The following is a 144,179-nucleotide window of genomic DNA, read 5'->3' as shown; positions in this document are numbered from 1 at the left end:
AACAGACACTAAATCTATGGAACCAAATTTTACCGAAGCGTACAAACGATCTGGATGTCAAATGAAGAAAATTTAAATTGAATTCCTTAAATATTGAAAGCAGTCAATAGTGCAGACAATATAATTTACTTAATCAAACAGTTTGCATTTAACTTGACGTTCACTGATTACTTTCATTAAGAATAAAACCAAACCTTATTATAAAATTGTGAAATGCCATTGAATAACAAGGACATTATATCAAAATTGAAAAATGCTGCTAAAAAGAGAGGCTTCATAAAACTTATATAAGTCTTGTATATTTTGTTACAGACAAATAAGCTATGTTGAGTGACTTTTCATGAAAATAAATTCTCATGACTAGAAGGGAGGCTTCTTTTTATGTCTTAAGTGCGATATTATCCTCGAAGGTTGCAATGTTGGTCTTGATACAACAGCAATTATACATCATACTCTTCCAAATATTTTATTTGGCCTTTTAACCCCGCCTCCAGAAATTAACATTACACAAACAAGGCAGGGTGGTCAACGCGTAGTAGTGCTGTTTGATGGATACTTGCACACTGATTTTGGATGTACGTATCATTCATTATGAAACTAAACTCCATTTACAAAAATGATATAAATGAAATAGTGTTTAACTTAAAAATATAATTTTCTCAGAGCTAACACTGCAGTTAACTATTTTTGCCGAATCTTATTTGGGCAACAGTTTGTGTTGTTTTGTTTTTTGTTTGTTTTTATCAACAAATATGAACAATTAAAAACAACTTTCAAATTTGATAACAAAACTTGTAAAAGATTTAGTCATTAAGTGGTAGCAGTTTCTCGTGTAGGGGCTAATCTAGATAGTTTACATGGTAGTTGGGTCGTTATTAGAGAGATTGCGAACCACTACATGTAGAATTATGTACTTACCCATACAAATCTCGCTTTACATGTGTACCTGGTATGCTAACCGATTATTATATATTAGGTGTATTGTTGAATCAGTGACCTTGAATTAAATACCAAACTGGAAATAACGGGAACAAATTTAGTAGCAAATCATTCTACGAAGGTACGGTGCGCCTGACAAGGAACGTTTTAGGCCGCAATCTCCAGAAACCAAAATCAGACAAACAAGGACATTAAACATAAGCAGGATGGTCCATGCGTAGATCTACTATATTACTATAATTATAACGAATTATAATTTAAAAAAGGAAGTTAAAATAAAATACTGTTTAACCTATAATAAATAAAATAACACAATTATAAACCATTTAGCCACAAAACATTGGGGCGTCAATCTGTGTGTTGTCTTGAACCAACTTTTAAATTTTATATTAAAACTGAATCAACGTATAGTCATAGGCAACGATACCATAACTACATCGAAGCTTATGATTTAATTACCATCGATTCGTTTTATTCCTTAATTACATATCTTAAAGGATCTTCTATATACAACCATAAGCTTGGAATTACCGTTGTTTTATATAATGTAATTGATGGCAAACTGAAAAGACTTTATGATATTCGATGACATGTTTTCATCAAACTACATGTTTACACTGATATAAAAAGTAAATGAAACATAAAAGATAGATGCAAAAGCAGCCATGAATACGTAGTAAATAATCAGTCAACATGTCGGAGACAGAATTCGTTTTTCATTTTAACGAAATATAATTCCGATATAACAAAATATCATTCAATTATAACAAAATTCATTTCCGTTTATCATAATATTGCAACTAAATATTTCGTTATAATGAAATAGAAATAAGTTCTGCAACCTAAAATGTGTTTTCCACTTCATGGGCTCAGTCTATTTGTGTTATATTTCACTATACTAGTTACAGTATAGTTTGAAATTCTTCTAGCTTTTACTTGGTATATGAAATGTGTAAAGCAGGTGTAAAAAGGCATGAATTATCGTTCTCTTCGAAATGTAAATATCAAAATAGAATTATGAAGACCGAATATATAATGTTGTTAATGATGCAGTTTGACTTCCAATTTAGATTGCAAGACTGAAAAAATGCGCCTTTTTAAAATTTGAGTTGAAAACCTTGTCCATAAACATGTGGTCGTGATATTTAGGTGTGTGTTTTCTAACAACACATCGTTAATTACGTTTTATATTAAAATGTCAAACTGCAACAGATCACCATGTAACTTGTTTGCAGCCAGGTTTAATGCATTATTGATGATGATTGTCTGCAAACAGACTGACATATCGGATTACTGTTTTGATATTTAGAGTTTTGCTATTTAAATTATATTGTTATTTAATTAGTTAACGTGGTCTCTTGGGTGATCAGAAGATGAGATACAATCATAAATCAGATATGGACAATAATGAAATATCTACAGTGTATCTTTTAACCTAAGATTTAAACTACTGTTTTATTATATTGACGGTCTTCTTCGGGAGTGAAAAGGATATCATCTTTTAGATGTTCTAAACTTTTTTGAATGTTACCCAGATTCAGGCCTGATATGATCATTCTGTAACATTATTAATGTTCAATATTGCTAAGACGCTAAAGAACCTACCTTTTGCCAGAATTGCCGTACCTGAAATCCAATTCAGTACATTTTAAGTAACATTTTTGTACTCGGTACGTTTGAATCAAAGAATTTACCATATAAATTGGTTCCTTCATTTAATCAGTGAACTGTTAACAAAATCTTCCAACTCATGAATAGAAATCAGAAAAAAAGATAAAACAACGTGCGTACTTGTCCCTTTTGTTAAAAAATTGAACATATTAGATACATAACTGATTAATATGGTATAGATAGTTCTAGAATTTAGAGTGCTTTGTACCCTAGGTTCGTCCTATCAACATATTAACTATACTTATATTTAAAAGTCCCTGTTTGTGATTTTGTTCTAATGAAGTTTGAGAATATTTTCATTGAAAACGCACGTAAAGCATTTAAATATAAATATATATTCATGGTATTTTCTTCGTTGAACACATCTAATATTGAGTTATTGACAATGGTTACAGAGATAATAGCCAACCGTTCCAGACTTGATAAAGACAATGAATCGTTAAACATCAACGGAAATATCCAAGTCGTATAAGATAATAACTAAAAGAACGTTAAAAGACTCACCAAAAACACCTAGCCGTTCCAGAAAATAACTCAACGAATACAATACCATTCCATGCGATATAATTTGTCTAATCGTATCAGTTTGATACAGGTTAACGACGATTAACATTTATTTCTGTCAAGCTGTCGTAAAATTTAAAGTGACGGAAAATTCCACAATTTGTAATTTTCCGATATGATTATAGAATCCGTTATATAAAAATGAACACTTGAATGGTCTTATCACACTTCCCAAAAATGAGCTGAAATCTGATTTCATTTTAATTCTGGCGTTTTGATTAGAACAAAGATTTAAAAATAAAATAAAGAAATAACTGAACCAAAAAACGCTCATTAAATGTTACCGAGTATTGGAACCGATGCATAGGCAATGTGTCGATTGTTAAATTATTTCATTTTTACTTGTTTAAGTGATAGTTAAATGGCATCGTTCATACCAAAGAACGGGCGCCCAAATATCTCAACATAGGAAAACTACGTTTATGTTGAAGCTAGAGATAATTGTTGCGTTACAAAAAATCAAGAAAGTAAATTTTGACATTTGCATGGACATATTTTGGTTATATTGTTTGACAATATATGCAATCGCATCATGTACTTTCTGAAGACTTACATCTCTTAAATAGTTTTCATTAATACTATGTTCGCAAATGAGGCCAATTAATTAAAACGTTTTTAAGATTTTGAAAGGGTAAAACATAACGATCTTTGCTACATTTTTGATGTGGCCAATTTAACGGGGGAATATTTAATCAAGGAGTTGTTGACATTCCGTTTCAATATGGTTTGATGCATAAAGGTTAAAATATATCCAATCAAATATATCTTATCTTCAAATCAGGAAGATGTAGAAGAACTGTTGCTTCAATTCCATTCGTCGTTAAAAAAATGCATAAAACTGTCTTAAAATAGCAATCACCAAAAAGCCATAATACATCGTTCTTTAGATAGTGTCTGTCATCTGAAATTTCTTGTATTTTGTTGTATTCTGTTGTGTTTGAATGCAAATATTTTATTTAGCTCTCAGAAACACATCAACGTTTGAACGTTTTTATGAATGAAACATGTAGTTTATTTCCGTAAAACTTTTCACATTTTGAAAATGCTACGATTTAGTACGTTCGAGTTTTGCGATGCTTATTTTAAGGAATGTGATTGTGAAGAGTTCATGATGGCGGCTTAGTCATTACTCATGTTTGCATTTTGAATTAATTAAGAGTGCATAAAGAAGTCTGAGGTAGTTTGCTTATGTAATTATCATTCACGAGCTGAATTTCTATATGCTTTACAATGGACTGTATCATAGATGAGCAGCTTTAAATAGTCATCCTAAAAGAAAAAATACTGCATATATAAATATACACTGTTAAAGAGTTCTTGAATTGAGGTAGCCAAATGTCGCAGTGGCTGCAATATATTGCATTAATATGAAGAATGTCGATTCAAGGTTTATCGAGAGCATAATTGTGTTTATTGAGTCTAAACGAATTTCTATAAGTTCTGCACCGAAAATGATGACATTCTGAACTACTGGGCCACTGCAGTATGCGTTGCATAATAGGTCAGATTGTAAGGTACTTTTCGATTAAGCATTTAGTATGTCATCTTAAGGTATACAATAAACGCCCTTTATATTATGTATATATAGTAAGTTCTAGGGATATTGCTAGAAACTAATATTAGTACACGTCTTCTTATCTTACATATACCGATAATAGTGTTAACAGTATACACAAAATGGCATAAATGCTCACTCTGGACAGTGGCTTGCAGTAGGATTGAAGTTGAATATATACAGAGGAACATATGTGTCAAAACTGGTCTTAACTCGAAATACCAGGAATCCTGAGTAAGCCTCTCATTAATTAGGTGGAGATCTTTAAGGAGTTTGTGAATATGCACCGATCGAATAGCTGTTTATTGCGTAAGGTATTATTAACAGATTGACATATTATTTAAAGTGTAGGTCATCATAGCGTATCGCATCATCAGTGCTGCTATGCTTTGCCCTTTAGGGTTTAATTTTCTGCAGGGAACATAGCGACTGATTGCATTGAGTCATGCTAAAACAATACCAGCATTCTGGTATTTGTCTGGAGACGGTCGAAACCGATATGCTGTATTCCGTCTAGAGTGAGAATGCAGCTATCTGTTTAATGTGCTCAATATTATATTTAGGGTCTGTCTATTGTCTGTTTATTGGTGCAAATAACATTACTCGAAATGCCACATATGGCCAGTGAGTGAAAAACAATCAACATTTATACTTCAAGATTTTTAAAGAATGCATTTCCAAGTGTTTATTCGGCGTCCAAGAAAGATTGCTTATCGAATGTAATTTTAAATGTACGTTAATGTCTTGGTTATGTTTTGGAGCTGGGGCTCGTTACATTAAATATCTTAGTCGTAAAGGGAAAGTGTCATAGTGTCATCTATATTTTGTGTCAAATAGATATTTTGGTTACATTGCTATTTATCTTGCAAACATAGTTGACAAAACGAAACACTTCAACTATTTGACATGTGTGACCTTCATACAGAACTTAGATATCTGAAGTTTCAACTAAGTACTTTAGTTTTTGAAACCTTGGTCGTCTATCAGTCCGTAAGCAAATTTTGTTTGCGCAATTTGTCAATCTATTTCAAACATACATAGGGATATTGATAGTTCATTAATGAAAACAAATGCTGTTAATGTGTTCAGCGTTTCGTCCAAGTTAAAGCCCTTTCCAAAACACAATGAATCAAAATTTAAACAGAATGTTAATGGAGCTAGCGAACTAGCTTATTTTTGAGGCGGACTCCTTTGGAACCCATTTCTACAAGGGTGTCAAGTCAAGATTCAGAAAGTGATCTACCAAAATAAATAACACGAAAAATTTACTGTTTCCATATGTACTTTGAATATACAAAAGTATTAATAGCATTCATAGATTATCATTTTTCAATAAAGTAATTGTAATGAGTGTATATAAGTGTATAGGTATAAGTATATAGTGTAAAATGGGGGTGTTTGGCTTCCCATAAAATAACTTTGCAAACTTCAAAAACAAGTCCAGAGACATATACATTTCAACACTGACTGCCTGATATAACAACATAACATATTTTCAGTTTATTTTCAGTTTCGATGCTAATATCAGACTGTAGACCAATGCACATTGACTGGAAATATAAACATTTTATCCGTGTATGTGTTCACTGAAACGATTTGTGGTGTTAATGGACATATGTTTGAGTGTTCATACATGTTCACAATATGTTCACAGCTTATTTTAACGAATAAAATTTCTGAAGGCTTCAAAAAAAAATTAGCAAAATTTATTTGGAGCGACAGGGCGAAAATTATTTACAGTTGAACAATTTCGTTTAATAGCAGGACCGGGAATCAGCGAAACCAATTATTTTAGGATACAATTGATTGCAAACCATGAAAGTCCTATTTCAATAGAAGTCCAGAGCAAATTTACAAACTATAGTAACTTTCTGTAGTAACACTTGTAAAAGCAACACGAGTAATCAGCAATTAAATTTCTTTCTAATAATACCTTATTTGAATGGGATTCTTCAGCATAAAAATCAAGGTTATTGAAAATGTCAGAGACTTTAATTAATTGTAAGTCATATTTTACAAGTTAGCACTACTGCACAAACTGTATTGTTAAGTATTTTATTTAGTACAATTCAACTTAATAATGTATAGTATCGGTGAGAAACCTCTGGTTTTCTGCAACAAAATGTCTGGCAATCGCGGCACAATGTTTATTGATCATCTGTCTATTTCAGGAATATATTGTTATTGTGAGGGTGTTGTAAACAGACATGATTATTGATTTAGTAATAAAATCAACAATTGCTGACTCCATAACATTTTATATGACCATATGATATGTCAAAATAGCGCCATAAACAAATAAAAATATATCGAACACCTCGAATAATGATGAATCGTGCTAAAAGAGTAGAAAATCACAATAGATTGGGTAAAGTAATTGATTAGGCAGCAAAACAAGAAAGCAGTACATAGATAATCTCATTAAACATTAACGAAAATAATAAAAATGTGCGTTGTAATCCTTGAAGCCCTAGTCTTCCTCTAAAAGCAGAATTGCTGATTACAGTGTGTGGCAAAGATGAACAAGTTGTGTGCATAGCGTTAAGAAATTAAAGGATTTCTATATATGTATTTAAACACATGTACACAATGGTGATGTTATGTACAAGGGACAATAAATGTCATTTTATCACCGGAAAAATTCTGACGGAATAAGTAAACCATACTGACGTTACGTTAACCGTAATATTGTACCGGAAAATGGTGTAAATATTTATCATACCAGGTGGCGAAAAATCCAAAACTAGAACACACACTGAATTCTGCAATATAAAGTCTTGGGACTCAAGTGGCTGAAATTAAAACAAAACTCAACACTGTTTACAAAGGTAGAGGACTGAATAAAAGAATGTTGAAGGTACCAGGTGGACGTCAGAGCAGGGCCGGTTCCCTTGGTTCAGAAACTAGTATTGTGCCGCCATTTAGATCGATGTCCCCCGTTCCAACTAGCCGAAGGGGCACAGGAGTAGTCGGCCCTTCAGAGGATATTTACAATAACTTGAGAAGAGGGCTTAGCAAGAAAGTGAAGGACACAGAAACAACAGATGAACTGGTAAGTGCTGTCTGGTAGGTTTTTTTTAACATTATTACTACAGGATTATTACAGGGTTGCTCTGAGTCACAATATGTAGCAGTGTTTTATGCAGAGCAATAAATTGAAATAAGTCATAAAATACTCATTGAACTGTTTTTGCCATAAGCATTTAAACATCAAAAACATTGGAAGTAGTGTAAGATATTAATTTTGAAGATATAGAGTTTATGCAAATGCAATGTTATGGGTTGGTTGGATTAATGGTAACATGAATGTTATAAACGAGAGGTATCGGTCTTGACAGGGGTATATAGTGGATGGCTTCAACTATACCAATTTGAATTTTCGTATATTGAAGGTGTTTATTCATGGTTAACGTTTTGTCAGAATACGACACCAGTATCAAACAATAACTCGATTGTTTTAATAATAAAAAGACGGGCTTTGGAGCCAGAAGTGTATTTTTTCATTAAAGGAATAAATAATTCATACAAGACCAAAATCCTTCATGCCTCTGATCCAATCCATTACTTGTATACAGAGTAATCAGACAGGATTCATCAGTGAAAAACAAGCTGCTACGAATGAAACGATTACGAATTTCCTGGAATAAGACCCCTGACACTATGTCGTCTGAGAGCATCTATTTCCAGTAAAGAGATATCATCCTGTTTTCACCTACATTCTCTTACAAGCTCAATGCTCAACCATTGGCATTACCCCTTCCAAGAACAAGCAACCATACATTTCCTCTCTCAACCAACAATTAAAACAAGCTTCATCGACCATGAAAATGCTCGTCGTACATCGTACTGTAGATACTGTTTGGGATATATTAACCTTAAATATCGATAGTGCTTTTTCAAAAAGTATGTTTGAAGAACCTTGTTGATGAGGCTGAATGAATATTAGACACAGTAAATGCCACCTGTTCAATACCACCACAACCAACAAAAACAACAACAACAAGAAGAACAACAACCATCTTTTCAGACTACACCGAGTAAAGCTACCTTCATGGCACTTCCCCTACATCAACACCTGTTACACATCGATCACGGTCTCGTCTTCTCGGACAACACCAACCTTCCTAAACAACATCGAATCGTTTAGGTCCATCCATTGTGAACACTCGGCCTGACTGCGACAGCACGAGCATCGCTCGTTCTAAGTTCTCATTCAGCAACATTTTAACCGCTTAACACAAACAAGAGCTATGACATCGCATTGTCCTTAATTAGTTCAACAGCTCTCCAAAAACTACCATTGTGACAACAAGCCAATTAATTTAGAGCTCCGTCTGCATATCTCCGTCAACCCATTTCATTAAAGATTTCGTCCACATATTATTGTTTCCCTATGAATGGATCAGAAAATTGCTACAGTGGTACACAACCACGCTTGTACAATGATAGTAAAATGGAAGATGGGAATTTAACCGTGCACAAATTAAGGAAACCTACAGAGAGAAGTCAAGTTCAAAACATTAATTGATATTACGCATAAGCGTCTATAGTTGCGTACAAAAATATATTGTTAATGCAATGACATCATTTATGTCATAGAATAATTATATAAAAGTTGATTTTGCGTATTTCCCTGTTTGAGTGTCTAGTATTGCTGCCTAAGACCCATCATTCCTTATCGGAAATTATGATTCATAGTTAATGTTGGAATTGAATGTTAACGATGATGTGAAATCTGTTTACCGAGAAATTGAGTTTCATGAAAAAACATCTTTGTATAGTTTTAGTGTAAGATTGATGGCTAGGTGGCATTAATACTCGAAAATTAAAATAAAATCAATGTAACATGCAATCGTATTCTTATTTACAAATGGAATGAGGATGCCTGTGTTTCATGCATGTAATATGGTATGATATGCAACTGATTCGACAATATTTTTGATGTATTAGAAATGAAGACCTGCACATTTTGAAATAGCGAAATTAAAAAAATTAAGCAATACATCAAAAAAACAACGGTGACAGACATGTATATACCCCTGGGGTAAGGCTACTTGAACACATGTATTAAGTACTAGATTTTTTGCATTATATTCTAGTATTTAAATTCTTAAAATGTGTGCTTTTTCTTCTTCATATTGTCTTGATGTATTCCGTAAATTACACCTTAGACATCATACCAAACTCAGTTTTTGCATTTTACGTCAGCATTTAATTAGTATTCAGGTATATATCCCTATTTATCTATCCGTAAATCATACAATGCTTGGACGTAAATTTAGATTACAGTTTAGAAGGACAACGAATCGATGACAAAATAGTGATTTGTGTTCATTTTGTCACGTCTTTATATAAGACGAAAGCATTGCTTGTTTCGGAACACAGTTGATCTAAATTGTGATTTGTGTTCAGTACTTGGCGTCTTTATATGAGACGAAACCATTGTTCGTTTCAGAACACTGTTGATCTTTTTCCAACTCCTATTTGATTGTTTAAACTACTGAAAGGATATCTGTTTTCTCCGTAAAAAGCCTCATAAGTGTCGCAGTGTCCTTTTTGTGAATAGAAAAGGGACCAATTCAAGTAACAAAATTGATTATTAAACAAAATTACTCAGAAAACTTTAAATATGGATATTTTAAACATACAGAAATGTGAAGTTATCTTATTAAAACTACAAACTGAATGACTATCATATTATACCCCAATACTGCCTGAATAAAAATAATCTTGTTCGCATTATTCCCTGGAATCATTAGGCCAAATATCGAACAATGACCTTGTTTGGAGGCACACATCAAATAATCGTTATTCATGTCACCAATTGAATAATGACTTGCATCCGACCAAAGTTACTTTGATTAACACATAGTTTCACATTGTGCAACTATGTCGAATACTTTCGAAACGGACAACTCTTTTGTTATTCAATATTGGTTTTAATTCAATCGTAGAACAATGTAGCTAATCGGATAAAGTTATATTAATAACTGATCTATATTATGAATAAGTTGATGATGTATGGCAACAAGATAAACTATAGTTGGATATTCAATACCACCCTATACTTGTTTCTTCGCAGGAAACTGATTAAAACGTGATACTCTATTGGATTTCGTCACTATCAAACTTAAGCGTCTCATATGGAACTTTGAAAATTGTATACATTCCAGTTGTTGAGTTAATGCCTTTTTATTTTACTTCGACTAAAACAAAAGCTGGTAGCTTATAAAATCACTCTCGAGTCCGTTTCATGGGACGAATTTGTAGCCATTTGTATAAAACTAATTAGATCTTTGGTTTGGTCAGGAGAACTTTGAACGGACGCCATTCACGAACCCGCAATGCGATCAGTTCGATCCTGGTACCGTTGGAAAGTTAACCAAAACGTTTATTGATTCGTCAAAAAAATTATCCATCTATATATTAAGCAATAAAATCATTCTTATGTGCAAAATAACTGAAAGATAGCCTGTGGACAACTTAACCAAACTTATACAATAGGATGTAAATGTCCATTTTGAGAGGCCTTGAGAAAGTACAGTTAAGTAGTAGTTTATATGCATACACAAAATCTACGCGACTTTTCCCTCGTATTGAATTATTATGTGATTATGTAAGTAGCAATATCGGACGACGAGAACGACTAGTTTGGTGTCTTCGCATACACTTGCCGCAATTCCATATCCATTTTCTTTCTTTTTACATTGTTATGGCAGCTCATTCATTCTGCCGACAGCTTTCTCGGACATGAAATGTAGCACGGCACCTGAACGACATCCTTATTTAGATATCTGTCTTGCTATTAGCTAAACGGAATTTCAATTGATGAAAAAATAGTTTTTGTTTCGCTATGTTTCATTCATAAACGATTATTCTTTTAATAAAGGGGTTATATTCATTTACAATAATGTGATAAGATAGGTGTTTACATTAAACAATCACGATTTGTGCCAACGAAATTTGTAATTATCTCGAGAAAAGTAACTGTATCTGAGCGGTTATGCCAACATTTACAATAAGCGATGTGTAATGCTATCCTGTGACGGTACTTGTCTCTTGTTAAACAGTAATTTGGACTTAAAGATTCAAATGCATTGTAATTGTAAATGATATATATTATTTAACAATGGTTGAATTCATTTTTTGTAAATACCAACACAATGCAGTTATTGCTTTGCTGAATCAAAATGTTCATTTTTCACATATAGCTTATAGAATAACATTTGAAGCCCGTGATCTTAATTTGAGTCCTTTGTTTTAAGCTGCACTGTCACAAATTGATTTTCTTTTTCAATAGTTTACTTATTTTTTTTTCTTTTGGAAAAAGCCAATTTTTGCGTAAACGCCTGGAAACCAGAGACACAAGACTGCAGAATATAATATCACAGTGTTTCATATTTACGTTCGAAAATTGATGTTTTCTGTTTAAAACCAGTTTCTCAAACAATTTTGATTTGTTCTATTGTGAGTTATTTTATATGACAGAATTGAAAGACATCGATACCAAAGTCTGATGATTCTGAAACAAAAACCACAACAAAATTCAAAGCTGTCAATCTATGCGATTGCAGCTTTAAGTCATTATGATGGTATTTGTATGTATTCATCAGTTGCAATGTGTTATTATTTCATATTATATGGTGGCATTGTTCTTTGTGCTAGAGGTGTTGAATCATTGTATTGCATCACTTCACGATGAAAATGATATGAGTGCGAAATTTGTTCATCATAATAAATGAGCCTTTATTGCAGTGATGTTCTAGGACTTCAAACATACACATGTGTAGAAGACATAAACCATCAATAACGTTGTATTTCACAATCTCGAGTCACCCTGTCGTGTTTGTCGATTGACCCTTGTGCTTTTAATCAAGGGTTTAGTCAACTTTAAGACTACTAGTTTCCATTTATTGAAATAAATTAATGTTGTTTATATAACAAATGCATAGTCTAGATTTCCATATAGCGAATTACTGAGATACATGGCGGCAAGTGTCTGGAGAAACAGCGAGTTTGCGTTATCCTGATCAAACGTTTCAAGAGAACGTGTCTCAATCGGAAAACATGTGTTACGCTTAAACCGTATCTTCATCAGTGTTGTCAACTTCAAACACAATCTGGCAGAAGAAAAAAAAGGAACGATTGTCAATTGTTACGTTCTTCGTGAATACTGAACGTGTTTAATCTTGAAAACAGAGAACCGTGTTAGAATTTATTTAAATTGGACCAAATGTCGGGGGCGTTGGCAGCGTTCCGATTATGATTGATACCAATATAAAGTTTCACTCAAACCGATACTGCTATTATCATGTTTAAGAGGCAGTTTGCAAATTTGGAGCATATCTCTTTCAGAACACATTTTACCAAAATGCCAGTGGAAGTTTCATTGACACTACATCCCAAAAGACCACACACCCGCCTCGATTATTTGCAAGTCTGAAAACATACAATGAATAATTTTAATAGTTAGCAACTTAACGTATACAAATTTAATGAACGAAAAAACAATCATGGAAATGCCTTTATCATTAATTATCATGTTTTAGGTATTTTCTTTGATGAAATTTAATATTTCAGTGTACGTTTTGATATGCCTTAGTGGCGTGCTTATAACCGGGGTGTTCTGTTAAAAATGGGTACTGGGTTTGTCCCTGTTATTTTCATTGTACCATTGAGACCTGCAATATATTTGGGGAAGGGTGTGTAGTTATTGACAGGAACAGGTCAATGAAACTTACACCTGTGAGTAAACATATATTCATTACTGATAACCGTTAGGCAACTGTTTGCGTTGTCATCTTTTCCTATCTGTTTGGCATATGGTCCTTGCCTCGGCCATTAAACAATTGCACATATTGATTTCTGTGGGATTTCCATTAGTTTCTATTGTATAACTGCATTTGTTTAGGAGATAAAGCGATGTCTTTAATTCAGTTGAGGAATTGTTCAAACACAAAGTTTTAACCAGCTTTATGTGTACACTTTCGAAGTCCTCATTACAGCCCTGAAAATGGAGTCAAACATCCAATGGAGAGATAGAGGGCACGAAACACATAAAGTGGATGACATTGAGGATGTATAGATTCAAGCAAGGTATTTGAGTCTGCCACAAAACACTTAATGGATATGTCAACCTTATATGTTTTCCCCTAACAGTTAATGATTACAACCTTTCGGCTTTACTTTCTTTCGTAAAGCATTGTTATAAAGATCATGTGTGTGTATAAACATAGAGGTTTATTAAATGAAACCGATCGACGAATTCGATTTTTTTTGTGGAAAGCGAGAAATCGCAGCTTTTAATTCTTAAGTGTAACTTTTGTTTTCAAAATACATTTGCAGCAAGTCCATATCAGTTGTTGGTTGTATCTCGAAGACTATTTAATGCCCTTTACGGATATTTAGGTTGTGTCTGGACACTTAACATGATGCGCCGCAGATATTGCAGTAGGCGTTGGCAAACTTATTTTCTGGCAATTACTGTGAAGAAAAACGAAGCCAACACGGGAAATTAAAATGGAAGAAACAAACCCGTCATAGTTTAGCACTCCCACTCAAATATGGAATAAATTGTATGACATATTTTTTATGTATTTATAACCTTATAATGTATTTAAGAGATTGAAATTAAAATATTGTTTTATTTATTACTATATACAAATATGCATTACTTTAATTTCGTAGTTCTAATGAATATTCGATGCAGTGCTCACTTAATGTGGATCGGGACATATTCTTACTTTTTCTTTATTTCATTGCGAACTTTTTTTTAATATTCTTAAAAGTTTAAATGTTTATCAGTTATAACGTAAATTGGTTACAGGCAGTGGCCAAGGGTATTTAAGGTAGAATGCGACCATGAGCTTTTTTCAGTTGATATTAAAAATTGGTACACTCATAATGTAGCATAAGCCTAGTTAGGGACTCCTCAGTGTAACTAACACATCTGATGCTTCTATTATTTTAAGTATACCACTTATGTCTCTATCTGGATGTCCAAATCATCGCGTTCTATTAAACAATATGTTTTCTGTCAATTCTGCGTTGATTGTCATGATTTGTTTAATCAGCATAACATTCTTAAAGAAAACACATGCACATATGGTTTTCTTGTCGATAACGTAACGTAGATGTATTCGTGAATAACGAAAGACTTCGCGGAAAAATCGATTTTTGAAAAAAAGTCATGATCGCGTTCTACCTTCGGAATCAAAGCATTATAATATTTAATCTACAATGACTGCTTTACTGTTAAAATATTCATACATGTTAGTTTGTCAAGATATGTAAGTTTAAATGCAAATTTCATCCCCATCGCTGGGCTTTGACGACAGATTGTAAACGTATGCATCATGGAAACATACGTGTGTTAAAAGCTGACAAAATGTAAGGAATAACCAGCCATTCGTTACGTTTTAAATAAAAATACAAAATGCTAGTTTTCCTCTTTATGGAAAAAAGGTTTTTAATCTTCATTGCTAGTCTTTATGGACATGCGAAATGTACTGAGTAAATGATGAGATGTCATATTTAATAACTGATCCGTTAATTGTCATTAATTTATCAGAGACGGTGGTAGAACATCCTTTTAAATATAAGGCATCGTAACTAAAAACAGTTTTGGTCTAGTTCTTGCAATTGCAAATCCCATTTGGAATATCTCAAATAGATCGCAGTGCAGATACACAGGAAGATAAAGCATTATTAAAAAGATCACAGTGTGAACTTGATTGAGCGACCCTCCTATATGACCGCTCTATTACCCGAAGTATCCTAATAATATCTTGATAAACCTTTGAGTAGGATAGATCGGTGCAGGATTTCTGACGGCTTCTTTCGTGCTCATTCAAGAAAACCAATCTTAAATTTCATTTACATCGCAACTTCTCTGGACACACGCGACCATCTTTTATCGTGTATGATAGTTCCATATATTTTGGAAGGAAATTATGTCACTATTTCGTTAGTCCTTAATCCGCTTTGTTGCGTGTGTACAGAGCAAATACTGAAATATGAGGCATTATAAAATGTAACGATGATGGAGTAGAACAAAACATTATAGCTGACAACTCGAGGACGTAATCATTGACTATTTTAAAGACAAACAATAATCGTTAGCATCACGATTCATAGCATTATAACGCTCACCAACTGTGACTTATTGGCGTTGTTGGTCTCTCACTTAGTGTTTGTAATGCTTTAACCGTGTGCCTCTAATCAAGATATTCCTTAAAACAATAAACTAAGCTTGTCCCTGTAGATCCAATTGTAATATTTGTAACTAGACCAAAGATGACAGGCAGACTGTGTCCAACTGAAAAATGGGACAATACCACCAGGAATAGGCATGTTAAAGAGGACAACTACTAAATTTATTAGCAAGGGTCTTTAACTTACTACTAGTATATGGGTTCCCAACTTCAGCCTTCTCATAGGCAACCCTTATACAAGTTTAATAAACAAATATCACTGATTGAATTTGAAGTTCGATATTTGGTGAATTTTGAATCAGTGACATTGAATACAATACTACAATAGACAAGCCCAGTAGCCAGTATCAATTTAACGAAGACCATGTTTAAATGTATGAGACAGAGGCCTGACAGACAGCAATGGCATTGATTCAAGTATTATCAAAGCATACATACAATTTGGAAGAAAATTTGAAATTAAATTAAAAAGTGTAGACAAGATGATTTGCTTAATCAAGCAGTTTGCATTAAACTTGTAACTCACTGATTATTTTCATTAAGAATAAAACCTTGTTAGTTTTGTCGAGAAATGACACTGAACAACCAGGAAATTATATCAAAATCGACAAATGCTGTTGATTAGAGAGCCTTGGTAAAAAGTTTGTGTACAAAACAAGGCATATTCTTGCAAAAGATTTTCCAGACAGATAAGCTGGGCTACGTGCCTTTTGATAAAAAGCATTAAAAGGAAAAGAAAGATGGCTACATTTTATGTCTTTGCAAATATTCCTAAGTGCAATATATTCCTCGAAAGTTGTAGTGTTGGTCTTGATACACTTCCTTATATCTTATTTGACTCTTTATATCCCCGCCTCCAGAAACCAACATTACACAAAAAAGGCAGCATCATCAATGTATGGATTAGTAAACATGTTGAATACTTACCCACTTACTTTGGATGTACGTGTCATCCATTATGAAAACAAATTACTTTTTTTTAAATGATATAAAAAAATAGTTAAAAACCATTGGCATGACTCCTTCCAACAACAAGAAACCATACATTTCCTCTCTCAACCAACAATTAAAACAAGCTTAATCGACCAGGAAAATGGTCGTCGTGCATCGTACAGTAGATAATATTTTGGAAATAGTAACCTTACGTATAAATAGTGCTTTTTCAAAATGTATGTTTGAAGAACCTTGCAGATGAGGCTGAACGACATAAAATGCCCTGACAGCACCTGTTAACCACCATCAACAACAACCACCTTTCCAGACAACACCGAATAAAGCTACTCTCATTGCACGTCCCCTACATCAACACCTGTTACATACCCATCACTGTCTCGTCTTCTGAGACAACACCAACAAACCTATACCAAATCCAAATCGTTAAGGTCCATCCATTGAACATACGGCCTGACTGCGACTCCGTGAGCATCGCTCGTCCCAAGCTCTCATTTAGCAATAGATAAACCGCTCGTTGCTTAACTCAAACAAAAGCTACGACATCGCATTGTCCTTAATAAGTTTAACAGCTCTCCAAAAACAACCATTGTGGCAATAAGCCAATTAATTTAGAGCTCCGTCTGCATATCTCCGTCCACCTATTTCATTAAATATTTCGTCCACATCTTATTGTTTCCCCATGAATGAATCAGAAAACTGCTACAGTGGTACAAAACCACGACCGTTCAAAGATAATACAATGGAAAATGGGAATTTTACCGTGCACAAAGTAAGGAAAACTACAGAGACAAGTCAAGTTTAAATAATTAATTGGTATTACGCATAAACGTATATAGTTTTCCCACAACAGAGTATTGACACTTAATAATCATATAAAAAGCATAACCTCAAACAGTATACATAATGTGACATTGTGTACGGGAATAAATTGAGCATTCATTTATATCATATATGTTATAGACGAAAAATTTAAATGTTGACTAAGCGTATTTCCATGATGAGTGTGTAGAGTTGCTCTGTAAGACCCACCATTCCTTATCGGTTAATATGATATATGGTTTATATTGGCATTGAATGTTTACGATGTTGTTTAATCTGATTACACTAAAACTTCATTCTAAGAATAGACATTCTTGGTATATTTTTAGTTCAAGGCTACATTTTTGATGGCTAGGTGACATTAATACTCTATTAGTTATATGTAACATGCAATCGTATTCTTATTTACAAATGAAATTAGGATGCCTGTGTTTCATACATTTACATATGGTATGTTATGCAACTGATTCGGCACTATTTTTATGTAGAAAAAAATGTTATAAATAAATAAAATCCTGCTAATTCTGATATAGCGACATTAAAACTTAAGCAATAAATCATGAAACAAATGTGACAGACATGAATATTTATCTCTTGGGTGAGACCAAGGGAACAAGTGTATTAAGTACTATAATTGTTTATTGTATTCTAGTATTTAAGTACTTAAAGTGTTTTTTCTTCTTCATATTGTCTGAGTTTGTTCCGTAAATTACATCTTAGACTATAAACCAACGTCACCATTTAATAAGATTACGGAAATATATCCCTATTTATCTATTCGTTATTCATACCATGTTTGGACGTAAATATAGATCATAGTTTAGAAGGACAATGAGTCGCTCACTAAATAGTGATTTGTGTAATCAGTACTTGGCGTCTTTAAATAAGACGAAAGCATTGTTCGTGTTAGAACACTCTTGGTCTCTTTTCGACCTATATTGAATTGTCTAAACTACTAATTGGATATCTGTTTTGTCCGTAAAAAAATCCTTACATAAGTGCAATTAAACTAACAAAATTTGACTTTGATATTTAACATTTAGAAAATGTGAAGTTATTATATAAAAAACTACAAACTGAATGACTATCATATTATATCACAATAACCTCCTAAACAAAAATCTTGTTCCCATTATTCAATGGGAACATTAGGCCAAATATTGAATAATGACCTTGTTTGGAGACACACGGTTTAATACCTAAAGCACACTCAACGTGAGACAAACGTTACAAGAGAACATACACTGTTATCCTTATAGACATTGAACTATCGTAATTCCCAAGAATCAACTTAAATGGGGTATTCCAAAGACAAGGGGTGAGTTTGGTGTAAATGAATAAGAAAAAATTAGACATCAAATTATCCTGATCCATGTCAGCAAAAGAACAATGGCTGGCATCCGACCAAAGTAACTGTGACTTACACTTATGTTCACCTTGTGCAGCTTTGTCGTAGTCTTTCGAAACAGACTGCTCTTTTTTATTCAATACTTGTCTTAATTGAATCATAGAACGGTGTAGCTAATCGGATAACGTGTTATTACTAACTGATCTATATACTGAATAAGTCAATGATGTATGACCATAAGATTAACTTGAGTTGGATATTGAATACACCCAATACTTGTTTCTACGTAGGAAACTGATAAGTTATACAAATGGATATAGATGTTCATTTTGAGAGGCCTTGCAGTTAAGTAGTAGTTTATATGCTTAGAAAAAAATAATACGTGACTTTCCCCTCGTGTTAGATAATTATGTGATTATATAAGCAGCAAAATCGGACGACGAGGACAGACACTAGCCGTAGTTCCATATCCATTTTCTTTCTTTTTACATTCTCATGACAGCTCATTCATTTTGTCGACAGCTTTCCCGGACATGAAATGAAGCACGGCACCTGAACGACATCCTTATTTAGATATCTGTCTTGCTATTAGCTAAACGGAATTTCAATTGATGACATAATAGTTTTTGATTCGCAATGTTTCATTCATAAACGATTATTCTTTTAATAAAGTGGTTATATTCAATTACAATAATGTGATAAGATACGTGTTTACATTAAAAATTCACGACTTATGCCAACGAAATTTGCAATTATCACGAGAAAACAGTATCTAAGCGGTTAACATTTACAATTAACGATGTGGACTGCTGGCTTGTGACGGTACTTGTTCCTTGACTCACAGTAATTTGGACTTAAAGATTCAAATGCATTGTAATTGTAAATGATATATATTATTTAACAATGGTTGGATTCATTTTTGTAAATACAAACACAATTCAGTTATAACTTTGCAGAATAAAAATGTGCATTTACACACATAGCTTATAATAATAAATTTTGATCAAATACGGCCTCTTGATCTTTGAGTGCTTTGTTTAAAGCTGCACTGTCACAAATTGATCTTTTATCAACTATTTATTTTATTTTTAGCTTTCGAAAGAGCCAATTTTTGCGTAAATGCCTAAAAACCAAGGACACAAGACTGTATATTATCATATCACAATGTTTAATTTTTACGTTCGAAAATTGATGATTTACGGTTGAAAGCAGTTTTCAAACAATTGAGATCTATTCTATTGTGAGTTATCTTATATGAATAATTGAAAGGCATCGATACCAAAATCAGCTTATTCTGACACAAAAAAGAGCACAAAATTCAAAACTGTCAATATGTGAGTTGCTTGCAGCTTTAAGTCATTATGATGGTTTTTGTTTGTATTTAATCAGTTACAATATGTTATTGTTTCATTTTATATGGTGGCATTGTGCTTTGTGCTAGAGGTGTTGAAGCATGGTGTTGCGTCATTTAACGATGTACATGATGTGTGTGCGAAATTTGTTCATCATAATAAATGAGTCTTAATTGCAGTGATGTTCTAGTACTTCAAATAAAATGTGTTTAGTAAACGTTAACCATTAATAACATGATATTTCACAATTCACTGTAACTCTGTCGTGTTTGTTCGATTGACCCTTGTGCTTTTAATTAATATTTTAGTCAACTTTGAGACTAATAGTTTCCATTTATTGAAATAAATTAATGTTGTTTACATAACGAAGGCATATTCTAGATTTCCATATTGCGATTTACTGAGATATATGGCGGCAAGTGGGAGATACAGCAAATTTGCGATATCCTGATTAAACGTTTCAAGAGAACATGCCACAATCGGGAAAAAATTGTTTGATTAGACCGTATCTTCATCAGTGTTGTCAACTTCAAACGCAATTTGGCAGAAGAAAAAAGCAACGATTGTCAATTGTTACGTTCTTCGTGAATAGTGAACGTTTTTAATCTTGAAAACAGAGAACCGTATTAGAATTTATTTAAATGCGAGCAAAAGTCGGGGGCGTTGGCAGCGTTCCGATTATGATTGATATCAATATATATTTTCACTTAAACCGATACTGCTATTATCATGTTTAAAAGGCAGTTTGCAAATTTGGAGCATTTCTTTTTCAGAACACATTTTTCTAAACCGCCAGTGGAAGTTTCATTGACACGACATCCTAAATGACCACTCACCAGCCTCGATTATTTGCAAGTCTGAAAACATACAATGAATCATTTGCAACTTAACGTATACAACTTTAATCAACGAGAAAAAAACAATCATGGACATGCCTTTGTCATTAATGATCAAGTTTTAGATATTTTCTTTGGTGAATTTTAATATTTCAGTGAACGTTTTGTTATGACTTAGCGTCATGCTTATAAACGGGATGTTCTGTTAAAAATGGCTACTGGGTTTGTCCCTGTTATTTTCATTGTACCATTGAGACCTGCAATATATTTGGGGAAGGGTGTGTAGTTATTGCCAGGAACAGGTCAACGAAACTTACACCCGTAGGTAAACATTTATTCATTACTGATTATCGTTAATCAACTGTTGTCTTCTTTTCCTTTCTGTTTGGCATATGGTTCTTGCCTCGGCCATTAAACAATTGCACATATTGATTTATGTGGGATTTCCATTAGTTTCTATTGTATAACTGCATTTGTTTAGGAGGTAAAGCGATGTCTTTAACTCAGTTGAGGAATTGTTCAAACACAAAGTTTTAACCAGCTTTATGTGTACACTTTCGAAGTCCTCATTACAGCCCTGAAAATGGAGTCAAACATCCAGTGGAGAGATAGAGGGCACGGAACACATAAAGTGGATGACATTTAGGATGTATAGATTCAAGCAAGGTGTTTGTGCCTGCCACCAAACACTTAATGGATATGTCAACCTTATATGTTTCCCCTTTCAGTTAATGATTACATCCTTTCGGCTTTACTTTCTTTCGTAAAGCATTGTTATAAAGGTGATGTGTGTGTATCAACATAGAGGTTTATTAAATGAAACCGATCGACGAATTCGATTTTTTTTTGTGGAAAGCGAGAAATCGCAGCTTTTAATTCTTAAGTGTAACTTTTGTTTTCAAAATACATTTGCAGCAAGTCCATATCAGTTGTTGGTTGTATCTCGAAGACTATTTAATGCCCTTTACGGAGATTTAGGTTGTGTCTGGACACTTAACATGATGCGCCGCAGATATTGCAGTAGGTGTTGGCAAACTTATTGTCTGGCAATTACTGTGAAGAAAAACGAAGCCTACACGGGAAATTAAAATGGAAGAAACAAACCCGTCATAGTTTAGCACTCCCACTCAAATATGGAATAAATTGTATGACATATTTTTATAGCTGTCTATTAAGTTGTCTGTTTGTTAAATAATAAAAAATGGAAACAAAAGAGACATTCCCGTAGGATAACATTCACTTCAGAAATTGTTAAAAGGCACAATGGCCAAGGCCAAACAAGAAACACAACCCTACACCACAACATAATTCAAATGTATTAAATTGAATACGAAATACTTTCCGCCACATGTACGATATATAATCAGTTCGGTTCAACATTGAATAATTCTCAACAATTTCACTGAAGTGATAAATATTTGATTCATCTCGCTGGTACATAAGCAGACAAAGACGATCAAATTACTGACTTGCTGCATTGGTAGTATCAGGAGTGATGTATATATTCTTGTTGATAGAGTTATGGTTTGCTTTTGAATGTTAAAAAGGTATTCAATACAGTAAACAAAGTTTCCATTTTTCACTATTAAAAACTCTTTTCACTATTTAAAATATTTGAACATTTGAAAGCTCCCTTACTTTTCGTTATTCGTGACTTTGGTTCTGGCCAAGAAACACGTGCATTGTTTCCATATGAACAAATTCTAACGTTGTTTAGACTAGGCAACGGCAGTAAAAGAAAATATTCAGTGAAATGCCCTACATTGAAGTGGATGAACGATGAGCGGTTAAGTTACAACTGAGACGTGACGTTATGCAACCAAAACTCAAAGCCATTAGGTTTGAGCAAGTGCAACAAGACGTTTCATCTATCAGTCTAGTTTATTATTTGATCTGTTTTAAAAGATATTGGTTTATGTGGGTTATATTTTGACAAATTATAAACTATTTGATAAATGTCGGTTACTGAGAAAAGTGAGCCATGTTTGTGAAAAAAAGAATTCGTTTTCCCCGACCGAGTCATACCAAAATATCTGAAATAGCTTATACAAATATCTGCCATGTCTTGCACTTTGCATTTGATTGTAGTAAATGTTGGGTGAGCATCAACCCGTTTAAACCCTCAGTGAACTTGTCCTATATAGACTGTTCCAGAGCGGTATTACCAACATTTTTTGATAAAGCTATTCTGATTCATGTGTGGTATGTCTGCGTTGTTGTAAGTTTCGTGTCTCTCGTTAGATACATATATATCCAAAACATTTCGTTCACCATCTATAACTGATACTGCCGATACCATGTTTAGTTCATGGCAACTTAATTTTGGAAAAGATAAAATATTTGCTTAAAATTCGCTGTGCACATACATTATAACGACGGGTTTTCCATAGACGTGAATATATGATTCCGTTTACTGATTTATCAGAATCTTCTCCTGATAAACCTTTGAGTAAGATATATCGGTGAAGGAAATCTAGCTGACGTCTTGTCGCGCTCATCCAAGAAAACTAATCTGATTTTTCGGTGACAAAGCAATTTCTCTTGGACAAGCAGGACATTCTGGGATTGTTTATCATTAATCCACATATTGAGCACGGAAATATGTCACCATGTGTTTTTTAAGACCTTGAAAAACCGTTTTGTTTCCATTTCATGCGTGCGTGCGTACAGAGGAAATACTGAAATATGAGACAATTTGAAATGAAACGATGATGGAGCAAAACGAAACAATATAGGTGACAACTTAAGGTCCATGATTGTTAATGACAACTGAACTTTAAAGACAAACAATAAGAACGACTGGATATGGGGTAATATATGTTTTATGTTTGCCAATATGAAAACTAAAACAACATTTTGGACAACTTTGTAGTTAGCAATATAAACATTGATATTGGATAAAAGACTCAACATGTGTTCAAAACTTTGAATTCTCTTTTATGGTGGCTCGAAATGAGATGACTAACAGATAACCTGTAAGCAAAAAAGTCATCATGAACCATCGTTTTTTATTGAGTCGTTTATCAGTCGATAAGTCACAATAACGTTTGTATGTAATAATGTATGTATTTATAACCTTATAATGTATTTAAGAGATTGAAATTAAAATATTGTTTTATTTATTACTATATACAAATATGTATTACTTTAATTTCGTAGTTCTAATGAATATTCGATGCAGTGCTCACTTAATGTGGATCGGGACATATTCTTATTTTTTCTTTATTTCATTGCGAACATGTTTTTAAATATTCTTTAAAGTTTAAATGTTTATCAGTTACAACTATAACGTATATTGGTTACAGGCAGTGGCCAAGGGTATTTAAGGTAGAATGCGACCATGAGCTTTTTTCAGTTGATATTAAAAATTGGTACACTCATAATGTAGCATATGCCTAGTTAGGGACTCCTCAGTGTAACTAACACATCTGATGCTTCGATTATTTTAAGTATACCACTTATGTCTCTATCTGGATGTCCAAATCATCGCGTTCTATTAAACAATATGTTTTCGGTCAATTCTTCGTTGATTGTCATGATTTGTTTAATCAGCATACCATTCTTAAAGAAAACACATGCACATATGGTTTTCTTGTCGATGACGTAACGTAGATGTATTCGTGAATAACGAAATACTTCGCGGAAAAATCGATTTTTGAAAAAAAGTCATGATCGCGTTCTACCTTCGGTATCAAAGCAATTCAATATTTAATCTACAATGACTGCTTTACTTTTAGAATATTCATACATGTTAGTTTGTCAAGATATGTAAGTTTAAATGCAAATTTCATCAACATCGCTGGGCTTTGACGACAGATTGTAAACGTATGCATCATGGAAATATACGTGTGTTAAAAGCTGATAACATGTAAGGAATAACCAGCCATTCGTTAGGTTTTAAATAAAAATACAAAATGCTAGTTTTCCTCTGTATGGAAAAAAGGTTTTTAATCTTCATTGCTAGTCTTTATGGACATGCAAAATGTACTGAGTAAATGATGAGATGTCATATTTAATAACTGATCCGTTAATTGTCATTAATTTATCAGAGAAGGTGGTAGAACATCCTTTTAAATATAAGGCATCGTAATTAAAAAACAGTTTTGGTCTAGTTCTTGGAATTGCAAATCCCATTTGGAATATCTCAAATAGATCGCAGTGCAGATACACAGGAAGATAAAGCATTATTAAAAAGATCACAGTGTGAACTTGATTGAGCGACCCTCCTATATGACCACTCTATTACCCGAAGTATCCTAATAATATCTTGATAAACCTTTGAGTAGGATAGATCGGTACAGGATTTCTGACGGCTTCTTTCGTGCTCATTCAAGAAAACCAATCTTACATTTCATTTACAACGCAACTCTCTGGACACACGCGACCATCTTTTATCGTGTATGATAGTTCCATATATTTTGGAAGGAAATTATGTCACTATTTCGTTAGTCCTTAATCCGCTTTGTTGCGTGTGTACAGAGCAAATACTGAAATATGAGGCATTATAAAATGTAACGATGATGGAGTAGAACAAAACATTATAGCTGACAACTCGATGACGTAATCATTGATTATTTTAAAGACAAACAATAATCGTTAGCATCACGATTCATAGCATTATAACGCTCACCAACTGTGAATTATTGGCGTTGTTGGTCTCTCACTTAGTGTTTGTAATGCTTTAACCGTGTGCCTCTAATCAAGATATTCCTTAAAACAATAAACTAAGCTTGTCCCTGTAGATCCAATTGTAATATTTGTAACTAGACCAAAGATGACAGGGCAGACTGTGTCCAACTGAAAAATGGGACATTACCACCAGGAATAGGCATGTTAAAGAGGACAACTACTAAATTTATTAGCAAGGACCTTTAACTTACTACTAGTATATGGGTTCCCAACTTCAGCCTTCTCATAGGCAACCCTTATACAAGTTCAATAAACAAATATCACTGATTGAATTAGAAGTTCGATATTTGGTGAATTTTGAATCAGTGACATTGAATACAATACTACAATAGACAAGCCCAGTAGCCAGTATCAATTTAACGAAGACCATGTTTAAATGCATGAGACAGAGGCCTGACAGACAGCAAAGGCATTGATTCAAGTATTATCAAAGCATACATACAATTTGGAAGAAATTTTGAAATTAAATTAAATAGTGTAGACAAGATGATTTGCTTAATCAAGCAGTTTGCATTAAACTTGTAACTCACTGATTATTTTCATTAAAAATAAAACCTTGTTAGTTTTGTCGAAAAATGACACTGAACAACCAGGAAATTATATCAAAATCGACAAATGCTGTTGATTAGAGAGCCTTGGTAAAAAGACAGACAAACTGGGCTACGTGCCTTTTGATAAAAAGCATTAAAATGAATAGAAAGATGGCTACATTTTATGTCTTTGCAAATATTCCTAAGTGCAATATATTCCTCGAAGGTTGTAGTGTTGGTCTTGATACACTTACTTACATCTTGTTTGACTCTTTATATCCCCGCCTCCAGAAACCAACATTACACAAAAAAGGCAGCATCATCAATGCATGGTTTAGTAGACATGTTGAATACTTACCCACTTACTTTGGATGTACGTGTCATCCATTATGAAAACAAATTACTTTTTTTTAAATGATATGAATAAAACAGTTAAAAACCTTTGGCATGACTCCTTTCAACAACAAGCAACCATACATTTCCTCTCTCAACCAACAATTAAAACAAGCTTAATCGACCAGGAAAATTGTCGTCGTGCATCGTCAGTAGATAATATTTTGGAAATAGTAACCTTACGTATAGATAGTGCTTTTTCAAAATGTATGTTTGAGGAACCTTGCGGATGAGGCTGAACGACATAAAATGCCCTGACAGCACCTGTTAACCACCATCAATAACAACCACCTTCCCAGCCAACACCGAATAAAGCTACTCTCATTGCACGCCCCCTACATCAACACCTGTTACATACCCATCACTGTCTCATCTTCTGCGACAACACCAACCTACCTATACAACATCCAAATCGTTTAGGTCCATCCATTGAACATACGGCCTGACTGCGACTCCGTGAGCATCGCTCGTTTTAAGCTCTCATTCAGCAACAGATAAACCGCTCGTTGCTTAACTCAAACAAAAGCTACGACATCGCATTGTCCTTAATAAGTTCAACAGCTCTACAAAAACAACCATTGTGGCAACAAGCCAATTAATTTAGAGCTCCGTCTGCATATCTCCGTCCACCTATTTCATTAAATATTTCGTCCACATCTTATTGTTTCCCCATGAATGAATCAGAACACTGCTACAGTGGTACACAACCACGACCGTTCAATGATAGTACAATGAAAAATGGGAATATTTCCGTGCACAGAGCAAGGAAAACTACAGAGACAAGCCAAGTTTAAATAATTAATTGGTATTACGCATAAACGTATATAGTTTGCCCACAACAGAGTATTGACACTTAATAATCATATAAAAAGCATAACCTCAAACAGTATACATAATGTGACATTGTGTACGGGAATAAATTGAGCATTCATTTATATCATATATGTTATAGACGAACAATTTAAATGTTGACTTAGCGTATTTCCATGATGAGTGTGTAGAGTTGCTCTGTAAGACCCACGCTTCCTTATCGGTTAATATGATGTATGGTTTATATTGGCATTGAATGTTTACGGTGTTGTTTAATCTGATTACCCTGAAACTTAATTCCAAGAATAGACATTCTTGGTATATTTATAGTGTGAGGCTACATTTTTGATGGCTTGGTGACATTAATACTCGAAAACTCGAAAACTTAATTAGTTATACGTAACATTCAATCGTATTCTTATTTACAAAGGAAATGAGTATGCCTGTGTTTCATACATTTACATATGGTATGTTATGCAACTGATTCGACACTATTTTTGATGTAAAAAAAAAATGTTAGAAAACTATAAAAATCCTGCACATTCTGATATAGAGACATTGAAAATTAAGCAATAGATCATAAATCAAATTTAATTCTTCTTCGTGTTGTCTGGGTTTGTTCCGTAAATTACTACTTAGACTATAAACCAACGTCAGTATTTAATTAGAATACGGAAATATATCCCTATTTATCTATTCGTTATTCATACCATGTTTGGACGTAAATTTAGATAATAGTTCAGAAGGACAACAAGTCGATCACTAAAAAGTGATTTGTGTTCAGTACTTGGCGTCTTTATACAAGACGAAAGTACTGTTTGTTTCAGAACACTGATGCTCTAAATAGTGATTTGTGTTCATTACTTGGCATCTTTAAATAAAACGAAAGCATCTTCGTTTCAGAACACTGTTGATCTTCTAATTGGATATCTTTTTTGTCCGTAAAAAATGTCGCAGTATCCATTTGCTGGAAAGAAAAGGCAGCAAATGAACTAACAAAATTTGACTATTAAACAAAATTACTCCCAGTCTCTGTATACTTTAAATATGGATATGTTTAACACTTAGAAATGTGAAGTTCTTATATATAAAAACCTACAAACTGAATGACTATCCTATTATATCGCAATGCAGTCCTAATGAAAAGAATCTTATTCCCATCATTCAATGGAAACATTAGGCCAAATATTGAATAATAACCTTGTTTGGAGGCATACGGTTTAATACCTAAAGTACACTCAACGAGATGTTACAAGAGAACATACACTGTTATCCTTATAGACATTAAACTATCGTAATTCCCAAGAATCAACTTAAATGGGGTGTTTCAAAGACAAGGGGTGAGTTTGGTGTAAATGAATAAGAAAAATTTAGACATCAAATTATCCTGATCCATGTCAGCAAAAGAACAATGGCTGGCATCCGACCAAAGTAACTGTTACTTACACTTATGTTCACCTTTTGCAGCTTTGTCGTAGTCATTCGAAACAGACTGCTCTTTTTTATTCAATACTTGTCTTAATAGAATCTTAGAACGGTGAAGCTAATCGGATAACGTGTTATTAATAACTGATCTATATACTGAATAAGTCAATGATGTACGACCATAAGATTAACTTAAGTTGGATATTGATACACCCAATACTTGTTCCTACGTAGGAAACTGATTAGTCATACAAATGGATATTGATGTTCAATTTGAGAGGACTTGTGAAAGTACAGTTAAGTTGTAGTTTATATGCTTAGACAAAACATTACGTGACTTTCCCCTCGTGTTTAATAATTATGTGATTATATAAGCAGCAAAATCGGACGACGAGGACAGACACTAGCCGTAATTCCATATCCATTTTCTTTCTTTTTACATTGTTATGGCAGCTCATTCATTCTGCCGACACCTTTCTCGGACATGAAATAAAGCATGGCACCTGAACGACAACTTTTATTAGATATCTGACTTGCTATTAGCTAAAAGGAATTTAAAATAATGACAATATAGTTTTTGTTTCGCTATGTTTCATTCATAAGATTATTCTTTTAAGGGCTTATATTAATTTACAATAATGTGATAAGATAGGTGTTTACATTAAAAATTCATGACTTATGCCAACGAAATTTGCAATTATCACGAGAAAACAGTATCTAAGCGGTTAACATTTACAATTAACGATGTGGACTGCTGGCTTGTGACGGTACTTTTTCCTTGACTCACAGTAATTTGAATTAAATATTCAAATGCATTGTAATTGTAAATGATATATATTATTTAACAATGGTTGAATTCATTTTTGTAGACATTTGCAGAAAGTAACTGTATCTAAGCGGTTATCCCAACATTTACAATAAGCGATGTGTTGTGTTGTCTTGTGACGGTACTTGTCTCTTGTGTAACAGTATTTTGGACTTAAAGATTTAAATGCATTTAAATTGTAAATGATCTACCATGGCTGAATTCATCATTTAAAAATAACAACATAATTCAGTTATAACTTTGCAGTATAAAAATGTGCATTTTACACACATAGCTTATAAAGATAAATTTTGATCAAATACGGCCTCTCGATCTTTATTTGAGTGCTTTGTTTAAAGCTGCACTGTCACAAATTGATCTTTTATCAACTATTTATTTTATTTTTAGCTTTGGAAAGAGCCAATTTTGCGTAAATGCCTAAGGCCAAGGACACAAAACTGTAGAATATCATATCACAATGTTTCTTATTTACGTTCGAAAAAATGATATGTTACGATTAAAAGCAGTTTTCAAACAATTAAGATCTATTCTATTGTGAGTTATCTTATATGAATAATTGAAATGCACCAATACCAAAATCAACTTATTCTAAAACAAAAAAGAGCGAAAAATTCAAAATTATCAATCTGTGAAATTGCTTGCAGCTTTAAGTCATTATGATGGTATTTGTTTGTATTTAATCAGTAACAATATGTTATTGTTTCATTTTATATGGTGGCATTGTGCTTTGTGCTAGAGGTGTTGAAGCATAGTGTTGCATCATTTAACGATGTATATGATGTGTGTGCGAAATTTGTTCATCATAATAAATGAGTCTCGATTGCATCGATGTTCTAGGACTTCAAATACAATATGTTTAGTAGACATAAACCATAAATAACATGGTACATTGTATTTCACAATTCACTGTTGTCGTGTTTGTTCGATTGAGCCTTGTGATTTTAATTTAGATTTTAGTCAACGTTTAGACTAATAGTTTCCATTAAATTTTATTGAAATAAATTAATGTTGTTTACATAACGAAGGCATAGTCTAGATTCCATATAGCGATTTACTGAGATACGCGGCGGCAAGTGTATGTGGCAAATCTTGGGAGAAACAACGAGTTTGCATTATCATGATCAAACATTTCACAATTATCATGATCAAACATTTCACAAGCCACAATCGGTAAAATGTGTTATGATTAAACCGTATCTTCATCAGTGTTGTCAACTTCAAACACAATCTGGCAGAAGAAAAAAGCAACGATTGTCAATTGTTACGTTCTTCGTGAACACTGAACGTGTTTAATCTTGAAAACAGAGAACAGTATTAGAAATGATTTAAATGCGTGCAAAAGTCGGGGGCGTTGGCAGCGTTCCGATTATGATTGATATCAATATATATTTTCACTTAAACCGATACTGCTATTATCATGTTTAAAAGGCAGTATGCAAATTTGGAGCATTTCTCTTTCAGAACACATTTGTCTAAACCACCAGTGGAAGTTTCATTGACACGACATCCTAAATAACCACACACCATCCTCGATTATTTGCAAGTCTGAAAACATACAATGAATAATTTTAATAATTAGCACCTTAACGTACACAAATTTAATGAACGAAAAAAAAACAATCATGGGCATGCCTCTGTCATTAATTATCGTAATTTATGTATTTTAATTTATGAACTTTAATAATTCAGTGTACGTTTTGTTCACCTTAGCGGCGTGCTTATAAACGGGATGTTCTGTTAAAAATGGCTTCTGGGCTTGTCCCTGTTATTTTCATTGTACCATTGAGACCTGCAATATATTTGGGGAAGGGTGTGTAGTTATTGCCAGGAACAGGTCAATGAAACTTACACCCGTAGGTAAACATTTATTCATAAATGATTACCGTTAGGCAACTGTTTGCGTTGTCTTCTTTTCCTATCTGTTTGGCATATGGTTCTTGCCTCGGCCATAAAACAATTGCACATATTGATTTCTGTGGGATTTCCATTAGTTTCTATTGTATAACTGCATTTGTTTAGGAGATAAAGCGATGTCTTTAATTCAGTTTTATGTGTACACTTTCGAAGTCCTCATTACAGCCCTGAAAATGGAGTCAAACATCCAGTAGAGAGATAGAGGGCACGGAACACATAAAGTAGATGACATTGAGGATGTATAGATTCAAGCAAGGTGTTTGAGCCGGCCACAAAACACTTAATGGATATGTCAACCTTATATGTTTTCCCCTAACAGTTAATGATTACATCCTTTCGGCTTTACTTTCTTTCGTAAAGCATTATTATAAAGGTCATGTGTGTGTATCAACATAGAGGTTTATTAAATGAAACCGATCGACGAATTCGATTTTTTTTGTGGAAAGCGAGAAATCGCAGCTTTTAATTCTTAAGTGTAACTTTTGTTTTCAAAATACATTTGCAGCTAGTTCACAGCAGTTGTTGGTTGTATCTCGAAGACTATTTAATGCCCTTTACGGAGATTTAGGTTGTGTCTGGACACTTAACATGATGCGCCGCAGATATTGCAGTAGGCGTTTGCAAACTTATTGTCTGGCAATTGCTATGAATAAAAACGAATGTGAAATTAAAATGGAAGAAACAAACCCGTCATATTTTAGCACTCCCACTCAAATATGGAATAAATTGTATGACATATTTTTATGGCAGTCTTTTAAGTTGTCTGTTTGTTAAATAATAAAAATAGAAACAACAGAGACATTCCCGTAGGATAGCATTCACTTCAGAAAATGTTAAAAGGCACAATGGCCAAGGCCAAACAAGAAACACAACCCTACACCAGAACAGACTTCAAATGTCTGGAATCGAATACGAACTACTTTCCGCCACATATACAATCAGTTAGGTTCAACATTGAATAATCCGAGGTCAACAATTTCACTGAAGTGATAAATATTTGATTCATCTCGCTGGTACGTAAGCAGACAAAGACGATCAAATTACTGACTTGCTGCATTGGCAGTATTATGAGTAATGTATATATTCTTGTTGATAGAATTGTGGTTTTCTTTTGAATGTTAAAAAGGTATTCAATACAGTTTCCATTTTTCACTATTAAAATCTAGATATTTGAACAATTGAAAGCTCCTTTACTTTTCGTTATTCGTGGCGTTGGTTCTGGCCAAGAAACACGTGCGTTGTATCCATATGGACACATTCTAACTTTGTTTAGACTAGGCAACGGCAGTAAAAGAATGTATTCAGTGAAATGCCCTACATTGAAGTGGATGAACGATGAGCGGTTAAGTTACAACTGAGACGTGACGTTATGCAACCAAAACTCAAAGCCATTAGTTTTGAGTAAGTGCAACAAGACGTTTCATCCATCCGTCTAGTTTATCATTTGATCTGTTTTGAATGATATTGGTTTATGTGGGTTATACTTTGACAAATTATGAACTACATGTATTTGATAAATGTCGGTTTCTGAGAAAATGGAAAGTGTGTCAAGTTTGTATAAAGAAATATTCATTCCGTATTCCCCGAGTCATACCAAAAGATCTGAAATAGTTTATACAAATGTCTGCTTGTCTTGCACTTGACATTTGATTTTTGTTGTTCGGTATATGTTGAGTGCGCATCAACCAATTTAAACCCTCAGTGAACTCGTCCTATATAGACTGTTCCAGAGCGGTATTACCAACATTTTTTGTTAAAGCTATTCTGATACATGTGTGGTATATCTGCTTTGTTGTAGGTTTCGTGTCTCTCGTTGGATACATATATATCCAAACATTTCGTTCACCATCTATAACTGATACTGCCGATACCATGTTTAGTTCATGGCAACCTAGTTTTGGAAAATATAAAATATTTGCTTAAAATTCGCTGTGCACATACATTATAACGACGGGTTTTTCATAGACGTGAGTATATGATTCCGTTTACCGATTTATCAGAATCTTCTCATGATAACCCTTTGAGTAAGATAGATCGGTGAAGGAAATCTGGCTAAAGTCTTGTCGCGCTCATTTAAGAAAACTTATCTGATTTTCGGTGACAATGCAACTTCTCTTGGACAAGCAGGACATTCTGGGATCGTTTATCATTAGTCAATGTATTGAGCACAGAAATATGTCACCATGTGGTGTCCTTGAAAACCGTTTTGGTTCAGGTTCGATGCGTGCGTACGGAGGTAATACTGAAATATGAGACAATTTGAAATAAAACGATGATGGAGAAGAACGAAGCAATATCGGTGACAACTTAAGAGTTTGTTAATGACATATGAACTTTAAAGACAAACATTAAGAACGTTTGGATTCGGATTAATATGTTTGTCAAAATGTAAAATAAAACAATATTGAGCAAACTAGAATGATCCGTGTCCGAAGAGTACAGGCAATTCGCTACATAAACATTGATATTGGATAAAAGACTCAACATGTGATCAAAACTGTGAACTCTCTTATAAAGTGGTTCGAAATTAGATAATTAACAGATAAACCAGTAAGCAAAAACGTCATCATGAACCATCGTTTTTACGGAGTCGTTTATCAGTCGATTAAGGATCAATAATGATTATTTATTATCTTATAATGTATAAATGAGATTGAAATTAAAATATTATTTTACGTATTCCTATTACTAAATATGTATCACTTTAATTTCGTAGTTCTGATAAATATTCGATGCAGTGCTTTAACGTGTAAATGTTTATCAGTTAAAACTATAACTTATATTGGGTACAGGCAATGGCCAAGGGTATTTAGGGTCGAACGCGACCATGAGGATTCACTCATAATGTAGCATATGCCTAGTTAGGGACTCTTGTGATAATGTCAGTGTAACTAACATATCTGATGATTCAAGTCTTGAAAGTATCCCACTTATGTCATTATTGGGATGTGCGGCAAAATCCTCGCGTTCTATTAAAAAAATGTTTTCTGTCGATTCTGCGGTGATTTTCATGATTTTTTAATTTAATAGCATAATATTCTTAAAGAAAAGTCCTGAACATAAGGTTTTCTTATTGATGACTTACGTAACGAAGATGTATTCGTGAATAACGAAAGAATTCGCAAAAAAAATTTGGAAGAAAAGTCATGATCGCGTTCTACCTTCGGAATCAAAAAAATATTATATTTAATCTACAATGACTGCTTTACTGTTAGAACATTCATGCATGTTCGTATGTCAGTATATGTAATTTTAAATGCAAATTTCATCCCCATCAACCATTTATTGATGCTTCAATACTGACACCGCTTGGCTTGGACCACAGATTGTAAAGGTATGCATCTTGCATGCATTGCATGTTTATTGAAAGGTGACAAAATGTAAGGAATAATCAGCCATTCGTTGCGTTCGAAATAAAAATACAAAATGCTTGTTTACCTCTTTATGGGAAAAGGTTTTTAAATCATTGCTAGTCTTTACAGACATGCAAAATGTACTGAGTAAATGATGAGATGTCATATTTAATAATTGATCCGTTGATTTTCATTAACTTATGAGACAAGGTGGTAGAACAGCCTTTTCTATAAGGCATCGTAACAAAAAAAAACAGTTTTGGGCTAGTTTTTGGAATTGCAAATCTCCTTTGGAATATCTCAAATAGATCGCAGTTCGTATACACAGGAAGATAAAGAATTATTAAAAAGATCACAGTGTGAACTTGATTGAGCAACCCTTCTATATGACCGCTCTTACCCGAAGTATCCTAATAATATCTTGATCAACCATTGAGTAGGATAGATCGTTGCATGATATCTGTGCGGCATCTTTTCGTGCTCATTCAAGAAAATCTTAAATTGCATTTACAACGCGACTTCTCTGGACAAACGAGACCATCTTTTATCCTGTATCATATTTCCATATATTTAGCAAGGAAATTATGTCACTATGTCGTTAGTCCTTAATCCGCTTAGGTTCGTGTGTGCAGAGCAAATATTGAAATATGAGGCAATATAAAATGTAACGATGATGGAGTAGAACAAAACATTACAGCTGACAACTCGAGGCCTGTAATCATTAATCAATTTTAAAGACAAACAGTAATCCTTAGCGTCACGATTCATAGCATTTTTACGCTCGCCAACTGTGACTTATTGGCGTTGTTGGTCTCTCACTTAGTATTTGTAATGCTTTAACCGTGTGCCTCTTATCAAGATATTCGTTAATACAATAAACTAGGTGTGTCCCTGTAGTTTTAATTGTAATATTTGTAACTAGACCAAAGTTGACAGGGCAGACTGTGTCCAACTGAAAAATGAAACATTACCACTAGGAAAAGGCCAACTACTAAGTTTATTAGCATGGGCCTTTAACTTACTACTAGTATATGGGTTCCCAACTTGAGCCTTCTCATAGGCAACCCTTATACATGTTAAATAAAAATATATAACTGATTGATAAGAACTCCGATGTTTGGTCAATTTTAGGATCATTGGCATTGAATACAATACTACAATGGACAAGCCTAATAGCCAGTAACAATTTAACGAAGACCATATTTAAATGCATGAGGCTGAGGCCTGACAGACAGCAAAGGCATGGACTCGAGTATTATCAAAGCATACATACAAATTGGGAAAAAATGGACAATTAAATTAAATTCATTAAAAATTGAAAGCAGTCAATCAGTGTAGCAAGATGATTTGCTTAATCAAGCAGTTTGCATTAAACTTGAAGTTCACTGATTATTTTCATTAAGAATAAAACCTTGTTAGTTTTGTCGAGAAATGCCACTGAACAACCAGGAAATTATGTCAAAATAGACAAATGCTGTTGGTTAGAGAGCCTTGGTAAAAAAAAGTTGTGTACAAAACAAGGCATGTTCTTGCAAAAGGTTATCCAGATGGATAAGCTGTGTTACGAGCCTTTTGATAAAAAGCATTATAATGAATAGAAAGATGACTACATTTTATGTCTTTGCGAATATTCCTAAATGCGATATTTTCCTCGAAGGTCGCAGTGTTGGTCTTCATACACTTCCTTATATCTTATTTCACTCTTTATATCCCCGCTTCCAGAAACAAACATTACACAAACAAGGCAGGATCGTCAATGCATGGTTCAGTAGACATGCTTAATACTTACCCACTTATTTTGGATGTACGTGTCATCCATTATGAAACCAAATCACATTTTTTTTTTTTGGTATAAATGAAATAGTGTTTAACATACGGAAAATAAAAATAAATTATCTGAGAGTCTTCACTGCAGTAAACGGTTTTTTGCTGCAAGATTGTTGGGCAACAGTTTGTATTGTTTTGTTGTTGTGGGTTTTTAGAGAACAAAGATGAACAATTTGAACCAACTTTGAAATTTAAAATCAAAACTTATAGAAGATATAGTCATAAAGTCACGGCATATGAATTACCATCGACTATTTTATAACTTCAATTACATATCTTGAACAACCTTCTAAACATACAAAAATCTGGATATTTTGTTTGTATATTGTAATTGTTGGCAAACTGGCAAACCTTATGTTATTCGATACAATGAATTTATCATACTATATGTTTACACTGACTTGACAGGAAAAGGAAAAAAAATCAATATTTGAGAAAAATTAAAGAAGATGGTTATAAACGACTAGTGAAAACCATGAAATAGCAGTGTGTTGGGATGGGGCTTATTTAGATAGCTATAGCGTACATCATAGTTTATACACGTGCTTTACACGTGCACTTGGTATGCTAACGACTCTTGCATTACACACTTTCATCTTGTACGAGACTACTCATCTCTGTATGTCGTACAATTTATCTATACTGAAGGTAAACATTCCCGATTGGCTCGACTTTTCCGAGGCTCGATGTATTTTCGCCGGTCCCTGGGAGTTCGAACCAACGGGGCTCGACTGTAGTTGGGATTTGGAAGGTTTAGAGATAGGGCGTCTGTTTTTAGTCATAACGGGTACATTTAATATAGCTTAAGAACATTTAGTACAACAAGCAAGAAAAGCTTTTCAGTTACTAAACAGAGGAATTACTAACATTTAATTACCGATTGGCCTCCAACCCAATCTATTTGATCACACGAGAACACCGAGATCTATGAAAAAACATTTAGAATGTTAAAGGAAATCAACGAAGTCAAGAAAAAGAACACCCGAAAATATGTTGTATGGAGAACTTTGCAGAAACCCTCTTAAACTTATAATTCAGAAAGAATGATTGCAAATTGGAGTAAATTGGTAGTTTGTGATGACTCGTATGCCTCAATTGTAAAGTAATCTTATTTCATTTGGCTTAAATACTAGTATGGCAAACGCATTTTGGATTCCATTGGTAGTTCATATTCGTTCAAACATCAGTTCAATGTTAATGTATAGAATACAAGTTTATTTCATTACCACTTTAAGAGCATAATTTGCAATTAAAAAAGTTCGTCTAAAAAATGAAGATATTGCGGAATTTTAAACAAGAATGTTTGGTTAAATATTATTTCACTATTATTCCCTTTAGTCCTGCATTAGATGATTCAATAAGATGTGGCTTTAATTCCCAATTGAGACAATGAGAGTACGGTCAATGACGGTATTGAATGCCTCTTAATTTGTCAGTTTGTTCGAAATATTTAATGAATCAAATTCAGCTCTAATCTATACACACATAACACAAATTATTCCTACCTTTCGAAAGTATTCCTAACACGTGCCGGCTTCTTCTTATCCATAAATAGATCATTGTACTGGTGTAGTTTTTTCTATCGACTATGCAAAATCTTCTGTATCACAAAATACCCCATTGACTAATTCCTGCACGTGCGAGTTTTACTACCATTCAATGTACTACTTAACCACTTCGTTCATCCGATAACCCGAGGACAGATATAAGACTAACTGTTTATCAAAACAATGACATTTAATCATTGAAAACACCTTTGCATTGTATGTACATATACATATATTAAATTATACGGTGTTTTATGCTATATTTTTTTCTTACTTATATAGAAACCATTCTATATCAAATGCAATCGTTTTATTCATCAATTCAATATTGCTAGTAAATCACTGTACCCCTACTTTAAAGTCGCCTTATAACAATATTGTGTCCAGTTGATTGCCATATTGCCTGTATTAATGTGTCTGCATATATTTATAATGCCTGTATTGACAATAGGTTACCGTGACATAATAAATTGTGAGTGTGTGTGTGGAAGTTATATATTTATATATCAATTGATACAAGATCATTGCTTGAGACCACTAGAAATCATAGTACAATGTACAATTATTGAACTTGACGGCATTTAAGAGGCATAATGCAACCAGCGAGATATTCCTTTTTTGTAAATATAAACAAGTTCACATGCCAAAATAAAGTGTCGTGCAGTGGCTTTAACTAGCAATATTACAAATTTACTCTTATTTCAATTTAAGTCACTAAAGAGGTTAAACCATTTGAGTGCAAATGAAATATTTTTTCAATGTATTTAAAAAATGTGTACATACATATCATGGTGACCTTTGTTTGCATTCACTTTCCCATTACTAAAATACGGAACGGTCGGAACGGAACAAGATGTGAAGGAGCTTGCATTTATTCGCAGAACACTGTTAAAACCAGAACAAGAAAGTCGGTCTTAGAATTGCTTCATTTCAGACCTATAGGACCCATCTATTGGCAAAATGAAGGTTTTTAACCCGCTTACACAACGTTTTTGTCCTAGAAGCGATTTATCGTAGCAATGGTTTACTGTTCAGGAGACATGAAATGCAAAATTAAATCACGAAACAGATTTTGATTTAACATTTAGAAAGCAAGACTAAAACACGGGCTATAGATTTGCATCATTTGTTTTGTGCTAAAAATATTCTGCCACATACAGCAGTAACGTTTAAAAAGCGTGGGAAAAATAGTATGTTGCCTCAGGTTTAATGCCGCCCCACCCCCAAAAAATGAAAGAAAAATAGGGAAGTTAGGTGGATTTGTTTTTATTCGGCAAATTGTTTTTGGAGATTTTTTTTGTGACCCAAAACTATAAATTATATGCTTAAGAACTTCTTTACAATATAAGCATCAGTGGTATTGTTAAATGCCAAAAACAATTCATTTTTATCTTTCAAAAGATTTTTTTTTCGAACAAATGATAAAAATAAGGCAATAAATAGGTTAAGGGTTGGGGCAACAATACAGGGTCGGACGGAAAACTTAAAATAAACATATTTGTTCACACCTAAGGCAACTATTAAATACATCGCAGATCAGAAATATTCAGCTGAAACTTGGTATACGTATTGCAAGAGACAATATGCGTATATAAAGCAAGACCATAACTCTGGAATTAATAATGAAGTGATTCCCTTGTCAGAATTAGAGAAGCAGTCGAGCGTTAGCTTTCGCTCCACTGCGCTCTTGTTTCGCCCATGTGAGCGTGGTTGAATTTTGTCACCGAGAACTCCAATATGTTTTGTAAAGTCTATGCGACAAGACGCCGGACCGATTTCCGAACCGATCAATCAAGTTCACCTCATTTATCAAGAAAATATATCTGAGAAAACGTCAAAGGAACTGTTATGTAATCTTTATATAGGGCAATTATTTCTGGGCAAAGTGCACAGCAATTTATTTTTACTTGTTGCCATTAAGATTCGCAAATTAACTTGCAATCTGCCCAATTTACCAATTACAGAAATTACGTTTTCCTATATAAAGCACGTTTGATAAATAACACTCCGAACTTGACTACCTATTATTTTATTGGGTTTAAGCTCTATTGAATAAAACATATGTCATATTTAACACAGAATACACTAATTGTTCCTTAGATATTTATGGCAAACTTCTTGAACAAAAAGAGAGCATATATTTCTGGATCTTGTTTCCTGCGTAAATGTTTGCGCGGATTTTTTCGTTAATTGGCTGTGTTACTGGTTTTGCCGATCATAACAGTGTCCGTATCATAAACAATAGATCTTAAATTGCAAACAAAATCATTACCAAAATCTTCGCAACCATTGCCTTATTGCCAATGAAAATGTTTTGCTCGGCCTATAATTTTCTTGCAAACTTCTAGAGAGGTTCAAAGGTTATTCGACATCAACTGACATTGCCTTTGTTTTCTTCGGTACATTATGATAAGTTAGGAGAGTTTATTTAAAAGATGAATAAAGGTAAGAAAAGCCATACGAGACAATAACTCACCTATACTCCACAATATTGAATGGCACCATTTTTGTTATTATGTCAAAGGCAATCAAGTACAGATCAATAAAAGTACAGATCTCATGTTTTAAGTAGTTCATCGGATCCAATAACTGCATAATAAACTGCTGTTGATTTATTTAGCATATTTGATGTCTTTGCTGCTCACGACAAGGAGGTAATTGCTGGCATAAAAAATTGCTAGAAAAGGAACTACGCAATTCACTTAATTGCAACAAAAGACAAATAGAGGTGGCTAGACTGGGACAGTTGCAACAAGACTGTTTCCTTATTTCTGTCACATGCGTTATATCTGTCACGTACTGCTACATTTCTCAGTTGTTACATCTGGTGTTCCTACACACGTGTATTCAGCTTCCTGTTTGGGTGAAATGGGCGTATTGCCACTCGACATATAAAATAGTATTGTATCATGTATTTGGTGGTTCAAATAAGATTTAAGATTCAAATTAACTATAACCTTCATTACAATTGGCTGGTCGATGGGCAAAATATTATTTATTTAATTCAAAACGTTTGCAAATGCTGTGAATGCTGTGTGTTAAATTATCTTAAAAGTAACGACAAACTGCATCTACCAATCAATATACATGTATAATAGTGGTCCTTTGATGAGTTAATATCTTTCTCCGGTCAGTTAAATATTGCTAAAGGTGACGTTAAACTGATGGAATAACCTGTCTTGGAAATAAAAGCAGTGCTTTAAAACACAAAAATTCTATTTAAAAGTCCGGCTCGTTTGTCAACACGATTTTCGCGGTGCTTGCGGAGGCAAGCGTGAACATGTGCTCATTATTTGAAAAGTTCAGATTTATTGAGAAAGGGGATGAAACGCTCTTGGTTACTTTCCCAGTAGGATGCCCCATGTTGGCAAATAGGGGCCGTATCGTCCGCTTTTTCGTGTCCGTGTCGTAACTTTCTCAAGCATGGGATGAATCTTAAATAACTACATGTAAGCGCAAATGTTCACCACATCTGTCGCGCAAAAGATCAATGTTTCTATCTCAAACGCCAATGTGGTTATTTAAGATTCATCCAATGACAAATATAGTCGTTATTTGATGTAAGTATGCAAGCACATTGCAAGCTTCAACTTTATCTCTTCCATTGGGCGAATTTGAAATAGTTTTATCCCATGGAAACCATGTGTCTCGATAAACAACAAGGTTTTTTCCTCAAAGGTCAAGGTCACATGCACTTGAGGGATATTCGGTAAAATAATGCAATAAGGTTGCATGTGGTCTTATAACATTGAAAAAAACACATTTCTGACCGATATTGCAACGCTTTTTTGTTACATGGTCCGTTTGAAAATAACATCGATTTAAACCTTCTTTTTTTTAAAAGCTTCATGAATATTTTCTCACTCTCCAATACAGTTAATACCAAAATGTTGGTCGTTCTTTTAAATTGATGACTTGTTTAATCTAAGATCATCCTGGACAACAGAATCCATTTATTTGCAAACATGGAGCGTTCGCAAAAAAGCTATTTCGTTTCCGAGCAATTGTGGCAATAGTTTTGTGTTTAGGACACATGTAATGCAGCAATAAATTACAAAACAGATGTCGTTTGAATTTGCGAAAGAAAGTAAAAAAAACCCGGACCATTGTTTAATCTGGAGAAGACCGAATCAAATTTCTTTAGTAACAGCTAGAATGCTTGAGAAGAGTTACGTGTTACTAAATATGTTGTACATAGTTGAGTATATTGTAATTAAAGGGACATGTTCGCCAATGTTATGTTGAAAACGATTTTATTTAATATGTTGACATTGAGTCATTTTACTTAATTTATGAGTAAACACCATACAGCATCTGACAGATACTCGTTTGACAAGAATTGGGTAGTTCCAAGCCTGACATGATTCATTTTTTAATGGCGTTACTAACTCTTTTCGGTTAAAAAGAGTATCTTTTGTCCAACAGCTATATGTTTTACTTAATTTTCATGAAATCTGGTCAGAAATGTATATTTCAAATCTACATGAAGGTCAAGTTTGATTTCTTTATCATTCGGGTTAACAAATAGGTAACTAGGTGAAACATTATAGACAACCATAATATTTATTTTAGAAATGTAGGTTCTATTTTCAAAACCTTATTGAAACACTAGCAGGACACAATTTCTAATCAATCTTCATGGATTTTACGTTTGAAATCTAGGTCAGTCTAGGTCTAGGTTAGTTTATATAATAGTATGTGTCATGTCGGATCAAAAAGAACTTGAATAGGTCAAACAGTTTAATACACTTTCAACATTCTACAGAGTACACATTTTGACCAACCTTCTTCGATCCGTAATACAATATAATTCCAGTGCCAAATATGTCAAGTCAACTTAACAGGTTCTACCAATTCCCTTTGCATTTGGTCAGAATGTTTGTTCTACTTATATCAGGGATTATTTATTATACATGTAGTTTGTACTTTCAAGCTCGACTGTGAAGAGAGCCACCACGCCATGTAGAGCAAAGAAACCACAATCGGTTGGCCATGTGTTTTGCTTACATGTACTCAGTGATTCATTTCCAAATCTCTTTGAATGCAATGTATGGGACGAATAAATATTTCAACTATTGGCCGTGAGCAAGTACGAGTCCAAATTTTAGCTTCATGCACAGACTAATGGAAAACAATGCATCTTGCTGATGCATGTGCTAAATTAATTGGGGCCTAGGAATGAGTCTTGGGATGCAGAGCAAAATGATTAGAATGCTCTATTCCTTGTGCTGAGCAGGGCGGCTCTAGGCGTTGACTTCAGAGGGGGCGTAACTTAGGGGCGTAAGCAAACATACTTGGTTTAGTGTTGGCAGGGGGTGGGGATTCTCTCCCAAGGAAATTTAAACAGTTTCTAATCTGAAATGTTGCATTTTTGGTGTAATTTAGTACTGTTTTCTTCCATACTAAGATGCAAAGTAAACTTGGACGATTTTTTTATATATATATATATATATTTTTTTTTTTTTTTTTTTTTTGGGGGGGGGGGTGGCAACCCCCTCCTTGCATCTGCTAGTGCTGAGCAATTTGAATAGCATCATGCCAATGTCAGTTCCTCATGCAAATCTGCAACTAATTCTACCTGAAAAACCCATCACGGATTGTTCAATGGCTCTTGATAACATAGAATTGCACGAGTTTTCCATCCAAAAGACATTTAAAACACATTTGCATTCATCAACATATCTGACTGAGAGCTTTGGGGAGCAAAATAAATGTTCCTTTACCAGGCATGGTAGTTTTTTTCAATCCATGATTGCTAAGTTATGACAATGTTTTTCAAAAGATAACTTTTAGCCTGTATGAAGCAACTGTTGAAATGTATGAGGTTAAGTATGTCATGTACAAGGTAAATTCTCATAACTGAATATGCCTGTGGGAGACTTTGTATATTTACAATAAAGTGTCGAAGTGTCAGGTTGTAGAGTTAGTCGATGGTTAGCGCACTTGCTCGCGACCCGGGTTCGATTCCCAGCCTGGGTGTGAGTTTGGTTTGTTGTCACAAAGCCGGACAAGGGAGTTTCCTGCGGGTTTTCTGGTTTCCCCCACAACACAAGACCACACTCTGACGTAACATCTTGTCAACGAGACTGAGAGAGATTTATATAATGTTGTAATAACTTGTTTCACAAGCGTTAAATAAATAAGTGTCCACAATACCGAGAAGGACTCACTGTGATAATTGAACAGTTCATAATATGCTTATCGAGTAATTGACAGACAATATTTGCCCGTTATGCTTTAATGTTAGGCCACTCCATGCTTGGGCAGGTAGAGTATTATCCTGTTATTTTTTAGCTCTTGCTTTTCACAGTACGGTCCTTGGCATGGTTGTTAGTGAGCATCAACTTAAACCTTGAGCTAAACTAAAGAACAGCTACAGATGTCGAAGTGAAACTTGGCACACATGTTGCCACGGATAATACACACATATACTGAAAAGCTCAGAGGTTTGGCGTTGAAAATTGTTGAGTTATGCCCCCTTTTTTGGGCAAAAAAACAAAAGATAACTTTAGTTATCGCTCTGCACTAGTGTCTTAGCATTCTATCATTCCACCTTATTTAGGAGTAGTTATATACTACAATAGCCAACGATTTAATTTTTAGACTGGATACACAAATTGCTTTATCTTTCTAGTCAATATTCATTCATATACCTCCGTAAACTGACAGAACCAATTCTAAAAATATTTGTTCATTTTGCCTCTATTGAAGTATTCACTTTTTCAAAAGCATGTAGTCATGTATCTACGTTTTCAATATCTTATGGTTGTTATTATATTGTCCATTTGGATGGTCATTTTTTAAATCTATTTTGGTGAATCAGGAGTCAGCTGTTATTGTTGAATTGGTCGATTAAAACAGAAGCTCGGTCATGAGACAAAATATTATCTCCACCATTAAGCTGGTTCAAGAGTGATCAGTATGCATTCACCAAAATATTATGGTTATGCAAACCATGTCAAACTATACCATTTATTATGATAAAAAGCATACTAATAACCTTTCAACATCTGGAGCTTTGTCATTGTTTTTCACTTTTAGGTTGACGAAACTTGGGTTACTACAACATTTATCAATGACCATATATTGACAGTCATGTAATGTTTGTTGTCTGGTAGCATTGTCTCTTGCCTGGTGATGTTTATTCTCATTCCTTGTGCCTTTTAACTGGACCTTAGTTAAATTTAGGCTACTGGGCTTGTCCATGTAGTTTTCATTATTGTTTGGATGTATCGTTCCAAATCAATCCTTTTTAATAGATGGAGCAAGTGAACTAGTCTGTGCAAAAGACAATGAAGTATATACTGGCAAAAAAAGTAACTGTGCATAAACAGAATCTGGCTAACATTGGTCAACAGATATTTGATTATGAATTGTTGTTCCCATCATTTGGTTTACATAAAAATTGTCAAGTGAGACAAACATATACATGCATCTCTTTATAAAGTACAGTCACTTTCAGAATGTTCATTTTTGTTTAATATTGCCTTTTACGTTTGTTTTGTTAGACACAGTATTTTCCAATCGGCATAGTAGCTTTATTCCATTAGTATTTATGTCTCAGACGACACATAAAACAAAAACATAAGATATCTTTTTTCTTCACTTTATTACACACGTCCTAAAGTAACATGACGTCACCTTAATACAAGAACTCAATATCTGCTCCCATTCTTATTTATAAGCAATTATTACGTTATTGTACTAGAGTAACGATGAACAGAAAATTGGACAACATTGCACAGCAAGATGTTCATAATGGTGATAAATAGTTGTTGAAACATGGCAAGATGATAGATGATGATAAAAGCTCAGTTAGTCATGTCTGGATGTGAACCAGGGATAGTAGTGGAACGAAGCATTTGTGTTTTCTGAATCTCAATTACTTCCCTTTTTTTAAAGGCTATGGATGGTGCTTATTGTTAATGTTGTCAAAACATATTTTGCAAGTGTTGTAAAATAATCAAGCTCTAAACAATGTTTATTTTAACTGATTGGATTCCGAAAAAAAGTACAGAAATGCTTGATTTTAAGAATTTTGAAATGACAAGGTATGCAATTAATCTTCATCATTTGTTCATATATGGTAACAAAGGTTCTTACAGGTGATAATTGCCAATCCTGAAAAATAGCTGGAGGTCTGTGTGAGAATGATGGTTCATGCCCAAAACAGGGTTAAGTGACATAGACCCATTTTGTAACCATTCCCAAAGTAATTTCAAGATACTCCTTTTGTTTTTGATGCATATGTCCGAGCAAATACAACCGTTACAACTGTACAATAGCCTGAAGTTAAAAGATCTCAATCCTGATTTCAAGATAATCCTGAAACTTTAGAACCCATATGGTCAGCAGACAAAGATATCAAAATTCGGCCACATGGTTCTATGATCTTCTGGTAAATAAATTTTCTGTTCTATCAAATATTACAACTCTCAAATTTAAGTCAAGGCCTAAAAAAAAAATCGTTTGGTTAGGGTTACATCCTTTTCAAAAATAGGTAGGGTAGGTAGGCTTTCTATTTTTTTTTATTTTTTTTTTTATTAGGCTTTATATAAGAATGTCATTTTCATCATTGGAGAATGGTGTTAAAGTTATCTTCTATATAAGCAATTACGGTTTTAAACTACATATTGAAAAGCAAAAAAAAAACAAGGAAAAAAATTTTTTTTTTTTTTTTTTTAGTTTTTCATTTTTTTTTCAAACTGACTATAAAAAAGTTAGGGTCGGCGCCTATTCCGTAGGTAGGGTCGGGTAACCCGAACCAAATGTATTTTTTTTTTAGGCCCCATAGAAAATTTACATAATCAGTCACAATAAAGGAGACAATTTCCTACTTTGCTGTCAATGAAACGTGACGTCAATAAAACCCACGACTTGTTTGAATTTTTCAGCACAATATTTACACATGTAGCAAATAATATATCATATATATAATCAAAATATGAAACATGATTGTTCTAACCCACGACTTGTTTGGAATATGCAGCACAATATGAACATGTGTAGCAAATGATAAAGCATGTTTATAAACAAACTAAGAAACATTATTGTTCTGTTTGAGTCTACTGAAAAACAATCAATTGAAATACCAATTTTACACTGAACACTGAGATGAATACATCTTGAACAGAAAAATATCAAAGGGACCCTTCATGTTTTATAGCGTCAGACAATAAAAACTAATTTTGTTTAAAATGTGAAAACAATGCTTATTTCAATGAATTGTAGATAATTACTTCAAACCGTGAGCCAAAATACTTTTTTGCCAGGTAATGTCATTAAAAATTCAACTATTTTAGTCTTGGATTCACAAAATTGTGTTCAAATAAGCATATGCCAGCTGCTGTTTGGTGTTTGTTCTTGAAAATACATAAAATAACCTGATTTCAACAAACTTTAAAATCGTTGCCAATATAAAAACGTGTACAAGTCCCTTTAAGATTTTGTGATTTTCTAGCACAAATAAATTAAATGGTGAAATAAACAGAACACAGATGCTCATAAGGTTGATGGCCTTGTACGACCACACTAAAATGATTACGTTATAGATAGCGTTAATAACCATGAACTGTTTATTCGCAAAACTTTCCAGTGATATCCATTTGTTCATGTGTCTATCACGCTGCTATTAGTTTTACTAAGTACTCAATCAACATGTAGATTTAAATAGCGACACAAATGAATTGGAAATAAATTTCTCATTTATTGCTGTATTAAGTCTTTCAAATGGTGCTTTCAACCTGTACTTCAGTATGTTAATGTCTGTAGTCAGTAACTTATATTTAAAATGCAGACACAATTTCAGTTTGTTGATAATTCTGATTTTTTCGCCGAGTATTTTCGTATTTTAGAATGATGGTTACCAACTTTAGCAACATAATTGGATATTTCCGATCAGTGTATTGATGTTCTGAGTCCTAACACTGGGCATTACCCCACACTACGACAATCACAATGACGACCCCTAATCCGTGGCCCCCTCCTCCTCATATTGGCCCTCCTCCTCTGTGTATTCGGCCTGCTTCTTTTCTCCATTCTCATACCCTCCTCCATAGCCCTCATCACCCCCCTCCATCTCCACCTTCACCCCGACTTCATCTGAAAATACAGAGAACAAGAAAATTGTATTGTAGTTATATAATAATTTTGCAGTGTAATTTCTAAATATAGGTATTTTGGTTTTATGGAACATGTGTGCCAAGTTTTGTATCATTTTAGCCCAGCGCCACTGAAGACAACATAAATGTTATTTATCAGAAAGTTTGTGAAACAGCACTTGTACGTGTACATGTTGCATACTTTTTTGTGCACTACCTCGTCCAGGTATGTGTACGTTGTGAAAGTTTTGAATAATTAGCATGTGAAATAGCATGAGGATAGTAATTTATACCAGAATCAGCGAGCCTACAGGTAAAATTTCAAAGTAAAATTTCCCTAACCTTTTAAAAACTAAGTGCAATTTTAACATGAACCACACATCATGTTTCAAAACCGACTAATGAATTCTACCTCTAAAAACAAACAAGCTAACTAAAATTGCCATTACCCGAGGGCTGGTCCTTCTGGTCTCCTTCGGATTTCGGTTTCCTCTCCCCGCTCCTTGACCTTTTGCGTTTACGTTCGCGGTCACGTGACCTGCTCCTCTTCTTGCGGTCACGTGATCGGCTTCGTCGTGATCGCTTCTTCCTGTCGCGGTCCTTTTCCTTGTCTTTATCCTTTTCTTTTTCTTTTTCTTCTTCCACTGGCTCTCCTAGAATGAGTTTTTAGGTGGTAAAAAAACTACCATCTATGGTCATGGCATCATCACTGAATATAAACCTACACTCACTATAGTTAAAATGGCCGCCATACAAAGTTTACAGCTGGAAACATTGTTGAAACAATGTTGTGAAACAGATGCTTTAATTTGCTTTATGAAAAGTTTTTAACACTGTATACCTAGATTACATATGATGAAAATTATACTGTATATTAGGCCAGAAAGGCCAGAATTCGGTTTCTTTGGTTTGAGCATCAGTCTCAAATTTGACTGGAAAAGTGAAGATGAGTCAACAAAGCTTGGACTGATCCCAACATAACAAATTTATTTTCAAATCAATTTTGACGGAGACTTTAGATTTATTTTTTTTGAAACTTTTAAATCCAACATCCATGACTTATGGGAATCACTGCTGAAAAATATATAAGCTAATATGTCCATATTTGAACTAAAAGCTTCTTTCTGCATAACAGGTTAAACACACACAATTAAGGTATTCCAATTTAATGTAAAACAGATTATTCAAAGTTCAATCTTCATACATTCATTATAGGATTATTTCATTCTAGTATCAACAAAGCATTATAAGTCTTAGTGTTTTTCATATTGATATTCTGTTGAGGCTTAAAACAAAGTTCACCAATTTACCATCTTTTTCACGTTTCTTATCCCTACTCCTACTTCTCCTACGACGTTCCCGATCACGGTCACGTGACTTCGGTGACCTTGACCTCCTCTTCCTCTCTGGCCTATCACGTTCTCGAGACTCCGGTTCTGGTTCCCGCTCCCCTCTCTCGGGCCGTTCCCTGTCACGATCTCGGTCACGATACTCGCCCCTAGTGTAGTCATCACGGCCAGAGTACCGTGTGTTTTCCTCAGGGCCTCCCTTCCTTGTGCCTCCAAGCCCGCCACCTATACAACACATTGAACATAATTAACAGAAAAAATTGAAGTATAGATAGAAACATCGATTGCAAGTGACTTTCAGTTTTTATATGACCAAATATTATTCTTCAGCATTTTATTCTTTGTCTGTTATATAATTTTACATTATTCACCAGACCTAGATTTAAGAAATAACATTCTAAATATCAATAGTTAAACAAAAACATCTCAAAATGTATTTCATTTATCTGGGCACAGGTGTTGCCTGTAAATGTCACCATGACATTGACCTACTGACCAAAAAAAAAGGATCATCTACTGACCATGACATAATGTGCATACCAAGTTTGAAGACTCTACAACAAATCATTCAAAAGTTACCAATCAAAATCTGTATGTGAGGTGGACAATGAATACACAGAAGACAACAACACCGGACAATGTTATCCCTATGCATCTGCTATGCTCCACAGGCGACACAAAAATCATAATTTTCCTACATCCATTCAACTTTACCTTACAAGGTTGAAGATATTTTTTTCATTCTGCTTAATAGGTTAATATTTAATACATGTTTGTGTCCTATAATTGACAACATGAAATGGGTATATGTATTGCATACATGACCAATAACGAAGCCTACCAAGTCTACGAGGTCTCCATCCTTTCACTGTACGACCTCGCTCCACGTCAACAAGCACACGGCGTCCATCAATCTTCTTACCGTCTGCATGCTTGTACGCAGCTAAAGGGGAAAAACACAGGAAGAGGCAAGTGAATAGTGGCTCACAATCATCAGTGTTCACAAACATTTACTATCAGACGATCTTTAAAATATGAGAATACTATTATCAAAAGAAAAGCATAGCAAGTGTTCAGAAACATTCGCTGATCATCACATTTTTCAGTCCATTATTACCATGGAGAAAGAAAAATGTGGTAAGAAAAATTTCAGAAGACAAGATTTGAGAAATTAACAAAAAATATCTTGCAAATTTTTGCATTAAAATTCAAGACAGTGTGTCAAAGTATTGTACATTTTTTTCACAAAAAAATCTGCAGCTGTAACCTAATAAAATATCCTGAAAACTAAAATGTGTTAAAACAAGGTAATTAATATGAGATAAAATCTTCTTCTGAATCACCATACTTACCCTGAAAGAGAATTGCTATTAATATTATAAACGTCCAATTCAACTGTGAAAGCCTATTCAATCCAAAAAGAAAAAAGAATAGCTTTATAACGGTAAGCCCAATTTCGACATTTTACCATATCGTACCAATCACTTTTCCTCCCCATCTCTTAAACCTAACGATGACAATTTTTTGAGTGATAATTCTTTTCAATTAACAAAACTCCTTAAACGCTTCCCCAATGGAAGAGATTAAAATACTTTCTGAGGGCCTTTTTCTAAGTCCTGATTGAGGGCCTTTAGTTCATATGAAAACAACAATATTTAACACCAAGATAACAAAACTTACGCCTTAACCTACCCGACGTAAAGAGTTCCCTAACGAAATGGCGGCAAATATTCCGCATCTTGAAGTATATATATTTCGTCAGCAGCATGGGTCCTTGCTATGATCCAGGAAGATCAAAACCCAGCTTACCTGATTGTTTTTATTTACTTTTTTAATTACTTATTTTAAAATAAACACATCTTTAATTCCCCCCATTTATTCTTAACGAGTTTCATACCCCTTACACGGTATGACATTTTTTTTATACAATTCTTTTTTAACAAACAAACAAGTTTACTTATTAAACTCCCCTTTAACAAATATTTTCTTTACTTATTATACACCCCGGCTTACCAAATTATACAAACCCTAGACTTGAACATTTTGGGACTATTGCGTTACTGAATGTTGGACCGTCAATTTGAGCAGTCTGAAGCAAAAATAATAATAGACAGATTAGTTCAGTTCCAAATTTCTTTAAGTATTCATAATGCATTCTAAAACAAAATACTGAATATTATAATGCTCTACAAAACTTACCAGACCAAATTTTAAACTTACCAAAGCTTGCATTTGATCTCTAATAACTCTTATCAAAGACTTACCGATCCAAAGTATTTTTTTGCTTATTTTATTTATTTGATTTGCCTTAAGTTATTTCACCCAGTTCTTACCAGTTTATTGTAGAATATTGGAACATTTTAATCAACTTACCAATCCTTATTTTTGCTTCAAAAACCTTCTCTCAGTAACTTACAAACTATAAATGCAATGAAGTCCCAGGGTTACAACATTTTAAGTATAATCATTATTAACAATTCATCATAAATAATAAACACAAATCACCAAATTGGCCAAAGAAAAAGTATGTTTGATTCTCATCTGCATCAGAACTGTATCATGATGATGAATCTCAAAGGTTTTTACTCTACAATTGTTTGCTTTCAAGGGTTCTAAAATTCGGAAAATGGCGCCAAAATTTAAACGTTCCGCACAGTTAATAATTAAAACATATCACTAATAAAACGCTCACTTGCTCAATTTTTTTCCTAAGAAAATATGGATCAAGATCTAAAAATAATTTTCCTCTGGCCTTAGAAGTTTAAAGATGACAGAGTGTGCACCTAATTTCATAGATCGCAGAAAGTGATACTCAATAGAATCGTAGAGTAACTAATCCACTTTTTATGACCTGTAATACTTAATGCACACAATTATCATCTGAGTATAATTGCTTTATTATATGCAGTGTGTAATCACGTATCATAATAATGTACAATCAATTTTCAACAAAAGTGCGGAAAAGTGACAGACGTTTACACATATACATTTCGTGCGGTAATTACCAGAAGGTACCAAGCAACATTGAAATATAGAAGATGTAGCAACTTCTGGCACTAATCCCACGATTTGCAATACCAAATGGTCAACATTCAAGGGTTTCCCAGCCCTTTTGTATGGCTTGGCAGTGACACAAAAAGCCAATATTTTTTCTCAATTTTGACTATGGTCCTTTGTCCTATATAGCCAAGAAAGAAAACCCCTGGCATTTGACAAGATTTTTTAGCTTTAAAAAAATTATATATACTTTGTACATGTATTTCTCTTTTCAATGCATATAATAAAACATTATACTATGACATAAGATACATTGATGTTTTATACCCTTTGGTAGAAAATTAGCACAAACCATCGCTGGTACTTGGTTAAATTCTGTATTTTATATCGCAGGTCTTAGTACAAAAAAAATCCGAACATACGCACAAACGTGAAAACTTGGTCTTGTTTTTTCTAGCCTAATTTCGATGACTTTGTATCTGAGAATGTACTTGTATAACTTGCTTTCAATGAGGAACAATGGCATTGTGAACGTATGACAGAAATAATGTGTAACTTGGAATAATTTCAACTCAGAGTCCTGTTTTATAACTTATGCTAACACAGCCCTCATACTTTTATACAAAAGAAAGCGAACTCCCTGGCCCAGATTTGTGCAAAACAATAAATTATTAAACAAAAACATAATTCATTATGAGGAACACGAGACGTAATCCTGGCATAAACACTAGTTTACTGCACCCAACATGTCAGCTAACAACTTGTAGTAAATCATAGACTTCATGTCCAATTTTTCCTTTGTTTTTAATTTTTTTTTTAGACTGAACGACCTCAAAAAAACCTCTAACTTGTTATGTTGAGAAATAATATTGTTTGTGTTACAACAAATTTTCATGATCAACAGTGAAATTAAAGTTGTTTCAGGTTATAAACTGTCAACGGCTGACTGCTTAGCTTCACAATAAAATATTTCTCACATGGGATATGGCCGTAAAATGCAGCATAATTATATTGTCATGATAAACAAAGTTCCAAGGACGGGCCAGATAGTCCTCTGAGAACTATGCTTAGGTCTGTTATGTTCAGATGTCGGTTCTTCCAAATTCGAGAAAAATTGGGTTCAATAATTAAGATACACATGTAAGATTTGTTTGTTTGCACCAAAAGAAGAATAACAATCATCACAAACGAATGCAATCCCATCAAGGGAGTATCATATGTTACAAATAAGTATAAATGCCAATATGAGTTAAATTAAAAGATACATTAAGTTATAGTTGGCGCTTATGTTCAGTCTTCTAAACAATTAAGTCAGCAGGTCGGGTTGACCCCAATGGAGGAAGCATGGGTGTAATCACTAAGTATCATTTATCATATTTGCCAAAGTAACTTAGCTCTTACAGTGGATATGCCAGATCTCTAATCTTTTCTGCTTTTATAACCATCTCATTACCTTCTTCCCTTGACGTAGCGTCTAACCCCGGACGCAGCCATTTAATGTCCAAGGAGCTATGACGTCATAATTCTGAAGCCATGACATCATAATTCTCAATTATATCTTTTTTATGGCAAGACCTATTTCTTCACATTGTGGCACACTTATCAGATTGTCTATACATTGCAATCATAAAGACGGTGCCCTAGAAAATGCAGCATTTGTCATAAGGCAAAGTCCTCTTGTCTATAAGTTTAGGAGGGTAATAAACTGGCTATAAAACCATACCATAAATTAAACTTCCATGGAACATTACCTATAATTGCCATCAACTTCTACTCCCAACGCCCTCCACCCCTCTTACCAACATTGCCAACACATAAAACCTCCAGATATTTATATTTCCCAAGAACACTTGTTAGGACTAGGAAACACATTTTCCTCTGTCATACATGGAACTTATTCTTCCATTAGGAGATCTTGATGGTTTTACACAAGTCTGTCAAAAGGGAGTATTAATAACTAGCAAATTTCTTGGAAGCAATGAAACATTGGATGAAGTGCGGAAGCCTCTGAGTGGAATTAAATGTTTCCGGGGGAAACCCAGCGGAATCAAAACTTCAAAACTTCTCACATCAATGAACTCTAAGGAGTCTTAGGACTTATATAAAAGGGGCAGATTTCAATTGTTTTGACAATGTTTGAGGTCGAGCTGGCTTGTGTGATTGGAAATCATTCTCCGAATCTGCAGGTATGTATTCGATGTTAACCTGCTCTCTTAAGCAAATTTCCAGAGTCAGTAGTTATAGTCTTGTGTTCCGGGCTAATTGTTTACCCACATGTTTGGGACTTAATTAATACTAAAGCTCACTCAGCATATAGCGGAAATAAGAATGTTTGAAGTGGAATTTGCTTCTTGTTCTGCTTCGAGTGAACACACAGTAAGTACTTTATTGAAATTATTATATAACTACAAGCTTTCAAGTGACCAATAACAAAAAAGTAAGGATAAAAGTAAGAGGGTTTTGTTTTTTTTAGAAAAAGTAGGGTAAAATAGGGATATTAAGAGAGAAAAGTAGGGATAGTACAGCTCCTTGAGCTTACTTTTTTGGATGCAAATTAGACATAAATGATTACTTAAAACCTATTCATCAATTGTGATGTACATGCAGTTATCTGTAGTTAAGAAGGACCCACTTGAAAGCCTGTTTAAAATAAAAACTAGCATTCTTAATATTTTTTCATAAAATCCATTTCCAACGTATTTTAACTATGCATCTTACATTTTCAGCTTAACATTTAAAAAATGGAGTTCTTATTTTACCCAATTGTTATAAAAAGGGAAATAATTATTTCATATCTTTCGACAATTCCTATAATCATTTTCCATAACCTATTAAAAATTCATTTTATTGGCAGAGTGGATCAAGTTCAGATGTTATGATTTCAAGACATATAATTTGTTATCTAGCTCAAATAAAATCGCAATAATTCCTGGAAGTTTTCATTTTAATTAGTGGGAACATTACTGAACAGACAAATCTAATGGCTTGAATATTTTTCAAACTCTTTACTTTTAAATGAAATGACATCATCATTAAAACATCAATGTACCTTATGCACAAGTTGTTGCATTTCAACAAATTTATAATGTGAAGTATATGTCTAATTATACGACGTATTCATCACACTATAACAAAGTAACAAATGTTAGTGATTAGTAGTTATATATTCAAAAGATGTACATTTCTAAAATGCAGCATATTTCTTAACATATACTGTCAAAAAAACAGTCTTGATTGGAGACCCCTTCAAAGACCAATGCGTTTCCATACGATCTGATTTAGAAGCAATAAAAAAAATATTCTATACCAATGGGTTTTTTTTTTCAATGTTATTCAAATTATAAGGAACATACACGGTGATGTTTGAAGGTTGTACCAATAATAATGTTTCTAACATCATAACAAATACTAACTTAACATATCACAGGTCAAGGTCATCAGCTGATTCTAGTACATTATAAATCATTTTACCCCACATTACTTGCCCCTTCTGCAGTTTTGTGAGCAAAAATAATCATATTGTTCACATAATGTAATAGCATTACCTTTTATCTTTCTATATTTCAAATACTATCTATGTAATTTCTGGGACTTCATAAGTTCAGAGTAAATTCAAGCAAAGATTTTTGTTTCGGGTACTGTAAAATAAGGACAAAATGTTGAACCTTGATTATGTGCAACGAATATAAAATTCTGCAAACTGTTGATATTTTATTCTCAAACTTCATTGATTTTTTACTACATAATTGCAGGGGTAATGCTTTAATGTAACAAACTTTTCGGCGCAAATATTAGTAAGGTATAACCTTCTTGCCTCAACCCTGGTTAAAATGCAATCATAAAACTTACGATTCAACTTTGTCATTAAACATTTTAAGAAATTATATACGTTAAATTACCTTTTAAACCTGCAAGCCCTTTTTTACGCCCTTGGGGTCTTTCTGTGGGTGTTTTTTCTGACTCAGTGACATGATAAATGAATATGTTCAAATCTTAAACTCCAAGAAAAAGGGATAAATTCCAATGAAAAGCATTTCTACGACGGCAATTTAAGGCACCTGATGACATCATGCCTATAAGAAAAAACCATCCCCTATTGTTAACAATGATAGTTGCGATGCAATTGCCGAATGTTGTGTTAATTGATATATTAAAGCCATGTTTTCAGTGGACCTTTTCATTGATTACCAGACAGCATTATATATATAGGTATGTTCACAGCTAAGATGCAGCTAATACTGAGCATTATTTCATATTGTTGACTCCACTTACTAGGTGGATTTTCGAAAAAATTGGCTGAATGGGGAAAAATGGTGAGTTCTCGAAAAGACACACACCCTGCGCATTTAATAGGGCATTTACAGTATTTCTCATAGAAGCACTATTGTTTAAACAGATTTTTACTATAAGCCAGTAAATCTTTCGATTGTAAACCCAGCTATAACCCATAGCACAAACATTTATTTTATTTCATGATGGCATCTTTATGTAAAGGAAAACAAACTGTTCATTCCTGGAAATTTTCAAATAAATTGTGTCAAGCTTTTGTGTTGTTCTTCACTTATTGAACCCTAGAAATTGTATTGGAAAAAAGTCCAAGTTTAAATGCACGTTGAAAACAGACTTTCTTAAAATGATTACATGTCAGGTATATAATTAGTCTGCACGTGTTCCGATACAACAATTATCCATAGTAATCCATCAGTAATTACATTTCTGATATAATGTTGTTTCACCAACACCACTGCACATTTTTGCAATGCTTGGCATTAAATTGAGATAAAAAAGATCCACAGTAAACTTCTGGCCAAAATTTCTGGGATGAAATTAAGCTCAACTGGCTTAAATATGTTATTTCAAATAGCCAAAATACATATGAAACTTAAATACGATTTTGATAAACAAAAAATAGTTTAATGTTGTAGGCATAAAGATGATTCCTATTTAAAGTTGAAAAACTCCTAAAGAAGTAAATATTACGCAAATTATAGTCATAACAAAAATAATGAGATTAGCTTCAAATCTAATGTTATAACGGACTCAAGAAGTTTCGAGAAATTGGTGCCTGAAAATCAGTTTATATCCACGCCCGAATGAAGGATATAATTTGAGTTTCCAATACCTTAAGATGTACACGCGATATTACATGAGAAAATGAATAATAATCTTAACTCCTTAAGTATTAACTGTTATGTCCTCAAGCCAAAAAATTTAAGCAATTTGCTTCGTGTAAACATTAACTTCTCCAAGAATTTTCTGTCATAGCAAAAAATCAATAACAATAATTTCCGTCAACACAAAAAATTGAAAAAATTACGCATATCTGTCATAATTTCCTGCAAGTAATCACCTCATACTGGCGTTGATGTTTGTGAAGTTTGTGCAACAGAACTGCTGAGTTCTGTGATTAAAGTTCCGCAGAAAATATCCAAGTTATGTGTCTAACGATGGGGGAGTGAGTTCCAAGTACGAAGTTCCCAAGAAATATCCCTGTTACGTGTCTTATAACAGAGAGAATGCACGGTCTGGCACCTTGATATAGCGCTTTTATTGATCGCAAGTGGTTTTCCCCCTTTACTGATGAGTCTAGTCACACCTGACCTTGATAGTAGTCTATTCCCTTGCTTCAAACAAGTTATAAAGATGTTTATGTTGTTACTTATGTATAACAATAAAATATGTACACATGGTATGTATTACAGCTTTGTCTAACGTACCGTATATAACATGATGAACCAGTTATTGACATTATGCATTCTTACCCATAGGAATGTGATAGGAGCGTTACTTATTGTATTATTATAAAATAAATATTCAACATTTCTATAATATCTGTTAAAATGAGAATGCAAACATAATAATTTGAAGAAAAAAAATCTTGGAAAAAATGCAATAAAGATAAACACTGAACACAACAGTTACTCAGCAATTTAGTTACCTCCCCTAAATAATTTTCATATCTTTCCATGACAGCCTCAAATGTTAATAACAGAACAGAAATGAAAATGACACAACTTCAAACAAAATCGTTTGCAACAAAAACCCTGCCTAGTGAAAACTTCAAAAGTGCAATTGAAGAAAGCCCTCCCTAGATGTTGGTACAGCCATTTGTTTAAGTGTTCAATTTGTACGTAAATGCTTGCAGATATGTTTTTTCCTCTGTAAAGTTGTCTTTTTGCCAACCAGCCAAAAACCAAGAATAAACAAAGAGCAATTCCTATAATCAGCACACATTACATGAGTATGAAACACCGAAAATATGTAACTCAATTAAAGAAAGCTTTTAAATATTTATCTAACGCACTTGATCCTGTATTTACAGTACCTTTAACACCATTGTGACCAAATCTCATTCTAAGTGACAGTCACAGTTCATGTACGACAAGTTTATATATCAACTTGTGCACTCTATTTTGTTTATGTGCCTACATGAATTCAAACAATGAAATAAAAGTTCGTTATTGTTGAAGAATTACAAATTAAACAAACTATTTCCAGTGGTCTATGTCGCTCCTGAAGAATAAATTTGTTTAATTTGTTATAAAATTAACTATAACCTGAACTTTTATTATTCAATTCCCAGATTTTTAATTACATAAATTCAAGTATGTTAAACACACGGTAGCATTGCAGCCTTATTATTGAATCAATTTACAAAATATATTAATCAGAGTGAATAATATAACTATTTTTTCTGTTTTAGCCGCAAAGGAATCACTGAACAATATTACATTAATCTTTGTTTTAATGACAGACAAATTTAGTGGTCTGTAACCTCTTGATGGCAGCCAATGACCTTGACCTACCTTGACAGTGGATACTTACAGTGCATATCACGCTCATGCTCGTACTCAATGAAGGCATAGCCTCTTGGTTTTCCAGATTCTGATATTTTGTCACTGGCCAGCTTTATCTGAAAGAAGAAAATGAAAGTACATGTGACATGTAATATGACTAAACCTCAACTGATTTCTATGGAACGATGAGCTAATTTATTCAGTTCCAATAGTAAAGACACCTACTCCAATAGTGTGTGACTTAATGTGGGCCATACATACCTAACCATGTATTTTTTTCCTTACACTAATTACCCTTTCTTTGGTTGCGAAGAGCACAAATTCAGAAAAATCACCCTTATGTCAGTTTACTGGGTAGAAACAATTATTACATCCATTTTGAAAAGACAGGAGAAAGCGTAACAATTGGGTATCAAACTTACAACTCCTTGGTAGAGAGGCAGAAGCCTAAACCACTAGATCAACTCACTCTCTTGTGAGTTGATTGAAATATTTCATGCTCTAACCTATTACTAGGAAGGACATGAAGGGAGGGAACAATGACAGCAATTTTTAAACTTTTGGGTGTAACAGGCACTGTTGTCTCCCTTGGAGTCTGCACAGGTTGTATAATTATGTTGTCAGCTTTACTTATTCCCTACGGCAGTCATCTGAATCTGACTTCTGGACCAAAATGCCCAGGTTCTTACATTTATTACAACAAATGAAAATCTTAAGATATCAGCAATATAAAATTTCATATATTGAGCACACCCTGAAAACTTTGTAAATGCTAGGCTCGTGGATCATTTTCACCAGTTCAAACATTAAATATCACAATGTCCTTCCCTTCCAATAAATGTTCTGGCTTCATAAAAACCCTGTCCTTTGTCCACAAAATAGCTTCTTTCTTTCTCAAGAAAGTCCTTCTCGGTAATTTAACTGAATGATTCATATGAAATATCACTGAAGCCGGTGCTAGCATTGACAGAGTTGCACCTACATTAGCTGTCAATGAACAATCTCAATCAAAGCAAGACTCCAGTCACAATCAAACTGAGACTTCAACCTCAATAAAACAGATACTCCAGTCTCAATTAAACTGATACTGCCGTCCCAACCAAAGCGAGACTTCAGCCTCAATCAAATCGAGACCACAGTCTCAATCAAAGCAGGACAGCAGTCTCAACCGTATTTTGTATTTCTTGCTTATGATTGAATTTTCTAAGACAAACTATGTGCAACATATCACAACATATTCAAATACCACTAAAGTCAGCAAAAGCAGATTGATAACCTTTGCTCCCATTTGCGCTCCCATTTATAGTCTCCCCCTATATACCACTGCATTAAAATAGAGCATTTCAATATTCTGCAATCTAGCTATATTTGCATAGCACTCCTCAGTCTTTCTTTATTCTTTTTTTTTCAGGCCTAAAAGCACCATTTAAATGCAGACAGCCTCCATCTAACTTGAATAAAGCATCCCACACAATCATTCCTGGAAATGCCACAACCTGCCTGCCCATTTTCCAAAGTTATCAGTCAGAGGAAAGAAAATATCGATCATCTACCAATTTAATCATTTGCCCTTTGATTTTCCGGGGTGATGGGCTATTTTTACCCTATTTCTCTACCTGACATGTTTCATGTTCGCAACTTTGTTTACACTATCTGCCTAGGAACTCTTGTCTATTTTTCTGTAGGAACTCTCCTCTAATTTCTGTTTTATCTTGTAGATCTTTCCAAAATTGAGAATCATAAATTGTCACTTTTTTTTCTTCTTAATATCTTCTCATTATGTTTTGTGTTTTCAACAGATAACTTAATTAAATGAAAGAATTGTTTGTTATGCACTTACTTAAATTAGTTTGTTATGCACTTACTTAAATTAAAGAAAATGTTTTATGCTTCTAACCAGTAGAAAAGAATAGGTTCTACACTACTAACCAGTAGCAAGGAAAAGGGTTTACACGAAACTACTCTGTATAGCAAAGAATATGTTCTACACTTCTTACCTGAAGCAACGAATATGTTCTACATTACTAATCTGTAGCAACAAATATGTTCTACATTACTAATCTGTAGCAACGAATATGTTCTACACTAACTTACCTGTAGCAACAGATATGTTCTACACTACTTACCTGTAGCAACAAATATGTTCTACACTACTTACCTGTAGCAACAGATATGTTCTACTATACCAACCTGTAGCAAAGAATATGTTCTACACTATTAGCCTGTAGCAATAAACATGTTCTACACTACTAATCTGTAGCAACGAATAGGTTCTAATCTACTTACCTGTAGCAACAGATATGTTCTACTATACCAACCTGTAGCAAAGAATAGGTTCTACACTACTAACCTGTAGCAACGAATAGGTTCTACTATACCAACCTGTAGCAAAGGATAGATTCTACACTACTAACCTGTAGCAACGAATAGGTTCTACACCATTAGCCTGTAGCAAAGGATAAGATTCTACACTACTTACCTGTAGCAAAGGATAGATTCTACACTAATAACCTGAATAAAATAATAGGTTTTGGACATCTAACCTATCACAACCGATAGATTCTACGCTACTTTCCAGTAGCAAAGGATAGGTTCTACACTAATAACCTGTAGCAAAGAACAACCTGCGCAATGAATAGGCTTTATATACACAACTGACAGATAGAAAAAAATAGGACATTTACACAACTAAAATGTAGCAGAAATTTAGAATACTGAAGTATAACAATAATGCTCTTTTTAATGACCCACTTGCTGTATTCTCAGAGTCCTCCCCCTCCCCCCTTCTAAGTGGGTCTTTATTCCAAAACCTATGAATAAATCCAGACCGGGATTTACGTAATACTCTAATCTGGATCTCTTCTCCTTTATGTGTATTTTGACAATTTAAGCAGTATATTATTGGCAAGAACACATCAACACTTTGATAACAAACTTCTGTTGTAGTCTGATAAGCCCCATTTGTTCTCAGAGACTCAATGTAAGAAGCTGTTTGCTCTTTTCAACAATATTCTTGCCTTCCACATTATTACTTTTTTCTAATGCATCCAACAATAATGTTCCAGGTTCTTCCGGTACTTTTGCTTTTTTTTCTCCCAAAGTACCAAACAGTGCAAAAAAACCACATCAATATCATACATGACATAATAACGATAATAACAGGTTCTGTGGTTAAACATACGCCTCAAATAAAGGTCAAAAAGAAAGGGTAATAACCTTTGGGTTGACCAAGATATTTGGGAAAATTTGAAGGTCTGATTTGATAGATATATAGATTTATCAGTGAAATAAAATTGAAATTTCTTTGTTTCAAAAAGAAATTTTAGCCCACTCTCAGTTCCTAAACAAACATCGGTGGGTACAGTGCTGGGACACAATTTCATCGATGTCATTTCCAAAATGACATCACATGTGCATAGAAATTGGAGCATTTTTCTTAAAAAAGTGCTATTAAATTAAATTCTAATTTGGGGCAATTTAAATAAGATTTTTTTTCAGTGTAAGACAGCAATATATTTCACCTCATGAACAACAAAGTGAATATTTTACTCATGGCTATGCCACGCTTGAAATATAAATTTTAGTGCTCACTCAGTGAAAATATATTACATCTTACACTGAAACAAACAATTATCCTTCCATTCTCAAAGTTTGGAGGATCAGACTCTCAAATATATGATAAGTCTTCTACAAACCAATAATTACAAATTGTCACTATATATTTTGTATTTTTTAATAGTAAGAGTGCAATGAGGCAAGAATGAATTAATCAAGGCTTAATCAAGGCTTTTCAATCTGCCAGGGATATTTGCTATTAATACATCACCAAGGCAGGGCAAAATATACCTGCTAAATAATGCATTCTTGTAGAATTCTTCATACCTGAAAATGTGTTTCTGACACTATAGGTGGAAATTAATATAAATTATTCAAGAATAACAACAAATTCAATTGTCTATGGAAAACCTGAGTAGTGCCTTAGGATAAAAGCCACACCTTAGGATAAAAGCCACATTAATAAATTGAATTCCCAGAAGTGAAAATCCAACCTGTAAAGTTCTAATCAGGGGACTCATTTTTTTTTTTGTGCTAAAATTTGTTTTTATACTATGCTTGAAAATAATAACATTTTGGAAAGTTTTTTGAAAATGGGTCTTTTTCATGGTCTATTTTATGTGCATTCTTGCCATCGGATTGAAATGGAATGCATGATTAAAATAAATACCAATTAAGTATTAAAGATTCCTTACTTTAATGCCCTAGATAATTTCAAATATGTTGAATAGCATGATCAACTGTTGCAAACATCTTCGAATTAAGAGTAAAAATCCATTGTTTCAAAACTAGGAATTTCGAATAGTTCTAAATAAACATTTCCGATGGAAGATTGAATGGGATTGACCGTGATGGATTCGAAGACGGTGACAGAATTGGGACAGACTGTGATGGAATTGGACAGACTGTGACGAGGCCTGTTGTTCTTAGAAACAAGGCCTGAATACTCTTAGACAATTTACATTAAGACACGGTTTTGCCATTTATATGGGGCATTTTACAATGGCCAGGAATAAATATCGCCATCCAAATATGGCAGTTCCGTTATCTTGGCAATTTGGTCCTTATCAGTGTTAACAGGTTCCTGACAGCACGGTTTCTTAGAGTGTAAATTACCATACTGCTTTATGGCCAAATACACTGTATAAGGATTAAGCGCGTTATTTGAGGATTCGGATTCAAAAAGTTGCGACTTTTTGATAGATGTGTATAATATTAAAGAAGGGTAGTGAAAAATGTTATGATATGATTCCAAGGGTGATTAAACGTTACTTTATGTGATAAAGAAATACTATAAATCTTATTACAACTTTGGCCTTCAAAGGCTAATTGTCTTTATATATAATATTAGCCCTTGAACAAGGATTAATGCTATTAATTATACATTAATTTTTATTGGAAGCTCAGTTCATAAATAATACAAACAATTAGGTAAAAGAAAAAAATATGAGGCCATGGACTTAATAATTTCATTGAGAATAACTACCAACAAGGATTTGGGGGAGTATGCGGTACAGTTTCAAAGTTTTTAAGGATAATTAGGACGGTAAAGATGTTATCTACCTAAGAATCTGTACATCTGAGATCAAGACCTAGTAATTATACATTCAATTGGGGGTGAAATGTTTGAATATGTTTGGATCTTCTCCAAAACTGACTCCAGCAACACCCAACATCTAGATTTTGATGGAAAGCAACTCTTGCACACCACCGACAGATGGATTCCCATCTCCTATGATATGACTGGAGGTTTCCAAGTCGGGAACTAATCCTGGCTGAAGTTTGATATTGCCCAAAATTAAACTGATCAAACTGAATGGTAACAGGTATATCCTGGTGCCGATATTTATTTTATTTGAAACATGGGTGCTGCTGGCTGGTATATTCACATTATTTGAGTGCTATCTAGTTTGATTCCAGTGAAAATCAAAGAGAATCAATGATAAACATTCGAACATTCACATGAGGATACAGCTGTAGTGCTTTGCAATAATTTGTACTATTATTCTGGGATTATTTCCTCGGACTGATACATATGTTTTAATTACATTTACTGCTAAACGACAGAAAAAGTCAATTAATTTTTTGCCTTTCGTTTCAATGGAATCAAAGACTTGTTTTGTTTTTCCCATCTATCAATGTTTATGAATAATTGAAAAAGGACTCTGGGAAAAAAACTATAAAACTCTGAGATATCAACAGCAAGATTCACACCTAAGAAATACTTGTAAGTGAAATCACATCTATCATTGTTAACTCTGGACAAAAAATAAATGGAAAGTGGAGGAATATAAGTTTCAACAATTATAAGAGTCAGCGCATTTTACAACACAGACCATCTGGACTGTGAATAAAATGTTTGTTACATTGGAATTCATTCATACAGTGAGACAAAGCTGAAAAAACTGTCAACAAATTTGACATTCCACTTGTCCAGCAGGTCAACCAGAAGCTAATAACAACTTTGAGGATACCATAACAGACAAAATTGAAGATTTTACACAAAAATATCTTAGTTTCCGATTCCAAGAATTCCTGAAGGTCAAACAGAAGCAGCTACATAACCGGAGCTACCACTGTGGATTGTGATGATCTAAGATGTGGGTTGTACAGCATCAATTGTAAGTTGAGCTGTGACTAAGTTGAGCTGCCACCTTGAGTTGAACTGCCACTGTTTGGAATTGAGAAGCCTTGGTAGAGCATCATTCACCTTAAGTCGAGCTGCCATTGTTCAAGATTTGAGCAGCCTTGGATTAGCATCACCTTGAGTTTTGAGCTGCCATTGTCAGGACTTAAGCTGCCATTTGGAATATTTGAGTTGCCACTGTTTGGAGTTAAGCAGCCGTGGATTAGCATCACCTTGAGTTTTGAGCTGCCATTGTCAGGACTTAAGCTGCCATTTGGAATATTTGAGCCGCCACTGTTTGGAGTTGAGCAGCCTTGGTTGAGCATCACCTTAAGTTTTGAGCTGCCATTGTCAGGACTTAAGCTGCCATTTGGAATATTTGAGTTGCCACTGTTTGGAGTTGAGCAGCCTTGGATGAGCATAAACTTTGGTTGAGCTGCCAATGTCAAGAGTTGAGCATCTACTCACATGCAAGTCTAGCTGATCCTCCTAGAGTTATGGTGCCTCAGTGAATGAAGCCGACGGCAAACGCGAGCAGCCAAGACCTTCAACAGCAAGTAAATCGTAACTGTGGGTTGAGTTGGGCTAGTACAAACAGTTGACAATGCACAATATATCTGGAGTAAAAGCCCTGCCCCAGTATATGAACCCTGGGAGGTCATCAAGCTGGGACATCTGGTCACCTAAAGCGGGTCAACAAGGGGGTCGCCACAGGGGTGGGGGCCAGAAAATTGATAGGTCACTCTCCAGGGGTTCTACAAAGTCCTCTGATGACAATGAGGAGGTTAGTAAAATGATAAAAGGATTTTCTTTTTTAACATTTGTAACTTGGAAGAATCATGTCAGTAGCATTTGGCTCAGTATGTCAGCATTATAATTTACAGTATGTATAAAAATATCATTTTCAGCATTTTTGGAGGTCAGCATAATTATAATACCATTTTTTTTATCAATTTAAATAGTTTTGAAAGAATTCAATGGGATAAACAATGAAACAAGTGGTTTTGACAATATCCTTTACATTTATTACAACTTACATGAAAGTAAAAATCAAATATCTCGGTTAAAGCACTTCATATTTTTTATGATGACGCCAGTGGCTTATCGTATAATTTGAACCTTTTAGTGGGGGAACAAAAAATGACCGCCATTTAGAACACTGACTTTTTGCAATTACAGCCTGGCATCTTCTTGGGCTTTTCTGCAAGCTGTTCGGTCTCTCAGAATGTAGCAGCTCTTGTTAACTCGTGATATTTAATGGGCAAAGAAGTGTGTGTTTGTAAGAGTTATTGCCAGTTAACTAATTGTTATAAGAGGCTACCGTAATGAAAGCTGTCTACATGACCAGACAGCATGTTCCTCCTAAGTAAAAGGTTTTTTTACACAATCATAATGCATCAAAACCTAAAACGAAAATAGCAACCTGCAACCTGTTATCAATGAAATTGATCTCTTCAGACACATGCAAAATACTCTGAAATCAAATCAATCTCAGGTATTTATTGCTATCATTACTTTAAAGGTTGGTATTTCATGACGCAAAGGTATTTAATTTTCTAAATCCTTCAAAAGGATATTGATGCTATTTTTATTTTTTATCAGCAACTTTTTCTATACAGTAAACATCCAACAAATGCATGGCAACTGCAATTCAAAGGGAGACAACTTTTCATTAGATAATTATCCCACAAATAGATCTATAAGCAATTCTAATCAATCATTTTGGTGGAATGCAGCCTTGTAAGGTTAATGTGGCTTGTTAACTCCTGATTTATCTCTCTGATAGACGGGCCATATCAGCAACTGCCCACTGGGCCAGCTTCTACACAGATACCAGACACAGGCCTCCAAGTTTCTGGTCTATTTCTTGTTAATGATTTTGTGGTTTATCCTTAATTTCTATTTTCACTATATCAGATGGCCTATTAACAGTCTGCCTCAGTGGTTAATTGCATGCTGGTTTATAAATAATAATATCAAAGACTCTATTAATTATTCTCCAGCTTGAAAGAAGATGATTTGCATCCAACATGATTAATTCAGACAAAAAACATTTTAATAGCTTCAGATACATCTGCTTTTATGTTCTATATCATGAAAGAGTCAGCCAAGCATGGTCACTGCCTGATCATAAGTTACTTCATTTCATCATGGCAATATTCAAATGGTTAAATTTGTCATTAAATCATGGCAATATACATTTTGATATTTCATTCTATCTTGGCATTATTTAAATTGATATTTCATTCTATCATTGCAATATTCAAATCTAGCTGAATTGATATATGAACTCGTTATTTCATTTCATCATGGCAATATTGAAATGGATGAACCAATATTTCGGTTTTATCAACACAATATATCAAATACAACATTCAATATTTCAAACAATTACACAACAGAACATGATATTGGTATTTTTGCCATTTCAAGAATTTTGTAGTGATCATTTCCCCCATCTCCTGAAACCAATTAAGCATATCCTGGGCTGGGAAAATAAATGCATCCAACATTATTTGTCTAATAAGCCCCAGGTGCTGACTACAGCTCTGGGTACATGTGCCAAAAACTAACCCTAATAAAATGCATGCAATTCTCCATGGTACTGCTTCTTAACATGTAAAGATTTCTCTCTTTCATCACAACACAGGCAGAGCAAGTGGTAGATTTTTTTGACACTCTAAGATTTCTTATGTAAATATAACTGTATTTCAAGCAGAAAGGCTTTTTCAGGATGCTGATTTAGTTATAAATAACTACTTGAGACAAGGTATTGCTTCACTGATCAGTGCTTAACAGTCATGTTTACAAAGACTTAACATGGTTGTCTCCCTTTGGTCATCTTTTTAACCTTAATAGGGTATTACTTTCTCATTTCCATGCAATTAGTGGAAACAGTTATTTCTAAATATTCTTGCATTATTTTTACTACCTGTGTCACAACATGTTTTCAGGGCTAGAAATGGTATAATGTTACCATACAACTGTTGTGTGCCACCTATTTACTGGCTTCTAAATGCTCGCAATCAACTATACAACATGTATGATAACTGAAAGGGAAAAGAATGGTTTAATGCGGCCATTAACAACTGTTGTGTGCCACCTACTAAGTTTTTTACCTGATGGAAACTTTCCATCTGATGCAGAAACCCTTCTTGTTTTACACAAATTCAGAACAACGAAGGGAAACAATCCATTGCAATCCTACTCACAACTGTTTTCGATGTGTGCATTAATTAAAACACATGCGCTCAAAGTGATAATGCAACAAATAAACAAAGTGCATTTGAAAAAATGCTACCTTTGTAATGAGTGCAGAATTTATGGGGAATTATGTTCAAGGGCAATAACTGTGTAACAACAACTAAAGCCACATTTATTGAACCTCTAAAACTGCATTCAAACACTTAATGCACTTCAAAGGTACAAGGTTACATAATGAATGAATACAAGTAATTTCTTTCAATTAACCATGATCACGTAAAGCCCTCCAGTAGATAAATATACTTTAATGGAAAACAAACAGCACAACAACGCTTGTCTGTTGATTGGGTTTAAGCCAGGGTTGCGGCTGCAGGGACAGGGTGGGTAGGGAGAAAATGGCACATTGATTCGGTCTGTGATGAACTGGAATATTTTGAAATTGATCAAGTGTTAGTAATTGTGTAATATTTGGTGTCAATTTTGTAAGCTTTTATAATCATATTATAAGTTTTAATAAAAAAAAAAAAATATTTGAAAGATTTCAGTATTGAATTCTATGAGGGCAGAAGGGTGCACATGTTGGTCTCCATGGGGGCAGAAGGGTGCTACCCAAAAAAAGGACAGGGTGCACTGTTTCCTAACTCTTTAGCTACATGTAAAACACTACTTAATTCACTTGATTAAGATGTATATCGCAAGAAATACTTTAGCCAGAGAAATGAGACTTGCTGAACATAACCATGTTGTCATTGGTATACATTGTATACTAAGTTTTATGTGAATATCTTAACTTATTCCCAACATAGTCTTACAGCAACTTGTGCCAATGACATCAAGAGAATGACAAAACCTTACCATTTGTTTTGCCACTAAAACCAAAGGATTAAAACCATCTGGGATATGAAAGGAAAAACATTCTACATAAAAATATGTTGGTCATGAGTCATTCCCATTATGGGGTGGGCTGTCTATACAGCCATTTTACCTATCAGCATTGACCAGCACATGTCATAAGATTTCAGGTGTCAGAGAAATTGCTGCTAATGTTTGCTCACTGTATTAGATGAAACTCTTCTAATTGGCTGGGACATTCCTTCCTGCTTTTATGAGCAGTGTTCAATATAACTGCTGCCTTTTTATGTTTATTTGCATGAAAGTAGCTGTTCAGCTCTATTTTCCATGGGACTCGAAACATATTAAACAAAAGATCATTTTCGAAGGCAAACTTTGATGAATTATAGCATCCAGGCATTTCAAATACACCGTCTGGACATTTCACAAAATCTCTTGATTGTCTTTATACATGTTTTGCATAAAGGATTGCAAGCATTAATGCTATGAAGCCTGTTGTTGCAATTTTTCTTAACAATACCATATTCTTTATCGGCTATATGAACAATCTAAGTGTCAAACCCTTCATCAAACACACTCTCGTCTCTCAAACGGGACACCTTTGCATCAAACAGCCCAGTCATACACAGTCGTACGGTAAGTGGAAATGAAATATAAATGCTACGTTTCTCATTACACTACATTCCACCAGGTTTCTGTGAACATGCATGCAAATATTAACGACTGTAGTGACAATAGCATTGCTAACGTAACATTATTTTTCGAATGCACTTATTTCGGCAAGTTGTTCGTCAAGTTGTTTGACTCGCATTTTTTTGCAAAGGTGTCTGAGGGATAGAGCATTTGGACATGCCACTACAAACCTAGAGGCAATGAATGTCTGGTGTCATTTCCTATGCTTGTGCTATGGGATGTAAACAAACCATACTATGGGTGTTGTACTAATTTTGTTTCTATAATGAAGTGTGGATACTATTTATACATCAGAAATATAAGAGGCATTTTCTTAATGCTATTTGTTCTGGCATAAAGGACACACAGCAAGAAATTGTCAATTAGGAAATATCAAATATTATTCGCAGAGGGCACACAAACTTGCTCGGAACAATGGAAATCCTGTGTACCTTCATATAAAAAAAACTGTTTAAGGAATCTTTACTTGATACAAATCAATAGAAGACAAATTGTGCCAAAATTTATCAGGGCAACAGACCAAATAGATCATTGTATTCAAGAAACATGTTTTATGTAGCCACAAGCCAAGAAAGGGAAGATTTCTTGACATCAGACATCAATGTGTTTAATCAAACCCAGGTTTGAAGCATGAGATTTGAGAGAGTTTTCAAGTTCTTCGGCAGTTTGAGTTTCATTGACGACATATTCAGGTCTTGGACTATTTGGTTCTCAAAATGTTAGTAAACCATTACTAGACAAATATGGATAACAAGCATTAGATAAAGGCAATCGTTAAATAGTCAGTGATTAGAAACATTCAACATTCAAGTCTATATTTACTAAATTAGCCTTACAGCCATTTTTCTAAAATTTGAAATAAATGTGTTGTGTTGCCATGGCGATGCGAATAACCACAAACCTGAACCCAGCGCAAGGAATACAGGAGACCAATCAGGTATGGGCATTGTGGAGGTTTCTGTACATGTAGTCAGTAGATGTGCAATGAAGTATCTGATATAGTCAATTAAGGCATTGTCTTCATGTGATTTTCAGTATTAGTCTTAATAAAATCATCCATCTTGGACAAAGAAGGATGACAACAGAACTGCAGGGTTCTGCATACTACTTGTTTCGCTTGCTACAAATGTTAGGTCTTCAACTTATGTTCTCTTTCATTAATTAAACTGATGCAAATGGGAGCATCACTCCCCGTGCACTAACTTATTGACAAAATATAATCCCTTTATGTGTTAAATAAATGGCTGAATGACAATGCGGGGGGTGGGTACTTAATCAAGCATTTTCTTACCTTTGGCCTTTAGAAAATAAACTACATTTTAGCCAATAAAAATGCAGATAGGCAATCATTAAGTACTTGGCTTAATCATTAATAATTTCAACTTTTGTGAGTGTGTAAAGGTCCTCCTACTTTAACACCTCTGATACACACTCCCTGCGTCAGATTCGCTACACTCTCTCTGCCCATTCTGTATTATTAAAATGTTACTTCATGTCCTCTCACTATAACCCTGAGTAACATTTACGCAGCCATCTCCAAAAATGGACTTAAACATCCCTTGTATACGTTTAATGTAATTGTGACATGCACTTCATGCTCTTAGACCACCTGGCAAGAAAATATCCAAGCATTTGCATCAAAGCACATCATATTATGTGTACCCATCAAACCATGTTTAAGTATTTGTTCGAAAGAAAATCTATTTTGAGTGGAAATACTTGACAGATTGTTTTCTGCACTCGCTCATATATATAATGTGTTATGTCAAGGTGGATTATGGAACAGAAGCTTAACTTTAACCACAAGCTGGTGCAGAATAGTTCATTGTTGTTTGGGCTCTAGCACGAAGTGGGCTCTAGCCTTCGAGCCTAGTAACAGGTTTTAGTTTTGAATTTTGAACTACTGAGCTCATTCCTGTAATTTTCAATAAACTATTGGGAATCAGACCAATGTTCAGACCAAATTTTACTATCGATTTTCAGAGATTGAAAACTACTGATTAGTAATAAGATATTTTTATACCTGTACAAACAATAACTGTTTTGCATATTGGATTTATTATTTTCAAACTTCAAACTGATCTCTAAATTGCTGTTGTAAATATTTTGTAATCATAATCAATCATCTGAACAACACTTTGCAGAATCCTAGGTAAGAATTTTCACATAATTCTGACTTCTGGAATGAAACCAAGGCTGTCAAAATACGTTAATAGCAATCTTAAAAAGGAAGAAAAAAGCTATGAATATACATGTCCAGGGAAATCCAATAGGATATCCAATTCAGTAGACCAATCTTTTTCCAATTTCTCCTTAAATGTGTGGCAAGCTTGAAAACTAAATAATTTATAAGTTTCAGAAAATCTGATACAACAACATCAAAAACCAATAATTTAAAAGATAAAATTGTTTTGAAAATACCATGTTGTACATCAAACATCTTTAAGTGCACGACATCTTGGCTGGTGCCCCAGAAGACACTGCACTATGAACACTGATATGATACCACTTCCCCAACTTGTAAACAATTTACCACAAACAGTCCCTGTAATTATGAATTATTAACATGTTGATGGCTCCTATGGTGAACACCAAACATCTTGCCATAAATAACCTGTTTGCTTTCCATGTATTGTTCAAGCATCGTTAGATTACTCTAGCTCTGACAGCTTGGTGATCATGACAAAATTCTTTCTCTTTTTTTTTTTGCGGGAATTGGGGTGGGGGGCAAAGGTGATGATGTTATTATGGCCATATATAACCGGTTTGCTTTATACACATGTATTTTCTAAGCATGGTTAGACAACTATAAACCTTCTCTTATCTTGGTGATCTTGACAAAATACTTTCTTCTTTTTTTGCGGAATTGGGGTGGGGGGCAGGGGTGATGATGTTGTTATGGCCATATATAACCTGTTTGATTCATACACATGTATTCTCTAAGCATGGTTAGGCTACTATCAACCCTCTCTCAGCTTGGTGATCTTGACAAAATTATTTCTTCTTTTTTTGGCAAGGGATGGGGGGCAGGGGTGATGATGCTTTAGAAGGGTACTGCACCCAATTAACTTTTTTGGTAACACCCTTTTTGCCTCAAAGAGACCAGCATGCCATCCTAGAATATAATTCTTCAGACTGTCAAATATTTCTATTGTTTTAGTTAAATAAAATGATTTTATCGACTCTCGATAAATTCTATTCAATACGTTACTTTATATATTTTTTGTAAAAAAAAACCCCTCTCAATAACCAATTTCTATTAAACTCTGAAGCAAGCAAATTTGGTTTGAAATCAATACTACTTCCAAAAGAAGAAATTCAGCCATGTAAGCAATACATGTAGTACTCAAGCAGAAAATATAAATGAGATGTCAAAAATCATGGCATGAGGCTGTTGGAACATTAATAAAGATGTACCCCTACTGCCAGAGTGATGTTGGGGGAAAGTAATGGCTAGCCAACAGGTTAACACCATGATGACATGTTTCTGGCAAGACCTCTGACACCTGACATTATCCCAATGAATCCCTAAAGCATACAGTACATATACGGTTCGGCACCATCGGGCTTGAACTCATGAATCTAATTAAAATTGATCCCGTGGTCATGTTAATACTGGGCAGTTTTGCTACACCAAATTCTGACAGATGTTAGTGAGTCACAAATTCTGACAGACTGCTGCCCTAAATTCCGACTTTGCTACCCTAAATTCTGACTTTGCTGCCCTAAATTCTGACTTCGCTGCTCTAAATTATGTATGACATTGCTACCCAAATTCTGACGATAGCTGTCCAAAATTCACGCTACCCTAAATTATGACAAAGCTGTCCAAAAAAATTAAGCCAGTTTGCTAACATAAATTTGGACAAAGCTGCCCTAAATTATGTAAGACATTACTACTCTAATTTCTGACAAAGCTGCCTTTAATTCTGTGTGACAAAACATAGCTACCCTAAATTCTGGCAAAGCTGCCCTAAATTATGTAAGACAATTTACTACTCTTAATTCTGACAGAGCTGCCCTTAATTTTGTATGACAAAGCTACCCTTAATTCTGAAAAAGCTGTCCAAAACACTGAAAGAAATTGCTACACTAAATTCGAACAAAGCTGTGCTAAAGATGTCCTTAGGCTGAAACCACTAGCAAGCCAACAGGGTAACATTATCCTGACAAGCTTCTGGCATCTGTCCTGACATGTGACTTTATCCCAATATATATATATATCCCAATGCAGCCATGCAAGTTTTATGGTTCTGCACTGTTTGACATGAACACTTTGTCTCATAATAACTTCTTCATTGTCTTGGACTTTCTGAAAATCTCCCCCACAGCAGTGTTAAATATGAAGGAATTTAGTACACTCTAAGTCTCTTATAAGACATTGCTTAAAATAGAAAACTGTCACAGACATTTGGGATACATTTTCTGCATACATTTTCTGGACAGATGCATACAGAGGAAACAACATGAAGTTCAAGTATGAATTTGTTCCATATCTTGTCTGGCTAAACATGATACAACCACTGTTCTTTATGGCAAAATGTAGGGAAAGGTCATTACGAGAAACAACTAAAACACCAACACACTTATATACAATTATTGAAAATTATGAGCAAATGATGTGACAATTTCCAGTGAACATTAAAGGCTATTAGTCTGAATGACATCACCACTGACATTTCAGGTTAGAAAATTACACCATTGTTTTATCACAATTATCTGCAACAGGTATTTGAACTTTAATCAAACTCTGCCCCATTATAATCGTACATTTTGATCTACATTCCAATAAGAGTTAATTATGTTCACAGTGGAGATCATTATAAAACTGTGAGAGTTCTTAGTTCAAACACTTAGAAGTACAAAATGCTTTTTCAAGAAGGGCAAATAACTTTTTATGTATTGAGCAGAAAAAGTAGAACAATTCAAGAATTTAGCTGCTATAGTGTTATGTATATAGCGTGCATTAAATAACCCAATCAGCTTTCATCTAAGTTTCATATCAGCCAAACATATTTTTAGTCGTTAGGTTAGCGCAGTGGTTAGCGCACTAGCTTAGCCCAAGGCATCCTGGTTTGATTCTCGGCCTTGGCTCAAGTGGGTTTGGTTTGTGGTCACCAAGCCACAACATGAAAACACACTCCCTCATATAATAGACCGTTTCCATCAAACAGCAGTGGTCAGAATTACTTCAAGCCCCTAGCTCTGCGCAGCATAGTAAAATGCTTTTGGGCTTGCTCAAATTCTGAATTTTATAAAGCAGGGCATGTTAAAAAAACAATTGATGCCAGAACTAGTAGTTAAAGAATATTGGGCAATTCAAAAGTACTAATTTCAATGATTATAAGTCCAATATCGATATCATAACTATGTATATAACCATTCTTTCAGCAGCTAAAGCAGTGGAAAAGATGTTCACATTTGTCTAAGGTGGTCGTAGATTCAAGTCCAATCAGGCGGAATTCTTTTCTTGACCTCACAAAATGGACACCATGCAGTGCTGGTTTCTACCCAGGAAACAGACTCAAGCAAATAAATTCATACCAGATATTGCTGTATTCACATATGCTAAATAAAATTACTAGTATCAACTATAAACATCTAAAAATACTCACTTTTCTGATAGGGCCGTATACCTCAAACTCTCTTCTGATCTTGGACTCGCTTGTGTCATAGTTCTGAAAAAGAAAAGGCTATATAAGGCAAAAGGGCAACAACTCATGCTGGCATGAAGCATGAAGTTTACGGGCAATAATCATTATCATAGGTAACAACAATTCAGTCAAGTATTATCTTTTTATATGATAATATAATAATAAAAAGAATATTCCCCATCTGAGACTAATTCTGCGAAACATGTTAACAATGTCACGCAATATTTCTTAAGAGTACTTGCATGCTGATATCAAGGTACAGAATACAACTTTTGACATACAATGATTGTAAAAAGTCAGCCTCTGTTTATGTGGATATGTTTCAATTCAGAGCTCTCTACAGAGCACTTTCATATTAAATGTCCTCATATAACCATACAAATTTGATTACAACTCCTTTGAGGGCCATAAATGTATAAGATTACCAAAACAATACATTCATAAGGACACGGAACTGTCACAAAACAAGCCACCAATCAGCCATTCAGTATACAAGAGTTCTAGAATGGAGTCGTTGATAGAATCTTCTCCAGCTTCATTTAAGCATGGAGGTGGGAAAGCTCTCCGAAGAGCAAGATTAAGGTTATAAGACGATGACAATGGCAGTACAGATGCACCTAGATTCTGGAAATAATCATGGCTCATATTCTATATATCCGGCCATCAAGCCAGCTGCCGGTATTGTATTCTGGCAAGTGACATAGACATTTACATCGCAATCCATCAAACGATCTCTATCTACTGGGATATATTATTAAGTTATGATTAGCATTCTGTACTGTAAATGTTTCACTATAGAGAACGCAGATTATTTATCCAGGACTTCGGCTTATTAGTAATAACAATTGCACTAATATATCTTATGTTGACATTTTGCAAAAAAGGTCTCATTTGATCATCAGAAGCATTTTAGTTACAAAGAAACAGAATTATTAATAATATCGACCAACATGAAGTATCCCGAGTACTCATTGTGATGCAGAAACAATTTTCTGACCCTGGGGAAAAACAAAATAAGTCAGTGTTAACTTTTACTGAAAGAATTCACTGGTGAATTGCTTTTAATCGAATGAAAAATAATTTTACTTTGGTCCAACGCAGCCAGCTTTGGTAAGCAGCAACGAAGCATTATGTTTAAAAAATCAGCATATCTCAGGACAAAAATATCATGAGACAGGATTCAGTTATTTCATTTAGTAATATTGATTAGATTTTGCTCTTAACTTAAAGTAAAATCTATGATTTTATTGAATATGGCCATGTCCTTCCTGGAGGTCTATGGTAAATACATATTAATGTCATGCAAATTTACAGGAATGTCTGCGCGCTGCAAGATCGATGCATGATGTGGAGGACACTTGATTGCCTTAAGAACAAAACCGCCTTAAGACATGCAAGAAAACCCAATAGATGTTTGTCGCGATGTTGAAATAAAACGTGACAAGTGGGTTGATTATTCATCTTGCATAAAATTCCAGAACAAAAACACTATTATCAATATTCAAGGGACCTCTACAGAAATGTCTTGAACAGATATTTACTTTAAACATTCATTTGCGGCAGGTTTAAAACTCCGGCTACTCATGAATGTCAGAAAATTGACATAAAAAAAAATGTATTTCAAAGAAATCGTGTAACATTCCATGCTGATTGCGAAACCAAACAACTAAATATCATCGGATCACGCAGGCTTAACATTTGAAATTGTGCAGAACATTCATTCTTATTGCAGCCAAGTTTTATAAATATTATTAGAACTTGACTTTAACCCTAAAAATGCTAACAGGGGAGCAATACTTAAATCTTTCCATTCAATACCGCTGATAAAAGTTTTTTTACCATTATTCTTCAAAGTTAATCCAAACAACATTTTCTTGAAAGAAACCAGGCTCTCTGTTCAATAACAAATCTGTTTCTATTAAAGCAGAATACGACCAACATCAGCTTGTCCAATTCCTTTCCATTACCAAGGGGGGCAATTTTTTCTAGATACAAATTATTTAGCAAGTGACAGGACAAGCTACAAATTCATGACTCCTGAGGGTGATGCCTAGTTGTAAAGGTATGGGTGTCTGCCTTGTGACTCCGTAAGTGTTGTGGGTTTGGTTTCCATAAGGGGTAACATCTTATGGCTTAAAAAGGGCGCCAGTACAGCCATGCACTCAGCAGGGCGAGCGCTTACAAAACAAAAGCAAACTGTTTCGTTTCATTTCACTGCTGTAATGCAGCGCTTACATTGTAAGTGGGAAACCAAACAGCAAAAGCTGGAAATTGACTAATGTTTATCAGTATAAACCAACAAAGATATCAAGGCTTACAATTTTAAATGAATTTGAATGAAGAATACAAGCTTAAAGTCAGCTAGAATTCTGTGACTTTTTTATGGGCATTTTCATTGCAGTATGTTCGCAAACACTACGATTTATATAATAACAATGTAACGCTCCACTATTTAATTCACCTTTTATCAGTATTGTACATCATTTTATATTAAAATAAAGACTTAAGGCCATCCTGAAAAAAACAATTAGATATCATATATGTTAAGGTTTCCATGGCAACTGAGATAACTTTTTCTGTAATAAAAACCTGAAATCAATTCAGAACATATTTAATTCTTGTTTCAATATAAAGTTAAAGGTACATCACGCTAAGCCTATACATGCTACAGGTTCTTTAATTCACATTAAGACACACTTTTAAGTAACATAAAATTGTCTAAGTTTATTTTGCAAGCATTTCAATGCACTCTTGCGATTTTTCCGAAATGATGTTACATTCCAATAGTTTGACAGGGCTATTTCTGCCTATTTGGGAAAAAGACCCTAGACATTTTGGGAAATTTTGCTTCGTGAAAATGCCGAAATTGGGAAATTTTACTGTTAAAAGAAAAAGCTGTCTAGTCTCCTGCGGTTTAGGAAATGATTTATTATAAGTTTATTTTCCCCTTAAAAGACCAAAAAATATCAATCCTTGGGGTGTAAATATCTGTTGCAATAAATCATGACAGTTAATACTTCATACTGATCTCTGAATGTGATGAAAATCAATTATTTCCAAGTTCAATTATCAAAAAAACTTCACATTACATAATTTATTAGGGTGATGAACCAGTACAGGTAAAAAGAAAAAAAGAAAAAATATTGGACTGGGATTTTTTTCTGAAGATTGTGAAAAATATCTTATATTTTAATTGCTTTGGGAATAGGTACTATAGAAAAAGCCCTGAACTGGTAATGAAAAGCTTCCAAGAGGCCTCTTTCATCTAGTTATTTACCATTCTATTCCTGAATATAAACAAATGAACTCGCCAATGCAACTAGCCACCCTTGAAAGCTTTATTATGTTCATCTAAATCAGAAAAAGACTTGTCAAGCTATTTAAAGCATAACAATTTATTACAAAAGTCAAGATATGCCATGAATAATTCCAGATCTATTCCGAGCTGGTACTATGTAATGTACAGCAGCATTTCTCATACATCATGCGTAGAATGCAGCACAAAAAAAAAAATCTAAGGTGACTATAAATTAATTGCTTGATTTCCATCCCTGCCTGCCCCCTTGTTTTTCCGCCGTCCTAAACTTTATTGACTTTAATAAAAATGTTGAAATAAGGCCTTTATTTGCGTATCTGTCCAGTACTAAGTTTATTCATACCTACTGTGTCAAATTATTATTGTATAACATTCACATGTAAAAATAATAGTTACTATAGTGTTCGGGGTTCATCTAGAAACACATGTTTATGGTCCCTTAAGCAATAAGAAAGAACATGAACACATATTCAATGGTAAAACAGTCATTTTAAAAAAGAAAATACATCCATCGTAATAAATAGTTTCAGAGTACTTAACCCTTTGCATGCTGGGTAAATTGTCGTCTGCTCAAAAATGTCGTCGTGCTTTATTCTAAATTTCTTTCAATTTACTTAAAACTTTGGGGATATATTGACTGAGTGGCAAACAGCTTGGAACCTGACCAGGCTCCGAGTTACTCGGTGCCTGGTCTGGTTCCAAGCTGTTTGCAAAGCCTTTAAAATCGCCATCAGCAGCCTAAGGGTTAAAAGACTTGTATATTACAACCAACGCATGTATTGCCTCATTATTTTCTTTGAGTGCCAATGATTTATTTCTCTTAGAGAAAACTTAAGAACGAATCCAACAGTTTGCCAAAGTGGATTATCCTCTCATTCAATATTGATTATCCTAGCATAGTTTTACATGAATACCTTAACTAACATTTTAAAAGTATTTAACGGCCAGATTTAATGAGAAACGCCATGTATACATCAAAATAATGCATCTTTTTAACTTTGTTTGACATGCACATGCATCATTTCAAATTACCTCATCTGAATCAGTTATACACCCTGGAAATATTTTTTATGAGATAATCGTGCAATTTAAATCTTCCATGGCCACAGTCCTTTAAAATTCATAAAAAAAATAAATATCAATTACACAAATTATTTGAATTTCTACATATTGTGTATGTGGTATTGTGCTATATTGTAAAACCTTTGTCTGTCTGTATTTTTGGCTGTGAATGGAGTGCCACTTAACATGTGTACCAAGTTTCATTTGAATATCTTAGAAGTTTTCTGAGTAATGGCAAAGGTTTAAGATTTTGAATGCCAACAATGACACAGCCTGGTGCCAAGGCAATCACAATACCCCTTTTGAATAAAAGACAAGCTTTAATAACAGTTGTATCTACACAAAAAAGCTACCCAAATAAATAATCAACAGTTGATCAATGTAACCTTTATTTCATGAAGCACTGGCTTATTGTGGGCAAGATAACAAGTTACTTGGAATATAGTCATTACCCTTTGTATCTGTTTATGGAAATAAACAAGAGTAATAAAGCAACTCTCAGCTTACAAAATCGCCCCGCCGCCATAAAATAACGACAACTTGCAGACCTGAAGGGAGATTTTGGGTTTATGCAGCCACAAAAAGATTATGGGAAAATAAACAAGGGTTAAACGCTAATGACATTAGCCTTCTTTAGTGAGGAGTGGTGGAAAATCTGAAAACAACAACAACGAGCCAATATTGTAAAGAACATTCAACGACGAGTGCATGACCTCTTGAGTACATTTGTGACAGCAAAAGTACACAATATGTTAATATCACACAAGTTATTGGAAAATTTCTAAAAAAAAGTTAAAATAATCATATATTTCATAATTTGTCTGGTGCAAAGCTGGTTTGGAATATTGGACTGTGTCCTACGTCTCTCTTATGTTTTTGTGTCCCATAGTCAGGGGCTCTAACATCTGTGAGATTGGGCGTGAAAAATTGGGAGACAAATCCTGGACATGAACCAAAAGCAAATTATGCCTATTGCCAATAAGACTTTGGAAAGAGATTTGAAAAACCAACATATTTTTGTCTTTATATATATAGATCTTCAAATATCTACAGAAACTTTCCTCGAAAAATTGTGCCAAATGTATCCACTTGAAAAACTGCAAAAAAGTGCCAAGATATATACAAACAAAGTGTTTAGAAAGTATACTATCATTCAGACTAAATTGTGTATGTCTCAATCAATGTTGTTCGGATCAAGACCAAACTATTATGGTGTCTTTGACGTGCAGAACTTGGCACGAGGTGTTTAGCAACAGTACAACTCAATGCTGGAAACTGCCTAGTCCATCGATCATTCAGTAATTAAAGCTCACACAACATGCTATCAATATAGAGTACTAGGGAAAAAAAAACAGGGGAAAAAAAAAACGCTACTCAGATCTATACCCACGAGCACAAGGGAATTAAGCACAAAACATTTTAATTACATCAAAGAATGGCAATAAAAATACATGTCATATTCCAATCAGTCACTTCAGTTATGTCTCAAACAATAACTTCCAGCTTGGGAACGCATAGGATGAGCAGGACAAAAACAGGAAATAAAGCAAATGTATAGCTGTTCTGGGGGTGCCTCGGAAAAACCTAAATAATAATATGTCCTGGGATGATTCATTCACAGGGAAAAAAAGGAAGCCAGTATGATGTATACATTAATGTAAAATAGTCTTCAGGTGTTTTAATGATGTATATAGTCCTTTAGGATTGCAATGGGGGGAGATTATTTTCTGGAATTAATAAATCTCAACAGTGCCATGCAGGCATTTACGTCAATATATATGTCATAATCCAAGAAACATAAGACTCGGAATGATAAAACCATGAACACAAATAGTGCTGCTGAATTTTCAGTATTTCCCTGAAATATTCAAACTATTAATCTTCAGCTTATTATTCCATTGTTTCACTTGATGAACACCCCCTAAAACATCAAATCCCATTAAGATAGCAAGACTGTTAGTATAAGTGCTTCAATTAACTTCCTTCTCTAGTCTGTTGATCGATTGTGATAATTTTGTTTTGTGCATATATCACTTGCCTTCTTTCATGTATTATTGCCGTAGTTCATTAATCCTTTATTTGATTGTACTCAAACTTTGTATAGTGTCTTAAATTTGAATAAGTTATGTTGAAATAAATATTTATTTCAACGAAATGTGTAATTTAAATTGGAATCTGGCAGTCTTCTTTCTCAAATAATTATCTAGTGATATTATACTTTTTCAAATAATCATATAGTAATTTCATACTCTTTTTTCATTTTGTTTTGTTTTCGTTGCGATTTTTTCCACCAAACCAAAAAAGCATAAACCATCTTGCGAAAATGTGTGCCAATTCAGTGCCAGTAGGTCTCAGTCTTATTCAGTCTTTGCAGACAAGCATAATAAAAAGTCCAGTATGACGTACAGGCAATAACATGCAGTTCCGAGGGTTTCCAGACATTCTTTAAGTCAATTAACAACCTACCACAAATCTACCTGTTAGGCTCTTATAATACAACATCATGTCTTTCTGCACAATTAAAAAAAGGTCATGATTATATGGTTAATGATCGACAATGTTGCACCAATCCCAAGAATTTGAATAAAATTATTTGTTTTTGTACTGTTATAAATGGGTTGTTAATGTGTAATCAACAGTGCACCTATCCTCAGAAAAGAATGAATATAATGATATTTTCCGCCACATGAATTAAATGTAATCAACTTTGCACAAGCTTTATATCCTCAGAAAAGTCTGCATCAAATTATTAATTTTGTTCTGTGACAAGAATGTGACTGTATAGCCTAGTGTAATCAACTCTGCACCTATCCCCAGAAAAGTTTGAATTAAATTCAATTTTACCCCTACTGTTTCAATATCTGGAAAGAGTGCCAATAGATTTCCCATGTGTCTGTTAATATCTTACTGAACAGAGCAACAATTCCAATATTATTAAATTATGACAGACTTAGTCCCATATAAACTGTTTGAAACACAAAATGATCGAACAGTTTAATTTGATTCTTTTCTCTTCAATTTTGTTCAGCAATATGAAATATGGAATTTCTCATAATGTAATTGTCTCACTCTGTATGGGAGTTGAGCCCAAGATGCACTTAAGATGGAAAATTCTACTTGTTCAGCTTTTTGCAATATTCAAACCATTGGTAATTTCAATGGCCATAAATATCAACATGGCCTCTTTCAAGACCTGATAACATATAACTTGTGTTTCTTGCAGGGGGGGGGGGGGGGGGGGGGGGGGGGGGGGTCAATCACATCCCTGATTAAAACATGACAGAAATTAACAGATTTTATTTAGGAAATTAGGCGGGTGAAAATGCTAAAGTTACCGGCTCCCGGCCCATTTTTACACCCCAGTTCTTGGAATATAACTTCTGGGTTCAGCCAGTGCACAAGACATAGTGACATTGTTGCACTATATTAGCTTACCATTAATATCAAGGAACATATTATTAGTGTCAACTGAACAAAAAATGATATCTTCATACTTATCAGATAATTTGCGCTCCAAAAGATTGCTCTCCTGGATTGGTACTCAGCTTTATCAAAACATGAGCAACTTTTATCATCAACGCTCTGTTCTTTTCAAAAAAGGGCCATAACTCTACATTTATTAAGGCATGAGTTATGAGCCTTGCTTTACAAGCGTTTTAATTATCTCTAGCAAATAGTGTGTCAAGGTTTATTGAAATATCTTGAAAAAAAAAATATATTTTCATGGTCAATGTTCAAGTTTTTCCCCGACAATATCAACAACCCCATGGCTTAGAATATAATGACAATACCGAAACATTTTTTTTTGAAAAAACAGACCAACTAATAAGTTATGGCAAGTACTTTCACGTTTATTGTCTGTAAAATTAGGACTGTATTATATGTACATATGTGACCCAGCAAGCCCTGGTCAACTTCTTGTGTTCCCTCTGCAATAGTCCCATAATTCGGTCCTCAATCTAGAAAGCTATAATGGCCGGAGACATTATTTCTGACACTGGCTTCACTAAATTGTTACATGCTGATATCATATATCAGGTCCTTACAGGGATACAAATTGATCCTGTCTTCTATTCCAGGCTCCTGATAATCTCATTTTTCATACTTAATGCCAGCAATAACAACCCGATAATATGGAAGTTCTTAGGTACTGGAAAGGCTTTGCTCACCTTCCTGGTCACATTGCACCAGCCTATTGTTTAACAACTCCAAGTCTGACACTGAACTATAAGTGACACTGCACCAGTCTATCAAAATACTGCACCCAGACTGACTCCTTACTGTAAGTGACACGGCACCAGTCTATCAAAATACTGCACCCAGAATGACATCAAACTATAAGTCACATTGCACCAGTCTATAACAATATATTGCAACAAAACTTTCACCTAAAGTCTATAACAATATATTGCAACAAAACTTTCACCTAACTATAAGTGACACTGCACCAGTGTATCAAAATACTGCACCCAGACTGACTCGTTACTGTAAGTGACATGGCACCAGTCTATAACAATATAATGCAACAAAACTGTCACCTAACTATAAGTCACACTGCACCAGTCTATAACAATATATTGCAACAAAACTTTCACATTACTATGTGTCACACTGCACCAGCCTATAACAATATTTTGCAACAAAACTGACACCTAACTAGAAGTCATTCTGCACCAGTCTATAACAATATATTGCAACAAAACTGACACCTAGCTATAAGTCACATTGCACCAGTCTATAACAATATATTGCAACAAAACTGACACCTAACTATAAGTCACACTGCACCAGTGTATCAAAATACTGCACCCAGAATGACATCTAACTATAAGTCACATTGCACCAGTCTATAACAATATATTGCAACCAAACTGACACCTAACTATAAGTCACACTGCACCAGTCTATAACAATATATTGCAACCAAACTGACATCTAACTATAAGTCACATTGCACCAGTCTATAACAATATATTGCAACCAAACTGACATCTAACTATAAGTCACATTGCACCAGTCTATAACAATATATTGCAACAAAACTGACACCTAACTATAAGTCACACTGCACCAGTCTATAACAATATATTGCAACCAAACTGACACCTTACTATAAGTCACACTGCACCAGTCTTTAACAATATATTGCAACAAAACTGCACCTAACTTAAGTCACACTGCACCAGTCTATAACAATATATTGCAAAAAAAACTGTCACCTTACTTAAAGTCACATTATCAGGGGGGTTGATCTCTTAATCGCCAAAAAAAAAAAATGTCTCGTGTGTGACAATTTTGTTGGTAAAAGGCATTCATAACTTGCAATGAATGCTTAAATACAAATTATCAAATTGCAGTTTTATAGGTTAACATTTACGCAAACATGCGTTCACAGCTGGATATATACATGGGTCAAGTTGTACGCAGTCTATGTTGGATTACCCATTCAATGCATTGTTCGAACTTGCATAAATATTAGTTCAAGGAATCAGAAAACGCTTGGAAGGAATCCAAGGTGTTTACATAAATAACAGACCAAGCCATCATACTGAAAATAGTTCCATTTATAGAGGCAGGGGACTTAGTGCAGGACTTTAACACCTTCTATTCCAATATTGAATTAAAACCCTCTTGCACTCATTCAATTTACAGGAATTTACTACTTTTTTGCTTTCACTACAACTACTACTCAAAAATGTATTCATTTACATAAAATCATATTAGAAATACTATTTAGAAAGCCACGAGTAAATATTTTCAGCATTGTCCCCCTAGAGAACCACTTGACTTCAATTAAAGTACATGGTAAACCAAATTGAATATGGCTTTTTTCTCAGCAAGTCTCACAATTTCATAAAACCATTTGGCAATTTAGGAACCATCCAAGACTGATGACAGTGAAAGGATTACGAGACATCATGAATAATTGAGTACAAATATCGAAATTCATTTCACCGATGACACAAGATTATGCTACGTCTCATTGCAACAAGTGCAGTTCATGAAATACAACGAGGTAGCGACAAGCCATTTAAGTATTGCTAGGATTGATTTACCCTAAGGCTGCTGATGGCGATTTTAAAGGCTTTGCAAACAGCTTGGAACCAGACCAGGCGCCGAGTTACTCGGTGTCTGGTCTGGTTCCAAGCTGTTTGCCACTCAGTCAATATATCCCCAAAGTTTTAAGTAAATTGAAAGAAATTTAGAATAAACCAGACGACATTTTTGAGCAGACGACAATTTACCCAGCATGCAAAGGGTTAAAATGACATTAGAATAACTATTGAAGACTGGGTTTTAACGATCTACCTGGGCAACAGATGTCCCCTGCTCTTAGAGCGATATCAAGGCCAATGCTAATTGTCCTGACCATAATAACTGGCAATCTACACGTAAAAACCACAGGGACCTTGAAGACGTTGCAACTTAAGCCCCGATAATAACAGGCACACTGCATCTTGGAGCAACTCTTTGGAACAGCAGGCATCTTTAAGACACAGCTTAAGACGGAGTTAAGCCTTCTGTCATTTGTGTGTGGACACTTACCCAAAGGTCTAATATCGATGTCAAGTCCATTATGAGGAAATCGTTTCTCTTTCTATCTTGAGGGATTATCGTAACAGAGGTCGCTGGCTATAAATATTATGAGAATGTTTCTCCCAGAAAAGCTGGCTGGATTTTAAACAAAAATTGTTTAATATTTATATGTATATATAAACAGACACCGGTCGGCACAGTGCTTGATGCCAACATTGTATGAATAATAATAAAACTCTTCTGAAAATCAAATAAAAACTGAAACAGAAGCCTAGAAATACAGCTTTGACCAGTCAATGTAAACTTGACAAACAATGATAGTATCAAAACAAGGAATTATCGTAAAGCAAAAATATGCTTTTGATGTGGGTGGATGTCAATAACGCAAATATGGATTGTCGATAGGAGTGGAATTAAAGTGGAGTGGACTGCTGGTATTGTGACATAATTTTATCATCAACGTGGAAATTCTCTGGAATACAGATATTGGTATAAATACTTGACGAACAAATTGGAATAAGAAAAAGAACAATTACAATTAGAGGACATGCAATTAGCGCTATCTAGAAACTCGTTTCATGTCACTCTCCGTGCCAGCCAGCAATACGTGACACGTCAACCACTATAGTGAGTTGATTACACACAAATGATAGGCACTTGCACGTTCTCAGGTTGACAAAAATAAACAGACTGGATTTCATTGGATAGAAAGGGAGCGTCCAAACAGATTTTTACAAGAGACAGAAAGGAGGCTGTGTGGAAATATCATCATTGAAAATTGGCTAAAATTCACAGTGGTCAGAAAACATCACTATGTGAATTGTTCATGAACAAAAAATTGCTAGTACGGAAGTTGAAAAGGGACACAATGTGGAATTATCACCATCATCATCAAAGTCTTTGCATAAACTAAAGGAAGTCTCTGACACAATGTAGGAATTCTCTCAGACTTACAAATAAAGAAGTCATGTAAAACATGATATTTTGTCTCCAAGAAAGCATAAAGAAACCAGAAATGTTGCAGTTACTTTTATGACAATGATATGCTTATCAAAATAAATGGACAAAATGAGAAAACCATTATGAAAAATATGTCTACAGACGCTGACAAAATGCTCCCAGAAATGCATCATAAGGTCACATGAAATCAGACTCTTGGACTGCAGTAACTGCATAGATCATTCTAACATAATCTGATAAAAGACCAAAGAGGAGAAGATCAGAGAATTGTAATTTTCACATTATGGTCAATTACCAGTCTTATATTAGACATAAGATCTTGTAGATCGGTGACCCATGTGTTTAAGCACACCCTGGGCAACGGGCATCTGATAGTCTTCAGAGCAAAGAACCACATCTGGCTTAAACTGAAAACCAATGCATGTCCAAAGCTGTAAGGTCTTGCAGACCTGGTGATGATGACCATTACAAAACAACATTGTTTTAACTCAGTAGGATTATAAAGCTATTGCTTGGAACCTGACCAGAAACTATATCTTAGGACTTGAATGATCATTATAAAACATCATTGTTTTAATTAAATGGGATTATAAAGCTGTTGCCAGCTGCCTGCTTCAGGAAACATTTAAAGTTCTTGATCACAGGGTCTAAAACTGGGATGTTAGTTCTCGAACAGTAAACATTTAAGTTACTGTTCATGGTACAAATGAGTTCTAGAACTGAATTTTAGTTCTTTAAACTTGTCTCGCAGGGTGACATGAGAACGATTGATCTTCCTGATGCTTATTCATATATGGAGCCTGACCTGACTGGTAGGACATCACAAGACTCAGTGATGACCATATAATAAAACATCATTATTAAAACTCAGTGATCAATTTAAAAAAGGGAGTTTTTGCTGCATGGACCAGGAGTTCACTACGTCATATGGCTGATTGAAAATGCTGGATCTGATCAAAATCAATGTCGTACAATAGCTATGCATCGTGGTGAATAAAAATTCCCGGAAAGGATGCTAACAGTGCAATTCCACTGCTGAAAGATACATTTGGATTTTATGTTGTCGCCTGCAAAAGGAATTTTATGCAATTTTGTGACTGGTCCCAGAGAGACGACATAATGTTGAGGAACACGGAAAATAAATGTTGAAATGGTGTAAATCAATGTCAACTCTTGGTGATGTTCGTATTGTCTCAAATAATACATATTGAATACAAAACAGATTGTTTCAAACAAAAACTAGACTTCATATATTATACACATCTGGTACGAAAACTGTGATTATTAGTAAGTACCAGTGGAATATTATTTTGCAAGTGTATTGTAACACTATCATTGACTTGAAAATAAATTTATTGAAGACAAAATTCGGATCAAGTGTCTAACATTTGGAATATAGTGTCATACATATATTCGTATTAGTTTAAGGAACTTATATTTTGACATTAGGCAGCCAAAGTGATCCCTTGTTTTCAATGTTCCAAGTTCATCCAACCAAGGACAACATGATTTCCTACAGTAACAGTGTCACGGTATGTTCATATTCATCACCAGTCAACTTTTTTTACAGACACGCATAGGTCGCCTGAACATAATTATTGATATCTATATTTCAGTATTTATGCAATTTTGTCTAGGGGCCATTGTGCGTCTTTTTGCTGGTCTGATGTGGTTTGATTTTAGCGCCCATCATTTATTTTCCTGCCAAGTTTAAACGTCCCTGTAGATCCCACTGTATTTTTGACACCAGAAATGTGGAACTACTTTATGAAATTGTGATTTTAGTTGAGCTGCGCATATTTTTCACTGGGCCCCTTTTCAATAGGTCTATTATCTCTATCTTAAACCTATAATATAATGCTGCTTACACTCATTTAACAATTATTTGTATTGAAACACTCAGTTTGCAGTTAACACCCAAAACGAGGTTATTCCTGGAAGTTCTAAATGCTTTGCAAGTTTTACCCAAACATGCCCAAGGAGAATTGTAAAATTCAGTTTCTTATTGAATTCTAAGCCATATTTAACCTGAATAACCTCACTTGCCAGCCCATACTTCATTTAAATGAGTTTTCATTATATCTCATCAACATCTACAAAAATGCTATATTTTGATAAATTGATATTTTTCCAAGATTAAGAGGACTTGAAAGATTGAAAAGTCCATTCTGGACATGAGCTGTCAAATGCAAACAAAAAATGGAGGGGTTTAAAGGGATTCGCTCATGTTTTTGTCAAATGCATTTTTCTTTGTATGAAGAAATGTGGGAAGTCATTTGAAGTGTCAAAAATAACGGCTATGAGTGATTTGCTGTTGTGTGATAAGTTGTTTGACACTATTACCTGATATTACCAATGTATTGTTAAAAGGTCCAAATATCCATCACTTTTGTATAAGTCCTGGTAGCCTAGTGGTTAAAGGTGTCAGCTTTCTAAATCTTTCTTGACTTTACCAGCATGGGTTCGCATCCCACAAACACTTCTTTAAACTTTGAATTGTATTTTTTTCTGCAATTTCAATATCTAATAGTAAAATACTGATAAAATAAGTGTTTTCAGATGCATTACCGGGAAAACTAATTTTTGGTCCAAAAACATAAGCGGGTCCCTTTAATACAAAGCAAAAGCAGACGGAACCAAACAATTGTTGAAATCCTTTGACCAGGATTCATATTTTGTACTTATCAATTTTATTCTTCCATTGGAATGTACTTGATCAAGCTGATGATTGATAAGTTCAGGTCTTGAATTTGAAAAACTAGAATCAACATCAATTCTCATCCTGAAATGATATACGGCCATCTAATTCTACTGTGATCAATATGAAACAAAACCCTTTGAAACGTGAGGCAGGGCAATGAGTTCAAGCTATGGAACAATGAAAGAGGACTTGCAGATTTCAATCACCTCACAAAGTAATTATCTCGGTATTTTCCAGGATTAAATAATATGAAACTCAATCGTTTTATACAGCATTATTAAAAAATGCATATGTATATGTAAATGCAAACCTAAGTGTGTAACTAGCATGGTCTTGCTAGAGAATAATGACCAATAACAAAACTAAGTGTTGACGCTCATGTCTCTGTCAATGGGAACGCCGGGCAAATTCTGATTTCATTGCACATAACCACACCAACGTCCCATTTAGTCATGATTTGGTGTTATTAAGTGGGTTTCCTTGTTATGTTCAAACTACGGCTGCCCATGATCTACAGACATAACTCCATGGCCTACAGACATCCCAACTGTTTGGAGGGTCAAAAATAACATTATTACTATATTACTTATATGCCAGACAAGGATTTAAACTAAGCCTTTCCTCATTCGAGGACAAAATCAATGCATTATAACTTGCAGCTGACAAGATGGACATGAAGTGGGTAATATTTCTTAAATTGGTACTAAACCTCAATAAAATATAGTGGTTGAATAATAATCTTGTTAAGAATTACACATTTAACAAATTTCATCAAATTTAAGATAATTTTGTATATCGACTCGGAGCTTGGGAATCATTAAAATTCAATGTAATTTCATAAAGACATTTACAGTCATACAAGGCATTATATTTCTGTGAAAACAGCAATTTTACAAGTAATCAAAACTCTTTTCAACAAGAGACACTATAATTTGAAATCACTAAATGATGGCCCTGCAAAAAAAATAGTTCCACAGACTTTAGATAAAACCAGTCGTAAATTGTTGAATCCTTTTCAACAGGAACATTAAATCTTTCTGGAAACATTAAATGCTTCTGTAAAACCTAAATATTTAAATGTCTGTCTTCCGAATAAAACACGCAATTACTTTAATATGACACATTAAGTTTTCAAATAATGAAGTTAAAATTTCTTCATTCAATCTCTAATTATTTTATTAACCATAATTAATGTGCCTTTCTGGTCTCCTAATAAGGCCTTTTCATTTTAAAGATTGACTCTGAGAATTTATCTTGAAATGCTATTTTGACTCAAAAAATGGGCAACAACGGGGCGATCCAGTTTTTTTGGCATTGGAGGTTGGGAGGGGAGGTGGGCCGCAAAGGGTGTATGTGTGTGCTAAATCTGCTAGTGAGGACCACACAAATAACCAAGGGGTCATAAAAGCAATTATTATAAATAGGCAGTAGTGATTTTGTATATTTAGCCATTCAGTTTCTAATTTTTATTCCGTCCACCATTACGTAAGCAACAGGATAAACGATCAAAGCTGCATAACAATGGTAACCGTTTTAAACATATATACAACACAAGCTGCAGCAGAAAAGACAAACTGTCAATTTCCTGCAGTTAGGAACCCTGTAATTTTCCTCCAACAGCCAATTTTCTGTACACCATAAAGTACACATTCACATTCTGGCAGTTTCCTGTGATCGGAAAGATTCAATATCCAGGTCAATACATCTCTTTCAAACATAAAACAGATGGTAATATATTTCCTTCCCTCTTGCATCATTTTCAATCACCTTTTCCCCTCACCTTGAAGGGAAGTGTAACTGCTCATTAAAATATTATTACTTGACTGGCAACTTTCTGAATATGAAGTTTCATTATGAGCTTTGGGAAGAAATTATTATAGGACACAGGGCGTTTTCACCTTTTTTCAGCAGAGGCCGAAATTCAGCTTCAAAATAATATTCATGGAATCCATTATTGTTTGGGCTGAGGTAATAGTTGTGTATCATATGCCAATCTTCTGTTATTTACAAGCAATGAGCTTGAAGTCTTTATGAGTTAAATGTTTCCTATTTGAAGCAATTGCACATTAAAATATCCCAAAATGAAAAGGCCATTGCACAGTGCCATGGCCTCCTCCCAATTTTCAATGAAAAAGCTCTAAAACAACCAAGTTCTTGTCCTACAGAAAACCATTTGGCACAGATGCCGGGGTATTAAAATTATTCTTAGCAATATGCAATTTCTGTCTAGAAACAACATACTAATCTTAAACAACAGATAATACCCTCATTAATTTATATACAGCCACAGCGCACCACTTTGGATTTGCACTAATGGCTATTTGGAGACTCATAGAGACAATGTTGTCCAAATAATATAGTGTTGTGTTAACTATAATGATGAATGGTGAGCATACTAGGTGTCCCAAATGTCTAGCTACTTAAAAATAAGGATTGGTTGGGTTTGGCTCGTAGTCTTTCCCATTTTTTGAAGAAAATGAGATTAGTTTTCGTCAATTGAAATAATCAAAATTTATTGACTTTCAAAAACAACGCTTCTGAAGCTCTTGTGTTGTAGCGTCAATATCACTTATCTAGCATTTTGGATGGTAAGTCTACGTATTGTGAGGTGGGCGGGGTGAGCATTAGGGATGGCAACTCTATGGGTTCTGAGGTGGGTGGGGTGAGCATTATGGATGGCAACTCTGTGTTCTGAGGTGGGTGGGGTGAGCATTATGGATGGCAACTCTGTGTTCTGAGGTGGGTGGGTTGAGCATTAGGGATGGCAACTCTGTTCTGAGGTGGGTGGGGTGAGCATTAGGGATGGCAACTCTATGTGTTCTGTGGTGGGTGGGTTGAGCATTAGGGATGGCAACTCTGTTCTGAGGTGGGTGGGTTGAGCATTAGGGATGGCAACTCTGTTCTGAGGTGGGTGGGGTGAGCATTAGGGATGGCAACTCTATGTGTTCTGAGGTGGGTGGGTTGAGCATTAGGGATGGCAACTCCGTTCTGAAGTGGGTGGGGTGAGCATTAGGGATGGCAACTCTATGTGGTCTGAGGTGGGTGGGGTGAGCATTAGGGATGGCAACTCTATGTGTTCTGAGGTGGGTGGAGAAAGCATTAGGGATGGCAACTCTATGTGTTCTGAGGTGGGTGGGGTGAGCATTAGGAATGGCAACTCTATGTGTTCTGAGGTTGGTGGGGTGAGCATTAGGGATGGCAACTCTATGTGTTCTGAGGTGGGTGGGGTGAGCATTAGGGATGGAAACTCGAATGTGTTCTGAGGTGGACGGGGTGAGCATTCGGGATGGCGTTTTAGTCTTATGTGTTCTGAGGTGGGTGGGGTGGGCATTGGGAAGGCAGGTCTGTGAGTTGTGAGGTTGGTGGGGTAATCTTTTTAAATGGCAAGTCTACAAGTTGTGAGGATGATCAATGGGGTGATCAGTTGGGTTGGCCAATTTGTGTTGCAAGGTTGGTGGGTTGATTATTTGGGATGGCCAATCTATGTGTTGTGAGATGGGTGAGGTCAACAATGGGGACAGCCAATCTATGAGTTTTGAGACTTGAATAAACTATAATACTGTTCCTTTGCTTGAGAGTTCAGTAACAGTGCTTCACCGTGTGCAGTCATGACTGGTAAAAGTTGAGAGTCATACAGGAAATTAAAAGACCATGTATAAAGAAGTCCCTGTTTCTGAAAGTCAACAGCACTTTTGACATGTGTAATAGATGAAAGTTGGTAATCAAATGTAAGGAGAATCTTTAACTCCATGTTTTTTTGCTAATAACTTAATGAGTTGAATGCCAGTCTATGTAGATTTTGAGGTGGGGGAGGAAGACAAGAGGCTGATAACAGGTCTCCAGCAGATCAGCTGGTACACAGGTGAGCCATATCTGCAAAACACACAAACCCTACTGTCTGCTGTACACCCAATGTATTTTGAGAGGAGTAATTTTTTCATCTGTTAGATATTGATGTTAATCTGGGGAAAGGTCCTAAAGGCATTCAGTAAAGCATTTTATCATTAAACTGTATCCATTATTTATATGAAGTTATCTCACTTTAAATAAACTTATAACACCTGAGAGTCTTCTTTCACTTTTTTAAAAGTTGTAACCAATGATAACTATGAATTTCCTCACACAATCCATGAGGAAACTAGAGTAACGACAAAAACACAAATCGGCACAAAGCACAAAGAAAACACAGTATACAGTTTGTTATTTTAAAAAGGTAGCTATTTCTGTACATGATATACCTGGCAAATCATATGTGGGATAGAAAGCCAAGTAATAGCAAACATATTCTATGAGAGTGTATAATATAGGCAGGATTTTTGCTCTTGTTCAAGGTATGTGCAATCTTGCATGGCAGTGAATACATTTCCGAGGGGGGTGGGGAATGACTTGTAAAAACAACCATTCGGTTGTTATACATTTTTGTCAAAAAAACTTTTTAAAAGATGGTCTTTTGCTAGCAAATTTCTATACAAGAACTTACTATGTCTATGCCCTGGTTTTATTGTCAAGGTCAAGCTGTATTGTTGATAATGTAAGCAGACACATATGTGGAAACTAGGAAGACAGTATATCATTGTTTTGTGTTTCTGTGAAATGGTTATGGCATGAAATGTTATATTTCCTGTTTATGTGAAATGTCAATAGCATGAAATGTTACATCAAAATGATGAAATGAATTCTGATCTCCATTAAAAAGTAGACTTCATAAATTATATGCTCAATGATTTGGTAAACAAAGAACTTAGTTATGACAATGTAGCTTCTATACTTTCCATCTCTGTTAATATTAAATCAATTATGAGGATCCACTGGAGGCACTACATTCAATAATAAGGTAACAATAGTAGAATGTTCCTGGCATTATTTATCTGGAGACATAAAATAAGTGTGGACAGCAAATGGTGTTTTCACTCTGGTGATATTCATCTCCAATCTCTCAGTAACAATGTTGGCAAATTTTGACAAGTATGTAACTCTCTGATGATATTCCTGTTCTAGCTCTTTGAGTAACATTGTTGGCAAATTCCCGAGAGTTGTGGTGGACATTTTGGACAAAAACATAACTGGACAAGGACAATTGCTTTCAATCATGTTGAACATCAAATGACAATCCTTCTGAAAATAATGCAGTTAACATACTTTTTCCCATGGAAAAAAGCCATGATAATGCATTTTTTCTGGCCTCCTGAGATCTGAATTTCCATTTCCACTTTTATATTTTGCATTAATGTTCCCAGTACATTGAACTTTTCCTGAATCAATTGAAAAATTAGAAGTTCAGAGATAAATAATTATGTAAAAAAAACACTTTCCAATACATTAAGGATACATCTTACAAGGGTTGTCTTAAAGCATTGCTGATAACATATACAGGGATTGCCAAATCTCTCAACAATTTAAAGACTGGTCATGTTCTTGTCCATTGTGGCTTTAATAGCCTTATATCTTTCTGTCACACTCAGTTCTTCATAACAAATTGCTGTAAGCCAAATGGGGAATTTGCAAACGATTCCGATCGGAGTATTAATAAAAAATAAATGTGATTGAATAAACGCTCAAGTTTATGGTTCTGTGGCACAAAAACTTCTAGGTTAACAAGTGACATCACATATTGAACAAATATGTATTTAAGTGTTCTAACAGCTGTTAATTGTCAATCCTGAAGAATACCCCAGGGTCTGTTTGAGTCTGAGGGATTCATGCCCAAAGCAGGATAAAGGGGCTTATAGACCCCTTTTGAAAATGTTTCCAATGTTATTTATATTCATTGAAGGAACTCTTACTGTTTTTGATGGAAATGTCTGAGCAAAAAGAAATCTTAAGAAATTGTACAAAAGTCTTAAGTTAAAAGCACTCAATCCTGATTTCTAAAAACTCCTGGTATTTACATAGCAGAAGAAAACAAAGCAAGATTTCCTATCATATCGTTTGTGTGTATTTTTATCTCATTCAACTAATGTTTGTCTTGAAAGAACAGAAGCTAACTCACTCCCTTCCCAGTGAGGCGTCCTGGGTTTGATTCCAAGTGGGTTTCCTCTGGGTACCCAGTTTCCCTCCATAATACAAGTGACACAGTGCAAACGAGAGTGATTAATATTATGTTGTTATAATTTGTTTCACAATTGGTGTAAAAAATAAGTTTAAAATAACACAAACAGTGAGCCATGATAGTTTAAATTTGCATTTTGATTCCGAACTTGCAATGTTTTTGCCACAATATAACGGGGAAACAAAAAAACAAAAAGTTTGCGAACGCAGCAAACCGTAAGCTTTGCAGCAAACTGTGAGCGTTCTCAAACGCAGGGCATCTCCTGTTCATTGTAAAGATGTGCAAAACCATTGGAATTTTCATCAAGATTTTAAGGTCAAAGGTGACATTTCCATAAAACACTCTTTTCTCCATCAGAACTCAGAGAACCAAACCCAAAATCAAATTGTATACCAACAATTGAGCACAATCCACAAATATACAAACCAAATGGTTTTCTCCTTTGAAAAGTTCAGAAGCTAGACTTCAAATAAGAAGTCTCTGACAATTATTATCTGATATCTATATGAATCTTTTCAATGTGAAAAATCTCATGGATGTGTAGCCCAGTATCAGTTTATACAACGGAGAAAAAAAACTTACTTTTAATTAAATGCAATGACGCAACTACTTCAGTACAGTACGTCAAGATAAAACACATCAAGCTCTGATGTTAACTTTTGTAAGAACTTTTTTTAATAAATTTTTTATCATACAACTACTTAAACTTCAAAGCACCAATCACCTTTTAACACTTTTCTTCCTAGCCAAAATGTTGCAAACTAAGATTGTTTCTTCCTGTCATAGAACTGCATAAATTGGAACTCAAATTTTACTTTTGTGAACCAGAGGAATTAGGCTTTTCTTCTTTCAACAATGTGTGATTATTGAACAATTTGCAACCTTTACCACCAGTCACAAAACTTTTGTTTTGGTAATGAAAAGTAATATCATATTGTAATGGTCAGTTACATGTCCAATTCCAAGGTCTTCGTTTGAAAATACTTGAAACCAACCCCAAAAATGTCCAAAAAATGACAAGACCCGATAAGCAACAAGTGAAATATTGACTTTTGGTGTTCACAAGATGAAATATATTGAGATCTCACACTGAAACCATATTTTTTTCCTTCTATTATATTCCTAAAAAGGATATTATATAAAGTTTATTGTTGATTTTTGGAAAAACTGGAAATGACGTTGTTGAATCTGTGTCCCTGTGCCCTGTGCGCGCTGACGTTAGATTTGGTATCGACAGTGGGCCTTAATTTCAAAACAGTGATAAATATCAAAATGTTATTCCACTGTTTGAAACAGTGAAATATCAATTTTATTTCACTATTAAATCTCAATAAACCATTGGAAAGCATATAATAACAAGTGTTTATCCGCCATTATGTTTATTGAAAATGGTATACAATCTCGATTTGTTAGTATCAGCCAAGGAAATACCATTTTCTATGCCAACAGATCTATACCAATTGCAATATATTCCAGGAATTATTGTGGAAAAACATGAAAATATCTCCGAATATAATCTTTACAGCCAGCTCTTATTATTGAAGATGGTATACTTGCATCTAGAACACGGGTACCAGAAACAAAGCTCAAAAAAATCTCTTGGGACAAAAGGAATACAAATAAGAGAAAATATTGAGAAAGGCATACTCTCTGGGGTAACGCACCACACCAAAGTTGTCATCAGCAATTACTGACTTGAATCAAATCTATTATTTGACTCCCAATTGAACATCAGCGTTTCTCAGAAAAGAAATTGTGACCAAGCCTTTTGCTGTGGCACAGAAAAAAACGCTGACGGACCAGTCTGTGAAAAATTAGCCAGTTTATACAGACACTAAATAAAATACAGTCTGTAAATTGGGAACATTTATCAATTTGATGCAGTGACAAATTCAATACATGGGGTCTGATTATATGAATGCTACCATACGCTTTTAACAAATTCTAGACAGATTTAAAAGGAAAAAAAGCGCAGAGATGGCGGATGGCAAGGAGTGTAAAATCATTGTCTTAGACTTTCATTTAAATCTCATGAAATTTTTGATTAGCAAAGAATCACTTGCATTGTTTCTTTTCAGGACTTTCAGTATTGTTTTTCTTGAATGCCATAATTCAAGAATTATGCTTATTTGACGCAAATTTGAATAAAAAAAAGAAGAAAAGATGACCTAGCTTTCTCAGAGCAATACTCAACCATATGTTGATGTTTTTCATATACTTACAGTTACTTGATTTAAACCGATACCAGCTGTGATGTATTGATTTGACTTCAACATTTGCTATTGTCTTTCTAGAGATATCAAAGATTTTTCTTTACCAGAGAAAGACCTCTTTTTTCCTTGAGTTTTATGAGGAAATTTCATGTGGGACTATTATATTCCGGATTTTCTTGACAGGGATCAGAACATTTCCCAATGCTTTGTAATAAATATAAGATGAAATGACGCTTAAATGGTAAACTTTCCTGGGAAAATATGAAACAATCCTATTCCCACCCCAATGATGTTGACAAAATATTTTAAAGCGAAATTCAACAAGAAAAAAATCATTCAAACATTTTAGCATCATATAACTTAAATGGGACTTTAACTATGAGAACTATATTTTAGATACATGTATTGAACCATAATCCAGTCCTTTGTTGCCTGATTCAATGGGAAACATTGTGCATATTTAAATACTAAAGTGTATCGTAATAATTCCAGAAATTGGTTCAAATATTATAATCGACATCAAATAGAATACTTGCAAAATAAGTCATAGTGCACAACGGGCATAACATATTCGTCTTATAGCTGGTGTTACATTTGTCTTGCATTTAGCCCTTGATGAACCTAATGCCATTACAAAGACCCATTAGTTAAATGATTTTACAATGCCTCAACACATTGTTGGAGATTACAGAATAATCTTTAGACAGAACGCACATTAATCAACTTATCAGACTGGATAAAGGTCTTATTAGACAGAATAGGATATTAGTTATTTGCCGATGCACATTCGCGATGTTAGTGCAGCACGTCTTCATAAAATGCTCGCTGATATTGTCCCATCTCCCACATAATTTCGATCTGATACTGCATATTTTCCAGAATGCCAAATGCTTAAGAGTGCTTTTCTTTATTCATACTCTGTATCAGCCCAGATATATTACATTATGAAAGCACAGTCCTGTGTAGCTAGTATAAGAATTTCAAAAAGTTTTAAAATTTATTAAGTTATTCAATTTCTTTTAAAAATGTGACAAAAGCTGATAAGCTTTTAGAATCACTCTTGAGTCAAATTGTGCTTAAACTCTTGTTTGCAAGGAAAATTTCAAAACTCGATGCCAGTCATTTCATCAAGTAAATAGATTATTTTTAGTTTTCTTGGATCTGCAGGCATAAATGTTAAGCAGAAAAACACAGGACGTCTGCTGGAGACAAACTAGACTTGTCAGCCGGCTTCTCAGAAGCCATACCCCAGGGATCGGTGAAAAGTGACATCACTAAATGAAGGAGACAGACGGGAAAGCTGGTCTTCCCATGAAATCATTACTTTTGCAAACTCTATAAATGAAGTCCAAAAGGGTTTCATATTACTTTGAGATTTAATTTATTTAAATGTTTTATTCAATATAATTCCCTTACATCAGATTTTATATAAAAGGTTATTGGGTCAGACATGGTACCATTACCTTCGTGTAAATTTTCATGTTAAATTGTAAACCCTTATGTTCAAAAAAATATTTATATATATTATAATAATAATGCATTGTAATATAATATTGAAAATAGAACAGAAAAATGCTCCATTTTTCTGAAAAGCTGGTAATGCTACAGATTATCCGTACATTTCAGACATGGATTTACAAAATTCTGTTCACGTGACTATCTTATAGTTGCTGTTTGGTCTTTATCCATATAAGTATGTAAAATATTGTAATGTTTTGGTCAGACTTCTGCATCATCATGTTCGGAGCTGTATGTATACACTACTTTAACATTCTAAGGAAAACTTTTTTAGCAAGTTACACAAATGTCGACCATTTTTGTCAAGCGTGGACACCAGTACCAAGAATTGCAGATCTCATTTCAAAGAAAACAATAAAAGAAATTAAATATTAACGACTTGAGCATCCTAAGGGGGCGACAAGTCAGTGAGAGCACCATGGGCTGACATCCTGCTTCACTCTTCTAGAAATGACATAATCATTACAATGTACACAAGACTAACAGTTACTTCATATATGTGTTGCTTTACGTGGAAATGGTCGCATAGTGTCATTTTAGGGGACGACTGATGAACTGCGATATTTCGTGTACAGGTGTAATGCTGTAACGGCAATGCTGTAGGGGACAATGGGCGATTTTTGTGATTGTTCTTTTTCAATATATTAATTGTTCAGTGTATTTGTTTTCGGGATGGGATCAATTTTAGTAGATATTTGGATCATTAATATAATATTTGCTAAACTATAAGCATGTTTTGGACTTAAAATTGCTTTTATAACAATTTAGATTCAAAGTTTTCAATATTAAAATATTTTAAACATGCAAGTTTTCATCATCAGGTCTTGGATGTAAATGCATTTGTTGTTAAGAAAACATTGTTTCTAACAGATGATGGATGAAATAAGCCGATTGTTTGACAATGAATTCCACTGCGCAGCTTGTAATGTTTAATCCATGAGAAGCCGCTCAATACAATTAAAACTTCAGGATAAATATGGGATTTTTTCCCAATTTAAATGTCTTCGCCAACAAGACAGGGAATTTTTAGTAAAAATTTTAGATTTGTCTTCATTTTGAAAATGAGAAAATCATGATGGAAATGGAGAGGGTGCATTAAAAGAAAGCAATTTAGCTGCATAATAAGAACCGAACCTCCTCCTAAACGCAAACGCAGATAAAGTAACTGCTGATCTAGCATTTCAAAGACAAAAGACCATACGAGGGTGTCTCCTTTTAAAGGACTCAAGAGAATTGGTGTCAACTATATTGACATTCTGAAGTTACCAATGGCGACGGCCATTTATTTCTCATTACCAGAAGTTTAAGAACTAAGTAGTCTCAAAGTTGGTAATAATTTGTGACTTTTGCCATGAAAACGGAATACGTCTGGTGTACTGAGAAAATCTATCAATGAAACGGAAATATATGGACTTTTGAAAGAAGTTTTACTGAAAATTTCCCAATTTTGTTTATGACTGTGGGGTCATTTTTGTACAGTAAAGAAATCAATGTAAACTTGTATTCTCAAATTATTTAGATGAATAATTGATTTTAATATTCTTTATGGCTATGTAGAGTGTAACACTAATTCACTGAAGATGTATGTAAAGCATTCCCGATGGATATCATACCTATTAAAATTGCTGCTATAAACATGAAACCACTGAAGAGGAACTATTGTTGCCTTATAAAGCATGAAACTCTATTGATAATTTAGGAAATGGATACGTTCCGGAACAATTCACTTAACTGTCATAACTTGTAATGCGTAAGATATATCTATATTAACTTAAAAGCAAAACATTACAATAATAAGCTCACAGGGGTAATTATTTAAGTTGGAAATACTGAGGTTTCCGAAACTTCCTATCCATTCGGATTAAAAGCAGATTTGCAGTCAAAACATCGGCATAGATTGAATACACCTGAAATAACATAATTGCCGAGCAAAAATGGAGAACATGCATTGTTAAAATATTATTAAAATGCTAGGCATCATTTAAATTCAGCAATTCATCACCGATTGCACAAAATCTGGCACCTGCACTAAGGAGTAGATGATAGTTCCATATAATAAATTATGGAATTACAATGTACATGAGTGTAAATAAATTTTGCTATATTACTTCTATTTTCATTAAAAATTGATTTGCCTTAAACAGGAGCTGTGTGTTGTCAATGTGTAAATGAATGCAATAAGTACATAAATTATACAATATTACTTCAACTTCCAAAAAAATAGACCTTTTTAAAAAAAAATGTGACTTAATTATCTTGTGAAGGTAATAAAAGAGACAACACCACAGGAGAAAAACATCTGTGACACCAAATGTGGCGAATTAACAACTACAATTTCTATTCTTGTGAATGTAATAATTTGAAATCACCATGGAAGCCTAAATATAGTTTCATCAGATTCGTGCCACACCTGTTTTAGTGACAATTGCAACGGAATTGAAAAGATGCTTCATAAAACCTGATACAAGTGGAACGTTATGAAACGCAGCTATTTAAAGTCGGGCACGTCAGTTTATAACCGAGATTTAGTGTCACTGATATTTAGAAACCACATCACCGGATGATAATAAATACTAGATAATTTAACTTCAGGAATTGTTAATAGTTACTGTATTCTAAGAAATGAATAAGATTTTTGCCGGATTTCTTACTGGGAATGGTGGCAGCTGAGGGGGTGTCAGTTCGAACATTTACACAAAGATTTATATAAACTGACGTGAGCTTTTTTACACACTGACAATCAGTTTGAAGAAACGTTCTCAGAAGTGTCTTTTAAATGCTCAGAGAATATTTTTTTTCCATCATACAAGTTGAAATTGAAAGGGAAGACACGTGCTTAGGTGCAAACACGAAAAACTAACAAACTTAGAATTCCTACAGAAAGTGCTAAAGAATCTTTCGTAAATATACACATTGTAGAATCATTCTGGAGGCTGAAAGCATGGACATAGTTTTACACCTACATGTATTCAGTCGATTATGAGCAAAAATTACTTTTTTTGCTAAATAGAAGCAACGTTTGTGATAATAAGCAATTAGCAGCGAAATTATTTTTTTTACATCTTGTGCTAAAGAGCTGTGAACACCAATTCTGTAAATATAAACATAACTGTTATTTAGCATCGGAGATTGGAATCGTGAAAGTGGAATTAGGTCACCGCGCCTGACACAGGCTCAGTCCAAATTAAGCCAACAAATTGATATATTTATAAAAGGCTAAATATAGGAGTACATGACATTTTCACCAGAGGTGTAATGGATACTTGTGGCTTTGAATTATGTGTTTCTCCGAAAAACAAGTATCTTCATTACCATGGAAATTAGAATGTCACATTCAGTAATATGGAATTTGGTGAAACACATGAAGTCTTGTGATACTGTGAAGATTTAAAGTGTTATTCTCCAAACTATCAATGTAACTAATATTTTAACAATCACCACCATTTCTTCAGTATTGGCAATATTTCTTAAAGGATTGCAAAAACTAAAAATGGTTCTACAACATTTTTGCCTCAAGAGACCAAGATTTCGTTCAGAAAATGAAATTTTAGTCAACTGCTTTTCAGCATTTAAATTGGTAATTTTTAGAGCAATTTTGTGTGACAGTCCGACATATTTTGTCATAAAAAATCTCAGATATTCTCAAATGAACCATTTTCGTCATTTTAAAGTTGTAACTGAATCATATTCCACGTGTGGTGTTATTTGATCATTCAAGTGTTGGTATAAGTTCCAAAGATAAACTATGGAGCTGCTTTCTCGTAAAATTGAATCTCAATATTTTTAATATTTTAAGTCAACAGTCTAGACTAGCCTGTTCAATTTTTACTAAGCATCTGTTAAATGGCGAACAGATTGTTTGATCTTCATCTACTGTATCAATAAGTGGAAAACATGTGTAGCCTTTACATTTATAATGTAGCCACACTTAGCAAGTATTTACATTGACAGAGGACAGCTAGTGTTGAAGAGCATGACAAAACATATCCTCCACTGGAATTGTGTTCACTTGGAAAATGTTGGAAACTGACAAATATAGAATGGAATACAAGATATTCACTGTATCATTATAAATTCAAACTTTTTCTCAAATGGAAATTGTCTGAATCAAAAAACTGATATAAATTCAAGAAAGGAGATTGTAGAAGGGATCTTCCTAGGTTTATAAGGAAAAAAAGAGACAAGTGCACAGTGTTTTGCATATCACTATAATTGAAGAAGTTTTACTAACAAGAGAAATGAGAAAGTGCTAAGTACATGCTTAAAAAAGAAGTTAATTTTGGGGGGTTTTAACATCCATTTTTTTAAAAAAAGAAAGCATTAGGTGGACACACCAATGATTCACAAAAAGTAGTAACATTCTAAATGCATGTTTGTCTGAACAAAAAACAAAAACAAAAGCACTGCAGGTGCAGCTTAAGAGTTGGAATCTTATTAAATGTATTTTGACACTTATTTTCTAAGAAATAAAGTGAAAAGTGGACATACAATGGATTCACAATGGCCTACTCAGTGAGAATGTTTCATCTTCACACTTCTCGGCCTGGCCAACAGGTAAAATACGCTTCATAATTCACACTTTATTTCTCTCATAATACGCTTCTTAATTCACACTTCTTGCTTCTTCAATGCTCAATAATTCACCCTTCATTTTTTATACAAATAGATTATGGGTCTTTGGATCATAAAGACAAAATTCTTGCGTCCATAAGATTCTAAAATTATGTCATGTGTCATTTTTTATATATATATATATACATATAAGCTATTTTCTGACGCTTGAATATCATTCAGCAGCCTGTGTATTAGACTAAGTCAACAATGATGTATTCCTGGCAAGTTTGTCAAAAAATGTTTCAAAATCCTGTCAAAAAATTGCATAGAAAAACCAACCACTTCTATAATGACCAAAAGTTTCACAAATATATTTAAAACAATAGCATCTTGTATGAAAAGGAAGGTACCTCTGTTGAATTTCTGTCAATCATGGGGACTAACCAAACCATTATAAAAGCCAGAATTATGTTTGATGTTTCTTGCGCATTTTGTCTATGTCAACATTTGTTCCAAGTTTCCTTTGAATACCTTGAGCGGTTTCTACAAAATGGCTGAAACAATTAACAATGTCACGGAAAGTTGATGTTCATAAAACTAATCTGAGTAAGCCAGTGTGCGCTCTGGTCTTAGGTTAACCCAGACTTGGGTAATAAAGCTGAATCTTTATATGCAATACAGAGGACACATAATCAAGTTAAGACACTTAAAGACCTAATGGTTTATGGTCAGAAAAATCTGGTTCTAATCGTTAAGTACTGACTCAGCTGGATGCCTGCCCAAGAAACAAATTCTAGTGCGTGAAAAAAAAAACACCCACCAGTTCTTTCTTTTTACAGTCTAAATAAATTTCAAATCATAGTCACACTCTTTGTGCAACCATGTCATAAGATAACATTCAGACATGGAACTGACTTTGGTTGAAGTTGAGGTTGCACCTACCATGCGCATTTACGTTTAAGTTTTAGAACATGCTCTTCAATCCTTTGACCAATTGCCAGACCTGTGAGCTTATATAAATAGTTCAGGGATTTTCCTAGGAGTTTCAAGAGCGGGTGTGTTTGGTAATTATATGGGTTCCCAATATAAGGGCTTTTTTAGGGGTCCCCAGGATCCATAATTTTAAAATGGGAGTCCCTAGTTTGAAAATTGCATTGAGAACCTCAGGTTTTCTGCCTGCCAAAATTGACCTCTGAACAAACACAAGGAATATTCAAACCCAGATAATTATCTTGTAACCATTGTTCCTTTAATCTTAATCCAGCCATCAATCACCTAAGAAGGTATCTACACTCTCTCTCTGCAAACTGCCCTACAGACATACTCAACGTCTTCTTCGCCCAAGATACATATTGTAAAATACAAATTTTTTAAGCTCTACCAATGGTAATTGCTCTAATTGAGCGGAAGACATTTAATTTGGCTTCTTTGCATATGTCAGAACCTGCTCTCTGTAAAAGACAAGAGGCAGAGGCCAACAGAGATCTGGACTATAAATTTAATATACATGTTGGGGAATAATGCAGAACAAGATCAATGAAGCGATAATATCTCATCAGGTATATCAACATGCCATTTTGCACGAATAAAAAATCACAAAAGCCTGGAGGTGAAATCCAATTAACACTAGTTTTCAAAGGATAGCAGAGATAAAAATACATTATACTTTATATATTGAAAAAGGCTTGTATCTTGTGTTTTTTTCAATTTGGTATGCTAGTGGTCGAATTTAGCATAAGCCCTAAAATTGTAAAATTTATACATCACAGACTCAATCAAAATTTGATTGTATAAATGCCAAGCACCATGATAAGAATTGAGACTTAATCTTTCAAAAGTAAAATCTTGTTGTCTGCTATATGAAAGAGAAGATGAAAATTGGGCAAAACAAGCTTGAAATTATGCACATTTCTTCCCATTCCGTGCAGATGTCACACAGATCATAATGAAGTTTGAGCAGCAACCCATCATGGAAAATCTAAATCTGAATTGAATGTGTACAAAGCTTTCAAGCAGTATTTACAAAGTGTTCCAATAGAATAAAGTGCTCAATTTGAATAATGGTATCATGGTGATGTTTGTTCCGAGCAAAATTGCAGGCCTGGTTTTTTTCTATTAAACTCATTTGAATATGCATCTTAAAAATGCATCACTAAATAGCACAATGGAAGCTTGGAATAAGATCTAAAGCACAATGTAAACTTTTTGAGTATAACTTCAATTTTAATTTAGTTTTTTTTTGTTAAACAAGGCTTACCGGTGACAGAGTTTATGAAATACATCTGACACATACATTTGGTTCAGGTTACCTGACCCTACGAAATAAGTGCCGACCCTTTTTTCTTTTTTTCTTTTTTAATTGTGTGATTCAATATGAAGTTACAAACCTTTAGAGCGTTAATCGGAAGATTACTTTACCACAATTCTCCAATGATTACAATAATGTTCTTACAAAAAGCCTTATTAAAAAAATATTAAAAAAAGCCTCAGACAAATAAGTAGATGTTGAAAGAGTTCTCGTTCTAAAAAAAAGATGTCAGTCTTTTGCCATGTCTGCAGTAAACTAAACAGATCTAGTTGAGTAAGTTTATAATTATTTGACCATTGAGAGGCAAAACAACCATAATCCCACAATCTCATTTTCGCTTTCATTACAGCAGAGGTTTCTACAGCTGAATAGTTAATATTCATTTTTTTTTACCTCTGGGGAAATAGAGAATTGAATAAAAGGTGGAAAATACATTAATAATTCAGAATGAAACAAAATCATATTGGAAATTATAAGACTTCTACCTTAGATGTCTGAAGTTAAAAGAGTCTGTATTAATGAAAATCATGGCATCTTGCACTTTTGCAAAAACATTTTTGCACAACATCATTACCGTTAAAATTTTAAAATGTTTTCATCCAAGTTAAGGGATTTTATATCAAAGAAGAGAAAACACTTGCATCTTCTATTAGCCAAACATGAAAACAATTCAAAAATATTTAAAAAAAATATTAAAGTTAAAAAGTTTGGTATAATTTGAAGAATATGGCATTTCAGGGCATCAACTCAATGTCTTACTTAAAACAATTCTACATTATAGATCAGTAGAACTACTTTTGTTTCTAAACCCAGAATATACAGAGAAATAAGCACAATTATACTTTAAGGTAAAGTTTCATCCCAGTTATATCCCTTGACTCCAACCTACCCTACCAATGGCTTTAGAACCACAAGTCCTTTCAAACAACAGCTATGGTACCTAAATTAACTGATAATCAATATAAAACAGCAAAATTTTATACCAAAAAAAGAATCAAGACATGACTGTAAGTTACATATACCAAAAACTAAATGCAGAAGTTGTAGATAATTATTTTGATACCCTATTTTTAAATTTAAAGTTGTAAGATAGTGCATATTGTATCATATTTATCTTAAAATCTTTTCTGAGTGGCGAGTTGTCTCCCTTGCTCTATTTCTCAATGCAGCTACTAATCAGTTCAATGTAACAATTTTGCCAAAAATTGAGCATTAACATTTGACTTCAGACACATTCATATCGGACAGGTAGGTACATAAATCATAAATATAAAGGCTTCATTGCATAATAGGGCAGTATATTTAGAAGTATGTTATCAATAGTGTATACAAAGTATTTTGTCACGAACAATTAGTTGATAGTGGGTATGATAGTAATTAAAGGCTTAAAGCATGTCTTTTAGGATAAAAGAAACAATAGAATGCGATATCGAACACTAAATGCAATTAAACTCATAATCCATCTTTATCAAAAATATGTATTGAAGTCGTCATTAATACGGGGCAGTTAAATTTTGTCTAATGAGTTGTGATTAAACTATTCAATACGTTAAATGATGTCCTGCATTTCTTATTTTTTTCCCATAGTAGTCAGATTTAAAGGAGGCAAAAACATATCCACATATACACAGAAGTTAACAGAACAATTTTTACAACTGGATGTATTAAAGAATCATTAAATCGGCAATGATTGAAATTTGGACTATCCCAATGTGTTAATTGGGTAGTACAAAAGCTTAAATTCAAGATTTTACATAAAAAATATTGAAAACTAGGATCTATAGTTTCCACATCTGCTTAACTAGCAGTTTGAAAGACACACTCTCCAAAAGGTCACTGTAGCTGTTACTATAGTAAATGGATATTCAAATACTACCAGTGATTAAAACTGTCAATTCAGGCCACAATTATTTTTCAAAATGAGTGGACATACTTAAACAACAGCAAAGGACGCACATTCGGACAGTCTCTAACTTACAAAGACGCACAACACCTACCAGTATAAATACTTACAATTCTAGCTACGAACAGTGTCTTGTATGGATCTGTAGATGGGTTCGCTGCATGTGGGTCCCCTGTTAACAGTTAACGTGACATCACAGGTACATGTTAGCCATATTATTCATAATATGTTTAATTCTTTAACCGATGTGTATATAAATATTAAATTTTAATGAGCTTTCTTAATGTAATATCTAAATATTCCAATTTCTTACCATTCTGCTTTTTATATAAAATACACAGAGCATGTCAAACGTTCGCCTTCATTTTTCATTTCATAGAACAAATCATTCATTTAAACAATTTAACTGTTTAGTCTTAACTAAAACAAAGTTGATAAACAATAGTAGCACCAGCTTCTCCCCTAGTTGACCTAGGTTCACTTCCCGACCTTGGCCCATGTGAGTTTGGTTTGTAGTCACCAAGCTGGACAAGTGGGTCTCCTATGAGAACTTTTGATTACCCCCACAACGCAGGACTACACTTGAACATTGTGCCAACAACAGTGATTACTTGTTTCAGGATCGTTAAAACCAAATTGAAAGGGCTGAATGTAAAAGATAAAATTGTAAATACAAGCTTTATTATCTTTTAAATGCCAAGGATCATAAAATAACTCTAAAATATATCCCTTTTGCATGCGCTATACTTACACACATGCCCACTATACTTACAAAGGGCCAAATCCTGCTCCAACTTATAGGCAATCTGCTCAGCTCTCTCCTTCCTCTGGAAAATGTGAATACAATCTTTAAAATAATGTATTGGAAGTGAGACCGAATATTTGTGTATGGAAAATATTAGGGCCGAGATCTGCATTGTTTAATGCTGACAAAAAAAAATCTTACAAAAATGGAATTTTTCGATCCATATATAAAGTTTAACTTCTTTCATTTTCTTGCAACATGTTCTGTTCATGCATCCTTCTCACTCAGTTTAAAACTAAAGTTACATTATTGTCTCCAGGGTAGTTTTTTGGACAATATAATAAATACCATTAATATGGTGTCATATCAAGGCATCTGACGTCACAAACACAATTCTTCGCATAAAAATAGAAGCAGTTCTTGAGTTCTTGCATTAAGGTGATTCAGGTTATATAAGGCATAAAAGCATATATTTTTCGCATCCACCTAAAGGTTTTCTATAATTGATCTCAATACTTGAAACCTCCTTGTCTTGCTTAGTCTAATTAACGTAGGCTAGGTATACCCTACCAATATAAAATATACTAACATATTGATGCAATTTCAATAACCAGCTTGACTGGTGGATATTAAGGACAAATATTTCCAGTTTACTGGTGACATCTTTTCATGATGTGATTTGAATGATCAATTTCTGAATATTTTATATTCTGTAATAACAAGATATATTTAAACAAAATTTAGATGTGCTTGAACTTGTATACAGACTTTATAGTGAATTTGCAAATTATAAGTTTAAATGGGTTTCTGATACTCGCTTTTAACTTCACCAAATTTCTTGACCTTACGCTATTTTGTTACACAGTCGTAGATAAAGATGGCCAATAGACTTTGCAGACTCATGCTAGTCATTTAACACTCAGCAGGAGAGAACCTTTGCCAAGGATCAATTTCTCTAGTCTGAAACTGATTCCAAGTTGATCTCTGTTCCGTTTTGTTCAATACCAAATACTAAACTCCCAGTCAAATAAGCTCCATAGATGCATGAAATCAATACAACATGCAATCCTATTGTTATTCGCAGACGTCTGCAAGATTTAGAGCAATTAAAGCTTAACTTGGTTATGTTGCATGGTGCCCTTCAACCCTATAGTGACGTAAATGTAAACCAAATACTTGAACACCTCCCAAATCAGAGAGCTAACTTATAATATCAACTGTATCAGTATTTTTGTTCTTGAACGCATTAAAATTCTTGTTCTATGGTCTTAAAAAAATGTGATTTACAAGCACAAATATAATAAGTCAAGCGCTTTTAAATAGTGAACCATACGTTAACCAGATTTATATTTTTATTTTTTTCAATTTCAAGTGGACTTACCGGTATAAATGCTTATTGATCATTAAATCGCTATTATTCACTACCTATTAAAATGCTGACAATTCCATTAGGTCAAATTTCATGAAAATGGCATACAAAGTGCTAAAGGCAAAACGGTACACTCAATAGGCCATTGTATTGTTATTTGAGAACAAATTATATCAATGGAGAAATGAAGGAATCTATTTTTGATCAGCATATTTCAGTCCAGAATTCATTACATATTGAATTATAGCGGGTGTAAGATTATTTGGTAACCCAAGATTCTTGCAGACTTTCTCCATTCATGAAGACATGAATTGTATTCAGGATATAATAATTATTACACGCCATTATTAAAAATGGTCTTATAACAATATCAAAAGCAAGATATAATGATATAAATACTAGTTCAACCAGTTTCAACATTTCGTAAACAAACATTACAGGATTTAAAAATAGCCTTTGATGTGGTATATGTTATTGCTTAAAGCATATTGATATATCAATAAAATATTCATGTGCCTATACATTTGCATTATTCTCTGGATTAATCCATGGATTTTGAGGAGGTACCAACCTTTCTCTCCTTGCGTTCATCTTTTGTTTCAACTCTTGTCGGAGGGGGTGTGTCTTTTGGATCCTGTAAATAAAATATATCATGCATTGTTTTGTAGTAAATGTGTTTCAACACTGGTTGTAACGTGATTGTTAATGATATCAGATTGTTTTCCATTCGACATATATCATAAAGATCCCATTTTAAATGTTTGGAGAAAAAAGAGCAGATCAATACTACTTCCATGAAATACAAACAGTCAGATTTAAACGGAACCATTTCTTGCATTATTATCAATCAATAATTTCTCAGCATACTGAACACATTGCTTGCAAGATTAAAAATAACAGAAAGCAATATAATTCACTTCTAGGATGTTACATCAGCTTCTTAGTGCTCCAATCCCTGTCTACTCAGGCACAATTCATCAATCTTTGTCTCATCGATTCAACCAATTCCTGATATAGCTTAAATATAGCAAGAAAACTAGCACAAATGGCTAGAAATGACTGCGTGGAGAAAAGTGTTTAAGCTAAGCCTAATGCTTTCAGGATATTTAACCGTTAAAAGATGCAACCAGATCAGATTTTCTGTTGTATTTTCAGCCCAAAGACTTAGATGCTAGTGAGTCCCAGCGTCTAGAGAGAATACAAGCTGCTAAACGCATACGGAGGAGCAAATCTGCTCCGAGTAGTGCACGATCAGGCTCGGTGACGGTGACCACACCTCCAGAAGAGGAGACCACCTCAACATGCCTTCCAAACATCTTCAAAATGCAACAGAAGTCGGATAAACATAAAGACAAGGACAAAGACGAAACATGTGCTGATTTCCCGTCTCCTGTGTCAGACCCACCGCCCTATGAATCTGTTGGACATGATCAGAGTGACAATGCCCATGGCGGAGTTGCAAACTACAAAAGTTACCAAGAGAGTGGAAATGACCTCAGGGATGAATCAACGGCTCCATTGCTGGGAAACTGCGAACAACCAAGACAGTAAGTACTTAATTTTAAAATGTAAATGATTTAAATGAAACAGTATTGATAAAGCATGAAAACTTTTTCCTATTCTTCACTCCTATCTCAATCGACCAATAGCATTCTCAAAAACACTCCGTAAAACATAAATTACAAGCTTCAATGTACCAATCAAGTCTGAATTAATCGATTTAAGTCAGTGTCTGGTGTTTTCAATCATTAAGACAGTAGCTGGAAAAAATCCATTTCAATCTCACACCGTGTTCAAGAGACTGGGATTTACTTGATTCACAAAGAATATGCTTAATAGGACAGCTTCTGTGGCTCTGATCTCTACCTCTAACATACATCAGATTATTGATTCTAGCAGAATCAAATATTATTATCAGCTTTTTAGCATTCAGGGCTTGATGTGGTAACGGTTTCCTGGAAAGGATGTACAATGCTTGGTATTTTTAAATAGTTGTGAATACATGTGAAATATGACTGGTTTATGGATACACTACTTAGAAATTAACAATATTGGTACAATATGTGCTATCCGCCGTCTACATGGACTTCCTGCTAACATTATGCAAACATAACAAGCTGTGTGTGAATAATTTATGGGGAAGGCAGACCAAGTTGGACTAGTAGTAACTGTGAGCTTGGAAAGCTATTTCAGAACCGTAAATTTCAATCAGGGGATTGCTCTCAGTGGAAATAGATAATAATAGTGTCTACTATCAAGGATTGTTTTCTTCAGTTTAATAGGAAAGAAATGTTTTGGATTGTTACAAATATTAGATGTTTTATAAGAGTTTATAGCTCATCTGTGGACATGAGCCAAGACACAACAAGATCTAAACAATGGCAACTATAGTGTCTACCATTTTGGAAACTTTGTAAGTTATTGGACATTTCAACTTTGACTTAACTATGTTGTATTACATATATCTGACACAATAGTAACGTATATTGCTATGTATTATATAAAACAAAAGTTCTCTTACCTCAAACTCCTTGAGATATTGTGCTACTCCACCATAACCATTCCTTTTTTTCTCAAATCCAAGCTTGTCATTAGGCGGCAGGTATGGAATAGGGTCTCTTGCGGCAAATAAAGCCAGTAAATTCGGAGGCAAAAATGCCGTCATATTAACCAGAACTCTCTTCTCTTAGTCTGGAAATATAATGCAGTGATGTGTTGGTTTCTCGTGGGTTTTATCGACGTTTTCTGTTAGCTATCTCTGTGTGTTCGCAATCGATTTACACGCTGACTACCTCGTACCTGAAATCGCTTGTTTCGTTTACACAGGCCACTATACAGCCTATTGTGTAAATTTCATTCGTACATCGCGGAAAGAGGTAATCATTTAGGTGCGGGGCGAATAGTACATGAATCGCCGTTGGTATTATTGCTAAAGCAAGACATTTAGAAGACATAAATTATTTCTGGAGCGAAAAATACTCCAATAGAAGTAACTTAACTATCCTTGTATTATTCATAAACTGAAATAGATGCGTGTTGTTTATACAGCTTAGCCTATATCGAACCGATATTCAAATTCATATACAAAGCAGTAAATTAGAATGGCTTTCTGATAGGATATTGATCAGTGCGCGTGGTTATCAACACAAAACTAAAAGTTGACAGATGCATTTTATTCCAAAAAGTTGCACGTGAGAAAAATTTCAACAGTTACCGTTCTATAAAGCATTGAAAATTCGCTCAATAAAGAAAAAAAATAATTGTTTACTTATTGCACTTTTAAAAAGTGTGTATTTATGCACCGACATTCATGGAATCAAAAATCATTGAAAAAAATTCACACATTTTCGTGACAATGACAGCGCTAATGCAGTTTGTTTAATTTTGTTAAAGAACACGATGTGATCGTCAATACAAATGATTGAATAGTGGATTGCCTTGTTCGCATTTGCTCGTATAATGACGTCACTAATTCGATCGAGCACCGACTTAGCTTCAGCATACTCTACAGAGTCAGTGTGTATTAAGGCTGTGTGTACATTCACGCATTCAGTTGGAAAATTATTGGTGATTGGAACAGGCTGTGAAATTGCTTCCAAATTGGATTCTTTTATTGCATGACAATGTCTCAAATGGGATAACAAAGGGACTAAACTTTTTTTGAAGGATGGTTTTATCAATGGACAGTTTGCTGATAGTATATTGAATAGTATTGGATTATTTTTCATCTGGAGTGGTTATGGTGGTGTTTAACTTTAACTATGGATGTTGCCATTCTTAGTTGTGATAGTCAACAAGGTAATGGTGGTCCTAATAACACTTATATACCATTAAATCAACGTAGTAAACAAAGTTCTAATATTCCAAATTCCAGGTCCTTCCCAAAACTCACCGAAGATGACCACTTGCATCCACATGATGGGATGGGTCAGCAGAATCAGGACTACCAAGCGTGTGAACGTGTTGTGATCAATGTCAGTGGGCTGAGGTTTGAAACCCAGCTTAAAACACTTAATCAGTTTCCGGAGACATTGCTTGGGTGTCCCAACAAAAGGAACAGGTATTATGATCCACTTCGAAATGAGTACTTTTTTGACAGAAACAGACCCTGTTTTGATGCCATATTATATTATTACCAGAGTGGTGGACGGTTACGGAGACCAGTGAATGTTCCATTGGATGTTTTTGCAGAAGAGATCAAATTCTATGAATTAGGTCTAGCAGCAATTGAAAAATACAGAGAAGATGAAGGATTTATTAAGGAAGAAGAAAAACCCCTTCCCCAAAATGAATTTCAAAGAAGGGTCTGGTTATTATTTGAATACCCAGAAAGCTCAACAGCTGCAAGAATCATTGCCATTTTCTCTGTGCTAATTATTTTACTCTCTATTGTGATATTTTGCTTGGAAACTTTGCCTGAATTCAAGCATTACAGAGTTGTGAATGAAACCATAAATGGCACAGGCAATATTGAAGAAGATGACATACCGAAATTCAATGAACCATTCTTCATTATTGAAACATGTTGTATTATTTGGTTCACATCAGAACTTATGGTAAGGTATGCATCATGCCCAGAGAAATTAGGATTCTTTAAAAACATTATGAACCTTATTGATATTGTTGCAATCATTCCATATTTTATCACACTTGGGACTGTCATAGCAGATGAAAGCAAAAGTAACAACCAGGCGATGTCCCTAGCTATACTAAGGGTGATAAGACTGGTTCGTGTCTTTCGAATTTTCAAGTTATCAAGACATTCAAAGGGACTTCAGATTCTGGGTCAGACGCTTAAAGCCAGTATGCGAGAACTTGGATTGCTCATATTTTTCTTATTTATCGGTGTTATATTATTTTCTAGTGCAGTTTACTTTGCTGAAGCTGATGCAGAGGCATCACATTTCAAAAGTATACCGGATGCATTTTGGTGGGCTGTTGTGACTATGACCACCGTTGGGTATGGTGACATGAGGCCCATAGGTGTTTGGGGAAAGCTAGTTGGCTCCTTATGTGCCATCGCTGGTGTGTTGACAATCGCTTTGCCTGTGCCTGTTATTGTTTCCAATTTTAACTATTTTTACCATCGAGAGACTGAGTACGATGATCGACAGTCATACCAACATGTTCAGTCATGCCCTGATTACCCTCAGAAGAAAGACTCGTTACTCTCAGATAGTGGTTCCGATGTGCTAGAAATGGGGGAGGGCGGAAGCAACTACAATATTATGGACAAGGCAAATGAAAATCACACTAACAAAAATAATAATCCATCAAGTGTGAACAACCTTAGTATTGAAACAGATGTATAATGAGAATCAATTCATCAAATATTCATGGAAGCCACATTATTATGTAGAAATTTCAAGTCCCATAACAACATGTTGAGACTGGAACTCTATGGAGAATATTTAATATGAGAGTGATATTGTTCAGTGAAATGTAAAATGCAAGGAACAGTCGTTTGCAGGCATATTGTTTGCAAAGAATGAATTACACTAAACCTTCCCTTTAACACTTTCCAGTCACTGGAGCATCTTATATTTATCCTTATCAAATCGAGTGTTACCAATTTTTTTACAGTTTTTAACATAATGTACGTGTGTTGTTCCATTACTGAACATGACATGCTGTGATAAATTGTATATATAATATTGATGTACAGTTACATAAAACAAATCAGTTTTTTTTTCCAATCCGTGTCTTTCTGCTGTCGACCTTACCCTGCATCTGAATCTTCTACGAAGAGGATTGAAATTGTGATTAGCTTACAATATAGTTCAAATGAGTGACCACTTACAGTGGTTCATATTCTCCAAATAAAAGATCTATGAATGAGTTATATTGGCATGCCTGCAATATTTGAATGCATTTTGTCCTCTCCACAAGATGGTTTCTACCTCATGAATGCAAAAAAATGGTTTATGTTGCTGTTGGGCCATGCTTATATCAGTCTGTAAATAAGTGCTTGAAACAAAACAATGAAATCTGTTCATCTAAACACAAGAAAACACATAGAGAATGCTATGGTACAAACTGATCGAAGACTCAAAATTGAATGTGCTTGAACAAAAAATCAAGAAAACACTTAGAGAAATGTTATTATAGAAACAAATAGAAGACTTAATGTGCTTGAAAAAAAAAGGAAATGTGTTCATTTAAACACAAGAGACACCTAGATAAATGTTCTGGTTCAAGCCAATCAAAGATTAAATGTGATTGAAACACACAAGAAACGCCTAGAGAAATGTTATGGATCAAGCCAATCAAAGATTAAATTATGTGATTGAAACAAAATTGGAACACAAGAAAACACCTAGAGAAATTTTATGGTTTAAGCCAATTAAAGATTATATGTGATTGAAACGGAAAATTAGATCACAAGAAAACACCTAGAGAAATGTTATGAAACAAACCAATCAAAGACAATAGAGATGTTTTATTGAAATCAACGCAGACTCACTTCAAGAGAAACAGTTGCTTACGCCCCTCCATGAATTCCATAGGAATAGATGCCATGCATAATCTCCTGAGATGAAAATGTTTTCCTCATGAACTATTGCTCATATTCGATTAGAGAGTGGTCAGGCTGGGGATGAAGGGGAGATTTGACTCCTGGTACCAGTATACACGTAGGGGCGCCTTACACTAAAAGGTAAATATACAAGGGTAAAAAAAGATATCTGAAATATATATATATACATGGATATAAGTTACGGGGTTAGTAGGTGACCCAATATGGGCTATTAACTGGGCTAAGAAAACCAAATCAGGTGAGAGCGAAGCTCGGACCTGAATAAGGTTTCCTGCGCCCTGTATATCCCATATTGGTTTACCTGCTAACCCCATAACGTATATATCATGTTAACTACCGGTTTATATTGATCAATTGATGGCAAATGTTTCATTTCTTAATTGGAATTGGAAAATAAGACTCCATTTTGGTACGATAAAATTTAGTGACCCTAACAGAAAAGGAGTTTCGAATGTACCTTAATTATTTTTTGCAAATTATGATAAAACTAGAGATTTGATGATTTATTTTATATACCCAAATATGAATTTTGATATTACCTGAAATTCCTGAATTGATAATTCATGTACAGAGTCAACCCTTTTTTGGATTGAAGTAATTTATTGTTGCACTGGTAGTGCAACAATTTTAAGACTGAGGTAAATCCAAAAACGGGTGGACTATGTTCATGAAACGTTCAATTAATTATATATCTTACATGAATGATGTTTGTTTTTGTTTGTATGTCATATTACTAGAGTTTTGGCGCAAAGTCAACGAGTTATTGATATCAATGTAGACACAAGTAATTCTGCTGGCAACAATGATACAATTATTATTTTCTGAATTGAGGCATTTGACATTCACGGGACCCAAATTTCTGTGATGCGAAGAACATAATTTAGGTTTTAACTAAAGGGTTTTTGAAGGACACTGCTCTCTTCCCTTTTTGATAACACCCTTCTGCTCTTATCAATTCCAGCACCAAGTGCACTCTTTTTTCTTCATAGAATTCAATGCTTAAAGGATAATCAGAGAGCTCCTTAGTTTTGTTTAAAGGCATATATATTATGATTAAAGATCAAGAACTTCATTTATTTGGAAGTTGAAAACATATTTCTGTTAAACTCATATTTAGTTTTTTCACAGTCCAATACAATGTGTCCTTAGCACCCTGCACTTGATTTCTGTTAAACTCATATTTAGTTTTTTCACAGTCCAATACAATGTGTCCTTAGCACCCTGCACTTGATAAAACATTAATAATGGATGGTAAATCACCCATTGTCACGTTTTTCTTAGTATGTTAAGTTCCGTGATAGCTTTGTCAAAACAAATTTATTAGTGTAAGCACCTAAGTTAAGCTGAAGTAAGTTAAGCTTAAGTCATCAAAATTAGATTTTTGGATGAACTAGCCCGAAGTCTCATACTACTACTTGCGATTAAAAAATCATCAAGTCCTGGGGCCATGATTACAAACAGTCTCAAGTCCAAGTCTAGACTCAGACTCAGAAAAGCTTTTTTATAAAGGACCAAAAAATCATATTTATTCCATTTCTTTTACAAAAATGTATGTTAATAATAGTAAAACATTCAAATATGAATATATTTTAGCAAATTTTACCATCAATTCTCCGGTAGAAGGAACATTACAATGAAATGATGTTTTTCCATAACGAGTCTTGAGTCTGAACTCAGACTTGAGACTGTTCGTAAGCACTGCCCCTGCAAGATAATATCAAGAAATTTTGCAAGCTCAAAAAGCATTTAACCACTTGGGCTTTCTGGCTTGTGCTAATTTCAACCACTGAGGCAGAAAACTTTTTATGTATATCTGATTAAGACTTGGATGTAAAAATTAAATTTAAGCCTCTTAAATTTTACATCGATTTATATATTTTGTGTATCGCTTAAAATCATGTAATTAAAAGAGAATTTACATGAAAGTAGTAACGTCTATAAAATTAACAATAAAAAGAGATTACCGTTACTTAAGAACTATTAATTCATTGTTAGTCAGTCAGCGGAAAAAATGAAATTAAACCTTATTTTATACTTGATTGGTTCTATTTCTGTGACCTACCCGGTAAGCTGTTCGGAATCAATAGTAAATTCAATAGTGGTTTAAAGATTTTGATGACTTCAGCTATTTCACATACAAACGAGAACCAGCTGATGTAAATAACATGAACTTGCTATGTTCATATTATTATTATTTATTTTATGTCATGATGCCAAATGAGAATGTATAAAATATTTTTTTACAATAAAGTATCAAAAATAATTCCAAAACTTTGACAAGGAGTAGCTGTTTAGTATAATGTATATCGGTAATTCTCTGTTCTGCAAAGTTGCTATTTGTTTAAATTTTATGTCATTCCAAAAATTTGAAGTCCATCATATATAATATAAAGGTTGGCAATAGCCAATTGCGCTATCTCAGAATCGATTATTGCTATAAATGGCTGTAATCTTTAAAAATAGAAAAAATATGGTACAATTAGAGTATAAATCAATTTGAAATAAATATTATAAGCATTAGGCTGAATGCTCAACTCTTTCAAGATTATGACCTACATTTCCAAGAAATTGCATATGCCCTTTTTGGCCCCCTATAAATACCCTGCTTAATCATTCAGACTTGTAGTTTTATGACATCAGACATGACATCATACCCCGCGTGCTTCCCCTAAAATTGTCAAGTTTACTTTTTGTTTCAATATAGGATCAAAAAAAGTTGTAAAACACACCCAAAATGCACCATTTCAGACTAGGAATTGTTTAGGTACTCCCTGGACCCCCTTGCCAACACCTTAAACCAAATAAATTTCGGGTTGAGGAAGGGGTGCATTTCAAAAGTTTACACCCACTCTAATGTCGAATCCTGGCTCAGCCCCAGTAAGAATCGCCTTTGCCAAAAATGGTTAGGCTTGGTGTATATGCAGATTGGTATTGACCAGCAGGTTGTGGGTCAAAGGTCAGGGTCATGATGACTGATAACTTTAAATCTGTTTCTGATCAATAGGTATGGAACACTTAGGCCATCATGAAATTTAGTAGGCGGGTTGGTAATGGCCAGCAGCTGAACGAATTTAGGTCAGTGGGTCAAAAGTAAAGGTTGTGGTGACCATAAACTGAAAATTTCTTTCCTATCAATAACTAAAGAACACTTAAATTAGGCCCGTAAACAAGTTGACATCCGCTCCATCTTGCAGTGACTTCTATCAATCCCATGATTAATGTTAAATAATGGATCAATATTTCAAACTTCATGGGAAGGAAGGGTAGGTCTTGAAAATATGTTACATACTAAGACTTTAGAGGCCAAAATACTATTGGGCTATCCATCCATCCATTGAGGCCTTTCGGGGGCATTTATCATGTTCTTGTGACAGCTCGTTTTTTTGTGTGCTTTATTAAAGGGGTCGAGGGAGCTTCATATCCCCTAAGAGGAAGGACAATTCAAGAAAACATCAAAATTGGGGGAAAACATTTGTTTCAGTTATACACAAGGCCAGAGAGTACAGATCATCTGACATTACACAATCATATATTCCATTTGTCTTCAAAAACAAAATAAACTTTATCAGGTACTTTATTGCTTTTTACATTGACCAGTTTGTTTAAAGAACCCAGGATTGCCGTATTCTATTGAGTTACTATTTAAAACCAGCATCTCGGTAGTTACTGATTTCAGGGTCGTTTTTCCGATACGTGCATTTCTATTATGTGCTTGAAAAATCAATTCCATTTACTGGAAAGAACAGCAGTATAACCTGGTTTCTTCCGAACCCTTATATAGGATGATATATTACACTACATATAGCTTCTATCAATAATTAATTCTTTGTGAACTGGTTCACTATTGAAATCATGGAATGTAACCAAGTGTCCAAATATTTGTCTAGCTTTTAATTTCCTGCAGCAGAATTTGTCTGTTGATTTGTAATGATCACATAGAATCATGGGTTAGGTGTGATTTATGCTGTAATTCTAGTTTGTACAGTGTTAAATACTTATAAAAATATGGGCCAATTTGCATACAAAATTGCATATTGAACTTTAATTTCCTTACGCAAACACCAGTACACACCGATTTACTACTACCGAAGGTTATAATAGTGCTTGCATAATCGTAAGTCCTCGCAAACTTTAACTTTAGATAATAAAATACCAGCAGCATTAGCCAATTATTTTCCCTTAAGCAGTCCATTTCTACATTATTTTTGTATATTTATAATTATGTAAATCCCTGTGAAATAGTCACTATGTATAGGTTCAAAGGTCAAAAACACACTAAGCCTGAGGTTAAAGCATGCACTGACAAAGGTCAGAATCACTTTTAGAGTTAAATCAATGTAAATGCAAGCTCAAAGGTCAAGGCCGAACATGGCAGTTATGAGCTGACTGAATACATCATTGTATTAGTGCTTGTATTGTTACCATGACAGTGCTGAATGCAGGTGATGTACTGCCCAAAACACCTTTTTCTATGTTTTTCCTAGGGTAACTCCTTAATATGGCAAGTACTTTTTATTCCATTATGCTTATTAGACTGCTTCGTTTACTTTGGCATTGGGTTCTGTTAATTAACAAAAAAAAGCAGAAACCCATAATATGCTCAGTATTGGTAACGGAAATATGAATTGCACATGTAATTACATAATTCAGACAGCCTGGGCAATTCATCAGGATTAGTTGGCTTATTTGTTATTCATAGAAGCACAGACAAGAAATAAAGAGCTGGTATTCTACAATGTGAGTTATCTGTTTTTTCCAAGTTGATGACGTTTTTCTACAGAGGTTGGGAGGGGGAGGGGGGGGGATAATTCCTGCACAAATGTTTACTTCTCTGAGAGGATCCGTCACATGCCAGAGTTAAGGAGGTCAAAAACAGACTTCATGCAATCTTAAATACATGTATATGCACAAAGGTCATGTCCAAACTGTTACTAAATTAGTGGGTAGCACAAATAATGATTCCTGAGCTCAATGTTTCTAATACCAGACTTGACCTTTCTCAAAGTTCAAGGTCATACTTTAAGGTCAAACCTTGTTAAATCCTGAGATTTATGCACAAACCTGACCATTTAAATTTCAGCTGCCAAAATCTCATGTATTTATAGGCAATAAAAACTTTGGTTACCTCAGGCATTTCTTTTTAAAGCGTTTTAAGTAATACATTTTTTAATTCAGTTAATGCTCTGTAATCTTTATTTTAAACCTAAGAAAGTAATATAATCAAGTTGTCTCCATATCGCAATGTTAATCATTTATGTATTTTAACATATCTAGACTATATCATTATGATCAGCAAAGTAAAAAGTCATACAGATTAACCTGCAAGTGACTGAATAATACCATAGACCAATAAAACTTCATTTGTTTGTAAGGTCAAATTTGATAATTTAATGTAAAATGTAGTTTTTGTAACTCTTGAATAACTATATTTTGTAAATCTTTTTATAAGTGGACAATCATAAATGACAAATGACTAAATCTGAAATAATAAAAAAAATGTATGTTTATACTAAATTTTGGAAGGAAATTAGAAGTAAATTGTTTATTTCAACAACCTCTACCAGTATTTCTTACATATTCCAAACAAAACTAAATTATGTCATTGCAATTTCTTCCTGACATTCAATGCCTTTATGTCACCATTTTTGCAACGATACTTATAAAATCTGGGAAAACTGTGAGTGAAATTATATTTTGATAACATCACTGTTTCAAACACTGTGTGACAGGGGTATATCGAGATATAGTCCACCGATATAATCCAGCGATATATTTCAATTAACCACCGGAAAGCATGAAACAATATCCTTTTACTCATCAACTGTGTAAGTTATTTTCCTTGTAGGTTAAGGTGAGAACACTATCTTGTGTGTGTGTGTTTAAAATAAATGTCTTTGCCTCTTTCAGATGGGACCCCAACCTACCCACTGCTAGATCGACCAGGAATGACCTTGAACTCCTTTAGTGAAAACCTTCCCACCAGAAAATAATGTGTACATATAAGCATGGATGCATATTAGGATATTGCGGTTAAGCCTTGAATATTGACACTTGCCGACAATGCTTACGAAGTCCCTGCAGGTCCTAAAGATGGATTAACATTGATTGGATTGCGTCTGCTACTCCCATTATCTGACCAAGGAGTTTTTCGATGATGATGTGCATGTGTCTGACTGGGTGTTATGTTGCTATGGAAAACGTGTACAAAACAGTCACATGGTCTTATATTGTTCTATGTCCAAAGCAGATGTTAATGTTGCCTGCAGTGGAAAGGACAACCTATAGGGATTATATTGTCTGGCGGTGTCAGCCACAGTGTTAGACTTTCATATCCACTTTCTAACTTATATATTTGTGATCCAACCTTTATCAAACTTAGTCACAATGTTTATTGGCATAATGGCAAAAAACAGCCAGATCCAGAGCACTATAATTATGTCTCTTGTCGGCATTTTGGCCAATTTCAAAATGTCTGCTTTCTAACTTAAACGTTTCTCATCCAATCCTACCAAATATGATCACACTAATTTACATAATTTTATTAACATTATACATGTATGTTTAAACTAAACTTCATCATTAATGAAATAATGGTTTTCCATTCCATACAGGCAACATATTCATTTTGCATAAATTTAGTTCACATGCTTCTCTAAGCTTGTACACGAATATGTCATGGACACTGTACCATGAAGCTGTTTTTTAGTAAAATCTACAAGTAGTTCTACTAATAAAATTCACAGTTTGCATTATATTTCGTTTCTCACGTTGCACAAGTTTTGTCATTCAGTGAAAACCCTAGCACAATTGGTAAATATTCCATACTGTTGTCATTCAATATCAATGCAAGTTTGTTCTTATTGTGTCCAGCCTTTTTGTATCATCCAGAACAAATTATGTATTATAACATACTGTTTATAAGTTTGAAGTGTACATCTGTGTGTATGAATCACCATATTATAATATTCAAGTTTGTATGTTAATGATGTTACAACATTTTTAGCTCACCTGTCACGTAGTGACAAGGTGAGCTTTTGTGATCACTCTTCGTCCGTCGTCCGTCCGTCCGTCCACAATTGCTTGTGAACACAATAGAGGTCACAATTTTGACCTAATCTTTATGAAACTTGGTCAGACTGATCATCTCTATAAAATCTAGGTCAAGTTCGATATTGGGTCATCTGGGGTCAAAAACTAGGTCACTAGGTCAATTAGTAGAAAAACCTTGTGAACACAATAGAGGCCACAATTTTAGCCTAATCTCAATGCAACTTGGTCAGAATGGTCATCTCTATAAAATCTAGGTCAAGTTCGATATTGGGTCATCCGCGTTCAATAATTAGGTCACTAGGTCAATTAGTAGAAAAACCTTGTGAACACAATAGAGGTCACAATTTTAGCCTAATCTCAATGCAACTTGGTCAGAATGATCATCTCTATAAAATGTAGGTCAAGTTCGATATTGGGTCATCCGCGGTCAACAACTAGGTCACTAGGTCAATTAATACAAAAACCTTGTGAACACAATAGAGGTCACAATTTTAGCCTAATCTCAATGCAACTTGGTCAGAATAATCATCTCTATAAAATCTAGGTCAAGTTCGATATTGGGTCATCCGCAGTCAATAACTAGGTCACTAGGTCAATTATTAGAAAAACCTTGTGAACACAACAGAGGTCACAATTTTGACCTAATCTTTATGAAACTTGGTCAGACTGATCATCTCTATGAAATCTAGGTCAAGTTCGATATTGGGTCATCTGGGGTCAAAAACTAGGTCAGTAGGTCAATTAGTAGAAATACCTTGTGAACACATTAGAGGTCACAATTTTAGCCTAATCTCAATGCAACTTGGTCAGAATGATCATCTCTATAAAATCTAGGTCAAGTTCGATATTGGGTCATCCGCGGTCAATAACTAGGTCACTAGGTCAATTAGTAGAAAAACCTTGTGAACACAATAGAGGTCACAATTTTAGCCTAATCTCAATGCAAATTGGTCAGAATGATCATCGCTGTAAAATGTAGGTCAAGTTTGATATTGGGTCATTCACGGTCAATAACTAGGTCACTAGGTCAATTAGTACAAAAACCTTGTGAACACAATAGAGGTCACAATTTTAGCCTAATCTCAATGCAACTTGGTCAGAATGATCATCTCTATAAAATCTAGGTCAAGTTCGATATTGGGTCATCCGCGGTCAATAACTAGGTCACTAGGTCAATTAGTACAAAAACCTTGTGAACACAATAGAGGTCACAATTTTAGGCTAATCTTAATGCAACTTGGTCAGAATGATCATCTCTATAAAATCTGGGTCAAGTTCGATATTGGGTCATACGCAGTCAATAACTAGGTCACTAGGTCAATTATTAGAAAAACCTTGTGAACAAAATAGAGGTCACAATTTTAGCCTTATCTTAATGAAACTTGGTCAGAATGATCATCTTAACATAAGCTAGGTCAAGTTCCATATTGGGTCAACCCAGGTCAAAAACTAGGTCACTAGGTCAATTAGTAGAAAAACCTTGTGAACACAATAGAGGTCACAATTTTAGGCTTAACTCAATTCAACTTGGTCAGAATGATCATCTCTAGTTTTACATATATACGGTAATAAGATGTTACGAGCAAAAAGAGTTCAGACCTAAATTGCTAGAAAAAAAAAAAATTAAAAAAATGTAAATGATATTATGATATGTTGAACAAAAGGTCTGATCTTTTAACATTTTAATGAGTCTTAGGTGATGATATTTTACTTGAATAGTATTCAAGACTTTATTTATGAATAATATTCAAACTTTTATTGATGAATATATAATTCTTATGATATATTTTTTCTTGTACACATATATACTGCACTAAAGCACCAGTTTGCATTGAATATATGGATTTTAGTGTATTTAATAAATAAAAATTGTTTTACGTTATGATAATTATTGATATTGTTAGAATTTATTACCTTGAAAAATGCTCAATGATAATTTTTCTCTTTGAATTATAGTTATAAATGAGGGCTGATGGCTAGATAGTAGATTCTATTGTAGTCTTAATTAAATGCTACTTAGAACTACATGTTTCTAGCCCTCAAAATGTTGATTGTTTTTTTGATAAAGTGTCACCATAGTAACCTTCACAACAGCTCTGTAATTGGTCTCTTAAAATAGTAAGACTGCAGTCTTTAGAACGCAAGGTAACATTCTTTTCTTATTTTCAAGATCGTAAGTGTGTTGTTTTTTCTAAAATTATTATCCAACTTAAAATTGTCGGAGAATTTTTTTATTAAATGGAGTGGTACTCAATATAGTTGAAGTAATCTAGTATACTTAATTTAACTTGTTTATCTATCCACATAAATTGACGAACATGTACAAAGCGAGAATCAAAACATGTTGTTTTTTTACGTATGACAAAGACTCCTTAAATTGACAAACTCAAATTCAATTATAATTTTAATGGATTTTGAACTTATTTGCCATTAATATTACCATAATCTTTACACTGAAGAAATATGTCCATGCATTCATGCAATTTGAGATGTTAAAAAGCTGGCTTCATCTATCAATTATTAATTTGAAAGGCCTATATTAAGACCTAATGCATATATAATAGTTAATTTAATCAAACTACTTGTATATTGCCATGAAAAGCTACAAATAGTGTGTACAAAAAGATGGGTATTGTTGGTAGGAGCCATTCCATCAAAAGTCCTAGGAGCAGTTTTGTACATAGGAGAGATTGTGTAGATGTTCAAAGGTAGTACTGCACTGTCAAAATTTCTCCTAATGCACTGTTGAAAATCTCTCTTAGTGCACTGTTTAAAATATCTCCTACTGCACTGTTGAACATCTCTCTTAGTTCACTGTTGAAAATCTCTCCTACTTCACTGTTTGAAATCTCTCATAGTAGAACTATTACTGCAGTGTTGAAAATCTGTCCTAGTGCACTGTTGAAAATCTCTCCTAGTTGTACTTAACTGTTGAATATCTACTTCTGAACTGTTGAAAATATCTGCTTGTAGTACTGCACTATTAAAAGAATATTTCCGTCTGCATTGTTGAAACTCTTTCCTAGTGCAGAGATGAAAGTCTCTCCTAGTTCACTTTTGAAAATTTCTACTACTTGTATTTAACTGTTGAAAATCTCTTCTAGTGCATTGTTGAAAATCTCTCCTAGTACTACTGTACTGTCAAAAATATCTCCTACTGCACTGTTGAAAATCTCTCCTACTGAATCGTTGATAATCTCTCCTAGTAGTACTGCTCTTTTGAAAATCTCTCCTAGTTGTACTGCTCTATTGAAAATAACACCCAAGGAGAAACTGCTGCTACATGTAGAATTCATGATGAAACAGACCCCTGCTCATCAACTTACGATAAAGAGATTTTTACTTTAATAAGAGTCATGTTTTTTTAATTGCATAATTATTTGAAAGAATAATATGTATTTTGTTTTGAATTTTTAAAAATAAATTAACTTGATCAATTATTCAATGCACTTGTTTTCAATTTTAAACCTGTTAAATATCTCTTGTAGAAAATGGTTTGTCTAGACTACAGTGTGCGCATGTGTGTGTGTCTTTCACTGACTGAAGAACATATATTTTGCATGACCTAATCTATTATTTCATTGCAACTCATTTTGCATTTTTATGTCATTATTGCATTCAACGCCAATTGCAGATCATTTTAGAGTTTTCTCTAAAACAGTTTATCCTTGAACAGGATTAGATTATTGAATTTTAAATATTCATCACACTCACGGTCTCTGTATAATAATCAATATACTCCTAGTTGGTTTGATATTATCTTAAACATTGAATCTCATCATGTTTTATTTTGTTTCTGTCTCTATAATCATAATTTTTCTTTACTTTAGTATTATACTGTATATTGGTTTAAATGTGCGAGGTATTTTTTTCGCTACCCTTGTAATTTGACCCAATTTATGAGATTTAGAATCTGCATTTAAACCTCTATACCGCTTGAAATATGCGAGGTCCTTTTTATTAGCAATTCTTGTGATTTTACCATTTTACAAGATCAAATGTCCACAGTCATCTATTTTACTTTAAATATGCAGTCCTTTTTTCGAAATTCTAGTCTTTTGACCAATTTGTAAGATATAGTGTCTGCAGGCCTCTGATAATATAAATTACTTCTGGACATGTTTTTATAAATATCATTGAGCAAAATTTTGAATTTGTGATGAAATGTAATTGCAAATGTAATCGAAAATAAAGTCTCACAACATTAATGCACTCTGCAGTATTTTTTAGTTATTGACTTCTCCTTAGGCCAAACAAAAATTGTTCGTTTTTAATTTCACTTCCAAAAATAATATGGGTGGTAGGTCAGCATTTTAAAGTAATTTTTAGGTAAAACTGTGTCTTTATGTCTCTAAAATGTCGCCCTTTTGTCTGGGTTGATGCCAAGTATAGATAAATTAAAAAAAAGTATATTTACATGTCTTGCTAGCACATGACACGTATTTTAGATATATATTATAAAACAAGGAAAAAAGATAACGGCCTCTAAAAATATGTCCGATGGCAATGAAAAAAATAAAGGTTGGAATCAGTCGGAAAACTGGAAACAAACATATTTCTGTTTCGCCTTATGACATCATTTTTGTTGTTGAATTATTTTTCATTGTTTATGTTATTAGAAAAACTAACAAGTATGTAATGTATAATGAAATACTCTCACAGTTGTTTTAAAAGGGTATAGAATTTTGCCAGTATATATATTAGAGTCTCGATCATTTTAAAGTAGCGTGCTATATTGTGTTAACGCCAAGACAAATCATGGATGGTTGTTTTACTTGTTTATACCATTGTTTTTTGTTTTGTTTTATTCATTGTAATCAAAGGTTTGTTTTACAAATTCAATCAAAATGTATATACATTTGTAATCATTATAATATTTTTGAGTTTTTAATTATTTTATTTTGTTAATCAATAGTTGGCAATTATTAGCTCTTTTTGTTACAAGATTTATATTTATTTTGTCTCAGTTTTTATATTAACTGCATTCTTTCTGGTAAAATATAGCCTCAATTATGTTAGGACAACAAAGATACTGTTCATTTGATAGGTATCATAAATGACCCCCTCGTTTTATTAAATTGGTAGAACGACCCCTCATGTAAAGAGATATGTATTATATGCAAAATTTTGGATAAAATGAAATTACATTCTAAATCTTGACCTGACTTAAACAACCATTTGACCTCATTATTCAGACAGCAATAGCTCCGCATTAGAACTTCCAGATCCTTCCAGATCCAGCTTTTTACTTAAATACAATAATCACCTTTGATTTCACTTAACAAGTATAGCTAAAGTGTTTTGATTGGACAGTAAAATTATTTGTCCAATGAACTGCATGGAATCACTCAGATGCATGCCTGATGGGATAAGGATAGTAATTATACTGAATATGGCCTTAGATTTGTTTTACGTCAATACAATAATCTTGTAATTCTATTTCTTAGTGCAAAAAGAGTATTCATTGAATTCCAATTATAATACATTAAGCTGGAACTTTGTACATTTCTTATGTATTTGTTTTGTTGCATTTGTTTGGTTTCAATTCATTTTGAAATTTATCCTCGTTCATTTAGCATTGACAATTAATCTTTAGTTTGTCCATTGTTTTGGCATTTGTGAATCACATTTACAGCATTTAACATCTTTTAATTTATTATTATTTATTAGCTTTTGGTTGTATAAGTATACATTATTTTGTATGTACAATCCATCAAATTTTTATATACTACATGTTTCTGATTAGATGACAAAATCACTTCTTAATCTGATATTTCCTTTACTTTGCCATCTTGCCTTGTGTATAAGAGGTATGGTATCTGCTACTAAATCATGTGAATTTTGAATTCCTGGTGACCACATATTATTTTTGGTACATATTATTTACATGTACAGAAAGAATGCTGTAAAAAGTACACTGAAAATATTTCTACAAACAGGTTTTTTTTGGGGTCTTGAAATATGGCGATATGGGTCATTTAACATTTGAATCCAGAAAAAAAGGACAAATGTACAAACTATATTAACTTATTTATAATGTATTCTTAAACATTTGCATTCAGCATTCAATATCCTTTCAAATTATATCAAAGTTATATGGGGTCATCAGACATTACATTTGAAGGGACTGGACATGAGATTATTTTACATGATTTAAACAATATTTTGTCACTGTCTCAGCTGAGTTTACCTGTTTAAAAGTAGCACATAATGGTTTCCCAGTATATAGTGTGTAAATTTAGCATGTGAAAGTCACGTGATTAAAACAGATAAAAATACATGGTAGACAGACCACCTAAATTTCGAATTTGAAAAGCATGCAAAAGCCGCGAAAGATACATGTGTCTTAAGTAATGTGATACATCAGTAAGAAAGAATTAATGCTGTTGGATGCAACGATATTGATTTTATGTAAAAAAAAATACTATTTTCATTTGTTCTTGCAATGTTCTTATCTGGTGTCTAGTCCATTTAACATGGCTTGATAAAATGACAAGCTTACATGTACATCAGATGCCTTAAAATCTTCTATAATTTAGAGTATTTCAGTCCATTTTGTTCATACTGGTAACTAGGAGTTATGAATTTGTTCATCGTCTGGAATTTAATCAATTTTAATATGAACAAGAAAACTGTTTGTTAATTGCCTTGAACGTACGCCTATAACAGATCTTTGACTGGTTGTTCCTTATTTCTAATGAATTAATAACGAATTTGAAACAAAACCCAGCAAGTATGCTACAAATACATGTTGTAAATCCCATTATCATGAAAACTTTTTGATTGATGATGGGTACTCATTTTGTGGAAAGCTCCTTGGGGGTGCTAGTTGGCAACCCCCATCAATTATGTAGGGGCACATGTTTTAATGCACCGCATGGTGCCACTATATGGCGATACTTTCATACATAATATATAACTTACCCTCTTCTCGTTATGTTCTATCATACACAGCTCTCGGAGTGCTATTGTCGACTTCTAAATATTTCTTGAAAATTAATAGGCAGAAAATGACTTGTTTCACGTGTATGGTTCTCTCTGTTAATTACATGTTGCACTTGTGGTAGAGTTTATGAAAGTTGTTTTCTATTCGTTTGTGAGGCATATGGTCTGAGATCTACATTACAGTCTTGTTATTTCGTTATATATATTTATTCACAACTCATTGTATTTAAATATATGATTTTGATTGTGAAATCCTGATTAAAACATGGTTTACCTTGTGCAGTTGTTGTTGTTGTTTTGCCCCGAATATCATTTCTGTTTTTGAGCATAACTTAGGCCTTAAACACAACAACTTGTTACCCGACCTTACCTACGAAATAGGTACCGTGCCTATTGTTCTCATAGTTTGTTGGGAAAAAGTGTTTTAATATGTAGTTTAAAAACCGTTTTACTGAAGATTACTTCAACGCCACTCCCCAATGATGACAACAAAAAATATGTTCTTGCATATAGTCTAATTATGAATAAATAAAAAATCCTCGTACCCTACCTGTTTTTGCAAATAAAAGGATCTAACCCTAACAAAACCATTTTGTTTGTTTTTGTCGTATGAAGCTGTACGTGCAAGAAGATGGTTAGACCGTTTTCTAGAAACCAGTAAGATAATCTAATTTGAAAAATATGAAAAGAAAGTGCTCTTTCATGTGTGTTGTCAGATTCAGTATATATATATGTGAATCTGACCACAAACATGAAAGAGCATATGGCGAGGTTTATTTTTGTACGTTTGTAGCTCAATAATAAAGCGGCAGCCAATTTGAAAACTGATGAGTTGTCCTCGGGTTATATTTTGGCTAGTTTGTACATTTAAATTGTCTCATTGATCAATAGTAATTATTAGACACGTATAGACCAATCAATAAGTCTTTTGACTAACTTACAAAATCAAAGAATTATCCAGTTTAATACTTTAATACAATCGGCTGTAGAAGAATACTGGCAACAAAACTTCTAAACTCAGTCGTACGACAAAACACAACAATCAGGAACGAATATGAACTCAGTCAGTGATGCCCAAGACGCAAAAACGAAACTAATATGAACTCGGTCACCGATACTATTTGAGATATATCCCCCGAACGGACAAAGTTCAAAAGCAAAGATGAAACGAATATGAACTCGGTCACCGATACCATTTGAGGTACATTCCCCAAAGTTCAAAAGCAAAGACGAAACGAATATTAACTCTGTCACCGATACCACTTGAGGTACATTCCCCAAAGTTCAAGAGCAAAGACGTAACGAACATGAATTGTTCAAGACAACACACGCAGCAAGTTTACCAACTCATAAATAGTCTGGACGTTTCTGTTTAAGATGTTAATTCACACTTTCGAAAATATGTTTTTAACTTTGAACAACAAGAGCAGTAACAGGGGGATAGGCATTCAAGTCTAGTCCGCATGTATCACTCGACACTTGATTTGTTCTTATAATTAACAACATTGGGCTTAACGCACGATTAATGAGAGTCCTGAAATTGAAATATAACATTTGTTATGCTTGTCACATGACAAAGAATCAAGACAAAACGATTCACACACGTTCACACATGTTGTCTGAGAGACTTTCCATTTGTATGAGAAACTTCAAAGGGCGTCGGTTTCTTTTACACCGACTAACATAACTCAATTGTTCCATTCCTTTTGATTGTCGTTACCATCTTCGAGTTGGAAAGCAATTTTATTTCTTGAAGTAATATCACATGATTATGAGAAATCGTAATCAACGACATATCAGAGCAAGCGACTATACCAGTTATGGCAAAATGGAGATAGTTGGTGTCTAATAATACACACAGCAATATTGTTTCTGTCAAGAATGGTTCATCGTGAAAATCTAGCGAGGTCCTTAGAGGTTTGGTCCTAGTCGGGACAATGGTCACTGCCAATGTCATATAGCAACTTGGGAGTTGAGCTTAATTAGTGGGCAGCTTTGTATTGCTATCCAAGTTACTTGACCATGCTTACTAGTGTAATTATTGATTGTAGAGACAGATGGAATAATGTTTCCTTGTCATCAAATAAAGCCAATGCCTTATACAGGTTATGACAAACTTTGAAATTTACCAACAGTGACAACTACATGTATAATTAAATCCCTGAATAAAATCTAGGACGATTGGTAAGTCGAATCATGAATTTACATCTGTCAACTATATGGCTCTACATCAAGCCTCCTTATGTCATATTGCAGACAACAACCACTTCGGAATATATTCTGGAAAGGAGAAGATTCGGAAGCATACGTACATCCAATACTAAAAATGGCATTTTCGCTTTGATTGAAACCTATTCATTTGGCAGCAATGGACAGAGTGACGATATCAACGCTCCTTAGCACATGGTTTAAGGAATGCTTGGCTTGGTAAACGTTACACATGCATCCCCTGTTTATTGCCCTGGCGTTACAGCAGGATGCCCGATTTCTATTTGACTGTTTATCGACCGATTTAGACTGTGTTCAAAGGGAAGGCATCCACACATGGTATTGATCTATGAGCCATTACATCCAGGATCAATAAACAACAAGTACAGAACGCAGGATCCGTGGAGGGTAGATCACTTTCAAAAGGCGTAAACTACCACTGCAATACAAAGAATTTTAAGGAAAGGGGGTCATAAGTAGAAGAAATTAACTACCGGTGCAATTCTCATTTTTTAGGGGTGGGGGTGCACTTAAAGAAAACCTAGATTACAAATGCAATCAACCTTATTTGAGGGTGGGGGGGGGTCTAAGTATAGAAGGCCCAATATAATACACAGGATTTGAGGGGTTCACGTATAAAATGCTTAAACTACCAGTGCAACACACACATAGAAATAGGGTGATGGAGGATTCACTTATAGAACGCTTAAAAATAATCCCGACAGACCAGAAAATTATTTACCACACTATGGATGAAGTTGAAATCAAACAACTATATATAAGACCAATGGAGAAAACCCATTTTCAGAGAGTAAGAAATGATTCGACTGAGCCTGTCAGAAGTGTTTCTCCAAAAATATCTAGAACAATTTGTTGGCTTAATCTCCTGATTTTGCATATTTCTTGTACTTGTACGAAGATCAATTATCGTCAAAATTTGATCCGTCAGTCGGAATATAGAAAAATAAAGATGTATCGTCCAGACATTGGCTAGATGCTTCAAAACCTGGATCTTATTTTTGACCGAAAAAGTTAGAATTTTGAAAAAAATATCTTGTTAGCGATGGTTTTCCTGCGAGCGAAAGGAAATCTGATTATTGACTTATCCCGCGGTAGTTTCCAACATACGGTACTCGGAGAGCTCACCGAGTTTTGGTTAATAGTCTTGTTAAGACTTAGCCAGTGCAAACATTAGTCAAGCCGTTTGTGTGTTAATAATTTCTTGTCTTGTGAAATTATTATCTTCCCCAGACTACCTCAGATAAAGCTTTTGTAATTGCATTTTTCTTCCAATCGAGCAAAGCCATATTTACGTCAAACAGTTAGTGGGTAGACAAATTCCTTCTTTAGAAATTAACTTTGTCTTCAGATAAGGATGCAAATGTCCTTTTCTCCAGTGTTAAGTCAAACAGACTGTCAGTAAATAATTTCGTCTTTTATAAAATTCGGAATTAGCATCTTCTTCAGACCTATTCAGATAAAGTTGCAAATGTCCTTTTTTAACTCGAACAAGGCCAGATTTTTGTTAAACACTTTTTAACCACAAAGCTTCCTTTTGAGATTTCTTGCTGTATGGATTAGAATGAGAATGTTGTTGTTTTTTTTATAAAAAAACAACATCGAACAATAACAATTTGTTAGCAAGAAACTTTCTTGTGAAAATATTTTTAAACCTAACATTAAGTCGCAAATATCATTTTCCTCCAATCGATTAAAGCCATACCCATATGTCAAACAGTTTGCGAGCAAAAACGTCCATTTTCTTGTGGAATAAACTTCTTCCGATAAGGATGAAAATGCCCACTTTCAAAAATCGAACATGTCAAACAGTTTGTGTTTAAATAAATCGTCACTGCACAATATAAATGCAAATACCATTTTTCTTAAACTTATTCAGGCCAGTTTTATGTCAAACAATTTGTAATCCTTTCTTGTGAAATTAGCATTATCCGGATAAACTTGCCAATATCGTTGTACTCCGGCCAATTAAACAAAGTAAAATCCATGTTAATAGATAAAGGCCATGTCAAACACTTGGTTAAGAAATAAAGGCGTTACATGTGCAGATAAGGGTGCACAGTATTTTTCTTTAAATCCAACAAAGCCAGTTTAATGTCAAGCAGATTGTGTAACAGTTTTTTTCTTTTGAAATTAGCATCTTCTTCAGACTTATTCAGATAGTGTTCCAAATGTTCTTTTTCACCATTTCGCCTGTTTCAGATTGACGTCGTGTGTTCCTCATACCTATTTGGGATTGCTTGTAAATTTCACCATTTTTCGGAAATAAACATGGCAGACGAGATTGTAACAGTATTTGGAAACCGATTAAAGACACAATGCTATGACCTAACAAACACACGAGGTTCAAACAAGAAAGACAGACCACACATGCTAACACTGGATTATGTATCTTTGTTCATTGTTTATTTACATTCCACAATACACGTTTTTCACGAAGCAATTCATGAGACATTTTAAAGAACTTTGTAATGCAAGTATATTGTTCTCGTAACTATTTTAACAAAAGGTTTCAGTAATTTTAATTGTAATATCTCTGCTTATTGTTTATGTACATTCTACAACATATGACACGAAGAATAACATTACAATCAGTAATTATCATTTTGAAATCTTTTGGTCAGATCTGATGAGACTGAAATTCTGTTTTACCAATGCTAGCTTTATATGGTCTATAGCATCACAAAATATACTAGGTATAGACATCGTTTTACCAATAGCGGCTGGGTAATTGCTATGGCAATTGAAACCTATTGGGAGACAAAAACGATTTAGGTGTGTGAATTTATCAATTAATCATGTACTAATGGAAGACTCTCCTGCCTCTGTAGGAAGTCATTTGATTACATTAAATCGATCTAGCAATACTTCCAGGTATCTATATTCATAGGAAATATAATATTCATTCTCCTGGGTATCTGAATATATATAACCAGTTAATTGGTGTGAGTAATAACTGTCACATGTTTATAACCCATGTTGTCCAAATGATTTGTGTTCAAAGTTAGTACTTACTGTTAGCATTTGAATAACCTTATACAATTGCTACATGCAGTTTATAATCATATTGCAAAATCACTTACGAAATAATCTTTCGAAGTATTGTTAAATGATAACAAACATATTCCTCTTTCACCTTTAAATGCAAGGATCCTTTTTTTAAATGCATCAGACATTTCTTTTTTGAAATTATAATGGATTAACATCTGGTCTCGTTAGAACATAAATTGTCTTTCTTGACAATTCTTTAGCAATGGAAGATAACTTAACAATTGTATTGATCCGTATTTCCTTACTAAGCATTGTTTGTACAATTTCAGTAATTTCATCAAATTTACAAATATGTTGGGAAAACAATCGGAAGCTGACTAAATGTTTTCCATTGTTGAGCATTTTTAAAGCAAAAATATATCAAAACAACATTATCTTTCTTATGTTAATACAATTAAGCATATGTGAAAACATGCATGGGCAAAATTATTTCATAGCATTTAAACATAATTGCAAGGCACAAGGCATTTCATGTTGTAGTCTAATCGTGTGGTCGTCACGTTACAATGCTGTCGTCATTCGAAGATTTGAGTTAATCATGAAAATGTATGATACAATTTATACTTACATTGACACAGTGGCTCAAAAGATTTTTTTCACACGTGCTTGAAGGACCGTTTCACAACTTGCAAATAACAAAAATCAGGAGAGAAAAGGTTCTATAAAAGTTGTTCTTAAATGTATCGGACAATCTTATTTAATACAGCCCAGAGCGGATCTAGGATTCGAAGTTAGAGGCGGGGTAACCTAGAGGTCTAAGCTTTTGACTAGCGCCCTCCCTTAAAAATCTAAATTTGTTTAAAGTTTTGGCCGGAGGGTTTTGGTGTACTCCTAAATGGTGCATTTCGGGCGTTTTTGACTTCTTGTTTTTCCTATTTTGAAATACAAAGTAATCTTGGACGATTTTATGGTGGGCGCCTATACTGAAATAAAAAGTATACTTAGACGATTATATGGGGTGGGGGCGGGTGCGTCCCACACCCTTGGATTCGCTTGTGCAGTAAGCACCCCGAACACCCGTACCAGACGCGTCCTCCTGTCCTTGTGGTATTTCCGTTGTTAATATCCACGCTACTTTACCGGCTTTACAATATTTATTACGGCAAATTAATAGTATATTTTGGGTAACGTGTTATCATGAGTTACTTAAAGCACAAACAATATATACGAACATTTATACAAAGTCATAGCATATTTGTTTATTCAAGTAGTAACAAGCAAAGGCAGTCATAAGTGGAGTCCAACAAACGATTACATTTTTTTCGAAAACAGACATCTTCGCAAAAAAATCCCTTATAAGTTGAGTTCTTATTTTTGCTGACTTAAAAAAATATTGTTAAATTTTTTTAGTGAAATTTACATTAAAAAGTACGACCTAATGACAGTTTTACTTGTGTTTGAAATTGAAAACATTACATGGCCTTGATCTCCAAGGGCATGTCTGAAATCCAATGAGGTTCAAACACAGCTTTTCATTTTCTTTTTTAAACACAATTATTCATGTTTCGTATTACGCTCGAGAGTTTATTTACCCTTGGTGCATTCTATAAACAATATGTGCGGATTTATCCTGGACATTCTTCAACATATTAGCATTAAGAAGACTTTATAGACATTATATGAGCATTTCTGTCTGCTTGCTGTCAACCTGTCAACATGTGTATTAAGCTCCATATAAAGAGATATATTTATTCGGAGATAATTTTCTGGCACGTAAAAACAGCTAATAATTGATATTGAACGAACGAACACAGACTCGCTCTTTATATGTAGATATGCGAAATGGATACTTAAGACAATGATAAAAACATCAATGTGTTTATGTTGATTTGTTTTCAAAATTCTCTATCAAATTGATGAAATAATTCTGAAAACAAATATAATTAAATTCTAAAATTAAAAGGCCTTTATATTTTTTGTGGACGAAACTGCCACTTCATGCTGGTAATACCAAATTCAAATTATTATTTTGACATTGGGCATGGACAATGACATGGACACGATCTAGTTTAAAAATGAGAATGATTTTGGTTTAATTTCCTAGCATTACTAAGAATTAAAGTGCGCTTTTTTCAAAATACGATGCTTTTGGAGAAAAGCGTGTGGTATTGTTAGCAATCTTATGCGATAACGTGAAAAGCTTCAATGTAGTTTTCTTAAAAACACAAGCTCACAATAACGACAATTTCTAAAATCGTGTCGATTTAGTCACGTTATCTACTTAATTCGATCGAAAACGTCAGTTTTATCATTAAACTTTAATAAGATATGGGCAAAAGTGAAACCGTAAAAAAGTGAAATGTTTGCAGGGGAAAACACTGACAGAGAACAATGCAACAAAAAATGTTGCAGGGAAAACACCCACAGAGATCAATGGAACATCGTAAATGTTTGGAAGGGAAACTAGAGACCGTAAATGTTTGCAAAGGAAACTGAAGACCGTAAATTTTTGCAAGGGAAACTGAAGACCGTAAATGTTTGCAGGGGAAACACTTGAATAAATCAATGGAACATCGTAAATGATTGCAGGGGATACACTCACAGTGAACAATCGATCACCATTCCCCTTTGTCAGTGTTGCAGGGGACCACTCACAGAGAACAAGAACTACGAAACACTTTTCCTTTCGTAAGTGTTTGTAAGGGGAACACTAACAGAGAACAATATCTCTCGTACGTGTTTGCAGGGGGACAATCACAGAAAGCAATAGAGCGCCATTCCCCTCGTAAGTAATTGCAGGGGAAATACACACAGAGAACAATGGAACACCATTCCCCTCGTAAGTTCTTGCAGGGAAAATACTGACAGAGAACAATAGAACACAATTTCCCTCGTTTTTCTAGAAACCAGTAAAAATCTAATTTAATAAACATGAAATGCCAAATATATACGTGCATCTTACCTCAATTTTTCTGATCTTTACATGAATGAGCACGTGGCAAAACTTCCGAGTTTCTTTGGAAGCTCAATGTTTTACAAAAAAAACAACAGGCAGCCATTTGTAGAAAACTTTGATAAGTTCTCCACAGGTTACTTTGACTAGTGTGTACATTAAAATGATTTCCTTCGTCAAATATATTAGTTACGTATTGACCAATCATTAAGTCTTTTGACAAACAGACAACAAACCAAAGTCTTAACCAATTTTATATAATTGGCTGCAGAAGAACACTCGCAACATTTGCATGCTTTGACTACGAATTGGTTTGGGTTAACGCTATGAAACGGTAAGTGAAACAACCATTTGAGTTTCATTCCTCAATGTTCAAGACGCAACGATAAAACAAATATAAACTTGGCCAGTGATGATGTATACAACCAGTTGAGTTTTATTCCTCGATGTTCAAGATGCAAAGACGAAACGAATATGAAATCGGTCAGTGATGATGTATATAGCCATTAGAGTTTAAGTTCCTCGATTTTCAATATGCAAAGACGACACGAATATGAACTTGGTCAGTGATGGTTATACAATCATTAATTGCATACCTCGATGTTCAAGATGCAAAGACGAAACAAATATAAACTTGTTCAGTGTATACAAGCATTTGAAAATCATTCCTCGATGTTCAAGACGCGAAGATGAAACGATTATGAACTGTTCAAGCAAACACATGCAGCAATCAACAAACTTGCCCATTCATAAATAGTCTGGACGATTCTGGTTAAGATGTTAATTCTCACTTTCGAAAATATTTTTTAACTTTAAACAACGACAGCGGTAAACAGAGGGATATGCATTTGAGTCAAGACCACATATATCGCTCGACAGGCCTTGACTTGTTATTAACATCATTGCTTTCAACGCACGATTAAAGAGAACCTTTCCAGTCGTGTGAGAAACTTCAAAAGTCTTCAGTTTTTATTACATCGATGAACATAACTCAGTTGTTCCATTCCTTTTGATTGCCGTGACCATATTCGAGTTGGAAAGCAATCTTATTTCTTGAAGTAATATCACATGATTATGAGAAATCGTAATCAACGCGATATCAAAGCAAACGAATATACAGTTATGGCAAAATGAGAGATATTTGGTGTCTAATAATACACGCAGCAATATTGTTTCTGTCAAGAATTATTCATCGTGAAAATCTAGCGAGGTCCTTAGAGGTTTGTTCCTAGTCGGGACAATGGTCACTGCCAACGTCATATAGTAACTTGGGAGTTGAGCGTAATTAGTGGGCAGCTTTGTATTGCTATCCAAGTTACTTGACCATGCTTACTAGTGCAATTATTGATTGTAGAGACAGATGGAATAATGTTTCATTTTGCCATCAAATAAAGCCAATGCCTTATACAGGTTATGACAAACTTTGAAATTTACCAACCATGATAACTACATGTATAATCAAATCCCTGACCAAAATCTGGGATGATTTATTAGTCGAATCATGAATTTACATCTGTCAAATAAATGGCTCTACATCAAGCTGCATAATGTGGTAGACAAAAACCACTTTGTAAAACATTCTGGAAGGGAGAAGATTCGGAAGCATAAGTATAATAAATACTGAAAATGGCAGTTTCGCTTTACTTGAAACCTGTTCATTTGGCAGCAATGAACAGAGTGACAAAATCAAAGCTCCTTAGCACCTGGTTTAAGGAATGCTTGGCTTTGTAATCGTTAGACATGCATCCCCTGTTTTTTGCCCTGGCGTAACAACAGGATGGCCGATTACTATTGGATTGTTTATCGGTCAATTTAGGCTGTGTTCAAAGAGAAGGCATCTACACGTTGGTATTGATCTCTGAGAGCCATTACATCAAGGATCAATAAACAACAAGTAAAGTACAAATGATCCGGGGAGGGGGCACCACTTACAAAAGGCTTACCAGTGTAGTACAAAAAGTTTTAAAGGGAGGGAGTCAGTTTAGCGGGGATAAACTACCTGTGCAATACACAATGTTTGAGGGGGACACTTGTATAACGCCTAGATTACCAATGCAATCAACATAATTTGAGGGGGGGGGGGGGGTCAAGTATAGAAGGCCCCATGTAAAAAACAGATTTTGAGGGGGTCACATATAAAATGCTTCAACTACTAGTGCAACACACACAAAAAATGAGGTTGGGGAGGAGACAAGTATAGAAGGCTTAAAAACTATCCCGACCGATCAGAAAATTATTTGCCACACTATGGACGAAGTTGAAATCGAACAACTATAAATAAGACCAATGGAGAAAATACATTTTCAGAGAGTAAGAAATTATTCGTATGGGCCTGTCAGAAATGTTTCTCCCAAAATTATCTGGAACAAATTGTTGGCTTGATCTGATGATTTTGCATATTTCTTGAACTTGTACGATGATCAATTATTGTCAAAATTTGGTACGTCGGTCGGAATATAGAAAAATAAAAATGTATTGTCCAGACATTGGCAAGATGCTTCAAAACCTGGATGTTGTCTTTGACAGAAAAAAAAAGAACTTGGAAGAAAATTAGCTTGTAAGCGATGGTTTTCCTGCGAGCGATAGAAAATCTGATTATTGAACTTATTCCGTAGTAAATTTCAAGAGACGGTACACGGAGAGCTCACCGAGTTCTGGTTAATAATCTTGTTAAGACTTAGCCAGTGCAAACATTTGTCAAGCCGTTTGTGGGTTAATAATTTCTTGTCTTGTGAACTTATTATCCTCCCTAGACTACCTCAGCTAAAGCTTCTGTAATTGCCCTTTACCTTCAATAGAGTAAAGCCTTATATACATCAAACAGTTTGTGAGAAGATTCCTTTCTTGAGAAGTTAACTTTGTGTTCAGATTAGGATGCAAAAATGTCCCTTTCCTCAGTGTTATGTCAAACAGACTGTCAGTAAATAATTTTCCCTCGGATGAAATTCCGAATTAGCATCTTCTTCAGACCTATTCAGATAAAGTTGTACTTTTTAAAACCCGAACAAGGCCAGATTTTTGTAAAACACATTTTAGCACATAACTTTATTTTGAGATTTCGTGAGTTTTGGATTAGGATGCGGATGTGTTCTTTTTCCAAAATAGATCAAAAATAGTTTGTCAGCAAGAAACTTTCCTGCGAAATTTGAGAACATAGCATAAAGTTGCAAAGTCATTTTGCTCCAATCGAACAAAGCCATACACATTTCAAACAGCAAAACCTTCCATTTTCTTGTGCAATAAACTTCTTCCAATAAGGATAAAGCCCACTTTCAAAAATCGAACATGTCTAACAAAGTCAAACAGTTTGTGGTTAAATAAATTCTCACTGCACAATAAAGATGCAAATGCCATTTTTCTTTAACCAATTAAGGCCAATTTTATGTCAAACAATTTGTAATCATTTCTGGTGAAATTTTCCGGATAAACTTGCCAATATCCTTGTACTCTAATTAAACAAAGCAAACTCCATGTTCATAGATAAAGGCCATGTCAAACACTTGGTTAAAAAAATAATAAAGACCTTACATGTGCTTATAAGGGTGTAAATGTTCTTTTCCAAGAAGTGTGTATAATAGTTTTCTTTTCTTCTTAAATTAGCATCTTCTTCAGACTTATTCAGATTGTGTTCCAAATGTCCGTTTACTATCTTTCACTTATTTGCATGTTTCAGATTGACGTCGTTTGTTCCTTATACCCATTTTGGGCTTGCTTGTAAATGTTTTGGAAATAAACATGGCAGACGAGATTGTAACAGTATTTGGAAACCGATTAAAGACAAAATGCTATGACCTAACAAACACTCGACGTTCAAACAAGAAAGACAGACCACACACGCAAACAATGGATTAT

The 144,179-nt window shown here is 34.1% G+C and overlaps 2 protein-coding genes across 7 annotated transcripts; one reads left to right on the top strand and one right to left on the bottom strand.

Moving 5' to 3' along the window:
- Positions 1-46,155: 46,155 nt before the first annotated feature.
- LOC128231941 (U1 small nuclear ribonucleoprotein 70 kDa-like) lies at positions 46,156-114,464 on the bottom strand. Its single transcript, XM_052945205.1, has 10 exons — positions 114,149-114,464; positions 112,199-112,261; positions 110,286-110,340; positions 109,624-109,685; positions 76,354-76,416; positions 59,837-59,924; positions 50,856-50,957; positions 49,976-50,239; positions 49,115-49,318; positions 46,156-48,666 (listed from the first exon to the last, which is right to left on the bottom strand). The coding sequence occupies exons 1-10, from the start codon at positions 114,290-114,292 to the stop codon at positions 48,533-48,535; spliced, it is 1,179 nt and encodes a 392-aa protein (XP_052801165.1). The 5' UTR covers positions 114,293-114,464; the 3' UTR covers positions 46,156-48,532.
- On the top strand, positions 70,887-132,435 carry LOC128231940 (potassium voltage-gated channel protein Shaker-like). 6 transcript variants are annotated; one of them, XM_052945199.1, is made up of 4 exons: positions 70,887-71,675; positions 112,783-113,174; positions 115,502-118,282; positions 124,070-132,435. In XM_052945199.1, the coding sequence occupies exons 1-3, from the start codon at positions 71,601-71,603 to the stop codon at positions 116,937-116,939; spliced, it is 1,905 nt and encodes a 634-aa protein (XP_052801159.1). In that variant the 5' UTR covers positions 70,887-71,600; the 3' UTR covers positions 116,940-118,282; positions 124,070-132,435. The 6 variants fall into 6 exon arrangements, with proteins under 6 accessions (XP_052801159.1, XP_052801162.1, XP_052801160.1 ...); XM_052945202.1 differs by lacking the exon at positions 70,887-71,675 and adding an exon at positions 95,238-95,299; XM_052945200.1 differs by lacking the exon at positions 70,887-71,675 and adding an exon at positions 105,221-105,302.
- The last annotated feature ends 11,744 nt before the right edge of the window (positions 132,436-144,179 follow it).

Source organism: Mya arenaria, chromosome 4 (genome assembly GCF_026914265.1).
Source record: "Mya arenaria isolate MELC-2E11 chromosome 4, ASM2691426v1".
In the NCBI taxonomy this organism is placed as follows: Eukaryota; Metazoa; Mollusca; class Bivalvia; order Myida; family Myidae; genus Mya; species Mya arenaria.
This window is presented reverse-complemented; position numbering and strand designations above follow the sequence as displayed.

Coding starts and splice junctions, on each gene's coding strand:
- LOC128231940 (XM_052945199.1), top strand. CDS start 71,601: ATGTGTTGTGTTGCCATGGCGATGCGAATAACCACAAACCTGAACCCA. Junction 71,676..112,782: donor GAATACAGGAGACCAATCAG/GTATGGGCATTG, acceptor TTGTATTTTCAG/CCCAAAGACTTAGATGCTAG. Junction 113,175..115,501: donor AACTGCGAACAACCAAGACA/GTAAGTACTTAA, acceptor TCCAAATTCCAG/GTCCTTCCCAAAACTCACCG.
- LOC128231941 (XM_052945205.1), bottom strand. CDS start 114,292: ATGACGGCATTTTTGCCTCCGAATTTACTGGCTTTATTTGCCGCAAGA. Junction 110,341..112,198: donor ATGAACGCAAGGAGAGAAAG/GTTGGTACCTCC, acceptor CACATTTTCCAG/AGGAAGGAGAGAGCTGAGCA. Junction 76,417..109,623: donor CACTGTTCGTAGCTAGAATT/GTAAGTATTTAT, acceptor TTTCTTTTTCAG/AACTATGACACAAGCGAGTC.